The sequence below is a fragment of the Leuresthes tenuis genome, unplaced genomic scaffold, assembly GCF_036924035.1.
Source record: "Leuresthes tenuis unplaced genomic scaffold, fLeuTen1.0.hap1 SCAF_24, whole genome shotgun sequence".
Classification (NCBI taxonomy): Eukaryota; Metazoa; Chordata; class Actinopteri; order Atheriniformes; family Atherinopsidae; genus Leuresthes; species Leuresthes tenuis.
In genome coordinates this window covers 15,420,158-15,564,336 of record NW_027325378.1, presented here as the reverse complement: position 1 = coordinate 15,564,336, position 144,179 = coordinate 15,420,158, and the positions used below count along the sequence as shown (strand labels likewise).

General features: G+C 40.7%; 1 protein-coding gene across 1 annotated transcript; it reads left to right on the top strand.

Annotated features, from left to right (window-relative positions):
* The first annotated feature begins 65,489 nt into the window (after positions 1 to 65,489).
* On the top strand, positions 65,490 to 143,490 carry zfhx4 (zinc finger homeobox 4). Its single transcript, XM_072378760.1, is given in 13 exon segments — positions 65,490 to 65,879; positions 85,504 to 88,045; positions 88,450 to 88,662; positions 89,118 to 89,412; positions 91,137 to 91,678; positions 105,890 to 106,124; positions 125,090 to 125,188; positions 131,233 to 131,366; positions 132,439 to 132,639; positions 132,975 to 133,095; positions 133,258 to 138,645; positions 139,148 to 140,499; positions 140,501 to 143,490. Coding segments are annotated over 12 exon segments (11,292 nt in total). The 5' UTR covers positions 65,490 to 65,879; positions 85,504 to 85,549; the 3' UTR covers positions 140,717 to 143,490.
* The last annotated feature ends 689 nt before the right edge of the window (positions 143,491 to 144,179 follow it).

The following is a 144,179-nucleotide window of genomic DNA, read 5'->3' as shown; positions in this document are numbered from 1 at the left end:
AAGGCACAATCTTGACCTTGGTGACAAAAATGCCAAACTGGTTTGACTCCAGTGAGGAGTTCACATTCATTGTCTCAAAGTCATCCAGTGGCAAGTCAATTTGATTAAGTTCACATTCTCTTCTAGTTCAAGAGCGATAGTAGTTTCACATGTCCTTCTTCAGATGCAGGCCTATAGCTTTTAGCATCTCTAAGTGAATCATCAGTGGCACTATCAAATTACCCTCAACAGAGACCAAAGGTTACTTAAAGGCCTTTTAGTCATCCACACTGGCATGCCAGCTAATTTACAGCAGACTCATTAGACCAGCATTAAACACAATTTCCTGCCAACAAATTTCATTTGGCAGAAAAATCATTACCATGGCAATAATAAACAAGCTTACATAGTAGTGGCTAATGGCAATTTGAGTAACCTAATGTCGTTAGCAAACCCCAGAAATAGCAACAGTGGCTTAAACGACTTTGATCAAAGTTCTCTTTAAGATAGATGTTGACACAATGTGTGTTAGTATAACTTTGGAGGTTTTATTTCTTTCTCTTTTCTTTCTCTGGTTATTTCTTAAGCTTTGTCTTGGGCATGGACAATGACAGTGGAAATATAATGTTTCATAACTGTCAGTGCACAGGGTTGTGTGTAGCCTGGGGTTGCTGTGCTGAACAATAAACCATAATTTGATAGATGAGAAATTACAGCGGTCCATCTACTGTGCCGGGCCTTTACCCCAGGCAAGGCAATACAGCTTCAGATGATGTGTCACATTTCTCTGAGAAAGGGAGAAAAATGAAATTATTATTTTACACTTTATTAATAATGTCTGCCTGTGTTTTAAATGTAACATCTTTGTTTGTTTTAAGCCGGTATTCTAATACAGTAAATGAGAGGTCTCTAATTGGCACTTCTGATTGTTAATGGTCCTCTGTCCTTTAGAGCGTCTCACACTGCAATGTGTGACACGCTGCGAGTAATAATTCCTCTCACTTCATGTAGTGCATATATTGGCGGGTTATTTATACTTAACAGTCACTAAACACATACCCCCTCCTCTCTTCCACATGTGGAGAATCACTGATGATGGGAGATATACATCATAGTTACCTAGTCCACCTCTGTAAGCTGATGCATTTGTCATTAGCAAATGTATGTATCTTGAAGTGTAGTATGGGTTTGCAGTGGAGCAGGCTGGAAATGATGTGTTTTCTGTGACATTGTGGCTGAGAACTACTCAGACCAACCATTAGTACCCCCTGGAGCATACTCCAGTGCCGTATCATTTGTGTCAAGCATACAGGACTGATTTAACTTGGTCCCATGGTGAGTGACTGACAGCCATACAAACATAGACTGGCTAAGTGTAAATTAGTGGGCAACACTAATAGCATGCGTAAGATGGAATGTTTTAAGTGCGAGTATTTAACTGGAAATGTACTGCAGCATACTGAGACTGTTTGAGACTGAGTTTGTTTGGTGATGAGCACCTATTTATCATCCCTGTTGTGTAAGCTGTTGCTTTGTGATTTCACCACTAGGGTCACTGTGAGGCTTGTGTTAACTTTTACTGCGCCCACATCTTACAAGAAAGAAATCCATTCAAATCTGCCTCAAGCAGAGTCCTTCACTGTTGGATCATATATATAAACTATGTAGTAGGACACTTGGGCTGTTAAGTATATTACATTTTTATTGCAGGTTTGAAAATCTATGTCCAATAGCAAGGAGGCTAATCCCACTCCTTTGTTCTGCTGTGTTGTGTGTCTTGTGAGACAACAGCAGAACTAAAGTCGATGAGGGAAACATTTTGTCCTCCGTTTTTCTTTGAAGCTGCTGAAGCTCACATCCACAGAAAATGGTGATGTCATGTGAAATGAATGGCTTTTATTCTTCAGTAATTTTACAATCTTGGCATGAAACCTTATATCCTACCCCATTCCTATTAAGGACCACCCTTCAAACCCCCCCCCCCCCTTCCTTTTAACAAGAGTGATCTGATAGATGTTCAGAGAGAAGTTTCTTTTCTTTCCCCTTTGTTCTGGTCAGTGGGCTCATGCAATGTTTATTAGATTAAAAGTCAGTCACTGCAACGAGCAAAAAGGTGAAAAAATGCAAAACACAAAAAAAAAGCCTGTCGAAAGCACTGCCAGCGCTTTTTCTGTAGGTCTTTTTATTACAAATTGAGACCAAATCACTGTGGAAGGCACCAGAGAGCAGGGGGCGGAGAGTAGATTTGTCTGTGATTTAAAGCAGCAGTATGTAGCACAGCATTTATGATCAGAACCGTGTCTGTCTCTGACAATTAACGTGACTCCAGTCAGTTTTATGGCCGGATTCAGCAGGGACTGCGTTTCATAGTGGTGATAGAAGACAGAGTGAACATAAATACGAATATACATATGTGAAATCCATAAAGGGTTACCAAATGGTTTATATGGGAAAGGGAAGTTTGGGTGGAAGAGTTCATCCTCCATATATAAACTGTTCTGCAGCTTTCATTATGTACAGCATGGCAGTTCGTGTGTTATGGTTCTTTACATTTGAGTGGACTGTTCTAATAATTGTAAATGTGTACAAATGGAATATAATATCTTAAAATGAGTTAGCTGTTATTATTATTTTCTTTTTATGTAAGCTCAGGAGGCTGTCCCCATAAAATGTTTAATTGTGATCTTCATTTATGTTTTGCACAAAAACGTTTTCACCCTGCTCAACCAAACCTTTAACCAGCATGAGCCTATGCAATTTTGACCCACTGTTTTTTAACAGAAGACACTCGTGACAAGACAATGAATCTAAACAAATACAAATAAGAACATACCCAATGGAAGTGCCCATTGGCTGCAGTCACCTTTTTAACTTACAGCATGTTTCATGAGCAACACAGAGACGATTAAACAGGGACACCCATATGAAGTCATGGTTTCCAATATTTTTTTTTGTATTTGTTACCTCACTAACACATGATGTCCAAAGATGCCATCTGATTCCAAATTTGATTTAATCTTTTTGTTGTATATGTCCAGTAAAAGAGGCAATAAAGCAGCATGGTATCATGACAGAGCTTCAGCATGTTTTACTGTAGGTAGGATGCTCCTTTCCTATACAGGGATCATTTTATCACCTGTATACAAACAGAAGCAATACAATACTAAAGAACTTTAGTTGCCTCCAAAAGTAACACATTATGCCTGAGAGACTATGGCTTATTTTTTTTAGTTTTAGAGAGCATTTAGCTCCTTTCTTTCAGTATTAAATTGAATTGAACGGTAGCCAAGATGTGGTCGGGCCACTTAACCCGGGACACCTGTCTGACCACCCCATATAACCAAAAGTGAATCCTTCAGAATGTTACTCATGTACCCAAAGAAAGAGAGTGACTTCTTGAAACTCCTGATTTGATTATATCTACCATCAATGAGACTTTATTTCTATAGTACTTGCCCTACCAACGGAATGATGCACTATTTGCTTAATAGTGTGTAAAGCAGTAAAAGTACATTAGAATCATATCACAGAACCATCCTTACCTTAGTTTATAGCATATGTTATGGCCTTAGACCACCACTTGAGATTGTTTGAGGTCAGCTGGAAACTATATGCAAGCATTGCTTGTTGTTCTTGCTCAGGAACCTTTGACATTTATTAAAGCATTCTTTTAACACCAAGTTGGCTCATTTGTATTTATTTTTGTAGATAAGTTAATCTCTGTACTGAATTCTCAGTAGCACTGATGATTCCGATCAGGACTGTATCTGCCCCCTGCCTTATTTACTCTGCTTGTATTCCAAGTAATTGATTCAACTATTGTTATCATCAGAAAAGACTGTATTTATTTAACACAAAACTTCCAGTTAATCTTTTAAACAAAAGTTTGTCATAACTTGCAATTGATTTTGCATTACTTTTACTTGTGATATTTGATGTAAACCATAAAACCTGTAAGAAATTGTCGCTCTTAATCAGAAATTAGAACAATTAAATGCGGTAGTATAGTGAAATAATTTATTTGAGAAAGTTTGTGTTTATCTACAACTACAGATTGAGCCGGTCATTTTCTATACCTGCCTTATCCTGTTCAAGGGAAAATTCAGACACAACTCAAAATTTACTGACCGTAAATTTAAAGTTAACAGTTGCTATCAAGTGCAAGTCTGTGGAGTCTGAGAAAAATGTAAGCACATAGTAAAAACCCAATCAGAGAACAAGAAAACTCCGCACAACAGGCTGATTTGAACCAGAAACTTCCTTGCAGTAAAGCGACAGTCCTAACCACAGCACCACTGTGCAAACCCCCGCATATTCATACATCTAAAAAGCTATTGTGGCTGCGATACATTTTCTCTAGTTGATTCATTCTATTGTAGGAAGGAAATTTGGTATCTTGGGGTGTTGAAGGATTCTTAATAAAACCCAAGTCTTGAAAAAAGAACTTCTTTGGTTCCTGATATGAAAATTACATTAAAATGTGACATTCAGAGCTGGTGGTCAAGATGAGTCCTTCAAAAAAGGCAATTAACCAAACAGCAATTTTGTGGAAAGTGTCCGCAGTGATTAATGTGTAAGCACTGATTTTGTTTCATTTTATATTTTCAATTTATTTCTTAGGGACACAAACACAACACTTTTAGCTAAGAGACGTTTGTGAACTATTTTTTCATTTTCTTTAATATTTCACCATTTTTATTTTCTGTCGTAGTTTTGTTAGGCTTTAATATCACTTTCAGTTTCTGTTTGGTTGTGATAACTTAAACAAATATTTGGTATATGTATGGAGATAAATATACATATCTTTTTTTTTTCTTTTTAGACTAGAATAGATCAAATGATGAAAGCCCTTTGGCTCATCACCACAGCAAAATTTCCATAGTTACAGAATGTAGTTTCTTGAAGCACTGCTCCAACGGAGTGATGATAAGTAGCCCTGAAATTCTGATTTAAATTACCAGTTGTCTTATAAAGAGTAATTGGCAGTCACTGAGTGCTAAAATACTCAACTTCCCCTGCAGCTACTTGTAAGATTGGGATTAGTACAAATAATATGGTTTGAATTAAAGGCCTTTGGTCTCAACTGGGATCTTTATGACTTACCAAACAATCCGTGACCCACGGACATTGCCTTGTGACCAGAAATCAGATTCTAATGTGTGGGTGTACCTCTTAACAAAACTGGGAAAATTCACAAAGCAAAGTCTGAAAGCATATAAGAAGGCTGGATGCCTGATACTTAAAAGAGTTACTTGTTTGTAAAATTAAAGTGATTAAGGCCATAGTCAATATCCTGGTTGTATATGGAAGAAAAACTGCAAGTTGTCTCTGTGAATGGCAGAAATGCTACTTTTTAGATTATTTTTTTTTATGAAAAGAAAAGCCCAAATTCTTTCTGCACTGTAACTAATGGCATCACGTGCATTCTCACTTTTAGTTTTACTTAAAGAAGCTAGTTTTTTAATATGATGTCAGAAGTGTTTTTTTGTTGTTTTTCAACAACAAACAGATTACATTGAAAAGGGATTAATGAATGACATGGTAACAACAATTATAACAAAACTAGACATTTTTCTGTTTGATCTGTGGGACTTTAGTGAGTCAAAGGCCTGGGTACAGTAGATAATGTGTTGTTCAATCAGCACCACAACACTCTGCCACTCTGTCCCTCCCTCTTTTTTCTCCAACCATCAGCTGCATCATCAACCTTTCATCAGGCCAGACCATTGATCCTCCACCTGGCAGGGGGTCCTTTCACTAGGCAGCCTAATGTTCTCATTATGTTTCCTGCATGGTCCCTTTGCTGATGACTGGCTGATTACCATCTCATTAAGAGGCATGGCCAAGCAGGGGAGAGAAGGACCTGTCACAGTTTAAGGAGCTCATCAGAGCACAGAAATAATACAAGCTGGGGACTTGCTTCATGTCAAATGATACCTGAACGGAAATGATTTCTTTATTGAAGAAAATGGGTAAGAAGAACATCCACTGTAAGATACAAGTAGAGAATATTGGGAACATAACTTTTTGTTGTACAAAATGTTTGAATGTTAGATTGTTGACTTTGATTGCTGATGAAACACAGCTTGTGTGAATTGATGACATGAAGCCTTTTTGACTTATCAGTACAGTGTGTTCACTTGAAAGATGAAAAATGATCTCTCAATCAATTGATATTATTAAACATAAACTTGTTACTGAATGGAGTAGAGTCAAAGCTGCTTGGTTTTAGCATCCTACATATGAAGTGAGGTGCAGGAACTGATCAGCCTCAAGCATTGACCACTTAATGTATTTTCCAAAGGCTCCTTTCCGAATGCTTTTATCACAAAATCAACGTCCAAGTACACATTATTACTCACAACTGCACTGGTTTGATGAAACGAATGTGTGCTGTTTAATAATCTACCTTTATTCAGCTAGTTTCTTTTTATGTTATTTACTTTGACACTTTTAGTGCATGTTTGTGTGTCTATGTGTGTGCAATTGCATCATTATTCCTGCATCCATGTGTGTTGGGAGTGCTGAAAACCCCAAGGTAATCTGAGGCACAAAGGCAATGTCATTATAGACATGGGAGGACATTATTCTAAAATGGCAAGTGATGCGGTGCTGAGACAGTAGATAAGGTGAAGAGAAAATGTGGAGGAAAGAGGAGAGGAGAGACTGAATGCTTGAATTTGTCACGGACAGATAAAAACAGGCCAGGCAGGAGGATGCCTCGATAGGGGTGTTGTTTTTTTCCCCCCTTTCTTCTATCCTTTCCTCTCTTCATGACTCTACCCTCCTCTCTTTCTTTTTTGAGGTTTATCTGACATACGATGAATGCAGCAATTTTATCTGAATAGACAAAGCAGCAGTGACATGCAGCCTCATTCTGACGATTGACCTTGAAGTAGACGAAAGGAAGGAAGAGAAAAATAGAGGAGGGGAGGAAGAAAGAGGGAGGAAGAAACTGACCATGGCCGTTACTGCTTTGGTCTTTGTTTTGCAACTCTTACGGCTACATGATTATTATTTTCAGAATGAAGTGACATTTGAAGTAACATTTCTTTATTATATACAATAGAAACACTGACAAACTTTTTCATTTATTTGTTCATTTATTTTAGTCAAATGATAGGCACTGTTTTCAACATGTCTTTGAATGATTCCAAGGCAGAAATAAACTTCTTAGTCCACCTGAACTGAAACCCCAGTTTGGTTCCTATCTGGACCAGTGCTGTTTACACTTATTTTGGCAGTATGTTTATGCACCCATTCCACAGGGTTAGGCATTTATTGTATGAAGTTACTTTGGAACTTAGTAAACCACTACTTAGGGTTTAGGAAAGCATTACAGGCACTCCTTCAATAGACTTCCCAACGTCTACCGTGTCTGAGAAAATTTAATTTTCTCCTTCCATCTCCAGAATTGAAAATTACAAAAGATGACCTTGCACACAACTTTATCATACTGACAAAAGACTGCATGTGTACATTTGCTCCATTGTACACATGCATTTTTAGTTGTGGTCTAAACTGTCAGAAATTCAAAAACTATCCTGAAAACATGAATAAAAGGGGTTTTGTCTACATACAACATTCAACAGGAAGGCTGCAAAAGAAACAAAAGACAGTTGTTAGTTTCAGACTATTTTTAAAAGCTCTGCTGCTACTCTTATTATCCCTGCCACTTGGACTAATACCATCTCGATTTACATGTTAACCAAATAAATTATTGCAACACGTTCACAGATGTTCTCTCAGGGTATTAAGAGTCAGCCTTCTCTTGCTGAAATAATTAGAATTTCACTTCTTTAGCTTATCCTTTTGACTAAATATTGCTGTGCCTATTGTTAGAAAAATTGGTTATAGACAGCAACAGCAACAGCTTATAGTTTTATTTAGTTTATTACTATCGTACATTGGGCTATGGTTGTCTAATTTCAGTCTCCCTGCTGCTGATTGCCTTCTGTTTTTGTTCATTAAGTGATATTTCTTTGCACTTCCATCTCCCATTGTCAGACTTAAAGTTTCAACTTGTCAACTAGTGATTCTGTGGCCGTACACTAAAATTGCCTTAAATAGACCATAGTCCAAAAGATAAATGACATACTTGTTGATATCGAAGCAATTTATTTTTCTTACTATATATTTTCATGATTTGATAATATGTAGGTCAGCTTTTCTCCATAGGGGATGGCTTTATTGACAATGTCCAGTTTCAAGAACAACACAAAACACAGAAGATTGCGGACAGATGACTTCATGCTGCCTCAACCTCTCAAAACCTTTATGGACTTGTAACCTTAGGTAGCAGCTGCCTGATGTCACCTGGAGTGCACGTGTTGAGCTTAACTTACTTTGGCACCCCTAAACCATGGAGTGCACATTGAAGTGGAACAGGGTTATATGTGGCCCACAGCTGGCGTTTTCACCTGCGATGGGACATTACCTGCAGCACAAACTAGAGTTCTGACCGAGTCAATTAATAGATGTGTCCTGACACTGCTGCAAAAACTCCAGGAAATGTTGCAAGAATAAAGTAAACTACATGTCCCACCACAATTGTGCGTACATTTTGTTAAACTGCTTGTTATTAATTTATGAGGTAAGTCATTCCATGTGTGACAGAACTGAATTTGAAAGGGGAAAGAAATCAATTCATTGATCAGGCTAAATATGAAATATTTCTGTGGTAACATGTTGTTATAAAGAGCATGTTTGCACTAACAGAACTGGCCTACAGATTTGATTGCCTTTTTTAAGCATAAGAAAATTATAGAGATTGATATGTGACTTAAGTTAAGTTGTAGACATGCAAATTGGATTGAAGACATGTATGCCTCTTTGAAAGGTTTTTTTTCTCCTTATTCAAGAGTCTCAGATCATACAAAATAGATACCTGATTACCAACAGTGGGGGAAATGACTGTCATATATATACATTTTTTTCCAAACTTGAGGTCCAAATTATATTTAAAAAAGTAAAGATAAAAAAAAGACTTTGATTGTTGGGAAATGTCTGGGTTTCTCTTTTTCCCTCCTCTTTCATCTAGCTTTAACTTGTGAAAACCAACATGATCAAAGTCTTCAACAGATCCAGAGCTGCATCTTTCTTACTCCCAAGGTAAACTTTTTAAATGTAACCTTTTCCCAAATCACAACCTAGATCAAGCATGTGTTTGCTGTAACATCTGATATTCTGCTTTTATATTTTTGTAACTATTTTTCTTGTATAAACTGTTTTGAATATATGTTCATTAAATTTGAATAAAATTAGAATAAAACGAAATTGGATATAATTGAATTAAAAGCAAGTAGTGACCCATGGTTCAGACAAACAACGTCCTGTCATTAACTGAGCAATTGAATTTAAGAATGTCACTGGGCCTGCTTCATGACAGGTGTGTGACTCTATCCAGACAGTGATCTTTTAATCTGCTAATGTGAAGGGAAGAATAATCCCACATCTGGAAGTTCTACTTCGCTGTAATTGCAGATCTGTAGTGAACAGCCCCCTGAGCCTTCAAGAAAGAGAATGGTCTGCATTCACACACACAAAAGCACACACACACACACAGAGACACAATTACATCTAAAAAGGATGAAATCTGTGTTAATTTTAGATGACTTGACTTTTCCAAACCAATTTAGGTTTTGCTCCGTTTGTTGACGTTGCTTTTAATGTGACGAGTGTGACACGCATTCCCACAACAGATGGATTAATGTTTTTCTTTTCTCTGTGTATTTTTCCCCCTTTTTTCATTCCCTTTTGCTCTCTGTCTCTGTTACTCTTGCTTGCTGGATTTCATCTAGACAGGTGCTTCCTGTCCGGACTTTGACGTAAAATTAAACACAAGTCCAGATGTGAAATGTGTGTGCCTGCAAGTGTGCGCCTGTGTGACTGTCTAAGGCAGACAGAGGGTAAGGCATGTTTCTTGTGCACGACCTGGTCATTTTACCACAGCTGAAAGAAAGAGAAATGAAAAGAAATGAAATAAGACTGACAGAAAAAGAGTGGGTAATAAAAAGTGTGGCCATGAAAGAAAATTTGTGACAAATGCAATAAACAAGTTAACTTTCCATGAACCTGTTAGGCTCAAAATTCAAGCACAGTATAGGGACACAAACTGTATACTTTATGCTCCATTTATTTTTCATTTATTTTGCTTTTAAAAAATGAAATATTTTACTTAGACAGGAAACTTACAGGAAATTTGAGTTTTGAAATGATGAAAATGTGGCATGGTTAAAGTACCACAACAAAATGTCCATCTTCGAGATGATTCCTGGTTAATAGCATCAAGATGCAACGTTAAATAGACCAATTAAATGCAGTTATCCAAAGGATGTTCTCTTCTGTTCCTCCCTTGCTTTTCTTGTCCTTGTCCTGAATGGAGAGACAGAAGAAGAAAACAAGAGAAAGAGAGGGAGAAATGAAAAGGTCATGAGTGATGGATGCTTTCTGTGTGTGTCTGTCATTCCCAATTACTGAACTTTGCCTTTTAAAGCGTCGCTCAGATGCATTTCTCATTTCTGCCTTTCTGACTGATGAAGAGCAGGCTCTGACTGGGGGCACTGTGTGTTTTAAACACCGCCTCACTAGTCATTCAGTATTTACTTCCGATACAATGCTCTGCAGCAGCAGCAGCAGCTCCTGATCTGCAGCTTTCTTCCTCTACAACTTTCTTGATTTGTATTCATACTCGTGTTCAGTTATCAAATGTTTCACTGCGCTCAGGCCTGTTGCAGTGCAATGCAAAGAAAAATTAGATTACATATCAGGTTTTTTTTTTTTTTCCTTCTATGTTTTTTAAGAAGTGTTCAAAGCTACAAACATACACTGCAGGGAGCAGAGTCTTTGAGGGAGGCTGCTCTTTGATACTGAGCTGTGCAGATGAATACTATACCTTCACTTCATATCAATAAATCCAGCATGCAGTCTCTTTTAAAGCTTATCAGCATCACAGGTATTAATTGTTAAAGACAAACTCACCAACCAATGGAGACTTTGGCATAACTTCACAAAAGTGGCAAACACTGATTTGATAGTCTTTTGCCTGTTAAAGAAAACCAAATCCCAAAGAGGATACATCTTCATACAGTGTTAAATAATCTTTGTAAATAACTGTATTCTTCCCATTTTCAGATATTTCTATTTTTCCATTTGTGTGTGTGCGCTTTTTTTTTTTACATAAAGATGTTTCAATTGCCTTCATTGCCCTGTAGTTCACTTAATGTTACCTGTACAGCAACATATGTTGTCTTCTGCATTATTTTTTAACTGAAAAAAGTTAATGGGACAGGTGCTATGGCAGGCGGCTACGTTAATCTCCTCTGTGCTCTATCAGACTTCTCGCAAAAATTTAAAAAGTGTCATGTTGGCTGGCTGTAACACTGTGACAATCAACAGGCATAGGAAGAAGAGATGGGAGAGTGGAGTGGAGAGGAGGGGAGGGAGCAAGCAGAGATTGAGACAGAGCAGGAGGAAAGAGGATGGAGAGGAAACATTTGTTGAAAAATCCAAATAGATTATATAGCGTGCGCAGAAACAGGTGAATCCTTAAGCAACTTCCTAATTCTTTCTTTCTTTTTTTTTTGCTCCCACACACTATATTAAAATCATTCCCTGTTAATACATCTATTTTCTGCTCATGAAAACCTCCCTATGTGTCACGATAAAGGTGGAGGTGGTTTGTGAGGTCGGCCCGAGCAGAGCTTTACGAGACAAGCTGTGCTGATATATGGCTCACGGAGACTCCATTAAAACCCTGGACCTGCGCCATTTGGGAAAATGGAGGTCACTCATGCGAAGGTCACGTGACATCTATAAAATCAAACTTTTTCTTAATATCTGGTCATATATCACATCTTTCCTGTGTTTTTTTTTCTGTTTTTTGGCTAATGTTTGAATCTTAAACAATCGGTCCAGGGTTGAGAATGATCGTTTTTCAAGAGGTACAAAGGGAGGGCTGCAGGGTTTGTGTCTGTGTGTATGTGCGGAGGGAGCGGGGTGATGCTCAGTTTTGATAAATGTACCATATCAGATCTGCAGAGGAGCATAAGGGAAACAATCTGTAGTTGGTAATCTTTGAAGGACAAGAACAGGTGCTTAAAGCCACGGTGGAGTCTTTTTTTTCCCCTCTCTATCATCTTTCCTTTCCTCTACTTCATCACCCTCTTTTTCTTGTTCAGCCTCTCATTTTGTCCCTCTCTGCAGGTAACCTGATTAAAGTGACTTCGCGCTTTCTCTCTCACTCACCTTACACATATAATTGTCTCTGCCTCTTGCACTCTTTCTGCCTTTTTGTCTTTCCCACTCTCACTCTTTGTTACAACTCTAAACTTGTCTGAAAGTTATCCACTTCCCCCTTGAAACATAAGAAGCATGTCATTTCCCTTTTTTCCTTCTCTCTTCCTCTCTGGTTCTCACACCCCTCATCTTCATGTCTCTTTAAGCCAGACTGTGTGTCCTGTCTGTCTACCCGTGGCTCCTGGCTCCCTTGGGCAGCATTTCCAGGCTTCATTTGTTTGAGGGCTTTCTAATCTGGGGACTGGGACAACCTCCGTCCACCGTGCCCTCGTCAATCATCCCCACAGAGGAGCAAAGAGGAGGTGAAGAAGGAGTAGAGAGGAGGAAGGCGACTAGAGGTGATGGCATGATTAGTTATCCGTCCTCGCTTTTGCCCACCCGTCCCATCACCAGCAACTACCACTCCCTCCATCTTTCCCATCTCTCACCCATTACTTCTACCTTTCTCTATCTCTCCCTCTCAGTCTCTCCGTCTATCTCAGCTTCTTATCTCACTTTTCTTTCTCCTCTGTCCTGCATTCTGAGTGCCTGCCTGTAGTGCCAGTCATCATTCTGTCTGTCCGTCTTCCTATTTGTCTGTCTGATTGTCTGACCTCAGCCTCGATGGTGGTCCCTTTTGTGTCTGCGGACAAATGAGGATGACCTTTTATTGTAAAACAGACACCTATGGGGAGGGATGAAACCGCTGGTGTTTAAATTAACAACAGAGACGAGAGGAAGAGGGAGGCCATTTCAAACAGGGAGGGAGTTGCAGAGATAGAGAGAGTGTAAAGTTTTTGAAGTTTTAATAATTATAGAACAGTGTCTCTGTCAAACTAGCTTTGCCACTGTTCAATAATAAAGTCCCCTACCTGGCTGGCAGCTATTGATGAACAATGGTGGAACAGTAAGAAGCGGACCTCTTGAACGTGCCCTGGACCCATCAGTATGGGTGCATGAATTATAAATGGCATTGACAGTGGAGGCCATAAGAGTAGACAGTGTATTATTGCACATGAAGGTCCATTCTGATTTTGATTATTTTTATTCCAGGGGGCTCACAAAAGGCCAGGAGACCGTTGGTGAATATTCTAAAAGGGCACAGGGCTGAGATGGGCTTGATGGGAGGCTTTGATTCCTGGCTAATAGCCACTTCAAACAGGCTGGGATAGCTCTGAGACAGGGGAGGAAGATGACACCAGGGCTAAAGGACAGAAGGACATGGGACCCACACTAGGGGAGGGTGCACAAACAGAAGCCATTTAAATTTTGTGGTTTAAACATTTAGCTGACATTCATATCCAGAGTTCAGCTGGATCACAACATCAAGGCATTTATGTCACATAAAGATGTAGATTGGCCTAATATGGCTCATTTTCAGCATAATTATCAGTTAAAACTTCTTCTTAGCTTATAATCCAAAATTGTTCTTTTTTTTTCATTTTATGGAAAGTCATTATTTACTTCAAGTTGTTTCCAAGCTGCACATTTGTGCCCTCCCTAATTAAATTTTAGAGCTGTTATTCACACTTAAACAGCTGTAGAAACTGTTATTGAAATGTTTTGGTTCCTGTAAGCAGGATTGTTAGAGGGCAGCATGAGATTTTAGAGACAGGTCTTTAGGATCTAGTAAAACACGTTGGCATGCGTTCGGCATTAGAGTCAGCATGTTTAAACATGTACCATCTTTGGGAATTAGGATGTATTTCACCTTCCAAGAAGAAGTCCAGTTGCCCTTCTTCAAGCTCTTACGAGTATTTCAACTTTCCTCTCTTTACATGCACACACACACAGAAACTGAATATCGTAAACCAACAGTGCTCAAGATGTTTGATCTTCTGGATTGTGAGAAAGAGTTGGGGCTTTAGGCTGAATTCAATATGGCTAAATTAATCAACCCGATTGATTAAAAAAAGATTAAAAAAGCACAAATTTCTCACACTTTCACCCCCCACCACCTCCCATACCTCAACTCGCATACATATGTACTCGCACAGATGATATACTGTATAAATCTTCCATACGGTTCAGCATCACCTCCTCTTCATCATAACTGCCTCTTATTCATTATCCACACAGAAGCACACAAGTATTTACGCACGTACACACCAACTGGGATTGCTACACGACACAGATAGCCCCTGCTCCACAGTCCCACTCTTTCTCTTTTAATTACAAAGAATGGGCCTGGGTAGGTCACACAAAACAAATCAATACCTCTAAAAGAAATATTCAAATGTGACCTAGAAAACAGAGCTTGTGCCCCCATTTTATTATTGATTTTTGATGCAAGGCGATTTAGTTTTGACAGATTTTTTTTCTTTCTTGGTGCCAAACACCACATAAATATTTGCTCCAAAGATAAAGCGCAAGTGCAAGAGAATGAATATTGAATTTGGAGGTAAGCATGTGTGTATGATCCAATATCCATCCAAAGTGAGGCTGTACATTGTCTCAGTCAGAAAGGCAATATGAATATGAGCATATTTGTTAGAGGCAGGGTCAATAGCATAAGGTGGATATGGTTTGTGCCTCTGAGGCTGCTTAGAGAGATAGTTTGAAATCAATGGTGTGTCTGGCATCCAGCTCATTGTCTTATTACTATTTTGTTTCTTAAACCAACCAGATTAATTTATTTTTCAGATTCAGTCTTGGTGGAAAAATAAGTCTCTATGTTTCAGTTCACACCCCAAAACTTGCAAATGATCTACTTAATTCTTGGATAATCTGTTTTTTTAAAAAAGCTAACAAATCTGCACTAGCAGGTATATCTGAGCCTGTAAGTTTATTTTCCAAAGAGTGTTGTTTCACATTTGTCTCACACTTTCACCTGGGAGCTGCCCTGTAAAACTACAGCCCTCTACTGTTGGCAAACGAGTGTCACTGGGGCTGTAGGTAGTTAAGTGCTCCATTGGGCCAGCTTTCCAGTATACCGTTTCGCAGCAATACCCCCACCGCAAACTCTGACATAAAGAGGTGCTGCTTTTGAAAAAATGAACACAATCAGAAGCACGGATCCTTTGCGAAATGTCATGAAAGGATAATTGTGTCCCAGAACATTATCTCTACTAATATTTCCAAATAGTTTTACCTATCTTATGTACAAGTGCTCTGTAACAAGTGTCATGTTAGTCAGCTCTGATGCTAGCTAGTTTTTTCAATACTAAAACATTGCTTAGATAATTCAACTTTACCACTCATCAGAATTATAACACAATTTCAATTATTTTACAGTGCTGAAAAATATTTTTTTCATATTTAGTTATTGCACCAATTCACAACAAAAATCATCTCAAGATACTTTAAAGAGAAAGTATTCAAGTTCAGTATAACACTATAAATCCATTATAATCAAATTCATTTGATCTTATTTAATCAATAAGTTATGAATGTGTTCGTGTAACACTGGTCTGTAAAAAGTTGCCTTTCTAAGAAAACCAGCGGATCACTTTGAATCTTCAATTCAGACATGCATGTGCGGGGTCTTGGGTGACAGTGGAGAGAAACAACTAATATTTGACAGGAAGACCTTCAGCAGATTCTCAATCAGGAAGCGTGGCCATATGCCTCTACTGATTGGGGTTGAGAGGACTTGATGTCTGTATGCCTTACAGCTGATCTCAGAGTCATCTGTCTTCTCTTTGTTTCGTCATACAGGTGATTCTGTTTCAGGTAGAATAAAACTATAACAGAGTAGCAGTCAGAAAACTGCATAGCTGCATAACAACTGAACTGTATCAAAATAGAAAATAGAGCATCTGGCCAAGCCCTTCTGCTGGTACTATTTTCATGCAAATCAAATGACCTCCTTGCAGAGGCTAAAGAATCAACAACAACACAAACGTTGGCACCTCACATGTATCCTCCACAGCAAGCTGCAGTATGATGTTTCCAAGCTCTACATACCCTGTAGTAGGAACTTTATTTTCAACTGAAAATACTTCACAAAGAGGTCCAGCAAGGTGAGTTTCAACAGGATGGATCTCTGTTGTTGCACAGAAGGTGCACAAGGGGCGACCCCCTTAAACTATCATCTAGATTGAAGCCCCTTCAATGGAAAATGCTTTATCATGTCTGACTTCTCCACCATTAATGCAAACGCACTTGTTGGGATGTTGTGTAAAATCTGAATAAAAACAAAATGCAATAATTTACAAACCTCTATTTTATTCTTAATAGAACAAAGAAAACATGACATTTTGAAAGTGAGACATTTGACTTTTTATTGAAAATGTTTGCTTCTCTTGAATGTGATGGCAGCTACAAAATGTTAGAAAAGTACTTTGTACAAGTGGTGAAATGTAAAACTGGTCAAACGAAACAGTTGGAGGACCTGTTGTAACTCATCCAGTTAACTGGCAACAGGTCAGTACCTCAGTAGGGTATTTTAAAAAAAGCCCCTTAGAAAGGCAGAGGTAAACAGGTAAAGCTTGGCTGATATTCAGCAATCTTCAAAATAATTGAAAATATCAATACTGAATGCAGTGGCAGTGCATTAGAAAAAAAGAATGTATTCTGGAAAAACAAATCTGTAAACACAGTTTGCAATGATATTCAAATCTACTAGTTCAATTTAAAGCTCATATATGATCATTTAAAAAGGGATTGAATCTGTTGCCTGATTAATCTAAATTTGAGATTCTTTTTGGAAACATTGAGGCCACGTTCTCCGAACTAAAGAAGAGAGTGACTACTGGCTAGTTAGCAGCATTCGGTCCAAAAGTCTGCATCTCTGATGATATAAGGGTGCATTTACACCTATGGAACTAGCAACTTGCACATCTGTAAAAGTACCATCAATCCTGATGGGTATATACAAGCTTTATAGCATCATGCTCCCATCCAGACAAGGTAGAGCATCCCAACAAAGAGTTCAGGTGCTGGACTGGCCTGCCAACAGTACAGACTTTTCACTAATTGAGTTCAACAAAGAAGATCCAGCCCATTATATTATATTATAAAATCTTTACATTTACATTTATTTTATTTACATTTTCCAACATTGGTTTGGAGTTGGAGCTGTAGTTCTAACAACAGAATTGATTTTTCTTTTCTGTTTATTCTTTTTTTTTCTGTCTATTTAATCTCATTGTTGAGATAGCAGTGTGCTGATTGCTTGATTTAAAAGCACAATTCTTATTTAGACAGTCATAAAATTACCAAAGGAATTTAGCACACTGCAAAGTAATGCATGTATCAATCCATATCACTGGTATTGTACACACAAATTGTAATCAGTTGTACAGTTAAAGCATTGACCATGATTAGTGAGGCTTTATGAACGTTTTTCTTGTAGGAAGACACAGATTGGATACACGTTTATAAATGTACATTGGTGAGGCTGAAGACTCAGTTGTTTGTGATTGGTTTTATGCTTACAGTAGCTGGTCTCTCCTCTCAGATCTTCTATGCTCATCTGTTTGTGTGTGTTGGGTTAGGTCAGGTTGCGTGTGCACATTTTTTCGTGAGTAAGGAGATGAAGAGGATATAAGCCTGGATTAAGTTCTGAGGATGATTTTTATCCTTGTAGGGGGTCTCTAAACGATAAGTGATGGATACAAGGTGACCCTCTCTGCACAAACACACACACACGGAAAGATGGACTCTAAAAGAAACATGCAATCATCATTCACTTTCCGAGAAGCACACTCATGTACAGACACATTTTAACACACACAAATGCCGGACACACAGGAGGAAAGAGTCTAGAGAAAACATACGTTCATCTCACACAAACACACACTCCCAGAAAAATACACATATGAACATGCAGGTGTGTCATGATCCCCAAATGGGGATTATATAGTGCTGATGTTAGAAGTGAGAGAAAGAAAAGGCACCTCTGCCAAAGCTTACTCCTCATTGTCACGGTGATAATACTAACAGTATTGACAGTGGATAGAATCACACCTCCAATAACTTCTTTTTCCTTTTGATCCTTTTTTTGTATTTTCCTTTTGAACTATAAACTTTTATTTATCTATTCAAACTTTACTGTGAGTGTGATTGAGGGACACACTGTGTGCTCAGCAGACAACTAAGAACAAGCTTGGGAGCTCAATTGCCAGAGTTTAGGGAAAGAGCAAAGATGCAGGTGAGCAGCAAAAAAAAAAATTATTACAATTATTATTATATTATCGATTGTCATTTATATATTTCAGTGTTTAATGAAGATGTCATTTAGTGAAGGATTGCTATTTGTTCTCTGCTATCAGAACTTGGGATGAGCAGTGACTTATCCCTTGTCCTCTTTCTTTTCCTGATAGTTTTTCAGTGCTGTGTTCATGTCTGAGGCGCTGATTGGATTTGGGTCTTGGAAATGAGATTTCAAAGAACTCAGTTCATCTTACATTGTTAAGCATGACCTTTGCTTTGTTTCTGTCTCCCTGTCTGTCTACAGTGAACCCACTCAGAGGCAGATGCCAACATTCAGATCTAAAACACATCCTCACAAATATAACATCTCTTTCAAGTACATTTGACACAACTGCTCAATGTAGTTTGTTAAGAATCAAATCAATGTGGGAACAGAACAATAACACCAGGTAACATTGGGTAAATGGGGTGTTTACTTTTGCAGTACTGGTGCATTTAAACCTACATTTGGTTTTTGAAGAGGAATCGTGGTTGTTCGGTCTGACCTACAGAACGAGTATAAACATTTTGTAATATTCTCTTGTAGATTGTCAAACAATTTACTCCCTGGCAACTTTTGAACTCAACTTGGCTATAGAATTTTAATTAAAATCTAAATAAGCAACATTTTTCTGTGGTCATTTATCCCTTTGCCTACACAGCATATTGTCCTTAGCTTTTCCCCCCACCTTCTGTATGTCTGTTCCACACACACACACACACACACACACATACCGGTGGGATCATTCCACACAACTATTTCATTCAGGGATGGCAATCAGACAGACTGTCACACACTTGCACACACACATGCACACAGTAATGGCAGTAAGTGATTAGGTTCACAGATGAGGGATCATTTTTGTCCATTTTCTGGGAAACTGTGATTGCTCCCAGCATTCATTAGCTATTCACAGAGGTCAAATGATTCGACGGCAGCACTCACTCTTTTAAAACTCTTTTAAATCTTTCTTGCACAATCCAGGATGAATAAAAACAGAACGCAAATTGAAATACATACCTTTAAACTAGTTATTGTAATTAAAATGAAAGGAGTGTTATTACGCCCTTGATGTCTCTGGGACATTTAGTTGAACATGGAAACTAAATTTCAGGAGTAATTGTCAACAACAACCAGTTGCATATTTACAAGAATATCTGTTTTGGTGCGGTGAAATATGAAGCAAAAGAAACTATTTGAATGGCACTGTGTGCTGATGTGTGATTGAAATGTGTAATCCCTGAGCAGCTGGGGAGCTGTGTGTGATGGAGAGAGCTGGGCTTCATCATAGCCTCCACAGGAGACTAGATGAGTCCAGAGTGTGAGCGACTAACGGAGACATAGAGACTGAGGGGGAGAGGGAGGGAGGAGGAGAGACACCATACTGACGGTATGAATGATACATCATATGATTGTCTTGGACAGAGCTGTTCTCACTGACTGCATTTACTGCACTCTCCAACTGTCCTCCATTTCACAAGCCCTGTTGGACTGATTTATTATACTCAACAAAACTGTTTCATACTAGACTTGGTTTTGCTGCCCATATGTTTTCAAACTTTTCACGAGAATTTTTTTTAACAGCATTAATATCTTTTTTTTAATATTATTTTCTCTTTCTCTAACCTATCACAACAGTCCCGATGATTAAGAATCACACTTTAAAGAAAAAATTTAAACGAACAACATCCACTCCAATGTTTCATATTTCCTGTGACTGCATTCGTGAGGTATGTTATCTGTTTGTGACTTAGTGTGAACTTTCCTTGAGTTGTTCACATGCCTTTGAGGTTGAGATCGATTTTTTTTTCCCATGCCAGTTGCTGGACAAATCAAAAGTAAATCAAATAGAGGTGACATATCAAGACACATTTGACTGGAAATGCCTGAAATGCATTTTTGTTTTATCTGCTATCAACACGTCAATAACAATCAATAGTCTTTGAGGAGTGAAGGCTTTCCTTTTCCTTTTCTCCCACTGCTCAACAAGCAAGGGGCTGGAATAAACACATGTCATCATTGGGATAACAAGAATGGTGTGTTTGTCGGATGTAGGTTACATTTCAAAGGTTTGAAAGGCCAGAGAAAGCTACAGTCTGTGAATTATTGAAGAGGTAAGGGATAGGATGGAGAATATGAGTAGCATTTACAGTTCAGAAGCAGGAAAGACGTGCAGCTCACAGTGCAGTTCTGTGTATGACTACAGTGGGAAATCTATATATCCTAACCTTTCTTTGTCTATAGTTTTATTGAAATTGACTGGTCAGGGCGACAGTATTTCACGAGAATAGTATGAACTGAAACCTGATTCCAGATGTCTTCTACTCCTGAACTCTCAAACTGTGTTTGGATGGTGTATGGACAATGAAATCTTATAATGTGTTAAATTCTACTCCATAGCTGTGTTTTACACTAAGTGGTTGATAGAAATTCACACTGATAAGTGTGTCTTTATCTATCATAACCTTTTGTTTGTCTTTTCATCATTTATGCTATCTTAACACGGTGTAGATATTGAAATATCACACAATATGGCTCAGAACAATGATGTTTGTTTTGGACAAATGGATATCAAATTTTCACCGCCATTATGCACCTATTTTCTAAATTTGCCAATTTACCATAATATAGACAATCATCAAAAATGACAACATATGGAACCGCAAAGAGGATTAGGCAGAAACATCTCCTATATCTCCAGCAGCCACCCTGCTGAGGGAGGGCAGGTTGGCAAATAGGCTTTTCACATTTCAGACACCACATTGTCACTCCATCTCATTGCGGCATCCATTACGTGCTACCTTGGGAATGAGGAGAGGTCCATGCTGAGAATCAGGGCAGAAAATGGCCGCCCGCTAGGAGGGGTAAAATGGCCAGCGTTATTATTCTGACTCCCCCCAGGGGGAATTGGCCTGAATATAGATATGCAACATTATAAAACCAGGTTATTATCTGGGTGCAGGCTAACGGCCTCTCGCCTGTCTCCTCCCAATGAAACTCACACATACACACTGATAGATACACACAGCCTCCACACATATTATAAAATCTTGGCAATGCAGCATACTGTGATGATTGCAGCCTTTCTGGTGATTGAGGGATGTTTACCATCCTTATTGCTGTTTTTTTCCCCCTGTTTTCATCATATCACTGTTTTTGCCATTATTTCTCTAGTCTTTCATTTACTGAAAATTAACATCAAGATTCGCTCTGCCTCTCTCTTGTCTCCCTTTCCATGAAGTTAATATAATTTTATGGTACAATGATATTTGCCGTAGCAGTGATGTAGCTGCTCGCTTCATATCAGTGAGCATCATTCACTTATTGGCTCCTTGCTTTTAAACATATTATTTCTTTAGTAATAAAAGTATTATTTGTATCAATAAATCTTTTTTTGTTGCTAGGCGTATGCAGAGTATGGGTTACATTTAGGTTTTAGAGATTATACCTGGCATAGATGTGTGTAGATGTCCAAAAATATACACTTAGACAAATGGACATTTAACGTTATCTCAACATGTAGCACAGGATGTCTTCAAGTATACACATGTGCGTTCACATACATATGTGTATATGTATATATATATATATATATATATATATATATATATATACATGTCTTTCTCTCTCAGTTCTATCTTGTCTTTCTTTCTTTCAACTCTCGTCCAGATTTCCCCTCTTCTGTTGATCTCTACTGATTAGGCCTCCCCTCTGTAGATTTGCTCCTATCCTCTGATGTTTTTCATACAATCTAATAGCTCTTCCCTCTTCCTCCAACTCTCTATATCTGTCTATCTGACTTCTCCCAGGTCTGCTCTAATTCCCTCCTTTATTCATGAACCTAACCCTGCTGGGCCGGCTTGGTGAGTTTGTGTGCTTGTGTTGGTGTGTGTGTGTATACACACAAGGGGAGAGGCAGACAGTAAATAGGAATATGAATCTTTAAGGGCCTGCTGCTACTGTGGCTGAAATGACTTTTCAGAGCAGCAGTGATTTTCCAAGAAGGATGTTGATGAAGGCCGAATTGCAAGAGATGTGTAAGTGTGTGTGTGTGTATCTGTGGGCTTTTGGTCTGTTTTGTCTCTATAAATATGAGAAAAATTATGTTGGGCTTCTCGTCTCCAAATCTCATTTATAGATCTGCAATCCTTTCAGCTTTATAATCTCTTTCTTTAAACAAAAATCAACATTTGTTCTGAGCATTGTTTTTCTAAGGGATTGGGATACAGAATGGCTCCTACAGTATGCTCCATAATAAAGCAGGATTCACTTAAGAAGTGTATTCATTTAACCCTGAATATAATAAAGTCAATTTCACCCAAACATCTGGTGAAGAAAAAAGTCAACTTCAGGGACACATTTATATTTTAGTCACCATGTACTCGTTAAGAATAAATTCAATTTTTCTGTGTGGTTTATTTTTTTTTCCAAAACCTGAGTGCTCATGAAGTCCCAGCTGTATGGAACAGTGCAGGGCCTAAATGACTATTTAGGCACCACAGCGCTGTGTCATGAGCCCAGAGTGTCAAGTTGATTACTCACCACTGACCATGATGACTCAGCAATAATTCATTAGCAGCCCGAGAGTTCGGTTGAGATGGCAGCTTGGGTGGGGGTTAGGGCTAGGGCTCAAGGTCATGTGGGAGATGCTGCCCACAGAATTAAAATGAGTAGCTAGCCTTGGAGTGTCTGTTATCAAAATATTTGACGTTTGGTGGAATTCAGTGGGGGCATGAGATGCCAAATGTCAGTTAAAGAAAGGAAAATGTTTTTTCGAAATGTGGTAGATAAATGAGAAACTGAACAAGATGAAAAATTGGTGTATGAGTGTCACTGGTAAGAGTTGCTTTTTTTTTTCGGGGGGGGGTTAGTAAATTGGTATTAATTCAAGACACACTGGCTATAATTATCAACATTAATACATAATAAGCATAATAAGCTGTTGTTTTCAAATGGTTTGTGCTGCATTCCATCATATTGTTTAACTCACCAAGTGACCTCGATGTCTTCCTCATGTTGCCAGTTTCATTCTTAGAGGATGGAAGGTGGAAGACAATGACCATAGACCCTGGTTTGACTTTTTCCTCAACTCTAATATTGTACTTCTCTCTAAAAAGCTCACCATGCCTTACAAGGTTGGCTCATAGGCTAGAAGTGTTTTTAGATTAGATTAGATTCAGCTATAGATGGAAAGACAGAGAGGTCAGTGGGTGAAATACTCCTGTTTCATAAGCTAATCAAACCTGACAAACCCATCAAAGAGGCCCAAGTAACTGCTGACAGCTTCTGAAAAAAATTAGGCTGCGTGCGTGTGAATGTGTGTGAGTGTGTGAACATGCAGTTTAACGTCTCTGCTGTGTATGGATCTCCAGCTGTACTTGGAGTGTGCCTGCAACTCTGCGCTGTCTGTCACAAGCATCACATTACCATAGAGCCATGACAACTCCTGCAGCCTTCTGAAGCCTCAAATCTGATAAAAACAGAGATAAATCTGATCTCTGATCTTCCTGATGAATATGATAAGACCTGTTCCAGGTTAATGGACCTTGACACCTATCAGGGCCCCTGGAACCACTGATCCCGGATCAGAGGTGGAAGAATCGGCAGAGGTGGAGTAAGAGGTAGTAAGACCCGGGGGGGTTAGTGGAAGCTGCCCTAGAGAGGTGCTCGCAGGCTGGGCTTGGATGACAGCCATGGCTGTGTGACGGTCCAAAGCTCCATGCAAAGCCGGCCTCATTCCAATTCACACACATGCACACCTATCCACTCACACATGTAACTTTCTGTTTCGTTTTTCCTATTTTTGATGCTCCTATCCTATTTCCCTTTGCTTCTGTTTTCTCTCTTGTGGACTTCTTTTTCAGTTTTTTGTCTTTCTCTCTCTTACACACACACTGACACATGGGGATCTGGGGGATATATAAGGGTGTGGTAGAGCTAGTGGAGCTCTGCTTTGATGCCCAGTGGGAGATTACAGGGCCAAGAAGCAGAGATAAAAGTACAACCAAAACACAGGTATCTGCTCTTGCTTATGCCTTACAAACACATTCACACATTCGCTTACACACATCCATAACACATGTTCAGAGAAGAACAGGAACATCCACACACACACGCACACACACACACTCACCTACATACACATCTAATGGCTAGTCAGTGACACAGAGGTCTTAGCCCCAGTCTGCCAGTCCTCATTTGTTTCCCAGCCCCTCCCATGTATGTGTAGCACTAGCACTTGCTACTGGGTGTCTTGTTACTCCTCAGAAGGTCTATTGATTTAACTCTTGCCACAATCTATAACACTATTGTCTTGCCTTAAGTGTCTCATCTGTACAATTCACTGGCAGGAGTCTATACATCAAAAACCCCGCCTGCTTAAGGATATTGGTATTCTGAAACATGCTGGGAATACTTTTTTTTTTTTTCTCCATGACTTTCGCATTTTTGTTGCACACTCAACCTTACTTTTTCTAAAGCGAAGATGCTCGCAGCTAGACACACCACCGGCTGTTACAGGTTTATTTTTATTTGTGTGGTGTTTCTGAAGTTAGCATTGTGTCGTATAAGTGGCAATGTAGAGCCGAAGTTCAGTTTTAGTTTTCCTCTGCTTTTGGGACATAGATGAAGTATTCAGCCTTCTTGTGGCTTTCTGAAAAAAACATTACGTCCTCAGATTAAAATGTAAGTTTTACAGCTTTATTGATATGTTTGCTGAGTGTCTTGGATTGAGTCGTCAAAAGGTCTTTAGGTGTGCTGTCAAATCCGTTTTCATTCAGATCTTCAGTATTTTCCGCATTCTTGTCTTTGGAATATGTGCAGATATTTTCATCCTTTTTGTCCAACCAAATCCAAACTACCTGTAAGCAACAAATCACTCTAGTATTCTGATATAAAAAGGCAGTCATCTCCTCTGGTACGCAATACATGCTTTCTTGCAGCCTATACTACTATATTTATACATTTCCTGAATGATAGAATGTATGTACTTGCCTCATTCAGTTATTCCAAATGCAATATTTTACTAGCTTTAGTCCATATTGCGCAAATTTCATGTTTCAGAATATATCAAGAGTTGAGCCTTCTTCGTGCGGTATTAATTGATTTGTTTAGAATGGTGAGAAAACAGGGATGAGTGGCTGAAGTCAACACCAAACAGCCAAATTAAAAGATGTTTATTTTGCCTCAAGGATTCAAGCATCTTTAATGTTCTCTACTCCTGTGACAAGCCTTATAATTAGAAGTGTGTCCAACGATTGTTTCTGAGGACAAACTTTCTCATATTATTTAGAGATTTATCAGTGTGCAAATTCATTGTTTGCTATGAAGATGCTAGAAGATTGAAGATTGCTAAGAAAAAGAAATCAGTCTTTTTGTTTTTGCTTTTTTGATTAAAAAAAAAAAGAAAATTGAATATTCAGAAGCCTTACCCTTAGCTGTTTGGACTCAATGTCAATATTGATATTCAGAATGTTGACTGCTATCAGCCTATGGGAAAATGTAATAACATCAACTTACCTAAGCTGAGAAGATTTATTTTTCTTACATTTAAATGTGATGGGCACCATACATTTTTCTGTTGCCACGTTAGCACTGAAATGACAAAGGTTTAACATGCTCAAAAGTATTCTTAAACATTTTATTTGACATATAGGCAATTTGAAAACATTTTTGAAACTTTTTTCTATTGCACAATGTGTGCTAATTTAAGGATAGTGTGAAGAAGTTCATAAATACTCTAAAGCTCTTCATCTCAATTTTTATATTGTATTTATCACTGCTTGATTGGCATTTAATGGAAATAGATGACAAAAACAATATCAGCCCTTTTTCACAGGCCAATATATTATCTTTCACATTGTTATGGGCACAGATTTTTAGGGCTAACCTGGAATGCACCTCTGACAGAAATCTCAAATAACACGTCACACCATATAATATTGTTCTTTCAAAACCAAATGAATAGGGCAAATACACATTCTGTACAACCCTGTCTCAATAGGTTTCTGTTTCTGTGTTGTCATTAGATAACTAATAGTACAGCAGAGGCTTTCACAAATGAGAGCGCCAGTTACTTGGCCTTCCGTACATATAAAGATGTGAGAAAAGAAACAAACCTACAGTATAAATAGGGCTTTGTCATTAGAGCTGATTAGAGCTCTTAACTTGCATAGAACAGAACATCACAGAATTTGTGGAGTAAATAGCAGAAATCTAGAAACACGTGACAATTGCATATTGTAAAGAAAAGAAAACGAGGTACTCAGAAATTGAGAGTGAAATCAAACTGTAGCTTTGAAATAATAGTGGCTAATTATAGTTAAATCATTGAAAAAATATTAAGAACAAATATGAAGTATAAGCCCAGAAAAGAAGAGAAAATAATTAAATTTCAACTGCCATCATTTTAAATAATTTGATTCCAGCAACATATAGAAGATGCTTGAACTTCTATTAGTTTTTTCTTTTTCTTTTTCTTTTTTTCATCTTCGATATTAGATTACAGTCTACTGGTTGATTTCACAGTTGTGAATCCATAAATTACCACATGCTATTAACTAATTAATAAATTATTGAGATAAAATGAATTGTTTGGTTTGTTTGTTTTTTATTATTTGCTGAAACCATACCCTTTTTTCAAGGTTACTTTTTTTTTCTGCAGTTTCCAGACTATTTCCTGTCTTGTCTGCTGCTGATCTCCATCTGCCAGTCTCTTTCCCCATCAGGTTAAGAATCTAAAGTCACGCGGAGATGTGGTTGTCACAGTAAGGGCCTCTGTGACCATGGAGACATCAGCAGTGTAATCTGTGGGAGATACACGTGCTTCATCCTAGTTACCGTCGTTGAGCTCGGCAGGATATGACACAGGCCCAGCAGGAAGAGGTAGTGATTAGAGTGGGGCTGGTTTATGGAGATGCCATAATACTGGGAAATGATCAGAGGTGTTCATTAGGAGCCACTTACACATGACAGTTGTTTTTTTCCATGTACGCACAGACATGGATACACATCATCCCAGTGAAAGTTCTTATGGTTTCTAGGCTTATCTTTTTATCGAGCCTTGCCAGGACATTTTCACAAATAATTCATTCAGGCTCTGCATCGGTCCAGAATATTTACAGTGGAAATCAAATTCTGTTGTTGTTTGTGGTACAGGCATGAATAAAAACATGAGGGTGATTTTTCCAAGGCAGAATAATGTGCCATTGGCGCCTTTTTTCTCTGGAGTTCCATTGCCCTAAAATGAGGCCGGTCAGACGGGGAGCGATGGTGCTCTATGATGGTATTCCATGATCACTACCTATGAGCACGCTTCCCTCGCCCTCTTTTGCACTCACTCTGTCTTTCGCTGTATCCGTTCTGCCTCATTTTAGCCTCACCCCAGTGTCCAAATAGTAAAACCAGGCATTTCTAATTCACATCACTCTCACTCCATCATGATGGGGAAAATGTAAGCTTGTACGCACATGTAGAAACTTCACAAATATATATGGGGTAATGTACACATGGCGACATACTGACATCATTTCACATTATTAAGAATCTCCAACAAAAATATCTATCAGTGTGAAATTTAGTTTATGGTAGAAACATGTTGTAGCCTGTGTATTCAAGCAGATTTTCAGTATTATATGCTGAAATTCAGCACACAGCACAGCTGGTGGGGAACACAGTATGCTTTGACTCCACAGGTCTATTTCTGTTGTGGCTATAAGAGGTCTGATACTCCCCGTAAAGCAAATACACATGGGTGCACCATAAATATATCTTTTGGCTAGACTGCTGGCACCATAGCTGAAATAGATACATAATTTGACCAGTGTTCACTATTTAAATTATGTGTTGCACTCTCCCTCTGGGTAGTGTGCTGTTGCCCCTTTTGTCCTTGAAACGTGCCAGTTTCCTTAATTCATCTATGAGCTGACAATATGTCTCACTTAGCATTTAATGCTGCACTTTGACCTATATAGTTATCCAAATTATTACCTTATATCTATGTGAATAGGCAGTGCATCTAGGCGGGACGATTTATTCACCTGTGCTGAAAGTTCCAGTTGAATGTAAAAACAGCTTCCTGCGTAGTAATGTTCTTAGTAAGAATTTGATCCCTGCATGATGACTCTGTTAAGATGGCAGATAGGGAAGGAAATCTGTCCCCAGCGCTGCTTTCAGCTTTGATATGCAGGCTCTCATCACATATGGCTCCTTCTATGAATATTTCACACATTTTTTATATAAATTTACCCACATGTTTTTATGAGAGGGAGTTCTGTCTTAAAAATGTCAAGGTTTATTTCCTGATACGGAAAGCGACTGAGACAATGTGGCTGCAACAATGAGAACAATGTAGAGGACTAAACGTGCGTGTGTGTCTTTATGTGTTACTTATTGGATGCATATGATTATCTAACAAAGAACAGAGACAGGGACAGTAAAACAGAAGGACAGAAACACCTTTATTTACAGACAGTATCTTTACTATCGGTTTTACAACAAGCTTTGATCAGAGCGGGAAAAATAGCAGCGATCAAGAGAGGAAAGGGATTTGTAGGGAGAATATGTACAGACAATATTTTCATCCATTTCAGCTTTGTGCTTCAAACCTGCAAAGAGGAAAAAGGAGGGAAACGGGGAACACAGAGGTGAAGAGATAATGCAAAAACCTATTTTTATAGAAGCTAATGATTGTCTGTTTTTGCAACATCAGAATATTTTTTTACACAAAAGTCACGACCAAATAATAGTTACATGTGAAACAGAAAAAAAAGAATTTCAATACTGAATGGACATAAATGCAGACTTCTTAGCATCATAGTCAGACAGTGAAGACAAAGTTTAGACACCACAGAACAGCAAGAAAAATGAGCAAAAGGTGAGTTAGACACATAGTTAGAATTCAGTCAAATACAAACTATCACTGTACCTTGACAGACGCAAACAAACTGCATGTCGCTGCTTCATTCTTTGCCCCAGCCTTCAATCTTCTTTCCATCCAATTTACTCTTTCTTTCTGTTTCGTGAGACACCCCCCTCCCCAGCTACAAAGCCAACGTCATGTTCAGAGCTTTTCTACATAAGTGTTTCATGTCACTCCTTTTCCTCTAAAACACACTCGCCTATTCTGTATGTTGCTGGTCTTATATTTGGGTTTTAGAGTAGAAAGGTAACATTAAAGAGCTATCACTTTCTCTGTGTCATTCCTCTCCTTCATACACCATTTGATCTGAAGCCAGATATGGCTTTTAGATGTAGGCGTGGACCCACACACTGACACACACATGCATATAAACACATGCACTAGCACAGACAATGTGCACACACTCTGTCTGACTGACAGATAAACAATTTTAGGGAGCGCACTTTCAAACGTGCACAAAAACACTCCTTTATTTTGCAAGGCTTTTATTTGGTGTATTTCCTCCTTGCTAAACATCAAAAGCAAATACCATTTCACATCACAGAAACGTATTACAATCCTTGGCGCTCCACAATGCCATTTTAAATCACCCCACCCTTGACAACTTGTCAAATGGGTTGAAAGAATGGAGTATTCAAACAAAAAGACATAAATACCCAACAAATACCACCTACAGCCAATTAAATATGCATGGCAGAGAGCTTGTGCCTTTATTTTCAGAATTAATAACGAGCAATTCAAACACAGGAACAGTGGCTGTCTTCCACAGGTGTGTGTCTGCACGACTTCATATTCTGCTCTAGCCATATTCTAATTTTGCTCTTGTGCATGCTTGTGAGCTCAATTACAGTGAAGCTCAATTTTGTAACGTCAAATGTATTAGAGTGTTCGAATATTGCTCGAGTTACTAGAAAAAAAAGCTAAGGATTTATTTTCCACACACAAATATCATAATACATGTATATTTCCTAAATATAACAGGTTTTTACAACATGGAAAACTGAACAAAATTATGGGACACTGCTGAGCTCTCCAAATATTCAAGTGCAAAATGTTCCAATAGTCGAAATTAATGTACTCAGATTTTTGAAGCACAAAGCCCTGATATATTAGATCCCAATAACTCATCTTTCCCTTTACTCCCGCTTTTGTTCACTCTCTCTGATCTGTAATTGAAAAAGCATTCCATTTTTATTTTTCTCCACTATCCAAAGGCTAAATCCAAAACATCAGCCAAGAGGTTAGCCTGGTCACCTGGCACCCACAGGCACTCTTTCTCCCTCTCTCTCTCCATTTCACACATATACACACACACAATTGCACACATACACACATACCTGACTGTTGTGCTTCAATAAACTGTAAATTCCTCCTCTGCACCCACCATACCCAAGCTAACCCTTTAAAAGTCACCCGCCTCCACCTTGTAATGCATGAACACACACACGCAGACGCGCACATACATACTTACCCATAGTCGCACACAACAGACAAGCCCAAACACACAAAAAAACAATGTGGCTTAGTGGATGGTATCAAATTTAGTGGCCACGGGGATCTGGCCGGGGTCATAAATCTATATCTAACATGTGAGAAAATCTCTACATGAATATCTGGAGACACAGAGGGAGAGGGAGATGGAGAGACAGACAGCAGGATACAGAGAAAGATACACAAAGGAAAAGAAAGCAGCCAGAAAGCAGAGTGAGAGTCTTGTGACGAGGAGGGCCACAGACAAACAGCATCCGTAGGAGACAGGAGCTTGAGTGAGGTATAGCAAGAAACAAACAAACATGCAAGACGGTAGGAAAACTGTGTGGGAAAGCAGATGACAAAGCACAGTGGAGGACCGAAAGAATAAGAATGAAGCATAGATATAAACCAGCAGAGGGAGAAATGAAAAGATAGACGGAGCAGGAGAGTCACAGATGGAGTGTGTGACAGTAAGAGATTTATGGGTGGAGAGACAAAGCCAGAGAGAAAAGGAGGGCCAAAAGACAGACAGACAGAGAGCAGGAGAGATACATGACCCCTCTCTCTCTCTAACAATGGCTCTTCATGTGGTGCCCAGCTTAGCAGGCGAGCCGATGGAATCAGGAATGTGGAATGTGGGATTTCAGACTTGGAAGTGATAGCTACTGTCTGTGTGTAATATTTAGGGCCGACACAGGGAGCCCCTGGCATGCCATGAAACACATGGACGCTGCTGCTGTTTCTCCTGCAAGTGGGTTTATGTCTGCTGCATGCATGTGTATGTTCAGTTATCTATAGAAGTGTTGAAACTCTGATCTAGATATATTGTATGTATACTATCCTAGATGATGTTTTACCAAATCATTAGTACACGTTTGTCTTTTTTCATCCTCTCTGTCAATTTGACATGACAGATCTATCTGTTTTGTAACCTTTTTATCCTGTTCAGAGTTGCTGGAGCCTGTCCCAGCTGTCACAGGGTGAGAGGCGCAGAACACCCTGGACAGGTTGTCAGTCTATCGCAACACTAAAACAAAGACAGAGACCACAGTTCAAATCATTATTCGAGGTCAATGTAGAAACACAAATTAACCTACCTTGTAAAAGGAGACCTGTTGAAATCCAGGCAAAGAGAGAACACGTAAACTCCACAAAGGAAAGGCCCCAACGTTGACCATGAATCTTCTTGCTGTTAGATAACTGTGCTAATTACTGTAGCACTGTGTCACCAGATATAAGAAATAGTTAAAACATTAACTGCTTCATGATATAAAAACACCTGTACAATAATCATTCAACATTGGCTTTATAAAAAAAAATTATTAATGCTAAAATAAACAAAAATATGCTGAAAACGTATATTATCTGTATAGTTTAGTCCACAGTTTAGTCTGAATTATAAGTGAAGTGTGAAAAATAAAAGTTGGCCTCCTTTTGGGGTATAAGTGTAAAGTAAAACTGCAGTACTAAAAGCACATAACTTGTGAGTTTCACAGTATTAAGTTACTTTCCACAACTATACTGTGAATCTAGGGTGTTCACAAAATCAAATCTTCTGTTTATAAAAACAATTTAAAGGACAGGCAACAGTGCTCTTTAAGGTTAACTTTTATTTTATGTTTCATACATTTTGTCTCTATTTTTAAGAAATTACTCATGTTTAAGTGTTGGGAGATAGAATAAGTTTGTAACCAAAAAACAGCAAAAGCGCCTAAAAATGAGCGATAACAATTAACTGATAGTGAAAAGGCAACTAGATTAACTGCTAAAACGTTTTTGCAGGATCTGCCATCAAAACAATTTCAATTAAAACAAAAGTGCCATATTATTATTGTGGGACTATTTCCTATTACATTTGATTTTTTTAAGCCAACCTTATCATCAGTATGAGTAATTGTAGCATATCCATGTAAGAGGCCTTGGTTAGTGTCCAAACTTAGTTCTGCAGTTAAACAGTTGTACAAACTCTGTTCTGGTGAGTCTAAGCTTTAAAAGTTCCCTGCTTGAACAATAAGTTTCATGTTTACACACACGCTGCATATTGTCACTTTTTGTCTTGTGCGCTTCGACTCTCTAACGCACACACACTGCTGCTAACACAGGAGACAGTTGTTGCTGGCCGCCCCAATGCCTGTCATGGCTGTCAGGCCAAATCCCACGAATTATGGCTGTTCCAGATGTAAGAGATTTCTAAGCTGCCTTCAACGGCCTGCGGTCTGTGGTAAGAGAAAGAGGGAGAGGAAAACAGACAGAGGGAGAGAGATTTGGGTTTATGCAGTGTCATCCAAAAATCCATCTTCCTTTCTCTACCCCTCATCTTTATTATCTGTCTTTATTCTATCAGAAGAAAAACCTGTCATTGCTTACATTATCTTCGAACAGATTTTAAGTATCACATATGTGAAACTTCTAATGAATATGTGACTTTTATTTGCAAAAAAGAGTGACTGTCGGGCAAGTTCTTATTTTTAAAAGGAAAATTGAGATTTTAGAAGGAATGTAGCTTTCTAGTTTAGTGGCGGGCTGCTGGTTTATTGTGCATTTTCTTTTTTGTTTGCAGACCTGTGTATGGAATCACATTGAAAGTACCAGTGCAACAGCACTATTTGTATTGACATATTTCGCATCATCTTATCGTTGTTTATAAGATGTCTACCAGCCACCACAAATTTCTTCAAAGCGCTACTAGTTGATTCAGGATTATTGAGACTCTGATCATTTTGTCTGACCAGTGCATTACTTTAATTTCCCTACATGCGCGTCAACACTTAAAATTCAACCCCCACCATTCTCTTAGTTCTTTTGGTGTGCTCTCACTCTTTCTCTCATTAGTACTTCTTAACCAGACAGTTTATTTGAAATTATGAAAGCATTACACTCTCTGATGTAGCAGTTTAAAAATCAATAGTTGAAACCCTAGCTGCCTCACTTAAGCCCTCTCCTATGGCAAAGGGGATGTCTCTTTCTCCCTCTCTCTTAAATGGTAATTTCATTTGCAGTCACTAAGACCTCACCGATAATTACCAATGCCCTGAGAGAGAAAGCCAAGTGAAAGGGAGCGGAGAGGGATGGGAGACAGGCGAGGGAAAGCAGAGAGATGGATTAAGAAAGGAGAGAGAATGCCAGTCATTAGAAAAGCTTTCCTTTTTTCCCTGCTTTGATCAGACTTAAGAACACATTGCCTTCACTCTAGCGTTCCCTGACACCAGCCTCTGCTAAAAGAAAAGATGGAGCTGGGGGGTGGGGGGGTGAAGAGTCAGACAAAAAAAAAAGATCCCTCAAGTCTTAAATAGCAGGCCTTAATTTTGACATTGAACCCGCTCTGTTCTTGGGTTACACCGGGGCCGTCCATTTTCAGAGAGTGCCACCATTCATTTTTTTTTCATCTCTCAAATGAACTAATCAGAAAGGGGAATATGAAGTGTCCTGCAGGATCCATTTCTCTAGAAGCATATGGCAATGATTGATGGGAGACAACTTTGACTTTCCCAGGTCATCCTCCCTGCGCACATCTGGGAGCATGTAATAATTTTCTTAATTTTAGACATAGTCTCTTCCTTCTGTTGCTTTTTTTTCTGTTCATTTTTTTTTCCTTCAACAAACTTCAGTTTCACTTTGGCTGAAAAAGAGCCTCTTCTCTTTTCTTTCTCTCCTGCTTTCCCAAGGCTAACCCAACCAGCCATTTTGGCTGAAATAAAGGTACCCTAGTGGTTACCAGATGTTTATAAGACTGTTGGGGCAATCCCCTTGTTTTCTTTTTTCTTTTTTTTTCCTTTTTCCTTAAAAAGCCTTAAGAAACACTTATGTCATATAGCTATGGTAACTGGATTTACCATATGTGTGAGGATTAGTTGATATTTCATCATGACAAACACTGTGAGAGAGCCAGGATCATAAGTTACCTATTTTTATTGCATTTAAATGAATTTCAGTCTGAAAGACAGCTTCTTTACAAAAGCTGCATATTCAATGATTTACACATATCAAGGATTGTTTTTTCCCATTGATTCAAAGTTAAATTAAAGAAACCAAATATTCAAACAGAAGATAATTATCATCGAAACCCATTCTATGATTCTTATAATTCTTTTTGAATGAAAGAGAGAAACAGACATCTTAAACCTCCCCGACGGCAACTGGCCCTTGTTAGCTGTGTATTGAAATCATTTTTAACTCCTGGTTTACGATAACGGAGAGAGGAACTTCAATTGCTAAATGCTTTCGGGAAACCCACCCATCCTCCTGCTGCCATGTGATGATCCCACCTCTGAAATATTCAGCACCATTAACATTCCGATGGGTATCATCGCCTTTCAGACACAATTCGCTCTGCTCCTCAGACCTGTTGGCCAAAGCAGGGAGAGGTCTGGAGCAGATGTTATCTGTTCTCATTCTTCAGAAGATCTCTCCTCCTCCAATAAACACACTCTTAGCATTATATTTGGTGTAGAGGAGATGGCGTACTCACAAGTAAACAAAATCTCTTTAAAAATAAGAATACATCAATATGATAGGACATAATACCAAAATATTGTCAAAAGATATTTTTCTAATAGAGGATATTATGATATTTAAAATTGCTTCATTTATAACATTAGCAGTGATTGATTAAGTTCTATGTATGTTTAATTGTACTTTTACATCAGTTTGTTTAAAATAGTGTTGTGTTATCTTTAGTTGTTAATAGCTCCCATCATTTATTAGCCTGAAAAGCTGGAATGTGTTTAATCCTAGTGCTAATCATGTGCCTGTGTTGGTAAATTGTTTTGCCAATCATGTTGTGTCTTCTCTCCCATACTTACAACTGCTTTCATGTTGTCAAGTCCTTCTGCTGAACTGCCCACAATTAGCTAGGTGTGTGTGCATGTATATATATGTCTGTGCTGTCACTAATCATGTGTGAACGTGTGAGACAGAGCACTACACTTTGAGCACAATTAGCCAGGCATTTAGGCATCTTAATTGGTGACATTCGATCTTAGGCACTTGCTGATGAACCACTTAGCAGCAGACTTATGGATTAGTAGCAAGCAAAGCTCTCTCTTCTCAGATGTAACTAACAGGTCAGGAATTAGTGTTCTTAATGCTGTCTTACAAATGAAGACAGCTGTATTGACTAACACAGAAAACTGCTTTCTCTTTCTCTTTCTTTTTTGTAAATTTACTCTCCTCTTGAAGTTACTCCTGTCCACTCCTTTTATCGTCCCATGTCGTGTGTTTTTCTTTTCTTGTCAGCCAAAAGAGGCTTTTGTTTAAATTTTGCTTTGTTCACTTTTGGACAATTTCAAGTGCTGCGTTGGCTGCGGGCCATGACAGTATTTGGCGTTTTGTTGTCATGCCGCTGAAGCTGTCTCAGTTGTCTGGGCAACATGCGCCGGGGCTCATGGGAGCCTCATAAATGTCATGTATTGACGGAACCGCTCTGGAGAGCAGGAAGTCCTTGCCAAAAAGAAGATAGATAGAGCGCCACTGGTGTTTAGGATGCCATGTTACATTAAATCAGTTTTACACCATGCATACAAATACAGCGACACATGCCAACACTTACTTTTACACAAGTAGCTTTACATCCACTGATTGCCAACAAAGATATATCGATATTACTGATGCCTGAATAAACTCTTTCTCTTTTACCTTTTATTTTTGCCCTCCCCTTTTGAACTAACCGCTGTCAAAGAAGCCAACTCAGCAGCGCCCATCCCGCCCTCTGTAGGTGTGTCATATTTTCACCACGCTTTCCCTTCCCCAGGTCATTGTCATGTGCTTGGCTTTACTGAGCAGAGGGGCTATAAACAGGAGAGACAGCACTTGTCTGTTAGATTAGCATGTCCCCAACGTCACATGCCTTTGCCTGCACACGTCACCACTTGTCTGGAGGTGCCTGTCTGGGTTCATTAGAAAATGGCCAGATTTAAGGAACAGGGAAATTTTGTCAAAAAGGTAGACAAAATTGTCTGTGATGCATGTAATGTGCTTTCACCGAAGATGGGAACATATATTTGACTAGATGTTTATGTTGTGTAAACACTGGTATGAAAATAGGTCACTTTCATTAATAAATTAAAAAGACTTCTTGAATTTTTCTGTCTTAGATCAAAATACATATTCCTGACCTCATATATTCAACACTATTTTTTTTTTCTTTAAATTTAATTCTAACCAACAAAGCAAACTCAGGCCGAGGCGAGGGCCAGTCGGCATTTCAAACGCCCCTGAGATTCCAGATACCGTGGGACCTTCTCTCATATTTATTGTGGGAATCAGAATTTATGATGAGTAAATTGGGCTTCTTCATCTGTGTGCCGGGGGGGTTGCAACATGCGGCCGAGATGGCTTGACTTATTGATTACAGGGAGCAGTATGCCCCATTTCAAAGGGAAGGAGAGCCCCTGCCACGCAACTTCTGAGAATTAATTTGCCCGGCATGGGCCTTCATGAGAAACACATGTCCATACACACACAAATGCAAGCATAGACACAAACAAGTGCAAAAAAAACCCCACCAAAGCCTTCAGGTAAAAGAATTGCAACTCCCTCCACCACCTCCCAAAAAAAAGGTTTAAAAAAAAAAAAACTACACATGCGGCTCTTTTCCCTCACAGCCACAAACACATATACAAATAAATGAGACCATTTTTTTAAGTGCTCCAGGTATTGTAACCAAAGATTGTGCAAAGATTATTATTGCACATGTGGAACAGGGATATAGACAATCATAAGTATTTCAAACACTCTCCCACCATCTGATAAAAGCTTTTTATCTGCATTTTATTCACTTTGAAATTAATGATCAATCTTTATTTCAGATGAATAGGGTTTGTAATTAAAGTTTTTTCCCCTTTATATCCTCAGATGTTTTTAGGAAATTACATTTAAATCGATACAAGAAAAAAATCAGCTCCCTGTGACTGAAACACATTTCAAGAATGTTTCACAGTCTTTCTCCAGACCTCAGTCACAGCTGAACCATCAGTGGTTCATCCCTGGCATTGTCCACTGGATCGCCCTCTGCCCTCAGACACCAGCTCCTATTTCACCAGCAGCACCCGCGCTAATTTATCATCATAGTCGTGACAGACAACACATCTGTGTGTGAAAGGATTGAGTGAGAAAAGAAAAAAGTGAAGGAGGGACAACACTGAGAGCAGGAGGGGCAGGAAGGGGAAGAGTAGGTGGAAATATGGTGGCAAGGAGGATTCCAGTCGCACAATCGAGGCTTTTTAAGGGTCATATTTTCTTTGAAGGGCCCCATCCTACCCTTCACTCGACCTCTCTCTATCCCTCCTGCCTCCACTTTCATAACACAATGTCAGCTAACCCCCTCGGCAACTGGACAGCTCATTGTCTTGGGCTATCTTATATTACAGCCTATATACTGCAAGTGGGATATGAAAAAGAATTAAAGAGCTTAAGGAGGGAACTGAGAATGTAGACCTGCAGAGGTTTATATTGCCATATAAAACTGTAGCCTCCCAGGCTATGAAAGGGCACGTCCATGACGACCAGCTTTTTGTTGACTGTCCTGAGTGAAACATTCTTTTTTAAATATTTATTGGATGAATGACACCACTGCGTTTGTCAGTGAGGCAAGGCTGTGCAGCCTTTCTGGTGATGAGACTGATGGGCAGATATGTTGAAATACAGACGGACAACAGATGGGGAGACGCACACAAGTCTTGTGTTCACATGTCCTATATGTGCTCACATTAATACAGTATTTGTGTGTGGTTGTGTGCACATGCATGCATACGAGACAGCAGGTGTGCACATACACACGTTCTCGTGTGTGTTCAAGCAAGCATATCTGTTTACTTTTGCTCTCCAAAACCCACTCACATTTGAATGCAGAAGACAGGACACATCTCTCTGCTCTGTGAGCCGCTAGACAGCTCAGTCAGAATATTTTAGAGTACACACACATATTACACCCCCGTGCACACACACACACACACACACACACACAATGCCTCCCTGGGGTACCCCATATGCAATGCCTGGGGAGTGCAAAATGGAACTTTTTAAAAGCCAAAAACACTTCTCCTGAACAAACTAGTCTCGCTTAATAATACCACACTCGTGTTTCTCTCCTCGATCACGACAGGCTGTCATTATCTACAAGGGTTGGGTGTTTCAGTTACGTTTTCGGGAAAGGTCGTGGTTGTTGTTTTGGTATCTGAAAGCGTTGCTTTATGACAGATGGCAAATAGACTCTAAACTATTTGGAATCTATGCATCAACAAATCTATTTTGGCATGGAAATGAAAAAAGGAAGGAGTCTGGAATTGTGGATTTAGCGTAAAGACACTTCAACTTGCAAACTCCTGATGTTCGACTGACTGAATTGCTTATTTTGGGCCCCGCAGTACATGCTGCAATATTTTGATGTACATTACATTGAGGAATCAAAAGTGGAAAAAAAATCTATTATTGAGCTTTTTCTATACTGTGTGAGAGCAGGGCAGGTCTTTTTTTTTTTTATTTAAAAGTGAGGTAAAAGACCATGTACACACAGACACAAAAACAAACACACAGTGTCCAGGCACACATCCACTATGTATTAAGACAAACACACATGCACCTTCTGCTCTTATGAAGATAAATATGGCAAGGGGTAGATTTTCACCCGCACCCACTGACTGGGACACATGCATTCATCTTTGCTGTATTATGTGTTTTCGGGTGTATGTGTGCCTTTGTGTGTGTCGGGGTGGTGGCAATGTAGGGGGGGCGGGCACATATTGGGGATACAGCAGCAAGGGTGTGCACATCTCACTGCCTTTCCAATGTATGGAAATGTATGTGCATTTTTAAAGTAGGGGGGCTCAATTTATTTCTTTTCCCCCTCTGCACCCTTCGCCCCTTCCTCTCCCTCCACACCTCATTCCCGAAGCTGATAGACCTATGGATGCATGATAGATGGAGGGAGAGAGAGATTGGAGGGGGTCTCTGCATGGATGCATACATGCATGCATAGATGCATATACACCCCACTCCCCACTTTCGTCTCAAGCACACGCTATAAAGTCACTAACATGTACACATGCATAGAAACGCACATATCTGAATGCATACCAAACGTAATCCATAGTTTTACATAATGGTGAGGAGAAAAGATTGGAGGCAAGTCGACTCCTGTGGCAGGGTGATAAAGATAATATGAATCATCTGACTCTTTCTCTTGCCCCTTGATGTATACACATTCACCTAGGGAGATGCTGATATGCTATAGGGGAATATAATGAGATATGGAGAAAGTCCCCCCTGATCGTCAAGAACACATGTGGGTCATTTGTGTGCTTTGTGAAATTTTCACAAAGTGTAAGGATTATGGTTCATGGTTCTCTGAGATTTGAGTAAAATTGAGTGCAAGTCATATGTGCGTGGAATGGCTAACTATTTGCAGATATTGCGTAAAGGCAACTGCACTGGGATTGCACAATTGAGAGCAATGTTTTTGATATGCAATTGATGAATTTTCTTCGCATTCGAATTGTATAGTGTTTGTTTGTCGCTGCCATTAATTAAGCCAAAAGTATGCAACAAACTCTACATACAAACAAAAAGGCGACTGACTGTTAATTATTCTGAGAAAGTTCATTTTTTTTGGAATGTAATTAAAGGCATTTAACCATCAGGGACAGAGTGAGATCAAAGATGTATATCTGATATCATGCAGATAGCATTTTTTAAATTAGCAAACCCTCTTAACTTTATAATTATCTTTGGTGTGAGAACTGAGGCAGGAAGTTCTTTTGTGTTAATTCTGGGACTGAAATAGTCTCCCAAGAATTATATGAAATTAATTAGAAATAATTGCAGATAGGCATTCTGATTGCATTTCCAATGCAAATAGTTCTAAGTAGCGCAGAAGTAAAGTTTCTTTTTGTTAGTTTTTATTCTAAAGTAGCACTAAAGAAATAAGAGGACTATTCTGTATTCCTATAAAATAACCTTTCGTGAGATTTCAAACTGTTTTTAGAATTTAAGTACAAAAATGTAACATAGATATATTTCATTTGGAGGTCTATTAAGATAAAACCAAAACATTTTAATTTACATTAATTTAATCAGAATATATCCCACTCTTTTCTCGGGATGATGATTTGGGATTTGCGTGTCATAACCACTCTGTCTTCATACCCTCTTCCAATGTTGCTTTGGAAGCCGACAAAGATAGTAATGTCCAGATTTATCAAAAAAGAGAACAAGAAGCAAGATGTGGTATAAATGTGTGTGTGAGAGATAGAGAGAGAGAGAGAGAGAGAGAGAGAGCGAGAGAGAAATGTAGAGAGGTTGAATTTTATCTCCCAGAATCAGCAGCCCCACGGAAAAAAATAAAATTGTTTCCTCCATATTAGGAATCAAAGCTAAGCCCGATTTATTGTGTCCACCATTTTGACTGCAGTCAACAGAGCTTGAGGATGCAAGTGCATCAGGATGGGTGCGTAGGTGTCAGTACAATTTATTTATTTATTTAGAAATTTATTCTGTTCTCCAAGGCAATATTAATGTTTTCTCTCCTTGAAAATAATTTCTTTTGTATTTGTGTGCTTGTGTTTCGTAAGTTGTTGCTGATTTATAGTTTCCCATGTGTTAAATATAGGTGTGTGTTGTCTATTTCTTCGACTGCATGTAAGCCAGCTGGTGTCCATAACTTGCGCGTTTATAGTCTCAGGAAACTGTTGACCTTATCCTCACCGCCACGCAACCACCCTGTGTGTTTGCATGGGACCCGTGAACTTGTCCGTGTAGGGGGAGAGGTGATGGGACAGGAGCAGAGGCTTTAAACAAACATCTCTGATGGACAACAAAGACAAGGGGGGAGGTGGTGTAGGAGGTTGAATTTCCAGGAGGAAGGTCCCCTGGGTTCATGTGTGTTTGTGTAGTGTTGGTGTGTCTATGTGTAGTTTACTAGGTTTACATTACTTCACTGAGTCAGTTTCAGCTGTTTAATGTACATCTTCACTAATCCGGGCGAAACAAAGTTACCTGTAAAATAAGCACATACTGTGTTGCTCTGTGCTTATACACTATTGAACTGTGTTTGCCTTTTGATGCTCATATTAAATGTGCTTACACTATCTATGCCTGTCCTCCATTTATGTGGATGATAGTTTGTGGATCACAGATTTAATGCAGAAAACAAGCAAAATGTAAACCCACTAATATTTATGGATCATTTCCAATCTTAAAAACTGGACTTAACAGTCCTACTAAACAACTGATGCTTCCAAAAGCAGGTGGACAGTGTGAAAAATTACAACCGGTGCTACTGAAAAGTGAAAAAGTGTTTGTGAGATTGACCAATAATCCAAATAGATGTGGTAAAGATGAGTTTAAGTTAAAAGCTGCAAGAGAAGATGAAAGGAGTCAGACTAATGACATGGAGTCAGATGGAGAGGAGGGATGGTTGCTGATGGATGAAGATGGTAGAACAGGATGAGGAGAGAGAAAAGTCTGAGTGGAGATGGAGGTAAGAAGGAAAGAGAAGGGATGAAGATTAGGGTGAGAGAAAAGGAAGATTAAATGTAGAGGGAGGAGGGAGAGGAAAATGTTTAGGAGGAGGTAGAAAAGAGCAGACTGGAGGGAGAACAGGTGGAGGTGGGAGGGGTTGAAAGAGGTCAAGGAGCATAGCATCTTTTGGCAAGGAAAATGAAGGGCTGTGTGTGTGCGTGTTTGTCTGCAGGAGTGTGTGTCCTCCTAATTGTGAGTAGAAGGTGAGGGGTGAGGCCTAAGTACACATCTCACAAAAAAAAAAAATTGCAGATAGAGATGGACAGTCGGAGGCAGTATGTGTGTGTGCTAACTGGTGCACATGTATATGTATGTGTGTCTCTGCACTTGCTCTACGTGTGTGTGTGTGTGCGTGTGCACGCCTACGACCGTGTGTTTTAATAGCCACAGTCAGAGAGCCTCTGTCAGACGGTCAGCTAATTGGCCATCTTACAAGTACAGAGGAGGCTGCTCGCAAATTGGCAAAAAGGGCAACCGGCTTCAATCTGATACCAAACTCCTCTCTGTCACGGTGCTGTCCATTAGACAACAGCTTAAGTCAGGGAAATGGAACAAAAATAAAGAAAAACAGAATACAAAACAGGGGGAAAATAGTGGCGTAATTGTGCTTTGGAGACTCATATTGTTGTGCTCAACCCGTGTGTAGCGAGACAATGGGGATCATGCAAGACTTAGCGTAAATAAAAATTTGGGGAAAACACTGGCAACTCAAGGGGATGGTGTGTTTTTACATTTGTGTGTGCATGCGTGTGTGTTTTCCTGTTGCAGAAGCCTCATGTATTTTAATCCATGTAAAGTCCCAACTGGGTTCCAATTAGGAACAGGTTTCCTAACGCCCTGTGGGGAAACTGATAATTATGCTGTTGACTGTGGTTGTGACTTACAGTTTGTGTGTGTGAACGAGAGAGAGAGTGTATGTGGTGCAATGGGACTTAACACAGTGTATGATATTCTTTTTATCTTTCCGTAATGTTTACAATGCTGACGTTGTTAGCTGTATCAAATGATCCTTCATAATTAGACACAATACGGAGATTCAGATCCTCTTATCTTAGTTGTTTATCATAAGTGAGCCTAAAGCACACACACTAACTTGTATATTTTACCCTGAATCAAAGCTTGGAGGCACAACAGGCTATTATGGTTGAGTATAGTTGTTACTTAACATTTTTTAACTTTGACTTTTAAGCATTTGATCAGCTTGTGTGCCATTTCGAGGGACCTTACAGTGGGAAGTAGCTTTTTATATATAATGTTTACGCTGCTGTTAATCTTGGTTGTGGCAAATGATTTTTCATAATTAAGCATGATGCCCAAATTCAAATCCTCATTTGGCAATTGTTTACACTCTAGGTTTTCAACATAACCACGAAGGAATGGGACTTAATAATACATTATTGAAAAAGAAAAAAAATGTATACATTATGAGGTACCAGAAATTGTTAATAATTGTGCATTTTGAGTCTTTTTACTTGCGGAAGCATGTGTCTGGGCTATTTTGAGTGCGACACATGTCTGCACCCTGATGCTCATAAAGCTCCACAGCAATCTAACCTTGAGAAAAGAGAGTGACACTGATGTAGTGGACAGTGTGCCTCTCATATCTAAACCTAAATGCTGAAAAATGCCCCCTCAGATAAAATGGATGACCCAGCTGTAGAATCTGTTATACCATATACATGGTTTTGCAAGGCTGAATCAACACGTAAGCAAGAAAATGTTCAATTTTCCCTCTGTGGTCCCCTGCAATTTTAAAAGCTTAACATAGCGTTAAAAAACAAAAGAAAAACCTATGTTTATTTTCAAGACTGCAGTGTTTGGGGGATGCCAAGGCTCCACTCACTGTGTATTCATGAACTCTTATTGTTGTTTCCACTGTTTTCATATCATGTTGATTTAAAAACGACACGGTATGAGATATTTACAGCATTTTCCTTAATCCGTACAGATGGCCATGGTGGGGTTTGTACATATTTCAGTAAACTGTTGTAGACTTATTCATGTCACACAAGATTCTGGGAGAGGATGTGGGGTTAAAATCCAACTCCAATTTGCAAATCTCAGATAATTTTCATACTTCCCTTAGAAGATTTTTTACATAGAAATGAAGGGAGTGGAGGGTTGAGAGCAGCACAAGGAATCTTTTGAGACTGCAAAACAGCATAATTGTTTTGCTATCCAATCGGGTGTTATACTACACATAATATATGGTTATTTCATACAGCCTCCAGACTGCCAAGATGTTTTCAATTTGGCACGGCCCTGCGATCATGATATCACAGAGAAAAGAGAGAGGGAGAGCTTCCAGTCTGGGATGGCCAGAGCAGTGAGAGGGCAATCATTTCAACAAACTCAAAGGCTTTTCCTCCTCTCTCTCTCCCTCTCTCTCTCTCTGAGACGAATAATTCCACAGTTGCTGAGGCACTGAAAAAGCAATCTGCGGAATACCCCAGGGTCATGTCTGTGGCCGGATGATTTGTGTGAAATGTCATACATTAAATATAAGTTTAACATTCAGCCCGCTGCACTGTAAAACTGCCCTGTCGTTGCCACAGTCCACTATTTCCCTCTGTGCAGGGAAGGTTCGGGTTCAGGGAAAACGGTCACAAAGGAGTTGGACACACAAATGCACACACAGAAATGGACACACATGCACACCACCCCCTGTGCCTGCCCAGTCTTTGAGGGAGTGGGGGGGGACGGCAGGGAGTTGTGAGGCCATTCGATCTACAGCTGCATTTCATTTACAAATGCGAGAGCACTAACTTTTTTTTTTTTTGAAAAATGTATCCATCTATATATCTATAAATGTATTTTTTTTTTCAATTTCATCTTGTGTTTTTTCCCAGGGAGCTTTTGGGCTAGACAGGAGTTGAGAAAAGAGGAGGTTAAGAAAAGGAGGGAGGGGAGCGGTAGACAAACGGCTGGACAGAGAGACGGACAGTTTGTATCGAGGCAGGTGTTGAATTTGTGTCCAGGCTGAGAGATGAGAAAATACGAAGTGAGGAAGGAAAAAAGGGTTGTAACTAATTCATAAAGTTTCAGGAAAATAGCAGCCACTGAAAGCACGAGAAGCAAGAGACAGAGGAAAAAGGTGTCTCCAGGGACTTCAGTGAAGCAGTCATCCCAGAGAGAGAGAGGGGAGATTCTGTCCATCCTAGCAGATGAGAAAGAAATGACAGAGAGGGTACAAAGGATGTCATCTGCCAGATGGACAACTGATGAGTTTCCTCCCTTTTCTCTTTGTCTTTCTGTTATTTTTCCCCCTCATGGCTTGTTTGTTTGCACTGAGTCTGTACCTAGAAAAAGTTTCTGTCTGAATGACTACAATAAGATCATGTGTTTGATATGTAAAGGAGAGCCAATGCAGATATTTCAGAAATGTGAAATCACTGAAGATTGCCAACTTTGGCGATGATCAAAGGGCAATCTTTGGATGTTTTGAGCACAGAAAGTATAAAACACAGTATCAGCCCTGATTAAGCTGTGCCAGGCTCAGGTGGATATTGTTCATGAATGTAATTATGTACCTCTGTGCTTTTTCAATATATTCTTATCTACTTGGCACAGTTCAATTTAGTCTTTGCCTGGTGGTGTTTGACAACATTTGCATCTAAAAAATCCATGCACCCTTTCCACAAATTCTGCTTATTATTGCCATGAAAGAGCTCACCACAAGATTTATCAATTTCACCTTAAAGGTGTTGGACTTGCCAGTGCATTTGTAAGCAAGCTGGGACTCTTTGAAGACAAACACACTATCATTCAATCTGTAAGCCCCCCTTCCCTACCCTTCTCCTCCTTTTCCACCCCCTACTTCAAAGCACAAAGGCTGAGATGAAGGTTTGGAAAGAAATGGAAAACAAATTGTTCATTTGTATCTGGGAGGAGACCAGACACTTGAGCAAATGTTCTCTGCGGTCGCTCTTTACACGCGCTGCAGTAAAGTTATCTAAAGGCTGGGTGTGGGAGAGCCAGAACGAGGCAAGGCTGCTGCTATTGCTGTTTTAAAGTTTCAGACAGACAACCAAATGTGTAAATAAGAGTAAAGCTGGTCAATGATCACCTCCAGGGCAAATTTACAGAGATAACAAATGCATAATGCTGAAAAGGAATTTCTGACACTGCGGTGCAGAAGAGATTTTGTTTTAAAGTTTCATTTATTTATTCCGCAGTAGGGAAGGAATTACAAAATAATAAAGGTTATTTCAGTGTTGAACTTTGAAATGTAATCCATCACAGCAGTAAACAAGAGTAAAATGTAAAAATGTTTGCACCTGTAAAAGTGTACGAAGTGTAAGGTACATTGGTGGTGGTAATCTTAGGTTATGAATCTTGTATCTTATCAAAACAACAAAACAAAATGTGAATAAACTAAACATGAATCAAAATCAAAAAGATATAGCTGGGATTTTCAAAGTGCTGGATGTAGCCTTTTCTTAAAACACTTAGGTAGACAACACTTATGTAAAACAACTGTGTGCACAAACACTTGTAAGAGAACTCTTTTCATTCAGTATATTATACAAAAGGGCCCTGTAGCTTTGATCATGAAAAATAGAATTATACTCTTTCACTGACAAAATAAGTGCCTTTTTGATGTCAAAGGGCTTGACTCCATTAAGAGACCATGCTGAGTTAAATAGATGCCTTGTATTAAAGAATCTGAGAAGCATTCAGATAACATCCGTATCATTTGGCTTTACTTTCAAAGGTGATGTTGGACAGTTTAAAAGATGAAGAAGAAACTGTTCTATGCTTTAAATCACCTCTGCAGCAATTTATTGTGTCAGAGTTTGATTGATGAGATAAAGGCACAGAACTGCCACTTCTTTCTAACACCAACCGTGTTTCAGGTGGTAGAGCAGTATGTCTTTGCAATTAACACATCTGTGTTCAGTGTAAGGTTGAATACCTGAGTTCGTGTTGTACTATGAGGTACAGTTTGTACATGTCTATATATCCATACAAAACAGCAGAAGGACTTCATACCTAAAGGGTGTATTTTTTTAATTCTTTATAGGTTTTGAGCTTCAAACCTATGATAAGGATAAATGGGTTGATGGGAGCGGGCCTGTCTATGGCTCCTTGGCCATTATCCACAGGCAGGCAAATCAAGCCAGCAAATCAGGAACAATGGAGCCCTCAAAGAGCAGAGTGGGGATCAAAGCAGCACTAACTGGCCATTGCAATCCAATTGAAATGTTCACTTTGCATCTCTCCAAACGTAATGGATGTGGAAAGTGGGAGGTGAAAAGAAAGAGCTGCACGCTCACATTTGACGTAAAATTATTGTGGGTAAGATGAGGGAAAAAGGGAGAAAAATGCATGTGGCAGCCCTGGCCTTCTAAAGTCATCTGTTGAAGCTTCATAATGTCCCTTGGTTATTTTGACTTTGAATTTGCAAAGACCCATTTTTTCACTCCATTTTTTTTAGCTTGCTTTGAACCCTCCAATAGTAACATTGTGATGATATATGAGATGCTATACTATGGCCCTTGTGCATGCGGAGTAGATTGAGGCAGGCTATTTCTTAAAGTGTCCTTTCTCTCTCATTCCCGTGTGTTTTTTGTTATAACTCTCCTCTTCTTCATCTCTTTGTGTCCCCATCACTTCTTCTCTCCATCTCCCCATCTCTCCATTTGAATGTGTTGATCACCTGGGGAGATACTGCATTAATGCTGACGCCCAGTAAAAGGCAGAATCTCCTCTTTATTTATCTGCACTAAAATTCCTCCCAATCTTTCCAGCACATTTCACTCAATCACGCAACTCAAGCCATTCCATTAGCCACACAGGGGCGTTTTACCCCATTGAGCACAACACACCCCGCACTTCTATGAATATAGATTCCCCTAAATTATGTATAATGGGAGTGCTCAGATTTGAGCATTTTGGCTAAGAGGGTTTGAGTGTGTATGAGTTGTTTCTGCTGCTTTTTAAGAGCGTCTTGAATTTCAGTCTGTATCAGTGTGTGAGACAGACTGGAGATGATTCCTTTGATATTGTGCGTTAATAAATTGATAGTCTAGGTGTGGATAGTCATGTATAGCTGTCAGCAGGTCAGAGGTGAGTTCTCTAAAGGGAGGGGGGGCGTTGTTTTAGAATAGATAAAAAGTTAAACGTATACATGTTAGATTGCACGATCAACTTGTTCCTAAGTAATTCTGCAATCAGCCTGAAAACCAAATGTCATTGTTTCGCTGCAATAATTCACATAGTTGGTGGCAGCATGATTATATATTGCTGTTGTTTTCATTAGTATGCCTTAGTATAGGAGGTCTGTTGTGCTGAATATGTTCTGCTCCAAGTGTGATTGGTGTGACTAATTGGATGGTGAGTAATTTTAATTCACATGTTGGCAGTTGGTGTCCATGTAGCTCAGCGGGAGGGATGGACACAGCTGAGCTATATCAACAAACAAACCAGCAATTCCATAATCTGAACAAAATCAACATCCTCATTACTGACTCCAAGCTGCCTACATCAAAAAGGGCTTCAAAACACTTTCCCCTTGTTTTCAGGCGGTTAGCGTTAGGCCAGACGTATCAACTTTTTTCTCCCTTTATACAAGGAGACATGCTCACCATGATGCTAGCAACGGATCGGTTGAGGAGCATCAAGTTTGAGATATTTTAATCAGTAATAGCTCTAATAATGTTGCTACATCAACATTTATTTCTATGTTTTTTTTTCAGTGGGTGAAAATATACCAATTAAAATTTGTAGTAATTGTTTCACAGTGTGGGGTGTGAGATTGTAAACGCATAATATTCTCTTTCAGAACATCTCTGAACAGAAATGATATGTTTTCATTCTGTGTGCCTAAGCCCTGCCTGATGGTTCATCATTATATTTAAAATAATGTTTATGAACATTATTTCAACCTTTTTGTCACTTGCTTTCAGAACTGTGATTTTTTTTCTTCTTTTCTTTTCTTTTCTTTTCTGCAACACGTGCTCGTCCCCCAAACCGATTTTTTTAGACAGGGTGCAATTTCGGATGATGAAAAGTTTCTACTTTATACATGTGAAATTACCAGTAGTTGGTAGGTATTAATCAGTGTGAAGTTTATTGCAAATAATATTAACACCAGTCGTATTCTTCTGGAAATCAACATATCTTTTACAACAATCTGAACAAAAACTTGACTGTCCCCTTGCTGACTATTTTTTCTTTAACTCCTAGTTATTTGGCAGGCTGTGATTACATAGCTGAGTTGCAATAGCAATTATGTATGTGCTCACTGTTGCCTCTAAGCTGCATTGTTTATGGAACCTCTGTCTCTGTGGTCTACACTGTATGATCCATCTCTCAGAGCTACAGCATTTCTGTTAGCACTAAAAAACATTCTTTAAATTAAAACACAGAAAAGTCTTGTGTTAAAAGGGTTAAAATATGCCGAAAAGAAGTTTACTTTAGCTCCTATTTAATTATGCAATCTATGTTTAGTTATAAAGTTAGAAAAACATTTTTTTCTGTTCATGGATAAAATTAATTCTATATAAAAAGGCAGAGTTTCTAATTATTCTATGCAGTCCAGCTGCAATAACATTTATGTAAGTTAAAGGCATTTTGGTCCAGCCTTTCCCACATTGCTAGAGCAAGTAATAAGGGCAAGTTCTTACCAGATCTTACTAACCACCAGATATGGGCCAGAACTGGGCCCTATGTAGCTTGGCTGCACTAGCAGCACTCACTCAGATGTCAAATGTGATCACAGCATACTCCACCATAACATATTCCATATTATCACATGGCTCTGCATTTTATTTGCCTGTGACTATACTTGGCAGCAACCGGCAGAAAATAAAGGGCAGTAGGTTGAAGGCTTCCAGGGCCTTCCTACGTGTTTCATGATCATTTCATCTGTGACATAAATTGAAATTATGCTCTGGAAATGCAAACATATGTCAAAATCCCTTTCTAAATGATCCTTGGTGTTGTAGCAACAGAGGTAGTATGCAGATGAGTGGCAGAGAGGCTGTCAGGGTCTGTCTGACGCTGCGCTGGGCCTGGACACTGGCTGTCCCCGTTGTTAGAGAGTAATGGAAGTGTCACCCCTGAGGAAAAGCTTCTGGCTGCTTAGGTCACCATGCCCTTCAGCACATGACACACACACATTGCCAATGTGACAGGAACATGCAAAAAGCATACGGATGCCATGGCAACTGAATCTGTGTATGTGTGCGCATGCTTGCACAGTTCTGTGTTTGTGCGCGTATTGATCCAACATGTTGTCTAAACTGTATTATTGACCTAAATGTTATTTCTAACATCTAATCTGTTCTAGCTCAGATGTAATTTTATAAAGAATTTAGAAACACTTGTTAGCTTCACTTAAGAAATTGTCGGCTGATGGGAATTTATTGTGGCGATTCAGATGGATTGCTTTCATAAAACCCGATGTTGCATTGAGGGAGCCAAATATAGCAAGTGTTCCAGTAACTGCATGATGCCTCAACACACACATATGCACACCCACACCTACCTACCCATACACACACACTCAAATAAACATACGACAACCGTTCTCACATATACAGACACGCACACTTGTTATCGATCTGCAGCTTAGCTCATGCCAGCAGGTAGTCCAACTCACCGGTTATTCTGAGGAATTGCTTTCAGTAGCTCCATCCACACACATGCTACATGATTGTTTCCAGTGGCTAAATCTACACAATTTGTACACAGCCAACTCTTAAGACACCATCACCTCCTCTTCACAGATCAAGGGCTGAGTTTGTCGATACCACACACGCACACATACACACTCAAAAACACACTTGCAGCCTTTTAACTCAACCACATTTAAAGCTGTGAGAGTATCAAGTTGAACACTGTTGCATAGTTAGTTCTTTGTCCTGTTCTTCCATCCCTCCATGTCTGTCACTTCCTGCTCTAAATATTGCTTTCCATCCTCTTCTATGATTGTCATGCGTTTTGAATTTTCTTTACTGCCGATAGGACAGTCTGGGGTGTAAAAAAATGAGGGATTAAAGCATGTTGTGTGAGCATATTTGAATGACTCAGGCGGGTTCGTGTGCATGTGCACGTTTGTTGTGATCCCAAACAACCAGGCTCTGCATCTACCGCTGTGTCCCCTTTTTTAATCTAATTAGAAATCAGGGAAGAGGGGCACAAAGTTGAGTTTGTTAAACTAACATTTGGCACAATGGAATGTTTCTCATTAAAGTTAATCAGTCTATAGACAACAAAAGAACCTTTCATTGAGGAATATGAAGTGAAAATAAAAAGCAGGGAACAGCTTTAGCTGGCACCCACTCCCCTTGTAACATGTTATGTGTGCGGCCTTCTTCTTCTCCTCTCCCAAAATCAGCCTTTCTTGTTTGAAACGAATTGAATTAAGATGTTCAAGGATTTTCTTGGTCCCTCCAGCTCTTCTGAAAGGTCATAAGTCTAATGTAATTATAGCACATAACTGTGGTAAAGGAAACACATGCCAAGAGATGATATGAACATACAAGCTGTAAACTACAACTTTTTCTTCACTAAGCAGAATGTTGCTTTTTTTACGATTGAATCAATATCTTTAACTAAGGCTTGTAAAGCAGCCCAGTTAGAAACTTTATTTTGGCTTACCTCTATCTGACCTCCTCATACTGACTTGAATTTCCCTGCATTAGAACAGCTGGAAGTCGTGCATAAGAACCAGGTGGCTATACATACCATATATAAAATTACCCCAGTGTGAGAAATTTTAAAATAGACATTTATTAAATTTATTGTAATGTATATGCTGTGTCTTGATATGATTGAGCTCCAGACTGTGCTTTTTTACCACTTTAACACATTTAATATATTCAAATTGTATATGGTGTGCAATCTGAAATATTAAAACAAAGTCACTCAAGATTTATTATGTGTTGGCATTAAATTCTGTGTAGTACGGAGTGGATTTTAGTCCACTTGTGAGCAGTTGAAATTTAAGGAGGAAAAAATATAAGGATATTAAAAGATAACGTTAGTGGAGGTGAAGTCATACATAACCTAAACAAAAAGAGAAAGAGGTGAAATGGACAGTGCAGAAAGACATCAGTTCTCATGAGGCAGAATTGAACAATTTTGAATTGGAACTTCTCATCCTTGAGATTCCTTCTCATCGCTATCTCTCTCTGAGATTCAACAGACAGCAGTGGCCTGCAAGGTGGGCAAGTCATGTGACTTGCGTGGGTAGCCAAGCTAGTGTCACAGCAGTCTGAACTACTGGAAATATGATATGTTTTCTAAATCTGATTAGTGTTGGCACAATGATATAAGAAAAGCCTTGATGCATCTACAGTGAAATAAAAGTTTTCACAACAAAATGAAGGAAAGAAACGTTTTCATCTCTTTTTCATTTTGCCTAACAAATTTGGATTAATTCTGTAAGGGCATTTCTGTTAACATGTTCTAAATTGATTACACCCTTCTCCAGCACAAATGGACAAACTGGCAAGGGCATTGCAACCTGCCCTGCCGAAGTCTTTGTCTGTCACAGGACTCACACCTTACAGGTTTAGCAGTCCATCAAGAGTCTCAACACATGTAGAAGAGCTACAGTAGCAGGAGGTGTGAGAAAAAGAGTGATACTGTCAGAAAACCATGTTAACCACAACACTTTTTCGCTCCAGCCTGATATCCATCACCCACTCTTGACATCCGGCATGAGCGCTCACTACTATATGCACATTATGTATTTTTCTGAAAAAATATAATTTTTTTTTACAGCAAATAAAGCTTTATATTTGAGATCTATGCCTGCTGAAGTTGGCAGCAACTCTTAAACCAGTCAAGACTAAATTAAAGAACAAAGCAGGGAAAATAGAGAAGTTGTCATGATTGTAATAATCAGCACATTGACGAACCACCATAGAAACAGGTGTATGTGCGTGTCTGTGTAGGAGGATGGAGTTGGCTGTGTGAGCATGCTCTATCTACTACTTGCTCCACTGGTAATCAGCCAAACACGCTACAAGTCTCCTGTTATGATTTGCCCCCCAGTGTGTCTCCAGTCTGAACGCCCGTGAGTAAGTCAGTTTTTTTTTCTGTGCAGACATGCATGCATTTATGTACTATACAATCTATACAGTACATGCTGTATGGCTACTTATGTCACTGTGTTTGCATGTGACTGTGCCTTAGTGTACTGTATGTCTACATTTCTGTATCTAAGAATATATACAAAGAATATATATTTGCATCCTATGCCTTCCACTTGCTGAGATGTATATGCAGACTGAGAGTTACAGGTTTTGTGAGTGCACATGTGTTTGTGTGTGTGTGCAGCCTCACAGATGTGTGTTTTCCGGATGGGAATACGACTCCTAGGACATTTAATCTAGGGGGAATTTCACGCAAGTTACTGCTTGTCATCAGACATTTCTTGCGTAAAAACACTGCAGCGATCTTTTATTGGCAGATTTTCGGGGCAAGTTCACTGTCAGACCCTTGCTGTCCTCCAGATAAACTGTGTGTGTGAGACTGAGAGGAAGAAAGATAAAGGCATTGCTCATAAAGTTTGTTGTTCTTCAGATGAGAAAAATTCATGAGAACTTTAATCGTTTACTGTAAGTGTGTGTGAGAGTTTAAGTGCAGATTCAAAGTTTTGAAAATAAAGACCCCCTTTTTTAACACAACATCAGTGTCTGCATCTCACAGGCACACACATATGAACACATACAGATCTGATCCCATCGTAGGGGATGTCCGATTCAGTATACCTACAGTCGTATGTGTTCACTTAGTAAGCCACAGCTGCTAGCACCATTACTATGATTTCCTGTGTGTATATGTCTGTCTGTCTACCCCCTCAACACAAACTCACATCTAAGAGTTCTATCCAAATGGGGTTTAGCAGAACACATATATTACACCCGCCCAAGTCACTCTGATGTTCAGGTGCTTCATTGTAAAATGTGACCCAGGTTGCCTCGTAATGCATATCACAGCCTAAAAGAAAAAGGAAAGAAAAAAAGAGAGAAAGAAAGGAAAAAATACGTCTTCCCTCCACTATTTCTAAAAAAAAAAAACAAAGGAACCCTTAACCTTAGCTCTACAAGTCTAAACAAAAGGAAAAAATATTAGCTTTTTTCTGTCTCCATATTAAAAGCTTTCAGTTTTTTTAGCTGGCTGTGAAAAACAAAGGACACATTTGTTTAATAGATAATCCCTCCTGTATTTAAGATGACTCCAAAGCTTTCAAATTTGAGCCTTAATGTTTCGACAAGCTGTTCAATCAGTTGTTTTCTGAGGACATTGTAAATGGCAGGCTGTCTCTGAAATACGTTTGCTTGTTTTACCTGACCCACTTTTCCTTTACTTGTGTGTGTGCACACGTGTGTGTTGTTCTGTCCCTCTTTGCTCAGAAGGTTGTAAATGTAATCTTAGACACATGTTACTCCGGCTGATGTTTTTCAGATTGATGTCAGTTGCGATTAGCATATCTCCTGCCAAGACACAGGAGTGCTCTTTCGAGTTTGGTCTCATACACACTCGCTCACACACATACAAACATGCGCGCACACGTATGCAAACCATTGGGTAAACATAGCTCAGCTGCCATTTTGAATGATTGCACAATGATTATTTGATGCAGTGATTTATTTTGAATGCAGTCTGTAAGTAAACTGAGGCAGTAAAAGATGAGAAATCTGACTGACAAGCTCCAAAACAAAATTCTAACCCCAGACAGTCTCCTGACAAACCTTTCCCAGCAACATATTATTACATGCTGGCCTCAAAAGCACATTTTAACACTCCCTGGCCACCAACTTTAATGTCACCCTGTCTGTTTCTTAAAATTCTGCCATGTAAATGCAGCTGTGACCAATACACTCCAGGCTGAAACTGTTTCATTTACATTCATTTTGTGCATGGGAATGGAGGATCCCTCTTCTGGTGTACGAATTTCTCGCCTTCTCTGGAGAGCAAATGGTACAGGGATTTAGAACACACCCTTCAGACAATAGAAGAGGTGGGGGTCCCACTTTCTCTTCCCTCTCCCCTCTTTACTCTGTCTCCTCTCCACACCTCTCTGACCTTGCTTCCCCTCAACCTGCCCAACAGAGTGGGAGAATTAGTCAAGTGCCAACAGGGGGTGAGGGGGGCACCGGAGAGAGGCAGAAAGTCTGGTAAAAGTGGTTAAAAGAAAAAGAAACAACGGGGTAGTGGCTGACCAAATACTCAATGACAGAAGGCGAGAGGAAGACGGATGCAGAGAGGGAAAGTGCGAGGGGGAGAGAAGATGAGAATATATATGCAGTGACCAGTGTTGTGAGACAAGGCAGGTTGCTGTCACTTTAAAAATGACTGTAATAAAAGTGACCGTCGGAAGATGGATCTGGTGATTTTGGCTTGCTAATCAGTCATCTGTGAAGAGGACCACAGCCCAGATTCAGCAGCTGCCTGACACCTCTTGATTGATGCTTGTGCCCGATTAAAAAAAAAAATGATAAAAAAAAAATGAAAAAAGGCCCATTTACTGTCTTCCTATTAAACTAGGTGAAATGGCAAAAAATTCTCCTCTCTCCCTCTCTGCTGATCTCTCTTTCATTCAAACCTCATATGCTTTTATATTTCTGCCCTTTCCTTATCTGTTCTGAGCTCAGTGTTGATGTAGTCTGTTCTTCTTAGTTATTACTGGGATAGTGGAAGAGATGTTAATCAGTAAGGCCTACTTGTGTTTGTGTGTGCACACCGGGCGTCACATACTGTATTTGAGTGCAGTCCTCCCACAGGAACCAATAGTCAATAAGAGGCCTAAACTCACCAGTCAAAGCTCATACCTGCATCACCGTTTTGTTGTTAGATATGCAAATGAATCTCGCAAGCCCACTGATGCCAAAAAGTGTCTGACCTCAAACCTTGTTTTTGCCACATGACATGCGTCAGAAAAAAATAATGGCCCGCAGCTGAATCTCATATCTCCTCATCTCTCCTTCTCTCTCTTAGACACATACACAAACACACACACAAAGATTGCCTGCAATAATAATAACCCTACAGACGACAGCTTCAGCCCCCTCCTTCCAATCCCCCACATCCCCACCTCATCCCACTCCCTCCCCATCAGCAGCACCACATACAATCAAACAAAGCCTCACTCTTACCTTGCGCATGACCAATCCATCCATCTCTCCCTCTTTTTTCCCCTCCACCATTCTATCTATGCATACTCTTCCCTCTCTGTAAACCCAACCACACCTAGCAGCAACACCTTGCACTCTCCCGACCGTCCCACAGCCTACAGCGCGGCACTCACACCCCCAATAAATGCTGCCCTGGTCTGCCGTTTTCCCATCTATCCCTTTTTCTCTGCCCCAGTCTCTTTCCCCCTCTCTCACTCTCCCTTTCTCTCCTCTACCTCAGTCTTTCCCTCTCCCCTCGCTCCTGGCTGGTGCTGGTGAAATATCAGGGCAAACGGATTCCAGCTTTTTTCTCTGGCTCAGAGGGGTTGTTCTGTGCGATTTGGCCCTGGGGTGCATTTCAACGCTTCTGATGTGAGAGACACAGAGAGAGAGAAGGCAATGGAGGGGAAGAAAAAGGAAGTGTGTGTGTGAGAGAGAGAGAGAGAGAGAGAAAAGATACACAGTTAGGGTTTATCCTTTCTTACTGAGGGAGCAGTCAGTGGTTTTAAAATGAAAAACTTTTGACCAGCGTTGAACCAGCAACTCGAGGTGTGTATGTTCTTTGTAGCTTGCAGAGGCCTTGAGGTGATCTCCATACATAATCAGGACAACCACCTCCATGACAGGTGTGCGGCCATCTTGGAATCTCTCAGTGAACTTGAGTGGAGTGTCCGTGTGCCGGTGTAAAAATGGAAAAGATAAACAGCTGCAGTGCTGTAATTTCATTTAAAATAAATTGACAAGTGATTAAATTAAAAGAGTTTTTTTTCTAACTTGTCTATAAATTATATACCTTATTACAGTGTTTGTATTTTTTTTAAATGTTTTCATCTCAGCTGTTATAGGTCATCTCTACAAATAAATGTAAATGTACTTGTACCGTTGACGCCAGTCTTAAAAATGAATGACTGATAATAACCTCAGAACAGACAAAATATTCTAGATTTCTTATTTCCTCCGTATTTGTTCTGTTTGATAACAAAAATTGGTAGGTTGTTTTTTAGGCAAAACAAGTTATCAAAAATAGATTTTGTCAAATCCTTAAATTTTAGTAATAAAGTTTATTTTGAGATTTCCACAAAGGGTTGTATTTTACCACCTTGATGCATTTATCCAGGTGTGTAGTTTACACAACATTGTGTGTGTGTGTGTGTGTGCATATATGTATTTGTGGTCTCTGTATGTTTATGTTTCATAATCGCACATCTCACTGTCGGGCTTTCTAAAAGGATTTGTCATTCTCGGCTCAGCTGGCCTGATTGTGAATTAAATGTATTTTTAGGCACCTTTTTTCCATCCCTTTGTGAACCCAGTTGCAAGCGAGGTCGGGACACAGACACACACATTCAAATGCACACACCATCTCAGAGCAAGACACGTAGCTTTCAGAACAAATCACTGTTGAACTACCCTGTGTGGAATGATTCTGACATTTTGTTTGGGAGAAATAGCATTTAATTGAAGGGAGGAGCGATACGGATGGCAGTTATGCAACCAAGGGAAAATGTCTACATTTCAACCCAAATTGAAAACATAACAGAGTTTGTGTTTGTGTGTCTGTGCATGTATGTGTGTGTGTTGAGTCTTTGCTTTTAACATTTTAATCCAGTTTGCTTGCTTGTTTCATGAAGGATAAGTTCAGGTTATGGGGTTTATTATATGTAAAACAGTGGGACAGTTGGAATTAATCAGTCTGTTTGCAGAAATAATGTGTGCAAAAGCGTAGAGTTATCATATTTCCACATAATGAATAAGATTTAGTCTGTTTTGTTCATTTAATTTAGTTTGAATTCAGATTGTATATTACACAGAATTTAGTGTTGCAATTATAACATAATCCATGTATTTTCAAATCCAACAACCAAACAGAATAATTTCACCCATCTAGTAAAGTTTCTTCATGTTTTTACTGTGAACAAGTAGGTTGTCTTATTGTTAATGTAATAATATATTTAAAGAGTACTTATCACAATAAAGAAACCCTATTTTTCTTTTGGTACCTGACACAAAAAGGTCAGGGGTCAGAATCACCCAGACAACAGTTTCTGAAGCTGCGTGAACAGTGTTTTGTTCACTGATACTCAGGTATGATAGTTGTTTCAGAAATGGCCTCTTGAACTTAGGGCATCGCAGTTAATGATGGCCACTAGGAGAAGAGGTTGAAGAGCCCTCACAAGGACACTTCTAATGCAGTGATGAAGCCTGCAAACATCTTTCAGGGTCACTGCACATCTGAAAAAATGACGCCTCTCTTCTCTCTTTCTGTTTCGCTTTCTTTATTCTGCATTTTCTTTCAAGCGTTGACAATTTGTTTGGGCCGCGTCCCCTAATCCGTGCGCATTTACGCATTGGTCATTGCGCCTCCGGTTGACTTGGTTGGCTTGTTAGATGATGGCGTCCAAGCAGGAGACTGACTGTACAAGCTCACAGCTGACAACAGTGTTCGGTGGGAACTCAGCTTTGTAACGTACTGCAACACAAAGGAGGAGTGATGAAAATGAAAATTAGAATGTGTCTTTTAAACATACCTTTTCTTTCAAATCAATAGTTATCAGGAGAGTTTTTCCATCAAGCTGGTGTATTTAGAAATAATTCCAGCGCTTGCACATTATCTTTAAATGTCTTTAGATATTTATGCACAGAAATTGAGCTTAATGAACTTCACATTAATTTGTCTGCAGCACTGTCACACACTACTGTCAAGGCACAAAGACGAGGATTAACATTTCCCTCGTATTACGTTCCTTATACTACTTTCTGATCAACAAACCCAGCATGAGACGCTCTTGACGTTTTTTTTTTTGTTTGTTTTTTTTTTTTTTTTTTTTTTACCCAGGGTGTCGAGATGTCAATTTGTTGCCATATAACTGACTTCTCGGTGCTGACCGGGTTATTTGCCGTGTTGGGATGGCCCAATGAGAGTCAGAGGAAAGACAAGGGGGAGGCGGATGGATGGATGATGGGCTGGGGAGGTGGAGCGGTGACAGTCCCCAAGAGAGGGAGAGTGGGGGCTCCTGGAGATCTAAAAGGACCTCTCGGACCACTAAATTGACATGTTCAAGCTGCTGGCTTGTCATGAAAGAAGCACTTTAATAAGCCATGTGAACACATACAGTACAGAGATCTTACTTCCATTAGGCCATTGACTATCAGGCCTTCCGTTAGATTTTCAATTTTGTTCACTTTTTGTGATATTTATAATTGATCATATTTATATTTTTATGTTATTACTATTACTAAACTATGTTTTTTTCGCAATTACATGTGATAACAGATTTAATTTTCAATGTATTTCTGCATAGAATTTAACGTTCAGTTTAATGTTAGATTTCGATCTGCATGAACGCTGTCAGTTAATTAATGCTGTTTTACAAACGGAGCAAACAGGTGCTATTGTTCCCATCCTCTGCAGCTTTACAGGTCTATGAGTGTATGAGGACCTGAGTGATAATCAATAGGATTTGGCGTTAAACGGAATTTGAGGCGGTCAGATGAGGCGGTTGTGTGTTGGCGCTCCAAGACAAGGCCGTTACGGGGGTCTCTTTTATTCCTCTTGTCCATATATGGAGGACACTCAGTGGACGCGTGTCTATTAAGTAGGGTTCAACAATGAAAAAGATCGTAGGACCAAGGGGGCAAGTGGGAGGAGGGCAGCAGGGCGAGGTGAGGCTGAATGAAAGCAGCGTTGCTGTTGGGAGTGTTTGCTGTGTGAGAGCGCACATGGGAAGGGTGTGTGCGTTAACTTATAGTGCTGATGTCCTCTCGTGAGCGACCCGAGATGGGGGCGATGAAGTCTGCCAAGTCACCCCTCTCTTCCATCGTGCTTCTCCTCCCTCTTTGCATCCACGCTTTTTCTTCAACGGTAGCAGTCTCACGGCAGACCCTGCCCCGCCTGCATCTCAGTAAAGAGTTTACAGTCAGGGGCCATCAATTGCTCTTATCAAATAAACAGAGTGGCACCGGCGGAACCACCAACCTGCACCTTCAACCCTTTCACCCCTTCCTCTCCCCTCTGTCTCCTAATCTCAAGATCCCCCTCCTCCCCGACTGCACCCAGCCTTTTTCCCCGCTGGAGAGCCCCCACAGCTGTGGTCCCATGTAAATTTTACATGATTGTCACCTCCTTCTTTTACCCCTCCGTCTGTCCTGATTCTAGCCCCCCGCCTCCCCCACCCCTCCTCGTGTCATGTTGCATATTAATACACAGTTTATGCAACAGCTCATCTGACAGTGCGCACCGGCTGTCATGTCCATGCCTTTGGGTGGGAATTTGCATATGTGATTACACGGCCTGGAGTGCTTGATTGTTCCTGTGCAAGGTTATGTGATGTTGAAATGTGATATTTGGTGTGCAGACGGAGGATGGGTAGGGGCGGGGAGTGGGGGTGGCTGTTTGCTGAAACAGTTCCCCTTGACCCTTGAAATGCAACGTAATCCCGTGTGGCCCCGTTTGATTAGGGCATTTGTCTAATTGTTGTCATCAGGACTTGCACCATCACTATCCATCTGGAAGTACTTTGACATCCAAGTCTCAAAAGTGGGGTTCAAGAATACTTAAAGGCCACACGAGGGGGTCCCCATGGGCAAAATGCGGAATTGTTTCATTTCACCATGATTTCATTAACCCTGAATTATTCTAATTAGCGAACATGTGTCCGAACAAAGCTCTCGCTTGTATCACCAGAGCGCCACAATTAAAACAGGTTTACAAAGCACTCCTAAATCAATAACAACAAAAATCCCTTATTGGGGATACCAGGGACAACATCCAATTAAACCGACCCAGTGTTATAGGGTGGGTCCATTTTGAGGTCCTTGACATGAAAATGTTGGAGAAGTCCTGATCTTGGACTGAGGCAAAGGGCTGCTTTGACAGTCTTTGTTTTTCGCCCCGGCGCTACAAGCTTTCCTTTTTTTTCCCCTGCTCTCTGCTTTTTCCCCCCTCTCTGTCTCTCTCTTTAAAAGGGAGCGGAAGAGTGGGCTGATACCGGTCTCATGTTGCGTATGGATTTTCGTTTATATAATCGATCGAAATGACCCAATACATTGATTTTGGGTTCAGTGTTTTACAAACAAGCGTTTATGGGTCTCGATTTTATGTTAGGGATGATTCCAGTGTGACACTGACGCGCAAAGAAGTCGGGGTTGTTGATTTTTAAATGAATGACCTACATACAAACAAATAAATATCTATTGTTTCATGTACAAAAGAATAAAAAAATCTGACGGGGGGGAGGGGGGGGGGGGACAAAAAGAAGGGGATGAAAAACAGAAAAAAAGACAATATTGTGCTGCCTCTCTCCTTAATCAAATAAAGTGGTGTAAAAACACACACACGCACACACACACACAAAAGCATTTCCTTCCCTCTGAATTTCTCCTTGAATTATATGCCATCACTAGTGTGTGTGATTGCGGAATATTAAATTAAAGTGGGATAAGTCCGCACCGAGGCGGGCTGCGTCCAATCCGCAACTCATTTCCCCTGTTGTAGCACCGCATCACTGCGCTCCTCTCTTTTCAATGACAATGTGCCAAATCTGGGCATTTTGAAAACACTTTCCATATGCTATTATCGGATCGCTACTGAGCAAGAGAAAGGCAGAAAAGAAGGAAAACGGAATGCTTTATACCAAAGGTACCAAGAGTCTACATTTTTATCTGTCTTTTTCTTCACTTGGCTTATTATACTTTATGCTTTTGTGGGAATTTAAAAGAGGTAAGAGGAGGTAAATTTAAAGTTTTTTTTTGTTAACGATTGCATATTTATGGACTGTTGCTGAATGGCTTTAGGGCTGAAGGTGAAAATGTCGAGAGACTTTTTGTTGAACGTCTGTGAGCAAAAAAAACTTGGTTTGTTTCACTGTTTTTTCTTCTTTTTCTTATTTCATCGTAAAGAGACAGTTGTTTGTGCCCTTTTCTCTGTGGACTGTCCTGTAACTAAAGTAGCCTCTAGTTTGACATCAATTTCGATAAAGATCTTTCTCCTTTTAATTTGTTTTTAAAATAATTCAATTTGCGACTGAACGCTTCTGAAATATGCTCATGCGATGAGTCTTTCGCAAGTGTCTTTAGATTCATTTTCACTTCGGTAGATTTTTTTTAAAATAAGAGCAAAGTGGAGCTGTGTTTAAAGCATATGTTTCGAAAGAACGATTTATGAAGTGTTTTTGCTCAGTTTGGATTGATATCCTGGAGACTGTGGCACAGTCTTACATTGGTGGCATGCGCTGGAAGAGTTGCACTGAACTTCTTATTGTCTTTTTATGGGCCTTTATAAAGCTTACGTCTGCTTGTGTTTGCTGGACGAGAGTTGGCCAGTGGGTCACTGTGGCAGGTTGCGGGTCAGAGCTGTGGGCTTTTGCGTGCTTTTATGTGTGTCCTGATGAGGCAGCGGGGTCAGCTCTGCAACCCCATGAGGGCGCCGACGCATAGGACAAACAAGGTGGAAGTCTGAGTGTACATCCAGGAATAAACTATCCAGATGTTTGCAATACACAGAGGAGATAGACTGCAAAAATGACAGCTTATTTTTTTTTAAATAATCTAAGAATCAAGGGGAGCGTCAATCGAGTTTTCCTGTCTGACTCGAAGAATATATTGATGGATCAACAATAGTTCCATCCCTTGGCATCTCCCACTGTGTCAAGCCAATATGGTAATATCTCCGGACGATTCAAAGTTATTGATCTGCTGAAGTGACAGAATATCTCTATAAGTGTTCAGTGCTACCTTTTACATATCAACGGACGCATCAGAAAACAGGCTAAAACAAGCTCGGTGCCCTTTATGTTTGATAGTTACACCACAATTAAAAAATGATTATTTCCAGTCATCTTGATAGAGGTTTCTCGAGATGCCACCAATAAATTTCTCAGTAATTTATCCTTTTTTTTCCACACAAATACTCGCACACTCACGCGCACATGCATACACTTAAAGACTCACACTGTCTCTCTCACTCACTCACACACACGCGCGCACACAGTACACAGATAAAAATCTATAATTAATTGAGGATGCTGCTGATATGGAAATGGGGCGAAATATTAGTTAACGCGGTCTATTGTCAAGCGTCCTCCGGAGAAAGAGCATCGTCTGCTGGGAGAGAGGGAGGGTGGAGACCGGGAGGGGGGAGGATTTACGAAACGCAGGAGGTTAAGATAAGCGGTAGCCTATATCAGTTCTCTAAATCCTCTTTGCACTTTCTCATTTTCTCGGGGAAAACAAATAAAATAACAAACGCACCTCCGCTGAAAATGTCAACAGCGCTCACCAATTTAATCGCTATAGAAAGTGAAAAGTAAGTGCATCCCCCCACAGAAATGGAGACACACGTTAGGGAAAAAAAAGAAAAGAAAATGAAATCATGCTGGTTTGTGTTTATAAAAGTCCTCCGTTTGGATGCACAAAGTCGCAAATGAGAAATAGGTCCATTCCATGCAGCTTTGGGAAGATCGACGCACAGACCCTGCGGACTCTCGTCCGCTGCTGCAGCGGGTAGAGTCGACTTTCCAAGCCGTCTGTGAACGACGCCTCCCAGGGTTGACAGGCTAGAAAACCCCCCTGGAGGACAAGGAGGCAGCTGCAGCAGTAGCAGCAGCAGCAGCAAAGAGCCTTGAATCCGGGTGGAAAGTGACGCCTCTGTTCATCACCTCGACCCACCCACCCTCTTTGTCAGAGACCTCTCTAAACCCAGTATAAACAGCCTCGGGTCGGGTCGGGCTCGGATCTCTTGGCTTTTTAAAGATCCAGTTGGTATGGGTGCTGTCCAGTCAATGTGGCTGCAAAGTAGACCTAGTACTTCACTTGCCAGCAGCAGCCTTATCATCACATCCCAAGCCCCGGCTCATGCAGTTCAATTCACCCCCAGCTTCGATTTTTTCCATGAAGGCGAACAAGATCTCTTGATTTTCTCCCCGATTGAGGCTGTGTGAAGTCTTCCTCCTGCCCAAAAGCCTCTATTAAGAAACCGATGGGGAAGCTCATAAACGGTTTGCATTGAAAAAAATATATACGGTCAAAAGATCGGGGCACTTTGTAAGAACACCAAATGTAAACGCAAGTGAATAGAGGGGGATTTTGGGGTGACCCTGTATTGGATTTTGCTCTTTGGCTTTATTGAGCCCACACGGGGCCTCAGCGGTCTCGAAAGGGCAGAGATGACTTTCCAACATGTGGGGAATTACTGTGAAGCTTTGTAGCTTTCATTTTTAAGCTTGAATGTTTACATGTACCATAAACGAAGCAGAGCAGAGGCACTATGTTCACTTTCAGAAAACAAGAGGCCCATTATCTCAGAATTCAATATGGAACTTTGTATCCACGTGTGGCGTAAATTACTCACGTGTTTGACAGCAGTTTCGTGGCTACATAAATGATGTTACATATGAAATTAATTCTGCACAATAGGTCCGTTTTGATGGTTTTCTGCTTGTGATCGTTTTGCTTTAGTTTTTACTCGTTCTGTTGAACTGTCTTTCGTTTTTCTGGAATTTCTCCACCCACCTCCTCCAGAAAAAAAAAAGACAATGGCAACATCCTATATTCACCTGTAAAGTCACAATCAATAAAATCAGGCTGATATGACGCACATAAAATAGCATGGACAGACCATAAAACTTGCCCTGTATCTTTTAAATCAAAATGTAGTCTGGAGAGAACCGTGCCAAGTCCAGAAATATTCATTTGCTAAACTTAAATTTGTGCAAAACGGAGATTTGTGACTACATGGAAGTAATATAACTGCAGCCTGTTTGGTGAGTATAATGCAGCTGTCCATTGTTCTACACGTGATTTGGAAAGAAAAAGATTTTCTGAGCGCATAGACCTATGTGGCCGCCAGGGCTCCATGTGCGCGTCATTTGCAATGTGGAGACTGTTGATCAACTCACTAATTACACTTCTCTCCTCTCTCCCTCCCTCCTTCTCCGTCTCCCTTTTGCTCCCTCCCTCTCTCTCTCTCTCTCTCCCTCTCTCTCTTTCTCTCTCTCTCCTCTCTCTCTCTCCCATTCGTCCCCTCTCTCTCTCTGTCTCTCTACCCATTCCCAGAGTGCATATCGGGAAATAGACACACAAAGACATGCGCACTCAACTTAATCAGCCATTTTTTTAAACAGGGCTAAAACGATAATAATTAGCAGAATAAAGACATATCGGATTTTCATTTCCTTTCCTCCGTTTCCCGACCCCCGTCCACAAGAGAAACTGCGAGGCAGCCCGTCGACACGTCGTTTCACCACCACCGGAACCAAAATAAGGGATAGCTCTCTAAACGCTTGACATTTGTGATTTTACCCCCTTTTCGCATTATAAAGTTGGAGGATTATTGTAATTTTCTCTGCTTTTCCACGTTTTTGTTGTCTAATTCTGCAAGCCGCTGGATGTGACTGTTTTATAAACCCAAGAGCAAAGACAGAAGCGGAGGTGACGGTTTTGGAGGGGGAAGAAAGTAAGTTTTTTTTTTTTTTTCCCCTTTCCACCTCTCCCTTTAACTTTTATTGAGTAGTTTGGGGTGTGTGTGTGTTAAATTTAGGGGTCGGGTATCGATTATCTATCTCGCTAGTGGATCTTTGACATCGGGGTTGCCAGGATAACAGGTGCTGGGTGTTTTTAGTCCAGAATAAAGGCGGATATCGTGATGTTAGTGCAACTCCGGTGCTTTGGCTTCAGTAAACCAAGACGAGATTGGAGGCGTTCTTACGCATGTGTCCGTGGTATACAGCACGATATCACGTCCGGACCTGCCTTTTGCAAAGTTTGTACGAATGTTGTTGATCAGTTGTGGTGGACAGATACACTGATAAGAGGTTAGATACAACGAAACGAGACGAGTGTCCCCCCCCCCCCTGTCTGTGGCTTGCAGTGCGGGTATAGTGTTGCTTTTCCAGGAGTCCGATCTCTCGGACATGTCCGCTTCGAGCTTCTTTCTGCTCGAGGTGTACGGCTTGTTGTTTTCTTCTACTCGCCGACTCCTCATTTAAGCCTCCAACCTTCAGATATTTCATTTAAAGTCACAATTCGGATTCATCGCACCGCTCAAAGCCAGTTTTTAACAAGTCGTCTTTCATGTACCTTCCAGGCATTAACGGCCGAAGTGATCGGTTTCCCGACACGATTCTTTCTCATCTGAAGAAGTGTTATCTTTGCAAATGACCGAATTGGGACCTTTATTAAAGAATCTTTACAAAAACAACGTGCATTTGCTAATTGCTGGCCATCCACTTTTACCTGCCGCGCTTACAAAGTAGTCTCACTTTGCCGAGGCGTGGGTGGCTGCGTTGCGCAGAAGGGAGGGCGATCGTTGGGCTACTGATAGCACGGAGATTCCCTCTAGAGCCAGCCAACGACTCCTGGTGCCCCTGTTACCCTTAAGCATCGGCATCTGGAAAATCAGTCTACAACCCCAGTGCATAGTCTACTTGCATTTATTGTTATTTACATATTTCAATTCCACCTTCCATTCAAGAGCTTGTAAATTCATTTTTCTACACTCGTTTCCCATCCGCGTTGGTGAGCTGATCTTTTCCTACATAATTGTTTTTGGGTTTTTTGCCAGGTATGCTGGGTGCAACATCTTCTTTGAAATTATAGATTAGTGTTGTTCTGTATTAATTTAGAGAAGATCATCAGTAGAGGAGTTGATTCTCAGGTTTTTTTTTCTTTTTTCTATTTATTTATTTATTTTTTATAGATAGGCAGATAGATTTGGCTCGGATAGGGACGAGACAGTGACAGGGGTGCACATCGATCGCACGGGAGGAGGGAGAAAAAAAAAAACACCAGGGCCAAGGGGCCAGTGAGTCTCCAACCCGGCTATGTAACGGTGTAGTGTGTGTGTGTGTGTGTCTGCGTGTATGGAGAAACTGTATACGCTCCAAGTCAGCGGTGCGCCAGAATGGTATAAGCGCTCTTTTTACAGGATTGGCTCTATTTGATACATCTTTCTTGCTTTTTCTTGCAGTGGGTCTCGGAAAGCATTTATTTACCGAAAATAGAGTTGTTGTTTTTTTCAGTTTTTCTCAATGGATTATACTTTTTAAATATATGTAGATCACTGAATATATGTAGGTATTTATGTAAAATATAGATATAATAGATATACTAATTAGAATGTAAAATTTTCACAAAGAACAAAAATGATCGCTGTCACTGCATTAACAACCCTAATTAAGGTATTATTAATATTTTTATTAATTATCATTATTATTATTATTACTTCTATTATTATTACTATTGTTTTAACTTAAAGACAAGCATTTATTCATTTTCTTTAGAGATTGAAATCCGTTTTGAAAATAAATGTTTTTCTATCATACAGATATTAACATCTCTGATTGATTTTCTGGATTAACACACCGAACTCTGGATTTTTAAACAGGTTTGATATTTTTCCTGGTCCGGCAATTTAACTGCATCTACACAAAAGTGTTTCAACATAAAAACAGGCAGCCTGGCCTAAAAATAACAGAATCAAAAGTGAAGATATGAAACATGATGATCCTGTCTAATTGCAGTGAATTTCATCAGTTAATGATGGAATTGTCTCACTTCATAATAACAAAATCTCTGTTTTTTTTTCTTGCTTTCTTATTATTTTTTTTTTCTTTTCCTGCAAATGAGAGAATCTTTGAGGATTGTGTTTGCACAATCCCGGGCCCCTTGTTTTTGTTTTTCTGTGCATGGTGCCTTAACACAATCAAAGGCTGGGGTGTGTATGTCTCTTCCTGTTAGTTAAGCTATTTGCAACACTCATTTTACCCATAGCGTTAAAGGGGAGGGATTAGAAAAAAAATAACATATAGTGTGAAAGATGGGCAGACAGCCCTCGAAGGACAAAAGCTGTTGGCTTGGAAATGCTTCTTGATTATTAAAAGCTAATGCATTTTCAGCATTGCAGCCTTCATTAAGGGTGCGGATAGAGGGGGGGCAAGAGGGATGAGAGGGCACTGGGAGGAGGAAAGGATGGAAGAGAGAGAGAGGGAAACAGGGGCTGAGTCTGTCCTATAACTCCTGGGTCTAAGACACATGCAGCTAGAAGATTGGCTCGGGCCTCTCCTAGGGGTCGACAATGTGTCATTTCCACCCGGCTAGATTGCCCTCTGCCTATCTGATATTAATGTGCAAATCAATATTTCAGGGATTAAATTTCCCTTCTTCATTTTTTATGGTTTCTACCTCAATAAGTCTCCCGTCTAATAGAGGAGGCTGGATGATTTAGAAGCTTTTGCTGCAGAAAGAGAGGGAAAGAAATAGAGAGGAGCTTTGCAACAAGGCTATCGCTGCATTTTAATGTTCTTGCTCGTGGATCCCCCATAGGCCCTTAGTAAGGAGGGCTATATCGCTGCTTTACAGTGTAAAGACAGCCAATTTGGCTAAAAAGGCAGAAAGGGAAAATATGAATCTGGTTGAATACTTAAGATGCTGTGGTAATCCGAGAAGCAGGTATTAGTGAAGGGGAGCTTCCCCCCCTCAAAGAGACACACGCAGAGCTACATCCAAACCTGCATTACCAGCCGTCATGCTTGAGCGAGCAGCATAGCTCACTACACACTGGACTACTATTGCAATAGATATATATATTTTTTCTCCTACACTTTTTTGCATAGAAGCCCATCGACATCTATTTGAGAGATTTACTCTCCTGCTTAATAACATCTGGCGCATGTGTGTGATAGAAATGAATCGCTCTGACACAATGACCTGCGTATGATTATTGGGGAAGGGAGGAGCATATTACCATAGTCATAATGCAGCATCTCATTGAGATTCAACTAAATGAGCTTCGACCCTCTGACTCCCAACAGACATTCATTAAGGGACAGTGCACACAGAGGGGTCTCTTTCTGCCAATAGGTGTGTGTCTGTGCATGTGTGTTTATTCCTCCTTTCTGCACCATCTGCTGTGTGTGGTGCACGCATGTGTCCGTGCAAGTCCAGCAGCCGCACAGTGTGAATTTCCCTCCATTCAGCCGCCATTCCCCCCCATTCACCATTGCAGCAGAGCAGAGTAGACTGTTTTAACATACCCTTGATAGGTAGAGTGTCAGCCGTTTGAAAGCAAGAAAAGAGAGGGAAAAAGAGACAGAGGAAGAGGCACAAAAGAACTCTAATTGTAGCACGACCGCTTGGCTTCCTCCCTGATTCACGGCCATTACGATGTGAAAAGCACAACCGCCTGTCCTCCATTATCAAAACGGCAGGCCTACACACTCTCACATCCATACACACATACTCCCTGGAGGGAACCATGTAGATTTTTTTCATCTCTTGTCTTTGGGTCAAATAACAGTTGTCATTCTGGTCTCCTGATTTCTGTAGATTTCGTGTTGAACAAGTCGAGCATTTTCTTCACATGAATGATAGGTTGCAGAACTTTAAAAAGTAAAAGATCATTTTTCTAAGCTGAAGGATTCCAAGCTGGAGCAAAAAAAGTAACAGTCCCAGCAAAAGATCAGTTGCACTTGACTTTAATAGGCAAAGTTGTCGTCTTCTACATTTCTTCTTTATTTTCTTTATTTTTTTTTTAATAGTCTTTCATGCAACATCTTTGTGCAACTGTTTAGAACTTGTAGTTTTTGACACAAAGATATATAACAGCTGGACATGTGTGTTTGTGTGATGGTTGACCATCTGCAGTAGTAGTGTCAGAGTCTTCTGGCTCAGGGAGGCCAATATGGGGGAGAAGCTAAGAAGTTCGCTGCAGATCAGCATTATGTCTGAAAGAGGGGGGCTTCCTGTGTCAGCCCTGGGGCAACACCACTAACACACAATTTCTCTCCATCACACACACCGGCAAGATGCGGAGGAGGGTTAAAGACTTGGAAAGAGATCAAGCCTGTGTGTAGCTCCCGGGAAGGGTGCTTGTGAATATGCGAGTTTTAGTGTAATTAGCACTTAATTATATTAACATATGCAAATTGTCAGGCGGAGAGCTTGTACTGCCGGTGGGTATCGGCTGAGATACAAGTGACTCTATTGTACCACCATTGCAGAAAAGAGAATAATGGGTGTGTGTAAGGCAACCGGCCAGCAGCCAGGCAGAGACCCCCCCCCCCAAGAGGTAGCACGTTTAAGTCTATGGCTGAGCCAATTTGCCAAATTTCATTAGTCACCATGACAACCCTGTTAATTGTGATGACGAATGTCCCATGTTCCTGACCTGTCATCGGTTAGGATGAGTGTGCTGTACCACCCCCATTTAAAAAAATAAATTAAATTTTGTAAAAAAACATGAGAGGGGGTTATGGAGAAAGAGGCATGACTGTCCAGATTAAACCAGCTCACAATGACTCCTATTTACACATGTTCCGCTCATATGAGCATTTGCATATTCAAAAACACTGCCATCCTTCCTTGTCTGCTCAGTGTGTGTGTTTGCATGCACACAGACAAGATTGTGCACATGTGGAAGCAATGTGTCAGGGGGAATGACAGCTTTTCATTTGTGTGTGTTATTCTCTGCATGTCACATGTGTAACACACATACTGTCTGTGAAGCGAGGCTGGAACTGTGAGACTGGTATGACCCAGAGCGGTGATGTAGCTGAATCTTTTTTTTATTATTATTTTACAGGGCTGAGATTCTGCCAATGACTACTCAGGCCAGAATTAGGATGAGGAGTTCTGCCTGTGAAACTTCCACCTCTTCTTTTTATTCCATCTAAATATGTAATTACAGCACACTTTTAGCTACCCCCATCCCAGCTACCTGACTTCCTTTTTTTTGGGAATGGAGGACAAACATTTAATGTTCTGTGCTCCCCGATAGCCAAAGGTGGATAGAGATCGAGCCGAGTTGGTGCTACTAGTACTTGCATGCTAATCCTGTTTTTTGACAGGAACGTAAACTGATATAATTGCTTTTCAGAGGCAGGAACGGCGGTTTATACAAGTGTGAAAGCACGGGAAAGGGGATTAGCATTATTTTGCATAATGCTGGGCAGGCGCTGAATGGGGCATTGAACGCTTGACTGGGTGACAGAGATGAAAGAGAGATGAAATGCTCTACCCCTCTTCTCGCTCTCCCACCCTTTTTTCTCTCTCTCTCTCTCCTCAACCCTCTGTGTCTCAGGCTGCCACCGGGACACAACTGTTTGTGCTGAGAAGAACCCCGGAAACAACAGGCCTCTGCTTTTGGATGTTTGTTCGGATGCAAGCAGATGGAAGCTGTCATGTGAAGCAATATGTATGATAAAAGAGTAACGGTGGAGACTGGTAAATTCCCTAAGCCTCCATATATATACTAAAGTGGATCCCTAAAGCACTGGAGTGTACAATTATGTAGTGGATGGTTGTGGCTCAGGTAGCATTTACATGGAAGGAAGGGAGCGGCTTTCATGGATCAAACCAGACAACACTGCTCTTACATTTTCCTTTATTGAGATGTTTGCTAAGGATTTGATCGGATATCATCTGGGCAGAGGCAGCTGTGAAATTGCCAGGCAGGTGTGTTTTATGTGAACGCCTGCATGTGTGTGAGCTCTGGTGGTGGTGCTAAGAGGGAGCACAAGGGTGGTGACGCAGCTTAAAATTGCCACCGTGACTTCCATATGACCCAGCCCGACTTTGCAAGTAATTTATGATCAACCGTCATCATCTGGCGTATGGAAATGATCCAGGGTTGAGGGAGGGGCATGAGGTTAGGTGGTGGAGAACATGAACGGCACAAAGGCCGGTGTGGCCTGTTTTTGTTGTCTCTCATTGGACAGGATCCTCTTTCTTTGACCTTTTGCACGCCTTCCCTCGCCTTTCATATGCTAATTCTGGACAGACCCGAGGAGGAAACGTGCTGGAGCTGAGTGGAGGAGGACAAAGACTCTCTCTCTTATTCTCTGCCTTCTTTCCACGCTATATCTTCTCTTTTCTTGCCTCTTCCCCTCTCAAGCAACTTGACAGACTTTGGCATGAAAGGAAGTGAGTGCTTAGTGGATGGGAAAGGTGGGGATAGCATTCTCACTGTGACCCACACCACCTGTGAGGATCAAGTGTGCTGTAGTGATCCTTGGTTATGTGTATGTGGAGTTTTATTTTGAGTGGCCCTTGTAGTACGTATTGAAGATTGGTAATCGTTTGAGCCACGCCGCTTGTTGTGCTATAACACAGACAGTCAGTTGAGGAGAGATTTGTTGCTTTTCCAGAGCAGCTAGAGGAATTGTCATACAAGCACTATATTTCTCCTCATCTCTCTCAGCTATTTTAACTCAATCTCCTTCCAACCAGTAAAAGTACTGTCTCTGGCTAGGTAAAAGGATACTAATATAGTTACCACAACCCTCCCCTAACATAATACTTCAGTGCACCACTCTTAAGCATGACGTGGTTTCAATGCTCTTTTGGCTCTGTTATGGGAAGGGGGCATGTTATCTGTAGGAAATGTAATTTTTGTCCTCATTGAAATCGTTCATTATTGAGCGCGGTTATCTAAATGTTTTTGTTGCTGTTGGTTCAGAGCCAGTCAGGATTGCGTTACCCTCTTTCTCTCTCTCTCTCTCTCATGTCGCTATGTCTGCCTCTCTCTCATCTCGACAAGCCTTCATCAGTCTCTTAAGGGAAAATAGAAAGAGGGGGATTTTTCTCTACCCTCTTTTCTCCGTCCCGTTCTCAGGCTCTCCTGCCTATTTTGCATCAGCCATCCCGTACAGGATATTAGCCATGGAAAAACATGGGTCTGCGTATTTCATTTAGAATAATGTGTTTATTCTTCTCATTTCAAAGTGGAAGTGTGTGTGAGGGGTGGGGGGTTTCAGTGGGTGGGGAAAGAACAATCGGGGCCGTGTGTTTGAGTATTCTTTCTGTTTGATCTACGGTCCTGTGGGCTTTGGGGGTGGCAGAGATTCTCAGGTTTAGGTCAGATAAAATGAGCTGATGAAAAATATGAGGCCTCTCAGTGTACCACTGATTGTTTTCTCTATACGTCTCTGTTGGTGTCTCATGTTCTTTGTTTCTTTTTGTCTCATCTTTCATCATCGGATGCCCTCTTTTGCTCAGTTGAGGAGCATGGTGGTCAAGTATAAGGAGTGACTTTTCCAAAAGTGATTGGGCAATTTGAATGCATAAAGAAACTCACAGATACATTAGAAGTTTTAACTTTATTGCTGTACATTTCTACAAATGGTTGTATTTCTGCATATTGATTTTGTACTAGAAGCTGTAGATACCTTTCAAGCTGTGACATTGTTTGTCCTCTATAATTTTTGATGTATTCAATGTGAAAGACACTCGCTCAGCTCTTCAGGTCCATGCGAGTCCCTCAAAGTCTTCATCCTACATATTCAACAAAGTATTCAGCAGCATTTTATTTTAGAAAGGTTTGTCCCTCCTGTACTTACCCACAAAACAATGCATGGTACAAAAGGTTATATGCCACATTCTATCGATTGCTCTCAGAAGTATTTTGAGAGCCATGAAAGCTGGCATGGTAAAAACAAAACCATGAAATATATGCCCAACTGCATCATTCAAACAGAAGTTAAACAACAATCTCTGAGCTCAGAGGAAAAAAACAAAAAGTTGATGAATGACTAAGTCTCTCCAGGTTTGAGAAAAGACACCCCACAATAGCACAAGACGTCTCATGACAAATGATACATTCTTTTCCCTGTTGGCCAAAGACAAAGGCAAGGATTGAAAAGGCAGAGAGCCCAGTCACAAGATGTGCACATTAATAGACCTTAAGGAAAGATGGAATAATAAGAAGGAAGTGATAGTTTATTTTTTCAGAAATCATTAGAATATGCATGCAAAATTAAATGTGCTTTCTTCTTGGTTTATATGTTTCTGATTTGTATCTCTATCAGCATATTGATGTATATTGCAGGTGTGTAACATGATTGGCTTGCGATATTCCTGAAGGCAATAGTATCATGGTCATAGCAAGGCCATTGGCAAGTTTCATTGGGGAATATGTAGCTAATTAATTATGCATTAGTTGTGGACTTGAATAAACTGTATAATGAGAGATGAAATGAAGGAATTTTGTTGGAAATTGTTGTTATCTTTGTTCAAACTCAGTTTATACTGACTTAAAGAGAACATGAATGTGCTATTTCAGAATTATATGGAAACTGTGGTCAACAGTTTGTCTGTGTTGGAAGTGCCTGCTAAACAGTGCTGCTCTAGGGTATATTTCTGATAAAATTACAAATAACTTTTGAATGAATAGTTGTGTCCCGTTTTAATGGCATGATTAGAAGAAAAGTAGTAAAAAAATAAAAAGGAGAGAAGATATGCTCTTTTCCACTGTGTCTGATCTTAAACAGTCATTCAAGCATGTGTCTCTACAACTCCCGGAGGAGAATTCAGCCAACACTATCCCCCTCAAACCATACCTCTTTTTCTGGCCTGGCACCAGCTGTGGAATAATCTTTAATTATTTGCTTTTAAAAAGAGAGGGAAAAAAAACAAGACTCCTCTCTTTCTGTGACAGTAAAGAAGAAGAGCAGAGCAGGAGCTGGAATGTTCTTGTATATGAAATTGTAGGTATTAACAGGGCTAGTTTTTGTCAGCGGTTTTCGTGATGTATCAGCGCTCTGCACCTAGACTAAATAAAGAGGAGAGTTTTGCCTTGTTTCATCCTAACAAAGATGAGCAGATATACAAAGGCTTTGGAGGAACTGTTAAAAAAGCAAAGTATTTTGAAGAATGGACGTCTTCCTTAACATAATACCTAAACATGTGTCACAATGTGGTGATGGATGGGCTGCTCATCTGTTTGGTTTGTTGGAGACTCTTATCCATTTGGAATATTCTTAAATGAAAGGCAGTCATTTTCTAAGATACCACAGCCTTTGGTGATTCCTTGCTACTTTCATATATATACAGTTTTAAAAATGAAGACAATATCTGTTTGAAAGAGGTTTTGCTTTGCAGGGATCACAATATGTATGCTTTTGTTTATTTAAGAGAGAGTAGAAAAGAGACCATGCTGACTCTGGACCTGGGCTTCCTTGTCATTGGCCTCCACAACCCCATAGTTGTCACATAAAGAGCAATAAGCACTCATAATTACACTCACATAGAGAAAGAAAACAAACCACATTGTTTTAAGAATGTTTGATTCAAATACATTACCGTGTTTCTTTTATATGGTTATTTCCTACAGTGAGCAGTAATGTAATGGATCCTTTATATCTCAGCTCTCTCTCTGTAGGCTGGCCCTAGATCTGCGAGACATGGTGTTTATTTGATAAAGGAATATTGTGGTGTTAATCTAAAACCATGCTTATTATATCTGACAGTTGTTTGTTTGTAGTGAAATCCAATTAAAATGTACACTTTTCAACTTCATTGCTCTTTTTTTGCTCCTTCTCCTCCCTCTATTCTCCTTTTACCCTCCTACAGTAACCAGAAAAAGAGCCTATGATGGCTTAAATAACAACTGTGCTTTCCTTGTGGTTTTTGTGAGAAGAGGGCAAACTCACAACAGCTGTCAGAAAAAGGGGGTTTGTTTAAAAAGCAAATGGCTTTGGTCTAAAGTTCATTTGGAGACCTCTCTAATTAAATAGAGAGCCGAAAGCTTAAGTTAATTAGTAATTCCCTGGGTCCAGAAATTAGACCTGTCACGAGTGTTCATGCTCTTGGACAGCTAAAAGGTATTGTGTGTTTTTCCATATATCCCCTGTTTGCTCACATCTCTGTGTGTTTAAATGTGTGTTAATTTGTGCTTCTTTTAAAGTAAGGTAAGCACATTTTTCCTGTTGAAATGCTTAAGACATTAATGGTCTTTTTGTGGCGTGTCAAAGAAGTGCTCAGGAGATATTTAAGTGAGGGGTACATAGCTTGTGGCGTCAGTCAGGATACCTGCCCTATGATTATGTTTATGAAGATAATGACAGGGCCAGGGTCCCGCCGTGTACCTCCTTTAGAAAACAGCGGGGGTTTGAACTTTAAACTTTATTGTTACTCCTGGAAAAGAACTGTAAGATTTAGTCGACATGTCTAAGAAATGTCTGTACAATTAGTAAGGTGTCTTTATCCTTCTCTTCTTTTCTCTTCTCTTCTCCTCTCCATTGTAATTGGCCTTGATAAGCACAGGTTAAGCAAACATAAATCAGCCAACTTTGACACAGCGGAGAGACAAGTTGTCCCTACCTGTTCAGGCCATAATTGAGTAATGACAAGTATTTTAGATGGAAGCAAGTACACAGCTGTTGAAAAATCCACTCACTTAAACCGTGTGTCCCATGTTATAACTTAGCTGTACTGCCAACATGGTTATTTGTCACTCGATACTGATCAACATCTTTCACCAAATAGGGGAACATTTGTGACATTTTTTTTTTCCTTAAAAGGAATTTGGCAACAAGTAGCGGGAGTTGCTACGCAAGTTTGTAATGCTTAATAATAGCCTTCAGAGTATCAGTAGGACCTGCTGCTCTTGCGAAACAAATTTCAGAGCTGGAAAATTACTTCACGTTTTTAATATCAGACCGTTGTGCCAAGTATATAAAGAATAAGTCATATATATGCTATTTGGAGTCCTAAAATAAGTCGCACACACACAAGTTGTTTCACAAGCTTCACACTTATCATAGCATGAAATAAGCAGAGAATCTGAGGCTCATGGTAGTTGATGCAGTATAACCAGTCGTTTATATTTGCCAGGTGGATATGAAATGCCTGCGTCAGAGACTGCTTTCTGTGTCTGTCTGTTAGTGTGTGCACACTATCCTTGACTGACGTGGACAGTGTTTGCTTAACCTCTTCTGCGCTGCACCGCCGCAGCCTTGTCAATTAAAGTGTGTGTGTGTGAGAGAGAGAGCGAGCAAGAGAGAGAGAGAGAGAGAGAAAGAGTTTAGCAATGGCAGCTTTCATTTTTCATGTTCCCAACAGGGTTTTTTCTAAACAAACCCACTGAGAGGCAGAGTGAGTGATAGAGAGGGGTCTGAATCAACACAAATGAGTGATATTTGTAATTTTTCCTGCACTGGCATGTAATTGTATCCACACACCCCAAGTGAAAACATCTATTCGAGAGATATTTTTTTTTCTGGCTTTGTATTTAGCAGGATTATTAATTTCACTTGGCAAATAATCCCACCCTGCCACCGCGTTCGACTTTATGTGTTATTGTGGAGATGAGGTGTGTGTGTGTGTGTGTGGACTCATGCTTTTGCCTCATCCAAAAGATAAGGCTGTGATTTATGTAACAGCTAAGCCCTCTCATATTGTGTACGTTGTACCTTGCAAGAGCATGATGAGCAGGCTAGATTAATATTTATTTAGCACAGGCAAATCAAGGATTAAGCAGTCATCATTTTAGCTCTAATCCATGTCTCTGGTGAGATGCAGAGACAAATAGAAGCAGATTACTAAACAAATAACGCCACAACACAACAATTAGTTGGCGACTTGCTTTCCTCAACAGTTCAGAAAAAAAGAGGACATTAGATGTGCGAACTCGTGTGAAAAACACACACACAAGTTGTTTTGTTCACTCATCTCTTGCTTTCATAAACTATTGTTCCCACTGTTTATGTACCTCTCCTTGACTCAAAAGTTCTCATTCTCACCATCCCTCTGTCCTCAGAAGAATCCCTCATTGAAATTAGCGGCGGTTTGTCTGATTCACTCATCTGACGTAAATGTGTCTCATGATCTTTCCACTGTCCGAACACACATGCACACACCCGCACACTCAGATTCACACACAAACACACACAGACTGACACACATGCATGAGCAATGAATACTTCTTTCTTGGCTCTAACCACGTGGGAGAGGGACAGCTTGCTTAAACTGTGTGAGTCTGTGTGTCTGTGAGTGTGTATGTATTACAAATTACTGTGGAGTCTGTAAATAAAATTACATTCTTTGCTAATTGAGTTAAACTGCTGTTCTGGAGATGCGGCAAAGAAGATGAAAGCTGCCTGTGTATTTTTTTTTCCCTTCAGTTTGTATGTTGCAAAGCTCCGTTTGTGTGAACACATATGTGTGTATGTAGAGTGGTAATCTAGTTTGTTCTTAGCACTCTCAGGTGGTAAACTGTCAGGGATACAGGGTGTGTGTGTACCTGTTAGCCTAAATTTATGCAAAGTGTCCAACTTCGCCTCGCAAAGCAGATGATCAGGAGCTGGAGCTGGACTTAAAAAGCAGGGTGTGTGTTGTCTGTAGGGGGGCACCCCTCACATAGAGAGGAGCAACAAGGAACAGCGAAGGGGCCAAAAAGAGCATTAGAGAGCTGCTGCTGTGCGGTAGAGGGGTGATAAGGCAGGGGTCCAAACCAGATGTTAGAGTGATTGAAAGAAAATAAAAAAAGAGATAAATAAAGAGAATGAACAGACAAGTCGTGCTGTGACGGAGAAAGACAGCGAGGAGCATAGAGACAGAGAATGCCATCCTCAGTTCCCCTTTGCCCTCCTTCCTCTCTTTCACCCGGCCACTGAATGTTAATGGCTTTTCTGCCCTCCCTCCCCTTCTCACCCCCCCCCCCTCAACATGCACACACATATATCCCTCCCCATGGACACTGGCGCATTGTTTGCAGCAGTGCTTCTATTCTTTCAAACTTAATTACCTTCTTGCCTTTTGTGGCGTCAGGGGCTGAAAGTTTTGCTCCTTGGCAGTGGAGGTCGTCACACATTCTTCGTCAGTGCATTCCCTTAATCTGGGGGGCGGGGGGGTGAAGGTGGAAGGATAGTGGTTTGGGGGATGTGTGTGTGCGCTTGGTTGGGGGGGATGAGAGAGAAAAGTGTGAGTAAAAGAGTCCAAAGCATGGAGCTTCTACCAGCATGCACTCCTAATGTGGCTTTAGTAACCCTCTGTGCATGTATATGCACGCGTGCATGGTCGTAATAGTCAGGGCATAGGCTGCCCTTTGTTTGTGCGGTTCATTTCCAATCAACCCTAATTAACTTGAGAGTGTTTCCAGATTGTCGGCAAAAGAAAAATCCCCACTTTTTTTCACTCCTCTCAGTCTTTGCTGTTTTGAGTTTGAGCAAGGGGAGGGGGAAAAAAAGTGGAGGCATTAGCTATGTAGATTGGCTTTGTCTTTGATGCTGGAAAAATCTTTAGCTTGGGCAGTGAGTAGTGACTGCGTCCCAGCAGTGTCTGACTGTTTATTTTCATGTTTCAGACTGAATTTAGCACAAAATTTAGCCCTTTCAAAGGCTTCTGGATATAGTTAGACTAGACTGTGTAAGCCCCAAAGTCCATTTGTAAGAATGTTAAATCCTGTCAAAGTTGTCTTTAATCCATTAAACTTTGTCTATATAGCTGTACAAGGAGCACATATATACCAGGATACTCATCCTACAGAAGCGTCCTGACGAAAAACTCAGTAGAAATTAATTTAACTGGGCTCCAAACTGAATAAGAACTCATTCAAGAGGGGTTGCATCCGAGCAGTTGACAATATATAGTTTTCACTTCATTCCAGTTGAAATTAGGACAGCGACTGCTGTAATCTGATCCAGAATCAGGTTCTAGGACCCATGGCTCATTGCTTTAGAGGAAAAAGATTCCGCATTGCCTGTGGGTTCAGCACTTCGTCTCATCTAGCCATCAAGTTTGCATATGTTTGCATACTACTCTGTACAACTTTGTTTTCCAACTCTCTAATCTCATTTGTTCTCGTTTTCTTTTTTTTTTAACCAGTTTTACCCTGTTATTTTATTTTTTTTTTGTCTCTCTTTCTCTAACAATGAAATATCAGGTATGAGCCTGAGGGGACTTGGGTGTAATGTTACCTGAGCAACGTATGAGACCAATTTACTTGTCATCAACCTGAGGGATATAGAGGCTGCATACCGGCTCTCACAAAAAAGGCCTCTTCTGTCTTCTAGATTTCTCCTTTTTACCCCATTCTCTGAATCTTCTCTTACTTCATTTGCCTCCTTCTACAATCCAAGATCATTGATCATGTCCAGGATAATTTTGATTTGCGAGAAGACATTATACCAGTGTGGGTAATTTGTACAACAAGAGTTGTGTGTTAAATGTAGCGGTACTTAAGGTGTCTGGGATGTGACTTGCAATAATGATAAGGTGTCCTTTAATAATTAAGGCCTTTGCTCACAAGGGAGACACAAGGAAGAGGACTTGCAGACAGAAATGGGTGTGTGTGTTTGTTTTTTTTGTTGTTTTTTTTTAGGGGGGGGGGGCACTGCTGAGATCTACTGAATGCTGTGTCTAATATTACACCTCCAGGCAACAAACTGGGGCTGCATTAAAACCTTTTGTGAGGATAAGAAGTATAGACGACAAAAAACAGTTGGTCTCACAAAACCCTCCCCTTCATCCTTTTGCAATTATTTTCCCTCTGTCCTTTCTTTTAAGACTTTACACAGAGAGCATTAGGTCGTCCTTTGTGATTATGTGCACGTGTTTGTGCTCGCGTACATCAGCACTCTGATGGCAGTCGAAGCTCCTCTTGCATTTTGAGGAAGGAGATAATTCCCCTCCTCCTTCATCCCTTTTGTTTTTCATCCCTCCATTTCTGCATGGCAACAAATAAACAGGTCTAATTAGACCAGAGTGGACCTATTCATGGCACTGACAGTGGGAGATGGATGTAGGGGCTTTCACTCCGTCCTTCCTCTTTGTCTTTGGCTAACGCTTGGTGACATTTTGATAGAAGATTTGGTATTAGACTGAGAGGCCACATGCTGGGAGAGAGCTGACTTTCTAGAAGACCTCAAGAAATGGACATATAGCTAAAGTTTCACGCTGTCTCTGACTTTGTTGTTTGACTTTCCTAGCTGTCATGGGTCACCTTAAAGATTCAGTCTGTCTGTGCCTGTAATGTTATCAGTTATAAGATGAACTCACTTGTTACCCCAAATCAGTTTGACAAGACAAAACATAAAAACCCTTTTGAGAACGTAGACAGCCACATCACAAAGCATAGATGTGCCTAATTCCGGTGTTTACAAATGCTGTAAACTCTCACCACACTATTAAAAGTGCTTGCTGCCTTTGCATTAAATGTCAGACAGTGATGAAGAATGTGAACCCAGCAGATCCTTGTGTAAGCAAAGACAGCAGTGTGGCGACACTGCAATTACGGGTTTGTCATAAGAGGCTGCAACTCCGGCTAATGCGTGATAGCTTGACAAGAGGACAAAAATAAGAGGAGACGTTGACATCACCACCTGCCCAGTAGCTCAGGTCCACATTGTTTTCATGTTGTACTTCTGTAAGACACAACTTCAGATCAAAATGGAAGCATGTTATGATTAATCTGAGTCTGATAGAAAGCAGAAAAGTTGGAAAAATTGGTAAAAGCAAAGAGAATTCCCCTCCTTCAGACTGCCTCACTGTCTCTCAGGGAGCTACTGAAAAGCAGATGGAAAGATAGTGGAAAGAGAGCAAAGGGGTGGGAGAGAGGAAAAACAAAAGGCTAAGGAGTCTCATAGCCCTTTCAACCATCAGAACTAGCAGTGTCCAAAGCAGGCATTCCTGGGCTATTATTTGCCTCTCACTGGATCTGATCTGCCACTTTAATTACCTTAATGATATGTGTGTCTGTCTGTGTGCTTTTGTGTGCGTGTGTGTCAGCCTCTGTCCGTGTGCATATGTGTGAAAGCAAGGGGACATGCTTAATTAAAAAACAGAGGTAGGAGCGGCTCAGGCCATCCCTTTTGTTCTCCTGTTAAAAAAAGGGAACTGTTTCTGCGGTGTGGAAAAACCTGAGCTTCATTGTTAGTTTCTCTCTATGTATCTGTCTGTCTTTTGCTCTCTTACAAATGAAAGTAGTCTGGTTGGTTAGCAGAGCGAAGGAAGCCAGTGGGGGAGAGAAAAAGGAATGTTTCTTGGCTAGTGGTAATATGATCTACCTTGAAAGAAGGAGAAGTGGGCACTACAGCTGTGAAAGGTGTGAAAGCATGGAGAAGGAAGAAAACAAAAATAATCTAGGACATAACTGATAACAGGCTGTTTTTATATAAATCTTTGGACTTTAAGGGTCTGATTATCCAATATATTATCACTTTTCCACCCAGCTATTTTTCATTAGAACATGTTGAATTGGTCAGATGACTTTGAAAATGCCAGGGTGCTTGCATCATGTTCGGTTTTCTTTTCTCAATGTATTGCTAAATTACTGAGTAACACAGATGTTTACTGCACTCAATCTTTGTTCCTACACATTGTAAACTCTGCTTTTACACATAGTATCTTGGGCCGATGGGCCCTTTTGTTGAATGTGTGTTTTGTATCTCTGTTGTTGAAAAAGCTTCTTTTTTTTTTTTTATCAGCACATATAGTAAAGAAACTACATGAGTATGTCCATCTATAAGCAAAAATGTTAATGGAATGTAATTACCAGCGACATTCATCACAACATGTTGCTCTGTCAGTTTTCTGTTAGTAGCAAAAGTAATGGGTTCAGTTAGAGTTATAGGCAACTAAATAATAAACAGTTATGTTATTGTTGGCGGGCAGCACATATTTAAACAGCTGCTAACCTGTAGCATTAGGGGGGCTGATTTGCCAGTGCCAAGTGCTTAACACATTGGCTTAACCATAAGACATAATTCTATTCTTAAAGAGATGCATAATTCATAAACCAGTGTTTTATGTCCAAGCTACATTTCAAATGAGGGTTGCTCCCCAATGAAATAAGAAGTGGAATGACACCACTGACAAGTAGTAAATCCTGTCGTATCTGTCGCATTAGTCCTCAAACGCACTGCTTCTGAGGAGCTTTACCCACGATCACATTTTAACACAAGTCTTTAGAAGACGGACACTGGAGGAAAATATGAAGGGTATGTATGTTTAACTGCAGAAGGAAGCACAATATTCTGCTTTTGCATGATGTGAGTGTACTGGATAATTTATAGTAAAAAGCTGACTGAGCTGAAATTCAAGTGAATGTAAAAAGCCTTTATTTTATTAAGCCACCAACTAAGCTTATTTGTGTTTCTTTTTTTAATCCTGTCACAGTCAATAATGTTGAAAATTAAGACATACATTTGTGCAAAAACTGTTGTGTGTGCGTTTTGTTACCACACATTCTTGTGTCCGTTTCATCGCCTTGATTCTTTAGAATGTAGGGCTAATTATTGCTAATGTTTTTTCCAATTTCAGTTGAAGTTAACATGAAAGCAAGTGTGTTTGCATACAGAACTGTGTGCTGTAGAGGAACACAGCTGTTATCCCCAGATTAAAACTCTGTTTTCTCTTTTTAAATCCCATTGATTCAATGGTTTGATGCTTTAGAAGCCCACTAAAGATACTTAATGTGACTGGACTCATAATGTTTCAGGTATGATACACTCTGTCTTCCATAATTTGATTATTGTGAAAACTATTTTCTCTAGAACGATGCTTTATCCCCGCTCTGATTGAGAGTAAGTGCTTGTATTTAGGAGAATATTTTGTCATGCACATCTCTCACTTTTACTTCCCGTCTCATGCCACAGCCATGCTGAACTGATAAGCCCTAAAATTATTTTCCTCCTTCTTGTGAATTTATCTTTAATCTGATGAACAGAACGATACACAATGAGATACAGAAATGAAAAAATAATATTTTCTTTCTTTCTTTTAATCTATCACTAGTCCCACTGAATCATCTCTAGGAAATGTCAGATTAAACCTGATTGTAGCGTGTGCACTCACATGCACCCTCAAAACACGCTCCCACTCATGTTTGATTTCATTCCTCACGCTTTTACTGTCCCTCCCACCGGCTTTGTTTAGCCTTGGATTGTTGCGGATTAATCCTCTAATTGCTTTGTAGCTTTGTTGTTAGGGAGAGGCATTGTAGAAAAAGAGGGAGAATTAAGCAGCAGGTGGATTGGGTTAAAGGTTAACATGCCTCTTTAAAGCTTTCTTTTAATGCTAGCTCATTTACATGCAAGCATCTGAAAGGAGCTGGTACTGTATCAAGTGAAAAGACCTATGCATGTACAAGTAGTTCTAATTTGCTGCATTTGCTGAGCAGGATTTTTTTTATTGGTTTGCGTTTGTGGACTAAGGAGGATTTTTCTGCCATGAGTTTTTGGGTGCTGTAGCATTTGTGCCTTGTTGTGAAAGGCCAAGAGATTTGAAGTGAGGGGGGTGAAAGGATAGGCAGCCACCCAGGATAGATAACATCTCACTTGTACTCCAAACATCATTACTCCTGGAAGTTTGTTCTTTCTTTCTTGGGTCTTTCTCAGTGTCTCTTGGTCTCTTTGTTTCTTTCTTACTTTCCCCTGTTGCATGAAACAACAAATGAATATAAGGATATGCATTCCTATGTATCAACACTAGAAATGTTACATGCTACATTTTCACATTGTACAACTACTGCCACAGAGTTACATAAACTTTCCTTCTGTACAAACAGTGTACGTCATACCTTCAGTGCATTAATTGGTTAATATCTGCTGCCTATTTAGTAACTCCTGACTGGTAAGAACGTTCCAAGATTGACAGTAAACAATTGATTCCTTTAGTCAACATATTTTCTGGGATAACTCCTAATCTTTTCTTCATAATAGTTGTTTGAAGTCACAGCCCACTGAAGTAATGTCATTATCAAGAGTATTTAATGCACTGGACAGTCCTTTAAATATCCATATTGAAAAGGAAAACATTGTAGTCATGGTTGTACAAAAATGCTAGGAGGAGTTAATACTGCTTTTCTCCACTTTTCAAAAAGTTCAATGTGTTTGCTACTTTTATTTTACTTTTGGTGGCAAAAAGCACCATTTGGATTGAAAGAGTTGTGTAGCAGTAATGCCAAAATGTCTGCCTCAATCTGCAAAGAACTTAGACAATTATTCTGGACAACAATAAAGATCAATTTCAAGGCTTTGAGTTGTGATATTTTTTTTCTATAACACTCCAGTTCATAATCAGATGAGAGCCACAAAAGTAACAAAAATCACAAATACAAGCCCTATGAATTCTATTGCCCATGATGCTGACAACCTTTACAATCTTTTAGCGTATTAAAGTTTACAATGACACAATTACTGTTTGGGTTGAATCTGAGTTTAGAGTACATTGGAATTATTTAAAATAATTAACTCCTGCTCCCGAAAAAAACATTAGCAATATTTAGAATATGAAATAGTTGTCATATCCCATTTACTAAATATTTTTTTCTTTTTTTTTCTCATTTGTCTTTCTCCGTAACTCAGGTCCCTGTTGGGCTGGATGCGATGAGATCCATATGTAGTGGTTGTCATGGCAACTTGTGACTCTCCCCCTATGGTGTCGTCGCGGCAGCAGGAACATGGTGGCCAGAGGTTGGATGCTGCTGCTGCGGACAACTCAGACGTCTCCATGGAGACCAGTGTCACAAACAGCAACAATGCCAACAAAAACCAATCGTCACCTGCTGCCATTGGAGAGCCGGAGAATGGCCTTGGAGGGCCTGTTGTGAGCCCGCTTAGGTCCACTACTACCCCCACCACTGTCAGTGCAAATTTTGACCCTGTAACTGAGCAGAGTCGGAGAGAAAGCTTTACTACCGGTAACAAAGGGAGTGTTACTGGAACTTTACCAGGAGTAGGAGGAGGAGCAGCTTTGGGTTCGGACTGTTCTGCCCCTGCCACATCACCTGTGGCACCAGCAAAGGAGATCCCCTGCAACGAATGTTCTAATTCCTTCTCCAGTTTACAAAAATATATGGAGCACCACTGCCCCAATGCCCGCCTGCCTACTGCTGGAGGTCACGAGGAGGATGAGGAGGTTGAAGGGATGATAGAGGAGGAGAGTGACGATGAAGGAGACCGTGATGTGGGTGCTGCAGAAGTGGGGGATATTAACAGTGAGATGGAGATGGAAGAGGACAGTGATGTGGAGAACCTGTGCGGTGAGATCATCTACCAGCCCGATGGCTCTGCCTTCATCCTGGAGGACTCCAAAGAGCAGCGTGGCAACCTTGGGGGCCTCTCTGGGGCTCTCCAGTTCAGGGGCCTGATGTCCTCCCAGACCTTCCCCAATGCTCAGGCCAACAGTAGTCAGAGTGGCCTGAGCACAGGGGGGGAGAGGTTGGAGCAGCCCGCTGCACCCATGTCCTTCTACCCCCAGATCATCAACACCTTCCACATCGCCTCATCCCTTGGGGGTAAAACCCTAGTGACCGACCACCCCTCCTTCCCAAATACCTCAGCTGGAGGGCTGGTGGGCGCTGATCCTGTGTTGCACAGTTTCCGTGTCTATGACCTCCGCCACATAAATGACAAAGACTATCTTACGGCGGATGGTGCAGCCAAAAACTCCTGTGTGTCCAAAGATGTCCCAAACAATGTGGACTTGTCCAAGTTTGAGGGCTGTGTGGCCGATGGGCGGCGGAAACCTGTGCTCATGTGTTTCCTGTGCAAGCTGTCTTTTGGTTACAGCCGTTCCTTCGTGACACATGCTGTCCATGACCACCGTATGACCCTGAATGACCAGGAGCAGAAGCTGCTGGGCAACAAGCATGTCTCTGCTATTATCCAGGGTATCGGGAAGGACAAAGAACCTCTTATAAGCTTTCTGGAACCAAAAAAAACCCAAAACTCTGTGCTACCCCACTTCCCCTCACCTGCCAACTTCCTAGGGCCAGATACGGGGCTCCGTGGCTTGTGGAATGCTTTCCACAGTAGTGGAGAGAATGCAGATTCTCTTCAGGCAGGTTTTGCTTTCCTGAAGGGCAGTGCCAGCAGTTCCTCCTCTGACCAAACCCCCAGAACCCAAACCATGCCAAAGGCTGAGACCAACCCAAACCTCGGGGGTGGGGCTGGTGCCCACAGAGCCCCCAGTGGGAGTTCTGCTGCTGCTGCCTCTAGTGGCAGTCTGGAAAGTCGGTACTCCAATAGTGACTGCAAAGGCCACGTTAGGGACACATGCACTTTGCAACCCAATGGGCCGGACCTGAGCCAGTACCCGTCCATCAAGCGGGAACCCGGTACAGTGGGAGAAGAAAGTCCAGAGCAGGATGAGGACACTTACTCAATTGGTGGTGGAGTTGAGATGGAGGCAGATGAGGAGGAGGAGCAGGCCATGACCATGACCATGACTGGCCAGGGGGCCGACAGCACGAGTAGCAAAGATTTCCCTCTCTTAAACCAAAGTATTCCCCCCCTTTCCAACAGTGTGCTTAAATTGAACAGTGACAGCAAAGGCCCTGCATCCACCTCCTCTTCCTCCCTGCCAGTTTGTGAGAAGCTGGAGATGGAGAAGAGCCGTCTGTCCACTGCCCTGGCAGCTGCCAGAGAGCGGGAGAGCAGCAACGACTCTACCAGTGAAGGCCTGGTAGGACGGGATGGGTCATCGCCATCCTCCAACCCCCTTGACATGATGTTGTTGCGCAGAGATGATGAAAGTCCCGGGCCTTTACATCAACACACAGGAAATCCTAGTACACCTGGAACTCCAGGAACACCTGGCACCCCTGGTCCAGGTGAAGGATCTCCAGGTAGTGGGGTGGAGTGCCCTAAGTGTGACACAGTCTTGGGATCCTCACGATCTCTGGGAGGGCACATGACAATGATGCATTCACGTAACTCCTGCAAGACACTGAAGTGTCCAAAGTGTAACTGGCACTACAAGTACCAACAGACACTGGACGCTCACATGAAAGAGAAACATCCAGAGTCTGGTGGATCATGTGTCTACTGCCGCACAGGACAGCCTCACCCTCGTTTAGCCAGAGGCGAAAGCTATACTTGTGGATACAAGCCTTTCCGCTGTGAGGTCTGTCCATCCCTTTTCCATCGTTATAGATTTTCAGTTTCCTTTTGACATTTTTAATTTTTCAAATTAAATATTGCATTTGTTTGTTTCATTATTTGCTTTTTTATTTTTTCTAAGGGGGGTACTAAAATTGGTTACTTGGTTCAACAAATGTAGGCTGATGATAAAAAGCATTATCTCTAAACATAGATATGGCTGTTTGCTTTTAAAAACTTTTTTGAGGCTCAGATATAAGTACAATCATACACTGAAAATTCAGCATCAGAGTTTTCTTTTCTAAACTAAAGAAAAGTTGAATTTCTATACTAGGTCATACATCAAATATTACCCACTCTGTTATAGATACATTTATTGCTTATCATGCATGATTGTTATTAATTTGATTGATAATCCTTCTTTTTTAGGTATGCAATTATTCAACTACCACCAAAGGAAACCTTAGCATCCACATGCAGTCAGACAAGCATCTAAACAATGTGCAAACACTCCAGAATGGTGGCAGTGAGGCACAATACAACCACAACCATGCCAATCCAGTACCCAGTGCCAGCCTTGGTGGAGGTTGTGGTGCACCGTCGCCTTCCAAGCCCAAGCAGAAGCCCACTTGGCGCTGTGAGGTAATGAAAGAAACAGAGCATCATTGTAGCACAGTGGTAGCAACATACCAATTAGCTTGTTGCACTGTCTACACAATGAGCCAGTTATTTCCCTGTGCGTCACCATGTCTATTATTTTTCTTAGCCACATCATCTGACCTCTGGTATTAAACAGGATTTCTTATACATTCTAGCAATATCTGCAAGCATTGGGAAATCTGTTAGAAATTTAGCATCTTGGCTGTAATACTATTTTTGAATGAATAATCTGTTATTCTTTGGATTGTAAATGTATATTCTTTTGTTGCTTCTGCTATTATACGTTGTGCCCATTTCAGACTTTCTATAGCTGTAAAGGACTACCATTATTATTGATTTAAAATCTATTTGAAGAGTAATATAATGTAATTATGATGATTAAGCTAACAGAGTTTTATATGCTAATGCATGCAATTTTCCTATTCTACAACCATCAGGTGTGCGACTACGAGACCAATGTGGCACGGAACTTACGAATCCATATGACTAGCGAAAAGCACATGCACAACATGATGCTGCTGCAACAGAACATGAAGCAGATCCAACACAGCCTCCATCTGGGACTGGCTCCAGCCGAGGCAGAGCTTTACCAGTACTATCTGGCTCAAAACATGGGTCTCGCAGGAGTAAAACTGGAGAATCCAGCTGGCAGCAGTGGCCCAGACGCCCAGATGATGATTAACCCATTTCAGTTAGATCCTGCAACTGCTGCTGCTCTTGGATCTGGCCTAGGTGAGAGATACTAGATTTGGCATGAAAGTCAAAGATGAGCATGTCTGATAAATTTGATATAGAGAAAAAAGGCAAGGTATTAATATTTATTATTAGTGTTACTGTTTTTGTTGCAGCCAACCTTGTTATTCAGTTTTCTTCTACTCGTTTTTCACGGCTAGTTTTATCTTTTTTATCTCATAATCTGATGCCATCTAGGTAATATTTTTATCTCTCCGTGTTTCCTTTGTTACTCTTCATTTTTCACTGTGCCCTCTCACCTTTTTTTATGTTTTCATCCTTTTTACCTTGGACCCCTTCCCTTGTCGTTCTCTCTTTTTCTTTCTCTCTTATCTCTGCTCTTATTTGGTCCCTCTGTCATTGTCTCCTTTCTTTGACCCCTCTCACTGATTAAAAAATGATTATGAGATGCCACATGAGAATTATTCTTAATCTTTCATTTGTAATTTTCTTAAGTCAGCTTAATCCCCCCACTACCACCACCACCACCATCCAAACCTTTACTCACCCTGGAGAGAACACACATCTATACGCACTCATACACACTCTCACAAACAGCAGGAAGCGGATTCCCGTAGGAGGGAGAGAGATTTAACAATGACCCTGCAGTGTTACACACCCACTCCCTCCTCTAGTGTGGAGGTCACAGCCCAGCTAGCAGATGTACTCCCAGTGAATTACACTGATAACACACAGTTCCCCATAGTGAGCGCAGCTGTACGTAGGTTTAAATGGTGTGAGCAGGATATTAATTTAGATTCAAACGCTTACACAAATAGACACATGTATGCATAGATAATGAACATGCATGCCCATATGTACTAAACAGTAGATTTTTATATTGTTGATTTCGACATGCATTTTCTCATCGCATTTAAATTAGTTTTTATTTTTTTAAACCAGCACTCACAACATCAACAAAAAGAAAAAAAAACACCCACTAACGAACATGTATTAGTCATCCCCCAATTGGGACAATAATCATGTGACATAATGATTCACATTATGTTTAAGCAACAGTGCATGTTATGATATCTGAAAAGACACGACGAGCTTTGGTAACACGCATTGGGGACAATGACAAGATCAAACGAAGGAATTGATTACATTTGCATGAATGGCAGATCTGTTTTTTGTCCAACCGTGGGCAGAAGAAAAGGACAGCATGTGTAATGCATTGATCAGCTTTTCAAATCTGTGTGTGGATGTGAGAAAAGCCTAGAGCTCTAAAACCGTTGTCCCACCATTGCTGAGAGCAGTAATTAAAGCTACCTGATGAGCGAGTTAGCAAGTTGAAAAGGATGATTGTAATTGATCCTGATTCAATCCTATTAAGGTTTTTTATAGACAAGACTTTGTAAGGAGCCCCAGTCCTCTGTGAGGCTTTATTTTATCAAATCCTTTTGTGTGAGAGAGGCATGCATGGAAGACACTTCTTTTTCCACACTTAATTTAATTTAATAAAAAGAGTCTTTTGCTTTTCTCTCTATCCTTTATCTTTCTCTATACATGTCTACCTTTCATTTTCACCACAGCTTTGTATTACTGTCATATTTCATTGTTTTTATTTACTTTTTATCCTGCTGCCCACCTTCTGCTTAACATAATATCATTGTATGCTTCCCTGTACAAAACATCTAATGAGTTTCTAGGTTTTTTCTTTTTAAATCAATGTTTGTTCTATTCTGCTGTCTCACCAGTGTTTTCACTCATTTTGTCCACAGTGAATAGTGACCTTTCAGCAGAGTTGCGTCTTGCCAGTGGTCAACTGATGGCAGATGACTTATCCCTGGTGTCCTCGGGTGGAATGGGGGGCATGTCTTCTGCAGACCCCTCCCTGTCCTCCTTGTCGCCACCTATCAACGATCCCTCGCTGCGCCTTTACCAGTGTGCTGTGTGCAACTGCTACTCCACAGACAGCCTGGAGGGCCTCAACGCCCACGTCAATGCTGAGCGCTCCCTGCCCGAAGAGGAGTGGCGCTGTGTGGTGGGTGATGTTTACCAGTGCAAGCTCTGCAGCTACAACACTCAGCTCAAGGCCAACTTTCAGCTGCACTGCAAGACAGATAAGCACATGCAGAAACACCAGCTGGTGGCCCACATCAAGGAGGGAGGCAAGGCCAACCAGTGGAGATTAAAGTGTGTGGCCATTGGCAACCCCGTGCACCTCAAGTGCAATGCCTGTGACTACTACAGCAACAGCGTGGATAAACTGAGACTACATGCCACCAACCAGAGGCATGAGTCTGCCATCCGCCTCTATAAGGTAGAAACATTTTTACCCACACTGTGCTTTGCAAATATCACTAATGACAAGTTGTTGTCCAAGCAGAGGCAAAAAAAAGAAAACAAAAAAACTCCCAATTATAACACATCACAAGAAATGTATTTATTTTTATAATTATATTTTCAAAAATTTAGTTGTCAATCCACTTTTTTGCAGGACAGAGACAGCACATTGCACACAGTATGACTACATTCCGACCTCCATGGATATAACAAGAATAGCCAAAAACACTTTTTTAAGAAAGGAATTTGACTCATCCTCTTAAATCCAGCATCACACAGATATAAAGTTCCCATGAGAATGAAATGACAAAGATAGAAAAGGTCACAGTGAGAGTACCGGGTATAATTCTCATCCGATATGGTTCCACTTCCTGCTTGTGACCAGCTGACGCTACTGTTTCTTTGAATCATACACGAGTCACATACTATCAGTCAGTTTCAAATATTTGGATTATCTTCCGTTGTCTTTTCAGCTTCTTGCAGCAAAATTGTTCTCATATAGGGATGTCCAGTGCAAATTAGTCTTGCGCAAGACAATAGAACAGTGAATCTTGATCAATCTTACACATATTACTGTTGCTATTTGGTGTCAAGTTAATGTACAGATGCATGCCTTGAGAGCTATAAAAACAATTTTAATGCAATGTTGATGTTTGTAAGTATTGTGAAAATGGTTTCAAAATTTGTCTGGGAAGTATACACATGAGTGTATTTATATTCTGTCATTAATAGTGCCAGAAGTAAAAAATAGAGTTTTTCCATTTGCCAGGATAACAATACATGAAAACTCTACATATATACATAAACCTGAAAGAATTGTTTTAGTGTTATTAGTAACCCCTCAGAGAAGTATACTAACACAAAGACTCAGTTACTTGAATAATTCAAATCTTTGCACTTTCATCAATAAATAGTTCCTACAAAGAAATTCCAACTTGCCCAATATTTGGCATCTTTCTCCCTGCATATATATTGAAGGTGATTTAGTTTGTTAGACATCTCCTTCAGCTTAATCGGATGCTATTACATTTCCAAGGCCTTGACCTACAGGACAGGATCAAGTGCATTACATTAATGAGGATTTCTTTACAACTGTATGCAACATTTGGCAGTGCGTGTGAATGTATGCGTTTGTGTACTGTATGCCTTAAATGTAGATACAAAAGCAGTAAGAGGATGTAAGAAAAATAAGGTTATATTTAGGGTTTTATGCAGTGTATATAAAACTCCAAAACCTTTTATTTCTTTGTGATTTATCCCTTTTGTATAATAACAATAAGCTATCGCCAAAATTATTGACGTTAATTTAAGTTATTAAAATTTAATCTTAAGATTTGAATCTCCAACATTACATGTATAAAGGTGCCTTTATAAATGTACTCCAATGACCCATCAGACCTTAGTCCACATATTGTTTGTGAATGGAACATTTTTTTTATCTTTAGACTTAATTTATTTGAAGACCATTGACCATTTTTTACTTAGAGTTCCGAGTCTTAACTGGATTAAGCTAATTGGCATTCTTAGTTAGGGTTATCTAAAACAGTCTTAGCTGACATCAACAGGATGTTCATATTAACACAGGATTGTCCAATGGTCTGGCAAAGGTTGAACTTGGCATGAGATGAATTGGAGATGTCACTGCTCGAGGGAAATTTATAAATTCTCAGCAAACGTGCAGCTTACACATCGGACTGTATTACCTGAGGTCCTAGTATATTGGATCAGCATGATTAGTTGACTCAAATCGGGATCTCTTTATTGTCAGAGAAAGGCTTGAGTTTAGGTCTGTGTGACCTTGTGTCTACACACACAAATGCATTGCAGAGTGCTGAGCCATTTTTGGTTGCCTTTTCAAGTTGATTTGATATGCCGCAATTGCCAGGTAGGTTACCAAGGTTACGCTAAAAGTTGGCAGGCATGTAATCATGCAAAAAGCTATTAACATGAGTTATGATTAAGTGTGCAAACTCAAGAAACACTACCAACTTCACAGAAATGTAACCAAGATGCTTGTCTGAACAAATTTATAATTGTGTTCCTATTTGTTTTCCAGGAAAGTTAAGCCTAATAAAACATTTTTAGGTGCACACAATCACCAGTTTAGCCAAGGCAAGTGAGGGTCATCCCAATGCCCCCTGAGTGCCCCTACGCACCCCTTTACCTCATCTACCCACCCACCTACTCCACAGGCCTCAACAAATCTGTTTCACAGATGACGCTTTTAATGCCTCTAGCATAAATTCCACTATTTTACCCTTGGACATGTGGTGGTAAAACAGAGTGAGAGAGGAAGACAAAGCATAGATGGAGCAGAAAGAGCTGCAAGAGTAAAAGCAGAGAAAAAAGTAATTTCTTTATTTGACCAGAAAAACACCTCTCCTTTTATGTATTGGCAGAGGTGAAAAGCCCATGGGGATAGAGGTAGCTTTGCCGGGCGCATAAAAGATCCGAGTGTTGACGACTTTACCATCTGGCTTTTTGGAAACAGAGAATATCTTTATGGCATGGGAAACCATTTGAAGATACAAACAAAAAGCATATTCAGGCGATTTTATGGCTGCTTTGTAGCAGCAATGGAGTACTTCTAAAGGGAATTGAGAGTTTGAAAGTGTTTTTTTCCAGACTTTGAAACAGCTAAAGGGAAATGACATTAGCAGCTCATGGACATCGAGTCATCTGGTGTCCAGGGCACAGCGGGTGGCGCAGGAAGTCACTGGCCTTACATGGAAAAAGCGGAGGTTACACCTCGCTGCGTATAGGAGAGGAAATGTGGGAAATCTGATTGGTCTTGGTTCATGAGAACACTGTCACTCAGGGTATTTTTATACAATATCCCACATGATTCAGATTTTAGTTGGAAACAAAGAGTGTGTGCAGAATCTCTCTTCTGTGGAATTGTCATGGCTGTAAAATGGAGTTCTTTATCCATCTAAAAAAGTTATTAATGACAAAATGGAAGATGTTCTGACATGGAGAGTGTGCTAGCAGCCTGTGAGGTAAGCTCTGCATTAAATGGTGTTGTAGCGTAGCGTGTCCATAACTGGCCTGACCTGTGTTTAACTTAGCTTCCAATATGATGATGTATGGCTCCGTTATGATTTTTAATAACAAACACTGGCCTTAATACACATTGAGTTAGTAGTAAATCTGTCAGTGCCATTCACAAGTGCCGTCTGGCTACGTAAGGGGTTTAGTTTGTAGTGCACATGTGTGTTTGTATGCATATGTCCCTGCAGAGCTTTGAGGTTGAGATCTGGGTTGTGCTTGCCCCTGGGTCATTAAGAGTTTAGAATGTTCATGGTCAATGTGGCATAGTCAAGGACCACACACACATATACGCACACTGTGTCTCAGAGACCATCGCACCTGTTGCTCAGATGGCTGTCCATATAAATCTTAAACTGTCCTCAACCACTGCCAGTCCAACTTTCCATCATAATGGACATCCGGGGGTCCACTGCACTTTTCCACTTCACTGTTTTGCTTTTCATCACTTTTCCCCTTCCTTTGCTTTCCTTGCAGTCTTTGAACTAAGATCCCTGTGTGCATAAAATGCATTTTACTTTTTATGACAGAAATCAAGAGAAATAAGACATTTAGATGGAACATACAGCAGATTAAAACATATATTGAAAGTGTGTCTTTCTCACCGTCTCACTCTCTTTCACCATCCCTAACTTACCCACCCTCTTTGTATAGTCTTTGACTTTCTTTCTTTCAATTCCCCCCTCTTTCTGTCTCACCCCTGGGGAGCAGCAGATAGGCCATCTCATTACCCATGATCCTCTTGGCAACACCATGGTTTGGAATCACAGGGTGGGGAGAATTAAACAAGGGGTGTGATGGGAGGGGGGAGAGATGGAAGGAAAAAATGAAGAAGGAGAAAGGGGGCTGGATTTGTTGATGCATATTTTCTCTTCTTCATTTTCTTCTTTGTGTTTCTCCTTCTTTGTCTGTTGCCCTCTCAATCAAGATTTTTGTCTTTTAACTCTTCAATCTCTGACCCCCTCTCTTAAATTTAATTCTTTACTATCTCCCTCAAATGGAGATTGCTGTGCTTCTGCATCTGTGACATTAAGTCTACCACTGTGCCTTGGCTATTAGCAAGGGTCAACCATGCTCTCTCTCATTTGAAAATCAAATGGCCCTATATATATGCAGCCCAAATTATTGGACTGTCATTTGGACTTGGGTGATGAGGAAATGGACTGGAGATTGACTCCCATAGATTTGCATAAAAAGTCATTGTGCTGGTCCCTGGAATGGAAGAGCCTGGATCTATTTCTGAACCATGGCACCATTTATGACACACACACACGCACAAGTACATACAGAGCTACATACATTCATAAAGACACATGCACATACAATTGTGGTTATCAAGTTACCATTTTCCACTAGAGTCCATATATGCTTCTTCCAGGCTCAGGCTGTTGATCACAGCGTCCTTGTCTCGCACTCACAGACAGACTTAAAGAGTTGCAATTCTCTTCAAAGGGAATCTTCTCAGGCACTTCACACTAGATGCCACTTGACTGCAAGATATAGATTTTCGTCTTCTGTTATAGAGATGGATGATGCCACCAAGAGTTCACCGCTTTTAATCTGAGTAGACAAATGAATTCACTTTTTTTTTGGCAGAAATGTTGTCTGTCTGTCCCTCTTTCTCTGTCTCTGCAAAGCAAAGAGACGCCGGTTAGTAGATTATTCAAATCGTCTCCTCTTTCACCTGCGTGGAGATTACAATGGAAATCTTTCAGAGGTCTGGGGGCGGGGGACTGGGGGTGACGGCTAATTAAAGCATAAAAGCAGGTGTGTGCATATGTGTGTGTTTGTGAGTGTATGCTGTGGCTTTAGCTTTGTGTTTGAGGGAGAGGTTTGAATGGACGGACGTCCCCACCCTCCCCCTTCTTCCTAATAATCCTCATAGATATTAATAAGAGTTTCGCCCATTCTCTCCCCAACGCCTTTACCAGATGGTCGGCAGAGCATTTGTGTGTGTGCATGTGTGTGTTGTGTGTGTGCTGTGTCCAGCTTTAGTTGAGCTTTTGGCTGACACTCATATGTGATGTTTAATTACCCCTATAGAGCCAGCCCCCTCGTATCCACTCTACTTTTTGACTCTCCAACTTATTAGTTCAGGCCTAAAGACTGTGATGTATGTGCCTTTTGTTTTCCTTTTGGAAAGGTGTGTTTTTGTCTGTGTGAGACCAAGAAATACACACTGCTGGTTTTCTCATATTAATAGCCAGATGTGATCCTCTTCATAACTATTCCACCCCTCTCTGTGGGTCATTTGGGCCGTGTCCATGTGCAGGGGACTGTGAAGCAGATCTGGGCTGACAGGTATGGGAACGATAGCAGAAGGGGGTGGGAGGGGTTGTGAAGCCAGTGGAAGAGGGGGGTCAGTGTCTTCAAGACCACCAGAAGGAAGGGGACATTGCAGGGATGCAGGAACAAAGGAGCTGGCAGGAGTTTGTTTTTTCTTTTTTCACTATATCCCAACACCCTATCAAATACACCCCCCACCCCCTCCTTCTTACACTCTAATGCTCCCTGCTCACAGTCTTGTCTCATGTCTACCATTTCTTAATATACATCCTCCCTACCCATTCTTTTCTCAAGGGTCTTGATCATCTTGTTGGGACCAACAACATCCTTATAAAAGAGAGATAAGTAATAATCAAAGGAGGCACTTTGAGCTCAAATATGATCTCTGAGAGCATGTTGTCTCCACTTTTGATGCATTTATTTGATCAGAGAAACTTCAGACACATCACATGGCAGAGAGATCAAGACAAATTATTTTGTGTAAGTTCATTAGATTTACTTTTGAAATCACCTGACATTAAATGTGTGCCTAATTTGTTTGAAAGTAGTCATAAAATCTTTCAATTCAGCATTCTGAAATGTTATATCAGCCTTAGACTTCTGTTTAGATAGCAGAATCCCACGTTTCCCCCCCTCATGAAGCTATCAGGATATTGATATGGACAAAGTTGAACTGAAATACTCCTCAACGCCCTTCTAAATCAATAATCAATCGATTGGAGGTAATTGTGCTACTCCCTTGGAATGGTCCCAAGTCTCTCTCTTTCTGGCCCTCTCTCTTTCTGTCTCACACTCTCTCTGTCATTATCAGCATGTGGACCAGTATTCAGCATTTCAGCATTCCAGCTGTAATTGATTTTAACCATTAGGTGCTCAGTGAATAGATAAGTAGTGGGAGATATTCGATTATACGGTGAAAGGGAGAGACGGGGATGAAAAGATTGAGAGAAAGAAGGAGGGAGAAGGATATAGGGATGTTGCCAGAGAGCTGTGGAAAGGGGAGCTGACCTGTCCTGCTGTCTATCCTTCTCTACCACTGGCCTTCCATCCTTGCAGCAGTACAATACCTCTGACCTCCTGTGAGTTCAAGCAGCTTAGTTTCTGCAAGGTAATCCCTAATGCTTTGAAATAGACCTGATAGAAAGCCCACTTACTTGTTAAGGATTAATGTGGTATGTGTGGGGGTGACTGGGTCCTGAGTTTTCAGCACTTTTAGTTCAATTAATCCATTGGAATTATCATAATCAACTCTAATTGTGGACTTATACTTGCATCACAGCGAATAGTGGACTGTTGAAAAGAATGTTGTACTTTGTTAGCAAACAGATGGCAAACTTGCATTTTTATTTACACATGTATTGCCATTTCATATTGTTTATGTAACATTTTGATAGCCAGAACACTATTAAATTTTTCAATAGCTCTTTTGCAAGGATCATTTTTGGCTATTGTGCCATTGCTTCCCCACTGTTGTCTGAAGATATGACTGAGTCAGATTTCATTCTTTCTTTTTTCTCCATTATTCTATCTTTTCCCTTTTTTCCTCACTCTGGCAGGAGTTTAGGTTAGGACATTAGGACTAGGGATGGGGCAGATGGGGGAGGGGGGACAAAGGCAAACATTTGAGTAATCTTCAAAGAGCCCATTGGTATGTTGAGTGGACGCTGGTATGTGGACTGTGGCTGAGGCTTTTTCAGGGAAAACAATATCCTTCCTTTAGACGTCTGGGGCCTTGGCAAACACTACCAGCCAGGCGACTCTGCCCACTGCTGCCACCGCTGTCAGCTCACCCCCTCTCCTGGCTCTTGCAGAAAACCGTAGGGTCTTCTGTGTTGTCAGAGTAGCTCATCATTCTGGTTTTATGGGGCTAGATTGAACATCCTAGGTTGTGTTGAATGCATGGGTGTCTGAGTTTATGCAACTAGTCAGTAAATGTTGTCTGTGCTCCATAACACGCAGGCGCACTACACATTTGAGTTTTGATACAGGTAGATAAAGCAGACCGAGTAGAATTAAATGACTGCCTTCTGTAAAAAGAGAGGATCAAGTGTGCCATCTTGTAGGTCAACTGCAAGGCATTTGTTTCCTGTGGCAATATTCAAAACAGCTTTGCTGAAGAGGTACTTTCATTGTGCTCTCCCTGCCAAAGGTACCACTTCAACATGCGCTTGTATATACTCACATCACAGGGCCACGCAGTGAGCCACAATGCCACACAGTTTTATCGGGATGAGGTCTGAAACATTTAATTCTGTTGTGTTGAAGTTCGGTTTTTGGGCTCAGAAGTGAACTGTATAACATTTTGTGTGGCAGTAAGTGGTATTTATAGTAAGAGATAGGTCTAGGCCAAGCTTGTTGGTTATGCAGTGACGCACCTATCAAAAAAGTATTAGATAGAACACTTATTTAAGTAAAACTCTACAAAGAAAGAGGCACATAGGCTGCCATTTTGTGATAGTTTCAAAATGAACTCCCTTTGTCCAGTCATCACCGGCCATTTTCTCACGAGGATCCACCCCAGGGATAATTTCTCCCATTTCTCTGTCATTAGCAGGGCCTGGTATTAGGCTTGTGTTTTGTTCCCTGTACCTTTTGTTTTGTGTTAAGTAAAACCATGCGACAGGGTAGGGGCTAACTAGAAAACAATACTCCCCTTCACAGGCTCAGGAATGTGTAATTAGTGATTTGAACCCGACTACGCTCGTCTAGATTCTTCCATGTCTTTCCTTCTCTTTCCATCTCTTGTTCTTTTGTTCTCTCTGTCAAAGATTTTCCTCAGCTCTCATATCTTCTTATCTATCAGTTATTTTATTTCACTGTATGTTTCTGTCGTTGCTTTTGTCTAACATTCTCTAACAGACATTTTTCAACAAGTCTCTTTTACAACCAAAGAATCAAAGAAAAACAAACTTGACCAAGATTGTTGTTCCTCTTTGCACCAGAATCATTTTGTTTTTGTCTTCCCTTTCAGTTCTGGTTAAATATAACAACATAAGTGGAGTACAGACTTATTTGATGATATAAGCCAATAATTTGAAGGCCCAGATTTTCAGTCTCTATACTTTTGTTTTTCTTCCTGTCTATCATGGACCTTGTCAATTAGACCTTGCCCTGATTTCCCAGACGATCTCTGTATCTTAACAAAAATGATGAACCCTATCCAACAGCATGTTAGCATTTTAGTGATATCCCTCTCCCCTGCTAACTGTCAGGGGGGGGACTAATCTCAGAAACATGTTAGCATTTCAGCTATCTTGATCTCAGTTTTTTTATGATATCCATCCCATTGTGAGTGGATGGAGAAGATAATCTCAGCAACAAGATGGTATAGGGAAATGGGGAGGTCTGGTCTGTCTCACCTGGCGGACATGGAGACAAGCAGGGGGCTTTTAGAATCTAATGGGCTAAGGTCAGGATGGCTAATAGGGAGTAAGTGCCTGAGTCATGCAGTCCAAATGTAATGCTAATGTAAATAGTGATCCATTTTCATATGTGTTTGTGTGTGTGTGGTGGCGGGGGGGCTTTCAAGATTTCTTACTTACATATGCACATGCACCAAAGAGTAAGAACAATCTGCGCTTGGGTCTCTGTCTCGTAGAATTTGTTGTTTCCAGCTGAATGGTCAGAGCAATAAGAACTATGTGGTGCTTTGAGAATATACTCCCTAACCACTCTTTTATTATACCAGGAACAAATAGATTGTATTATTAATGTAGTAACATTGCTGTTTCTTTGCTCTGTTGTGAGTTCTGTGTATGAATGTGTGTTTTGTTGAGGAAAACAGGGAGTATAGGATAGACGGACAGTAATTCTTCCAAGAGAAGGGCTATAGGTCAGAAAGCTGTGAACTTAAGATTGGCCTCTACCCTGTATATCAGACACATTTACGTCACTGCTATAAGTGTGTGACTGACTCTGTATGCATTCATGTGTGGGAGTCCGAGAAATGGAAGGCATGACCATTAACTTTAGACTTGCATCATTTTCTACCAGCAGTGGGCTATTCCAATTTTTTTTCAACTGAAAATTATAAAAGAGGGAAAAAGAAGAAATGGAGTGAAAAGGGAGTGAAAAAATAAACTGGGAGAAAAGAAACATGAAGATAGCACAGAAGTGGAGACGACCAGCAGAACTTAGTATGAAAGACTCTTTGTGATAATAAATTTATTTGGCTTGGCAGCGATTATCCGATGGATGCTTATTGTTATTGGGTGACCTTAGCTAAGCTTACCCACAAGCCCTGCACCTCATGGACAGGCTCCAGAGCTGTGATCACATGATGATCGCTTGCAGGCGGAGCTGAGAGAAACAGGGAAGGCAACTGAGCTCTAGTAGATGTTTTTTTTTCCGCATTTATGAAAATGAGAGCCTAAGTAGTAAAGTAGACGGTAAAGAAGGCGATCAGGAGATGAGAGAAGTTTGTGTTTGTTGGTAAGGGGGCACTGGGATTCTTTTATGGTTCCTTCATCTTTAGATCACCAACTCTGGCTTTGTTGACAAGACGGCAGGAGAAGCAGGAATTTTGTGTGCATGTTTGTGCATGTGTACTCATTTTTTTTTTTTTTTTTGCACTTCCTACATGCATATTTGTCTTTATGCATGTGTATCAGTGAATACAGTTACAGTATAGTAGCTGGACTCTATGTGTGGAAGCAAGGTGGCACATACCTTGGCCATCAGCATCTCTGTTCAGAGGTGCCGTCTGCCAGAGAATCCATTGGCAGTGATCTTGCGTTACATCTATGTCTTGGGGGCTGAGTGGTGGTTAGCAGTACATGTGTTAGGGAGGTGGTAGTACTGATGGAATTCTATTATTGGCAGCTTTCCAGGCAGCACTGGTATGTGTTTAAAATACTTTCAAGGAACAATATATTCTTTTGTAGTTTGCTGGGCCAAGTGGGGCAGTTTTTGTCCCTGATGGCCCCCAGGGGCCCAGGGAATAGCACCGGAAGCTGGTGACGTCCTTAAAAGAAGGTATACTCAACAATAAGCTTCCTGCTTCTCCTAAAACACACTGATGAAAGGAGATAAAGAGGTTTTTATTTTCCCAATGTGTGGCGTGTACATTTGCATGTGTGTGCACGCTCTCAGCAGACTCAGACAGCAAGGCTGAGTGTATGCACTGGTCCTTTGCATGTACACACTCGCTCTGACACACACACACACACACACTGTCACACTGATTATTAAGACGCTGCTTTTCCAGAGGGTTCTTACTTTCAGTATGTATTCATTAGCTGCCTGGTTCTACACTTAATGACAGGAAAGAGTCATGTTTGTACTGAATACCCTAATTTGTCATTTGGTTTATGGAGGAAAACGCAACCCCACTGCTCTGTGCTGCTTTCAAAATATTTTTATGATACCAGTAAACAAATCACAAACAAAGACAAAAAAAAAGCAACCCACATGATTGAAATTATAGACAGAAAGCCAAATTTACTTATGAGGGGAAATAAAGAGTTGAATTTATTGATGCATAAAAACGAAACATTCATATACAAAAGATAAATGGATTGAAAGCATAACCCCACACACGCTTATGTACATGTAAATGCACAGAGAGATAAAAGAACTTGTGAAAAAAATTCTTTTGGCTTGGCTTATTAAGAATTCAGCTAATGAGGGAGCTTTGTCACCCCAGACAGAACAAATGGATATGAGACAGCAGTGCCGCAAACCTCCCCACAAACTCTGGGAGCAGACGGAGGGGAGGTGCATGCCTGCTTTTGTTTTTGTGTGTATGAGAAAGGTGTTTTGTAAACATCTCATTCTGCATAATGAATGCAGTCCTCTGTCATCCACACACACATAGACACACACAGCAGCAGCAATCAGCTACACAGAGGCGCTTCCTTTACCTGTCATATCCCCTCCCCTCATCCTTATACAAATCCCAGGGTGTGTGTGTGTGTGTGTGTGTGTATGTCATTGATGGGGCTGACAATAACGTGCTTTTGACATGAAAACAGGAAGTTTTTTTGAGTTTTGATTTGCATTATTTGTATGTGGGGGTGTTCATCCGCCCCCTCCACCATCTAGAGCTGTCTCTGTCATGCTTTAGGTCCATCAAGTGAGGGCTGTTTAGCTGATTTTCATTGGCCCACAGGGAGTGTTAGCTTATTTGGTTGTTTGCCAAACACTAATCCCCTACAATTAACCACCAGGCACTCTGGAGAGGTGCCATATTGACAAGGATGACCCTTTTTGCCAATCTGCCACACACACATCCAAAGACACTTAATATAATACAAACATATGTACAGCACATATCCACTCAGACAATTCAGCTGCAGCATAAATTACATACACATTGCAAGCAGACACATAAGGGCGCAAACCCAGGAGCAGCAACAGTGTGTTTGTGTGTTTGAATATGCATTACACAGCCCACGCCTGGCAGGAGTCAAAGTGCTCCTTTAAAAGTTCATAAATCATGGATGTTCTGGCCTGTGATCACCAGACCGCCTGCATTTCAGGCCTGCAGAGTGCCAGAGAGCGACAGACAGCCACTAGTTTTGGTCTTAAACAAACCCTCTGGAATGTGCTGATGGGGAGAGAATTAATATTAGGTCTAAACCTATCTGGCAGCCTGGTTCAGCCCCAAGTATATAATTCAGCTGCTCACAGCAAAAGCCTCATATCCTAAAACATTACAATATAAGTTAGAACATTGAGAGATGTTTGGTATTTTAGGCCACAAGGTAATTATATGAAAATGTTATTTTTAAAGCAGTGCAATTCTATGACCATGCCACCAGGATAAACTGTAAATGTTCAGTGAGTATATTTCAATGAAACTCCTCTATTAGTAAGACTCTTCACCATCAATCTTCTCTGGTTAGAAAATGAGCATGGTTGCAAAATATCCACTTTACGAGTCGGTGCACTTTTCTTCTTTGGGACTTGTTAATGTAATACTGAAGGTTATCACTGGGAAAAGAAAGGCCTAGTTTGATTGCTAGTTTTCTATTCAGTTCTAAGAAGCCCCAATTTGTATCTGAATGGTCATGAAATAAAAGTTTGCTGGAGAGACCACACACAATTGAATTTTGAAACAACAAATGCCAAATGGCAGTTAAAGGTGTCCTGTTTTTCTACTATATAGTAATAAATAATGAAGTAGCCTATAGTTGAGAACAGAATGAAAATGACTGAAGTTTAGATTTTAGACATCAATTCAAATGTCCTTAATTACGCAAAAAAGTAAATATATGTTTACGCCAAATTAACAAATAACTCCTGTAGCACAAGTGTATGGTTTCCACAAAAGGGCTCAGCAGTCCGGTTCTCCTGCGAGGTAGGGAAGGGAGGAAAGAAAAGAAGCAAAGAAAGAGGGAAGGAACAAGGGAGGCCTCCTTTCACAGAGAAACAAAGATAGCTGTAATTAATGGCCCTGAGCTCTGGACTAGGGGAGCTTTCTTCTGACAACTCCGACTTAATTAAAACTTAAGACTTCTGAAAGGGCCTCTGACTGCGAGGGGACGTCCCACCGTCTCGTGAGAAAAACCTCGCAAGATTTCCTACAAAAGAAAGAAAGGGGAGACACAGAGAGAAAAGATGTGTTAGCGGCTGTAGCTATGTTGCTAATCCCTGTTTGTCAAAGGAGGAGGGGGGGGAGGGTTTAGAACTCACACACCTGCGCCTCACTCCTCCCACCACACACACTCTCTCACGCACACACACACACACAAACAAACTCCTCCCACACCCCTTTTCCCGGCTTACTTCCTATTTTGTGTAACGTGATGCAAGAATGAGAAAATATTACCTGTCTAACTTTTAATTGCTTCATGAAAGAAACATCTTCCTATAGAAGGATGTGAGACAGAATAGAGTTGGCACACACACACACACACACACACACACACACAACATTAGGTGTATTAATTAATGCACGGAGCTCTGCACCTGTTTCTCACATAGCAGTATGAATAAATCTTAACAAGGTAGGAGCCAACCTTCGTGAGCCATCTCTGTGTATCTGTCTCCATGCTTTGCTCTCCTCCCCTCCCTGTGTCTCCCCTTCCTCCACAGAGGATCAGATAATAAAAGCTTGGCCTAGTCTTTTGTTTTTGTGCATTGTTCATTAGCCCGGCAGCAACAACAGAAGCACACTTGATATGCTTGGCTTGCTGGGTGTATGGGAGCAGGGTAAGGTGGGATGGGGGCAGTGCAGTGGATTTGTGCACCTACACACACCGGGGGCAGGACAAGAGGTAGGGGGTAGCTTTGCATGGCTGCAATGCCATTAAAGAGGCAACTGGAAATTAAGGGCTTGCAACTGACAGCACATGTTGAATGAGAAACCCCCGCAGCTGCCAATAATAAGGATAGCTGGACAATGTGCGTGTTAAAGACAAAAACAGTGTCCTGAACTCAACCCTTTATTGTATTACCTCAGTTTAAAATGGACTAACAAAATCCTGTTTTTCAATACCTTTTATGAGCTTTTTGCTCTTACTTGACATTCTACATCCTCCTTAGTTAAAGGATTTTGCGTTAGATTATCTAGAATTCTGTGTGTAGATACACAAGTTTGGTTTTTTTTTTCTTGATGGAAAAAAAAGGCATTGTAGAAAAAAGAGGAACTTATTGAGATGTTTATATCAAACTTTCTGCTGGCTTGTTTGAAACCAGAGAGGCTTATTTTCTGGGTGTCGAAGCTTTGGAATTCAACTGCAAATTGAGTAGAGGGAAGGTTTTTATAGCTTTTATTGCAATGTAATAAATTTCAAAGATAAAGAAATGAAAGAAAACACTGAAATAAGAATGGAAATGCTTGGTTGAAATAAATGTTGACCTTGCCCTGAAATGTGCATACTTCTAACGTCTTTTCTTCTCTGTTCCACAGCATTTGCAGAAGCAGGACAGCGCTTACAGTCCAGAGTCGTGTGTCTACTACTGCACCCTGTGCGACTACTCCACCAAGGCCCGCCTCAACCTGGTGCAACACGCCCGCTCAGCTCGCCACCAGCAGAACGAAGGACTGAGGAAACTTCAGCTGCACCAGCAAGGCCTGGGAGGCGATGAGGATGGACTGAGCCTCCATGAGCTCTTCCAGGTCAAAGAGTGCCCCACCAGCCAAGGTCCGTGCTTCCTGCTGTGTCTGTTTGTCTAATTTGGTGTGACCTAAGTTTATTAGTTGTTTTTTAGGCTATTTATATTCATGTCACATTGTCACTTGTTGTGTTGTTGTTTTTCTTTTTTTTTTTCATTACACATTTTTCTTTTTGCAGATTCCATGTCATCGTTATTTAAGCTTTTTGCTAAATGTTTATGCTGGTTGTAGCGGATCATTTTCTTCATTTGAAGTCCGATCCATCAGTCTTTACTCATTCCACTCCTCTCATCTCTTTTTTTCCTTGCTCCATTCCCTCTTTCTTCTGTCAGTTGTTTCTTACTCCCTACCTCTTTCTCTCCTTCCTTCGGCCTTCATATACAGATCACGTCTCTCGATACAGAACCCGCCATTCCTCCTAATCTCCTCAAAATGAGCATACTGTTCCTATTAGGCTGCCTCACTGATATTTGAAACACACACTTACACACCGTCCCATGCACAGGGACATCCCAGGCAGGGAAGCAGTCAGCTTATGAAATTTCACCTTGGGAGGATCTCATAGTGAAATGCCTGTACACACATGCTTTAGTCACACACGCACACACATGCATTACTCTCTCTCTCTCACTCACACACTCATGTATGCTATGGCTACACAGTCTCTCCCTGGAGTGAGCTTTCATTTCCTTTCTCATGACCAAAGCAATTTGGCTTTCATTTAAGAGTCTCCGTCCTGCCAGCAGCTAATAAGTGTAACAGAACTGTAAAACATTCAGAGAGACAAAAAAAAAGGGAAAAAAGTAAAAAGATTAATCGTTTTTCTTTGAGTGGGGGTTGAATGGTTGGTGAGGGTTTGCAGGGTGTAAGGGGAGGGGGCTGTGCTGTAATTTAAACCAGAAGATGTAGAGTCAGGGTCCATTATTTAGTCATCCCTATGTTAATGCTGCTGGGAGAAAATGAGCGCTTAACTTGTTTTTGCTTTGCTTGACCTGAAGGAGCGGGTGGAAAGGGGTGTGGTGGTGGTGCAGAGGGGGTTACACATTTTCAAAGGTACTCCAGCAAAGCATTACTCCATGCATCCACTTGTGTGTGTGTGTGTGTGTGTGTGTGTGTAAGCCCATGTGTGTCTTTCACCATGAATCTGTGCTCCCTAAAGTGCCATGTTTATACTGTGTATGTACTCCCAAAACATATGGAGACTCGGAGCTTAGTAACATATGTGAATCCCAGCACACACACACACACGCGCAGCCATACACATACACACACACACACACACACACACACACAAACGGGAGAAGAGCTCCCTGTCCTGAAATGGAGACGGTTGCTGGTGAACGTTTGGTTTTAATTACACATGGATCAAAGTTTCAGTGAGATTGGGGTGCAGCAGAAAAGCATGCTTAGATAAATCATTACCTTGTATTATGCCATCACACCTCCCACATCCCCCCCTCTTTTTCCAGCTCTCTTTTTGTATCTCTCTCTCACTCTCTCCTTTTTTGTCCTGCTTATTCCATCTCCCTCTCACTTCTGCTCCCGTCCGTTTTTTTTTCAACTTGAACACAAGCTTCATGACTTTTTTCTCCACTTTTTAACATCTCTAGCTATGGAGCACAACCGGGTTTTAAACCTGTCAAAAGCAATATTTACCCACAGCACCTATTACAAATGTTCCACTCTTAAAACACACCATATTTGTTGCACAGGTCCTCGTTTTATACCTTGGCTTTGATGCCACATGGTGAATTTCCATTAGGAAGCTAGTGCAAAGCTTGAGCGGATGCTGGCAGCATCTTAAATGCTAAACCACATTTTTGGATGCCCTCCTTTTGCCCATGTATCTATATATATTTTTAACGTACAACAGAAAACTTTCACAAGGTACATGGTTAATGTTTTAAAGGCCTTTTCCTTGTCGCTCATAAGTATTTTGCAGGTGTAGGTGGAGAAGGAAGTACGATGAGTCACAGAGAGATCAAACAAAGAAAATCAATTCGATGTGTTTTAGTTGTGTTCTTATTCTCTAGTTTTGGAGTCAAGTGGATTACATATTTTTATTTATTCTTTTTCTTTTTTTAAACCGATGCTCTCTGTGAGCTTATACATGTGTGTGTATATATATACATTTCACAGCAATGCATCTTAACATTTATACAGAATATTACGTAATGAAAAATAAAAGTATGGTGTAACTGTTTTAGGCTCCTGCAGTGATAGATGATATGACTGTTTTTTTTTTCATTGAAATTGGCTCCATAGTAGGCAAAAGCAAGTAAGCCTTTAGTTTAAGGACTCTCTATTTGTCTACATCTGCATGTGTATGTGGGATGTTAGGTTTCTGGGGCTACAACTCCTGACTCGAGCACTTTCTGTTCATTAGAGACTGGTATGAAAAAGATTAATTTAAGTGCTGACCGGTATCTTTCTCTTAAAGCCTGGGACTTGGAGCCGAGCCAGATAATTATAGGCTCATTTGGGAATAAGAGTTCTAATGCTTTGGACTTTATGTACATGTGAATGGCTTTCATTTAACAATTCTGATGCTGATTTTATGGCCCAATTAAGGATACAGGATTGCAAAGACACACTGCAAGGGTAAAGGTGTTTTGAACAAAGACAGGGGTGTCCATCTATTTGCAAGCACAGGAGTTAACAGTTGCTGTCTATACATCAAAAAACGTTTCACCATGATCTGTATCCCTAAGAAACAAAAACCCCACTGTGTCTACATTTCTGAGATAAACTGTGCCTCTCTGTGGGCAATTATAAGTGATAAAGAAAATTGAGTTTATAAAAAATGCCAGTTTGCATCAGAAGAGCAAGCATAAATGAATTGCCTCTCAACATGGAGGATTTGGAGGCCATTTTGCTTTGAGGGTCGTCCAAAAGTTATTAGAAAAATTAGATTTTTTTTGTGCTCTTCTCTACTTTGTAATGAAGTTACACCCTGAATGGAGCTGTTTAGTAAAGTTCAAGCCAAAAAAAAAAACAAACTATGACAGATTGCTAGTCACGGGTATTCCATCATCAGTTTTGTAATTTGAACAATTTGTTTAGCTGGATTTTTCGATGCATTAAGAGTCTCTGAAGTTTAGTTGTTTCAGTGATCTTTCTGTTGTTTGCTCGGTCTAAACCATTTGACCATTTGGTTAGCCACAAAGCATATTGTGATGAGGTGCACGTGTGGGCGCATGTTTTTCTATGTGTATCCTTGCCCATTAGCGCTGTGCTCCATCATGTGTAAAGCTTCTCATAAGCCAGACCGAGCAGAAACATGGGGCCATTTCTGCATACTTTACTTTGTCATTTTTGTTTCTTTCTGCGTTCTCTCTTTCCTTTTGTCATCAACCCTTCCACTACCCACACATCTCCATCCTCATTGCACCCCCCCCCCCCAACACACACACACACACACACACACCAGCACCCGACATGCACTAAAGAAAGGGGGGAGACCCCCTTTGTCTGAATCCCCCTTGTAAACAAAAGACCTCTTCTGACTTAGAGAGACGGACAACACTTTTATCATGTGCGCGTTGGTGTGTATGTGAGTGTGTGCGCGTGTCCAGAGCCTTTTGTTTTCTCTGAGTGATAAGGCTCTGGGACATTTTTGGTCTTTGTCAAATTAGTGAAGCCGTGCTAACCACTTACATAGCAGCTGTAGGCTAAAAACAGAGCCTAATGCACTCTTATTATCCCTGTCCTTGTATGAGTATATAGACGTGTTTGTGAGCTTACAGCAGGAAGTGATGGAATATGGTCTAAGAGTAAGTGTGCCATGCTTGTTTTCAGGTGCACCAGAAATCCTTGCTTCCAAATGTACCCAACCTAAACTGTGCGTGAACTAAGTCAAAGCACTGCAAACACAGAAAACAATCATCCAGTTTTCAAAGTTGGAAAAAGCTTTGCTGTTAGACCAAAGAGCGTTTTGAAGTGATGACACCAAAAGCAACCTTTAAGGTATTAGGTTTTCCCTCTTTTCTCAATTTCACTCCCTCATCTTATCCTTTTTTTTTTTCTTTACTCTGGGTGGCGGAGGTGGTTTTGCCATTCCAACGGTTCTCTTTTTTTTTTTTTTTGGGCAAGGTCTCTCTTCAGACAGAAGTCTATTTCCAGGGTTTGTCTCAGTAATTTGTGGCCATTATATAAACATTCATGGATGCCCAGAGGAGTTAGAGAAAGGATACAACACACACCCAGAACTAGCAAACCACTAGAGTTATAGAGCATAGAAGTGGCCATTTTGTCTTTCAAGTTAAAGGGGAGAGGATGAGCTGTGTTTCTCATGCATTAATACTTTAGATGTCTGTGTTTAGAACTGGCTTTAATAGATTAAGACAGGGAAATATAATGTGTATTGATTTAACTCCATACAGATGATTAAGTACAGCTATTTATTTGTAACCTTTCTATCTTCTATAATGTGCATCAAGAGGTATTTACATATTGTAAAAGTCCCCAGACTTTAGTCAGATGGGATCCATTCCTCGCATAATAAAAACTTGGAATGTTTTTATAATGTGCCCAACATGAGTAAAAATGTTGTTCCTGCTTAGAGCTATTCTGATGAGAGTGATGTGATTTTCCCCAAGAGGATTTTTGTGAACTATGTTTTTTTTTCTTCGATCGCTGTGCAATTAGTTGGAGACAATGCACTACATTTTAAATCATTTGTCAAATCAAAATAAGACACATTCATATATGTATATTATTATATTTTCAGCAAGTAGCAATTTACCCCAGATTTCCCAAAACCATATTCTCTATGGCTGAGGGAGTAAAAGATGTGGTCATTTTTTGAATAATTCCATCCAAGCAAATTATAATTACTTTGTGGTTTGTGTGTGCACAAAGAAAAAAAAGGGCAGCAGCCTGACTTGTGCTTCAGAAAAAAATGAGCTTCGTTCACCATAAACTATTTTTGAAATGGTGTGTCGGGGCGGTATGGGCTCAGGCCGATTGTTTTTCTTTTAGAGTTGAGCAGCTCTTTGGTGGAGGGGTATTACCCGGGCTAAATTGTTCCCTCATGTTTTCCGCCAAGGTTCTGTGCCCACCACACTGACAGTTATAATTTGCAGAAATTGCACTGATTATCTGCATTAGCATACCTGACCAGTGCCACATTAGTCTTATTTACAATACAAAGCTGCGAAGCTCTGAGGACGCATAATAAATATGACTTAACCCTTTGAAGAGGCGACTGGCATCAAAGGGCCACAATGTCTTTCACATCGGTGATATCACAAAGAGCTCAAGGCCTCACTCCATATGGAGCTGAAAGACTCAGAAAAGGAAGTGGTAAATGCAAGGTCTGAGAACCATATTGAAATCCGAGGGTTTTTGCATGTTTTCCTTTACAAGCAGGTTATTTTTTACCCTTGTCTTGCCATATTTTTTCATCTTTTAGCTCTTGTTCCCATTTTGTTTTTCTCTGCTTTTTTTCACCACAACACCCCCTTCACCCCTCTTCTTTATATTTTTCTTCCTCACCTCCATTCTTTTCCCTCCTCAATCCCTTCATACACCCCCTGTCCATTGACTCTTAACCACAGATGGACAAAACAATGGGCCATGTCACACAGCATTAAGACAAACAATCCGGTGATGGGAGGAGGGTTGCGTGGAGCCGGAGCCACGGTAACCAGGCAATACGCTCACTGGGTCCAAGCAGCCACTAATCTCGGACAGCAATGATACAATTCACAGATGGACATTGAAAGTAGCCTATATGCACACACTCACAACCACATGGAAAGAAAGAAGCAGGAGTATTATGAAGTAGTTTTGTCAGCCTACTTCTTGAAAGAGCTGAAAATTGTCTCCTTCTGGTGCTCCCTTCGTTTTCACTCTACACTGTGATTCCTTAACCTCATACATCAATAGGAGGTATGGAATTGATAGAAGCTATTGATTACCTATAGGCTAAGGCTAATCGTCGCTAACCAAAGGAAGCTTTGCAGTAAGAGCAGCTGTCAGAGGCTTGCCGTGTGTGTGTGTGTGTGTCAGAGTGGGTGTTTGTATCTATGTGACCCTCCCGGGTTTCAGTAGCAATAGCTGTTCCTCTCCATTGTTTACTTACAGCAGACTAATGGCCTAACAGCAAGGCAGCACATGTTAAAAAAAGAAACATTCAGGACAGTGCTTCTCTTTCCAGAATAAGAGAAATGTATGTTTTGTCTGCCCAAAAGAAACACTGAGAGACAAGCCAAGTTTCACCTCCCCACCTGTGTGAGTAAGAACCATCTCCCTCTCACTTCTTTTCTTCATCTCCCTAATAGGAAATTTGAGCACACTGTGTGAGATTAAAGCAGAGAATCAATGCCTTGTGAGCAATCATTTCCAGACAAATCTCTTTCATCCCCCCCTTCCCTTCCTACGTTCTCTCATTCGTTTTTTTTCTCCCACCTCCTAATGCTAACAGGGGGTCTTGTGTCATGACATCCCTTTTGCTTTTATCATGTCCTAATAACGCTCTGAAAATAGAGAGAGAGAAGGAGGAATGTGACAGAGAGAGAAAAACGACGCTGAGAAAAAAAATGAACAAGAGATGGATAGACTGATAAAAATCCATTGAATGAGCATGGATCTTGATTTGTGCTTTGATGTGGATGTCTTTGTGCAAATTAGAAAAATATGCCCGCTGCTTTAGTCATCTTGAAACTTTTCATAAGGTGCTGTCTCCTTTTGCCTTTTTTTTTTAAAGGATAGAAGGAATGAAAGGGAAAAAAAGAGTGACAAGTAAGGGCATAAAAATATACATTTTGCCAAATTTGGGTGACTGAGCAGAGATACAAAGAGGTACTGGAGAGCAGTTATTGCATAAAGATTTAGTATGAAAGAAGCACCTCATACGAGGCTGATGATAGATAGAAAATATAAAAGAACACTAGATATATCGAGAAAAGATGATGGCGTGTTTGCATGGTTAGGCTTACAAGGTGCTTTACCCATGATGGTGCATAGAGCTAATGGGCAGGGATGCACACATACACACACACATACCTTGGCCAAGCCTTTGTTTCAAAAGCAGGTTAATGGGGAGTGAGGAAGAGGAGCATTGCAATTTTCTGCTCTTTAGGCACCAGAGAATTCTCCTCAGTGAAAGAGAGACCAAACTCACGGTGTAATAGGCATTTTACACCCTCATCACCCCTTGCACATGCACACAAACATGAACACACACTCACCAGAAAAGCATGGAGTGAAATAGGCATTCTATAGTGTGTATTGCCAGTCCCCAGAGTGCCAGTAAGTGTAAGACATTCATAGAGTCGGCAATGAGACAATCAGCATGCTGAAATTGAAATCTTGTCTTGAGTCACACAGGAGAGGAGGAAGAGGAGTGGAGGGACGGGGTAGAGGAGGTGTAGACTGGAGGAAAAGAGATGGGAACAGATGGCAAGTGAAAGGAGAGATGCAAAATAAGAAGAGAGGAGAGACAGAGGGGGAGGAAATGGGAACTGATGTTTGTTTAATTGCTTCATAAGTGATGACACAGATAATTATGTCAAAAAAGGAGATGTTCCTCTTAGGCAGGGCCAATGAACAGCTGTAACTGTTGTTTATGTGTGTGTGAGTTGTGCTGTCTCTCCCTATAGCCCCATCAACTGTTGTCCCCTCCAGCCACATCAAGTATAGGACACCATTAAAGCGTACGTACGCTTTGTGTCACATCAAATCATTCAGCTTAATTAACAGAAAAACACACACTCAAAGCACACATACACTTATCGTTTTGAATCATTTTAATTACTCTGTAACATCCTGATTATTAATATCTCTGCTTCATATACCTGGGGATATGAAGATGAGTGTGTTCATCTAGATATCCTGTGCTGTGTGTTTGCAGGCGTGTATGCCAGTGTGTGTGAGTGATGCTCCCTTGACTTCATATCTAATTGTCTTTTTTAATGACAATATTCTGCTGTGTGCCGGCTGTATGTAATGAGTCAGGGTGTGTCAAAGTGCAGGCCTGAGCTGTCCGCTTGAGTTAAGCTCTTCCTGTCGACTGTAGAGGCCTCCAGCATACACACTCGTGTACACACTGTGAGACACAGTATCAGTGTGGGAGTTCCTGTATCTGACATGAGATTAAGAAGGCCAAGTGGAGGAACGTCGAAGAGCTGCCCTGTTGCATTTGCAAGGAGGAAAAGGGACCATCCTGTCACGCACACACAACACACACATGCAAGCATCCTGAGCTGTAAGTGAGCAGTAACCTCCCTTACATTATTCACAGTGGCCGAGTGATCGAAGCCTGGTTCAATAGCACTAAAGCGGCGCACGCTGGAGAGATTTGTCTTACAAAACCTTGACACACACAGAGGCGCACATATGCTCTCACACACATTGATTTTTGGTGGTGGGAATCTCCTAGGCTTTGGACAAAAGACAGGGACGTAAGAGGGGCTTCCCCCGTCAGAACAAGCATCTGACAAACTCACACATACACACCACTACGCTGTCTCATTCTGAAATGTACTTGCGCAGGCAAGGCACAAAGAAATGCTGTAAGGACATGCTTAATTCTCATGAAATAAGATTCGATGATAACGATGGTGTCTGATGCTTGCATTAATAAGAAGACGAAAGAGAAAGTTGTGGATGGGAGACGAATGATCAGCTTCTTATATCTGATGCGGTTTCATTTACCCAAAGATGAGCTGATGGTGAAATAAAAAGCAAGATAAAAAGTCTAACTGATCATGTTTCTTTTTTGCTGACTCCCCTGTTTTGCATTTTACCATCAGTGGGCTTTTTGCAAGAGAGGCAGAAAAAAAAATCACGCATTGCCTGATATGTCAAATCTGTCTTTTACAGTGTATATGAGGGAGCGAGAGAGAGAGCGAGCGAGAGAGAGAGCATGTATTTCTGCACAGGAGTGTTCAAACTGAAGCCTTCACTTGGATGGCAATTTTTCACTTCATTCAGTTTTCCTTCTTGCTTCAGAGCGGCACAAGCAGCCTAAGACGTACCATCCCCTCTGGCCTTTCTTTTTTTTTTCTTTTGACATATTAACATGTATCGACAAGCCCACACTTGCATGCCTGTAAACAGTGTGGCATAAACACACACATAAACACACCTCTGTCCCCTGAAGACATGTGATCAACCAGACCCAATCCCTTGTAATCATCTGGAGCTCCCTCCACGCACCCACATATCGCTCCGCTTCAATCCCGAGTAATGGTTTGGGGCAGGGGGCTGAGGCAGTGGGCTTCTTTCCCTTAGCCCCAGTGTCTTAAGCTGCCATTGATTAAATGTTAACTGATATACTCGGCCCTGGCAATCTTGTTAGAGCTGGAGCAGGCAGGCAGCTCGACAGACAGTTTAGGACCCGCACCCACCTGATCAATACCACAGATAAAGATTTCATCCATCAATGAGCTCCCAAAACAAAAGGTACCTGATACCTGATTAGGCCCACAGGGACATAGACATGTACACACACACACACAGATTTGAACATGTAAACATGCTTTCACATGTGCACGTGGACTGAAGCCCACAATGAGATGTTATACACTCTTGGATCAGAAATAAATACATCATTTAAAAATCTGGAAGCCGGATTGTGTACAAGCACACACCTCACACCGACACGCAAACCCACATACACATTCTTTCCACTCACTTATTTTGTCCAGAATAATACCTCCAACAACTCCATCTGAAGTCAATCAGTTCCACACCTAATGACATAATCACAATAGATACACACATGCACACACGTACATATGTGCAGTCAAGTCTTTAAATAAGACAGCTCTGACTTTTCCTGGATTAAGGTTAATTATGCTGTGTTAGTCCACTTAGGTGTGTGTATTTGTTTGTCCATGCAAAGCTGCAGGCACATTTTCACAGATGTGCATCTGAGTGTGTGTGTCTCCTCTCAAATGCATGTGCATTTAGATCTCCTGTGCATGCCAAAGGCACCGCAAAGTGGCCGAATCAATGTCTGGGCGACCACCACTGTTAAAGTGTATCAATAATGTTCCCCTATCTTCTTTCCAACCTATTGTCACAGGGCAGCTTGAAAGTCCATGCCGAGCCGCAATTAAGACTTAATTATAAATCAATATTAGAAGTCATTTGAATATTGATTTTTGCGTTTTCCTCAAATTGTTAACATATTCTACACCCTGTCTTTCCCTTCTTTTTTTTTTTTTTTTGGTTCAAGTAGAATCAATACTTCCCCTTACAGTCATCCGAGAAGTGCTGTGGCATAATTGGAGCCAAAAACACAACAGGATGTCTTTATGGGGTTTGATTCTCAAGGGTGGCTAGGGGGTTGAAAAATGTCACAGCTCCTTAAATTCTGATGGCTTTTTTTGAAAAAAGCTAATGATACTTTGATAATGAACAGTGATCTCATCTTGGGAGATTTTGGGTGGCATTTGTTGTCACAATTCCAAAATTAATTTCCATAATTTTCACGGCTGACATTTCCTTTGATAGGACGCTGTATCAGAGCACACTCCAAAAATGATATCAATGCAGCCGGATAACCTGCATTTCATTTGATTAAATTTTTTCTTTGCCGTTTTATTTTCCTACTCAGCCATTTTGAGGTACTGTGAGATTTTCAAGTGGCGTGTCAGAGGCTGGGAGCCTAATGCATGGAAACATGGAGCTTTCTGTTTTCTGACGACTAGCAGAGATAAGATAGAGATATGGCCCTAGCACTGGCTCAAATCTAAAACAGATCCTCCTTAGGGGGGTTGGGGGAGTTAAGAAAGTGAAGGAAAGGAGAAGGGGAAGGGAGGAGGTAGCAAGAAAAGGGAATATTGTCAATCCTCTAAGTGTCTAGCAGCGTCTCTCTTTCTTTTCCTCTTTCTTTTGCTCTTTCTCTCCCCCACTCTCTCTCAGTAATCTGATTTATTTGAAGCATATGTGTGCTGCTCTGTCTTTGTCTGCTTCTATTAGGGCCAGTGGGGGCCCATATGACATTGTTTAGCCAGTAATGAAATGGACATTTTTTGCATGTTTTTGAAAAAGTCAGGGGAAAGCCAACACTCCTTATTTGTAACTGTCTCCCGAATACCATCTCCAGGGCAGTCAATACCATCTCCAGGCTTTAGGTCTATGTATTTGTGTATGTGTGTTCTACACTTTGTATTCAAACTCTCCACGTTTCCAGGTTCCGTTTGGTTATTTTGGAGATTATTCTAAGCAACCAAATGAATGATTTGGGTTGAAGATATTTCTTTTTTCACCATCGCTGACACTATCGGTATGATGGAGAGTTCTTTCATTCTGTCTAACCTCAACACATAATAAGGCCATGATGATGCACACATTTTTGTTTAGCACATTCTTCTATAGCAATAGACCGGTCACACAGAAGTTGTTAAGTGCTAATGGAAGCTATGTGGCATTTGGGGCTAGACTGAATAATCATTAAAAAGGAATGTTGTCAATGAAGAGCAATAGAAATGTTCAAAATGACTGACATTTTAAAAAGTATAAGTCCTTCAATTGAGGACTTTGTAGATGTTACTTTTTTACAAAATATTATTCACAACTGAGGAGAGTTACAACAATAGTCTATATTATCATTTTATAGCTGTATTTATTTGTTCTTTTTATATTCATAGATGTTTCCTTTGTTTTCCATCCAGGATTACAATTTTGTTTTTGATGGCTCTGAAAGCAGATGGTTTTTGCTGCTAAAAATGGGACAGTAGCCCAATAGGATAAAGATCTGTTTAAGCATTATCCATTTGGCCATTGCCCGTCACAGACCTATTTTAAACATAAACACACACACATGCACGTACACACACACACACTCTCTCTCACACACACACACAAACATGCAAACACACAAACACACATCATTCGCTCAAACCATGGCAGCTATTATATTAGATTCCCTTTTTTCAGGCCTTGTATTAGTTCCGGGAAAATAAATAAACCTTAAATGCATGACAAGGACCAGTCTGGTCAATTCCAAACTATATCTGTCCTGCTTGTATCTTTGTTTACTGGGGTAGTGACGGATGGAGAAATAGAGGGATAAATGAAGGCGCAGAGGAACAGACAAGATAGGTAAATGGATGGATAGCTGTGTGAAAAGATGGAAAAATAGATGGACAGATAGATAGATAGGTGGATAGATAAATGGGTAGATAGATAGACAGATGAATGAGGCAGGGAGATCTTGTTGGGCTGATAGAGTTGAGCAGGTATGCCGAGAAACAGCTGCTTTCTTCATTAGGTTCATCTATTGATCTCGGACCCTTGTTGTGTGTGCATGTGTTTGTGTTTCGGTGTGTGTGTGTGTGTGTGTGTGTGTGTGTGTGAGCGAGACAGAAAGAAGAGAAAGACAGGAGCCTCTGTAGATAAGTGCTGGTAATAGAACAGAATGAATTCTTATCACAGAGATGGGAAGGCCATTAACCCTCAACTCCTAGTTCTCTCTTTCTGTTGCTGTCTGATCTAACTCCCTTTCTCTCTTTCTGTTTCTCCCTTCTTCCATCTCCCGGTCTGAACCTGACAGGGTCACGTTGCCAAATGTGTGCGATATTTCCACTATGTGTGCAACTCTCAAAGAGTGCTTGTGTGTGTTTTTCGGCTGCCGTTGTGCACACTGCCCCATCGGCCAGATGTTTATAATCAGGGGGAAGATAAATATTGGACCACGGAATCATAAGAGACCAGGAAAATAGAGAATAGAGAAAGAGATGGGAGGAGATGAAACAGAGGAGAGGAATCTTCTTTTCAAATTATTCTTAAATCCCTCAGTAAGCTTGCCGTGCCGCCTCCTCAATTCACCTACTCAGCCTAAGGTGATTCAAACAGCCGAAATGCAATATGGCTGTTGTGTAAGATGCAGGTGTTTGTGTGGTTGTGTGCACACACATGTTGAGGTATATAGTAGCTGTGCTAACCTATTGTTTAAAGCCAGGTGTTGCTGCTTTTTTTCCCCTTTTTTTCTTTTTTTTACCACTGAACCTTTTGAAGCTGTATTTTTGCCCTGTGAAAACCTTTTGTATTTGCCATTAAAGAATCATTAACATTACTGTGCCAACACACACATACACACACACACACACGCACTCCAGTGCCCACAGCACTGAAAATGAAAACCCCCTCTTAACACGAAACAACAGTTTCTTTCTGCGCAGCAAGCAAGACGTGCAAGCCTTTAATCTTGGCTATGTTTATTCATATGATTTTCTTTTTACCGCTTATTTTTTTCAAAAGAGTAATAGGTGTTTTGTTAGTCGCCTGCAAGACAACGGCGCGGGCAATTTGAGCAAAAGAAAATACAATGAAGTGTCTCAGGAAGTCATAATTGACAACAACAAAGCAAATTTGGAGCCGCTGATACAAGCGTTTTTGTTTTTTTTTTTTGCTATATTTTTCCTTTTAAGACAAAGTAATTTTTTCAGCTCATTCTGTCAGTTCAACTTATTGACATTCACACCAGGAGCGAATTAAATGTGACAATTCTATTGTCTGGCTTTCAGAGTCGACCTGAAACAATATACATTTTCTGCTGGTGTAATAAGTTTTCATGTGTTTTAAGCAATAAATGGCTGAGTGTGGGTGGATTTGAGAGTGCGGATGGAAACACGTGTGTTTGCTTGCGCTGGTGTGTTTACATGTTAGCATGTGGGCTGTGGACTTTAGTGCATGAAATACAGTGAAAGCTGTGTGGGAGTAAATGTGCGTTATGTGCAGTGGGTTTCATTGGTAGAAGTGTGTGTGTTAGTGTGGGTGCGTGTGTGTGAGTGAGTTATTCCCAGGCCCTGTGCAGGAGCTGTAGACCCTCTCCTCTGGGTTGATGTTTAGTATTTTAGACATGCTACATTAACAACATCTGGTTAAGATCTAAATGCTTGTTAAACACGCTGAAATTCGGGGGGAAAGGTACTCGGAGAACGAGGGGAAAGAGGGGGGGATAAAGAAGGAGAGTAGGGTAAATAAAGATTTGAGGGTGAGAGAACGAGAAGGAAGGAGATCAGTAAGTCTGTAAGGTTATTACTCTGGCAGTATTACCACTGGCCCTTGACTGTATGTGTATATATATATGTGTGTGTGTGTGTGTAAGTGCATGTGTGTGACTGTGTGGGATGGTGTAATGTTTCAAAGCTTTCCCCTTAAAACCTAGAGGCCAAACTAGAGCCACGCGCGCGGCGCAGGAATGTGACATCACAGGGCCCCTGCTGCTTGTACACACACACACACACACACACACACACACACACACACACACACACACAGTACACGTACACGTGGTCTCACAGGGGACATGACCAGAGTTGTAAGAAGAAATCAGCATCAACATCATGCCTAACTTGAGGAGACATGGCAGTCAGGGGTGTTGCACAAAACATTAGGGCTACATTACTACCACAGATACGTTGGACACAAAGCATCTAGTCAGTATAACACACTTCTAATATTGTACTCTTTACCATATAGTGATCATTTTTTAATCTATTTGTTATAGCATTTCTCTTATGGTTCTTACATTTTTTATTTGTCATCAACTACAGTGTCAGTTGCTCCACTTTCATGATACATGTGATGTAAGATAAATAAAATGTTAAGGAAGAAATTTTCCTTTCACTTTTTTACCCCCTTAATGAGCACCATCCTAGCCCTAAGGAAGCAAATTAGAGGCCTCTCAGTTCAGTTAATGAATTCAGCCATTTCGGAGCCTCTGCGTCCAGTTTCCTGGCGTGGCATTGCTCTGCAGTTGTGTGCTGTATGACTGAGTCCTCCACCGGGCACATAATGACCCGGCATGGCGGTTATGGGCCCTTAGGGAGAGACGGGAGGGGTAGTGAGTGGTCTCAGAGCAGGTCATTATACAGCTAGAGGGCATACACACACACACACACATAAACACTTCACTGACACTTTCAATATATTCTTCATTGTCTCCTTCTCCCATATGTCTATTGCTTCACTTTTCTCTGTCCAAACATCTCTTTTTACAAATCTTTTACTGTATCTATCTATTCAAATACATGTTCTTTTGTGTAAATGAGTTTTAGCAATATTTTGTAAGGAAATAGTTCAGAACGTCAAGATTTTGTTTTTGTAGCAGTGTGTGTGACCATTTTAGTTTCTTTTTTTTTTTACATCGGATCGATCTTTATACAGGGGTCTTATAGGTCACATCGACTTCCAATTAATCATTGAATATAAAACTAAATAGATTTGTCTCTAAGTCTGATCAAGAGTCACATAATTATTCCTCCTCTGCAATGGTTAAATATAGGCTTGTGTCAGTTGCAGGGTAATCGAACCCAGGGTCTGTGGTTAACTCAAGCCCACCGGCCGGCTTTAATGTTCCGACTGACCCACATCAAAGAGAGTCCCACCAGGCTGCCAAAATCACACACCCTCCGCAGCCTGGACCACTCTCTCTGTATGTGTGTGCTCACGCAAAGAGGCAGAGGAAGGTGACTGCAAAAGTTTTGCTCTGCGTGTCCTCTGGTAGTGATTAAGTTGATGGTTAAAGAACCCTCCTGCAGAACCCTGTGTTTCTTTCACACATACAGACATGCACTGGCTCACTCACTTGATCAATGGTATATATCCACACAAACGATGTGAAACATGCACACGTACACATGCACTCATGTACACACAAATGTGGTGTGTAAGTGTCAGGGTCAGTCAGAGGGCAGACGCTGAGCTGATGTATGGAGAGCGCTTGTCTGGGAATGTCCTTAGTGTGGAAACACATTCCCTGTATGCGCGCACACAAGCACACCACAGATAGAACTGACGAGAAAAAGACAGGAGTGAAAAAAATGCTGATGAGGCCCAGATGATCAGCTCTCCTTTTCTTTCTTCATTCTTCCTTCACCCACTCTTCACCCTCATTCTTCCTTTCCTTCCGTCTTTCTGTTAATTTTAAAGTTCATCTTCTGTTGTCTCTTGCTACAGGTAGACTGCCCCCTAGAGGTTAGTTAAAATGGGGTTTAGTACACCATTTTTCCTTTGTAACTGTCATTTTTCTTCATAGAAAAGGGGTTGTCTATTTTCTTAGTCTATCCAGTTGAAAAAATAAGTTGAAATACAAGTAATGTTTTTTGTAAACACCACATTAAGAAGTTTACAGAGTAATAAATGTTGTCAAGCGTACCGTGAAAAAGGTTACTCAGGTTTTTTTAAAGTCACAAAAAATCTATGAAATTAGATATTTTGCATTATATGCTAAGCTACAGTATTTGATTATGACTATTTTTTTATATAACCATAAATCTGTTGATCTGTTATAGTATATGCACAATTTCAGTTTTGGTCTTTTTCTTTGCTGCTCCACCCCCCCACGTTTTGTTTTTTTTTCATTTCTATGAAACATACTGCTCTATTTGTGCCATTTTCCTTGCTTTTGCTTTCAAAGTCAAATATGAACTTTACATAAACCAGAGATTAAGAACTTTCAAACCTTCTAAAAACACCATTACAGCCAATCATACAATCACATCCTAATGTATACAGAAGCAGTTTCCCTTCTCTTTCAGACCATATGAAGGTGAGATGAATTAAACTACGAACATGGACGCTGCAGTACCAGCAGTGAAAATTGCAATTTCTGCAGCCCGAGCTCTCTCGGCTGACAGGAGATATTTCATCTCCGTTGTCACCAATGTATTAATAAAACATCAGGAGCAGAGTGCAGTCCCAGTCTATTTCTCTTTCACACCTAAACACACACACATGTACACATACACAGAGTGTGTGCACACACACTCATGTGCAAATCCAAGACTATAACAATGCCCCTAAATGCAAACACACACTGACACAACAGCAATTGTCTCCACAATCATATGCCAGCATCTGCCATAAAATTTTCATGGTGTCTATAATGTCCACTTAATGTGTTGCTGCTTAAAGCAACGGCGCCAGTGCTCAGTCTATGTGTCTGTCTGTCTGTCTGTCTGTGTTTTCAACAAGAGGTATGTGAAAGGGTTAATCATATCATGTTTCTTCACTGGGGATTCACAGCACCCTTTTGCACATCATACAGTGGTCAAAATGATTGCACTGTATGCAAATGCAAGCTGAACTCAGCGTACCCTTTGCCTGATTTCTGAGAATATGACTCTGTGTGTGTTCTTGTTTTTCTGTGTGTGTGTGTGTGGCGAAATATGGTTATTAAGGCAGCGCAGGATTGATTAGCGCAGCTTTTTTTACACACACCAGTTTCCTTCTTAGGCAGAGTGAGGGGTTTTGTGATGAGGGAGACCCCCCGCCCCCTACCCCATTTTAAAAAACGTGACATTTTTAACGCTTTTCTGTGTCCTTTTGTGTGTATGTCATTGAAAATGATACTGTGTGTGTTTGTGTGTATGATTTGATGCTTGTTTGAAAGTGTATCACTTTGATTTTGCATTGGTGTTCTTGCCCTGAGATGGAGGCAGTTTGCGTTGGTGTGTGTGCATGTGTGTAAGAGTCTGTGTGTGTGTGTGCACATGCCTGGTTATCTGGCCTCTCTCAGACTGCTCAAAATTCATTACAAAGTGACATCAGCCTAGCCGGAGACAAATGATGGCTGGATGAAAGGGAGCGCTGGGGCTCGGCTAGGATTAGTGTTAGCTTGTGCTGGCGACACATACACACACACATACACACTTATACACATACACACACACACGCACACTTTAATCCACTGGCAGAACACTGCAGATACACAGAATTATCAAACAAGGGGCTGAACTCTCAGAGATGGGCAGGCTAATCTGCTAATAGTGCAGAGTTGCACGTGTGTGTTGGTTTGTGTAGGTGTGTATTCATGCCCACATATTCTTAACTGAGTTATACAAAAATACACATTATCTGTGTACAGTATAGCTGTGAGTAAGACCTAAACAATTTTGTGATTTTGCCTCTCATATTTACTTTATTAATTTACTTTTCTTTTTCAGTTTGACGTTTTAGTAAGTAACCTAATGTTGGATATTTTATTGGTTATCAGTAATTTTCCAGCAGTTAAAGTAATGAAGTAAATTGAAATGTTTGTCATAAATGTTGTTTTTATATCAAGTTTAGTGTTTCTGATGTGCTGTCCAACCTGGCATAGCAATTCAAATGAATTCGAGAAAAAAGACCGATTCTTTTTATTCTCTGGTTGGAAAACCCAAGATTTATTCATCATTATAAACCAACATTGTAAAATGTTTTTGCAAATGAAGACATTTTATGTGTTGTCTAAACACAATTTGACATTGTTTTGTTGTCTCATAACTGCTTGCTTTCAGGCCTTGAACGTATTATAGGTAGCACGGCAGGGTCATTTTTCTTGGAACAAGTGCTCAAGTCAAACATTATTTGCTGGTTTGATATGCTGGTTGCTAACATGTGACCCATGTGTTAAAAAACTAATATGATATATCAGAGAAAATATCTGCACCATTTCTCAAGTCTAACGCCATAAAAGATTGCATTATCAGTGCTCGTTCTGCACCCATCAAATACTGTTTTTAGACAGCATGAAATGTGAAAAAAAGAACACTTTATTAATCCCAAAGGAAAATGAAAATATTGCAATATTTGATTTTTTTAATTCATAGTAATTAACTCAGAATTATTCGTCATAAGCAGGTGTTGACTATGACTATTGTTGCTGGTAGAAATGATCTCCTGAGCGTGTGTCCTTTGTTGGAGCAGAGCTGAAGAAGCCTCTGGCTGAACACATTCCATTGTTTCCTCACTGTGTTGTGTAGAGAGTGGGCAATATTGTCCATTATTTTCATCAACTTTTGCAGCATTCTTCTTTGCACAATCAGTTCCAGGGGCTCTAGAGCAGTCCCCAGCACAGAGACAGTTTTTTTGTTTGTTTTTTAATCAGTTTGTGCAGTTTCTTTGAAACACTGCCTCTGATGCTGCTGCACTCTCCTCCACAGACCCATAGAAGATGAGTGGTGAAGACACTGAAGTACATATGTTTCCTTTGGAAGTATGGCCTTCCTAGGCATTATAAGTAATGCAGTATTCTAATGTGTGTGTTTTTAGAAGAGACAGCTGAGGACAGTGAGAAACCACCTCGTTCCTCATCCAGGCCTGGGCTCAACCTGACTGACCGAGACTTGACTGACAGCAGGAGAACCGACCGTAAGCTCACACACACATACTGGAAACACACACAGATGCACAACCTTAGAAAATACATGAATCGTAACATTCTCATCGGTTCCAAGTTATTGTTCATCTGTGTCGCTCCCTCAGATAAGATTCTAACGTGTGTGTAACATGTGCATACTGCTTACTAGCCTCCATGTGACCTGCTTTAATCGTTTCCATCTGACAGAATAAGAAAGAGAGACAGAGAGAGACGAGGAGAGGGGGAAATAAGGAGAGAGAAAAATGGAGAGAAACAGAGAGGGATAAGTTGAGTGTTGTGGATATTACCAGGCAATGTCCAGGCCCCAGATTATTTTTTAATCAAATCAGTTTGCGTGCTTGTAATTTATAAGCGCCTTGCATTAATCTTTCCTCGTTCTTGTGCCCTCTCCGATGACATATTAATTTTTCATAAGCGCAGGATTAGATGGGGGGGGCTGTGTATATGTTTTTCTAATATTGCACTGTATCCCTGCAACCCCTAAATGAGTTCTTTCTCCTGAACCATCCCTGCATTTTTCTTTCTCTCCCATTTTTATCCAGACTCGATCCATCCCTTAATTGTTGTCCAATCTGTGACCCCATCACAGGCATTGCCTCAGATTGAAAAATAGCAAAAGATAGGAAGTGGGAATAAGAAACTTTTCATTAATTTGTACAAATAGCAGGGAGGGGCAACAATCTGTAAAAGGCTGCTTGGTGTTTTTGTTATTTTGGGCGAGGTATTGAGCACATAAAGCCTCTGCTGTTAGGCTGTGGTCGGGATAGCCCTGGCTTTGTTAGATTTGATTTGCCCAAATAAGAATTTATATGGTCTTCTTATGTATGAGATGGAAATCCATGGCTGGGAATGAATATTGCATGGGATCTCTCTACACCTTTCTTTTGCTTTTTTTTTTTTTCATTATGTGGGGTTCTCATTCTTCCTCTCTTAACTAATGTCTCCTGCTTTTTCTCTTTTACGCCCACCCCAACTCAGACACATACACACCTTCTGACTCCCGCCCTCTACATGCTCTATCCATCTGAAGCTCCCTCCCCAACTCTGCTTCCTAGCATACCATACCTAGCTCCATAATGTGAGGCTCAATGAGGCAGAAGGAGAGCTCAGCGAGGCTGGGGCCTATTAGTTTAGCTAGTCATCTATCTTTCAGCTCTATCTCTCTGACAGGCCCGTCTGACGGACTGGCGGGGAACCACCATCCATGCATTTACTGCTACATATTACCAGCAGCATCATTTAACACCAGAAAACACATGTAAAAAGACAAAGTGACTGAATGTTCAAGTCCGTCCTACTTTACAGCGTGCTCTCATACTGTATATGAATGTTCGTGTGAGTATAGTGAAATCTTTTTTTAAAAAAGGCACACGCATCTTGAATCTTTGAATCTTTGTGAATAATGTCTTGTTCAAATCGTTGAGCGGTCAGGTGCTGGTTTGTCTAGAAAGCCAAATAAAACAGTACTAGTGCTTCAGTATCATTTGGATTAAAGGCGGTTTTGGGACGTCACATCTTAGAAAGTTCAAGGGGAGACGCTAGAGCTTTTTTTATTTTTCCTTTTTTTGAAAAATGGGCATCTTGTCCATCAGCCCCAAATCTCAGGCAAGCTAGAAATGTTGGGATATTTGTGTGTGTGTGTGTGTGTGTGTGTGTGTCCATATGGAGATCTCCTGGGAAGGGATTACAGTGTGACCAAGTGAGCAGTGTGTTTGTGCGCTACATCTCTAAGACCAAGATCCCTAAAACAAAGAGGGGCAGATAGAAAGAGAGACAGAGTAAGAGATGGATGGAGAAAATGAGAGAGAGAGATTTGAAGGGGGGGGGGGGGCTTGTAGAGACAGAAAGAGCTGTTTTTCCTTGCTTCATTTACATTGTCTTTTTTAATCCGATGTCACTTTAGATTAATTATAATCCATGTTTCGTTTTTCATGCAAATGCCCTTGATGTGGATTACTTCCAGATTGCTTTGTGCTGTGTGTGTGGATGGCACATGTCGCCACCATAGCTCAGGGGCCCACTTCTTATAAATAACCATCTAAACAAAGGCCCCAGCATAGAAATGAGCCTGTCGGTCAGCCTAAGGAAATTAGAGATCCCTACCTGCTTCAAATTAATAAAGAAATTACTCATCATTCCTGCATGCAATTGCTATGTATTAACTGTGGGTTCAGTTTTGAATTGGGAAGATAAGGGGTAAACAAAACGCAGTTGTATGGAAACAAAATGGTATGCTAAATATTCCATATTAGCTTGTTCATATTCAGAATATTTTTAGTGTTTTGTATGTGCATGCATCTTGCAAATTTGGCAAACTTGAGAGCAGTGATGTGATTTTTTTTTCTGTCTCTCTAAGATGGGATTAAATATATTAAAGATATTAGCATGTTTAATTACAAGCCTGCAGCAGTTCCTTTGTGCGTGTGTGTTTTCTGTGTAATGACAGCTTGTTGAATGTCGCAGACGATTTGTCAAATGTGACAAGGCCATGCTCATATTTATCGCTCATTAGAATACAAGGTGGAGATGGAAGAGAAAGGAAGGCTGGTCATTAAAAACACAAACTATAGAAGACAGCTGCTGTTTAATAGCCTTTTTTTCCTCTTCCTTTCTCTCCATCTGACCATGTCTCATAGTCATAGTCTATCTCTTTGTGTACTTCCCTCCGGCTAGATCTGGGTCTGCTGAGTGCTTCAGTGGGAGTTTGAGGTTCAGAGTGTGTTGCTGTAATGTTATCAGGTGACCGGAGGTCAGCCTAATGCGTAACCCCAGAGCAGTAGGCCAGTAAATCATGCTGGTCAGTCCTCCCTGGCCCGCTTTGGCCAGCTCTCCCTCTTAGATTTACTGCTCTGTAACGCTAGCCAGTCTGCCAGGGCTCAGAACAGCTAAATTGAATACTAAATCCAAGCCACCCAGCCCCCTTCGCTTTATTTATGTGGGCTTTTTGCATGTTCATGATGTGAAAAATTGGGAATGGAATCAAGTGTGGAATTGTTTTACTTGTAAAAATAAAGGAGCTGGTACAGTTTAATAGTTGTGAAATCTTTCTTCAAGATGTCATCACAAATGGCGATGATGATGTCGATTTATATGACGGTGTAGTTAGAAAGAACTAGCTTATAAAAATCCAGTTTCTTTTTTTTATTTTATTTTGCCCTTTCTGACACAAACAGGTAGATTCTAAAATAGCATCAATGTACTGTCTCCCCTGCTTTTTCACAATTTATTTGAGAGATACATATTTTTTTGTTCTTCACATTGTTTTTTCTCAACATTTCCCTGCCTTTCCCTCTATTGCTTTGTACTTTGAATGCCCACTTCTGTGTGTGGAAGTGTGTGTATATGCAGTTCCCTAAACACCAATGACAGTTGCAAATAAAGATGGGTGGTGTGTGTACCACTCTCTCCCCCTGCAATGCAAAAGGGCTTGAGTGTCATAAATCACCTTTTGATTTATCTAATCAAGCAAGGTCCTGCTCCATGCAGACATTTGTCATTGGTAGAGGTGGGAGAGGGAGGGGGATGGTGGTGGTGGAGGGGCAGTTTCAGGTTTATTCAGCCTTCATTTCACTGGAAGAAGGGATGAACTGAAGGTGGGAAGGGAGGGGCAAAGACAAGGAAGAGAAGGCAGGGGGGGAAAGGACAATCATTGAATGTGGGGTGCAGTCTGCGAGACAAAGAAAGAAGGGAGGAGAGTCTCCTGCTCCTGCGCTGTTCTCAGTCATACTCTCTTGCATTATTTCTCTTGACTCACTTTAGCTATCTGTGCACCATGGAGGGCAAGAATATAAAGCTGCTTAAAAACGGGCAGAGAGAGTATTTAATAATTTTCTCTTGAGAATTAACAGTCTGCGTTTGGATCGTGTCTCCCCTTGTAGTTGTTTGTTTTACAGGCGATTATATCCTTGGAAGACACTACAAATTGAATGTATTTGCTTGCTACAAAACAACTTTATTATTCACTGTGAAGATGATTCATTCAAAGCTCCGAAATGGCCATACAAAAAACTGCTCTCTCACCAAGTTTGTTAAGAGAGTTAACAAACTGTTTTTCTTCATTTTACTTGATGAAAGCACTAGGTCAAAGACATATCTAAAGTAGAAGGACAGATCTTCATGTTGTGCGCATGCACACACACACACACACACACACACACAGACGCACATTTTATACAAACATACATTTACATTCAACATGACACTAATCAATGGTGATGTGTGGGTCCTTTCCTCTGCCACATTGTAAATGTGTTTGCAGCCTCTTGTCCGACAATCTTCTCATCTCCTTTCTCAGGGATGTAATTTAGTTGCAAATTGACTGGAAGATGGAGGCAAAAATTGAAAGTTGAAATTAGAAATGGTTATAATAAATAAGGGAGGCGGGATGCAGGGTTTGGAAAGGTCAGGTGATGTGATAGGTGCTTCCAGCCTGCGCCTATCTGACCAATGGAGTGTCAGAGGCCTGACATGAGACGCATATATGCACATATATGTGCACTTAGACACACACACACACACAAGCTTTGCAGGGGCCATCACAAGCAGTGGAAGACGAGATTACCTCGCTCCTTTGAGCTGCAGAGCAATTCTCGGATGTTCTTGGAAATTCTCATTGTGCCCTTGTGGTTTTTTTTCTTCACTCGTTCTCTCTTTCTTTCTTCCCTCCCTCCCTCTCTCTCTCTTGTCACTTTCCTTGACAGGCCAATATTTCAGGCTCCAGATATAGGGGATTACAAATAAAATAAGTGGAACGCCTACTTAATGCAACAGAATTAAAATGCATGAACGGGCCGGAGGAATTGATATGCGCCCAATACAAACATGAGCCACAGAATAATATGAAATACAAAATGTTTTTTTTCCAACCCCCTCTCCATGTATCAGTGCTTTGATTTCCCTTTTTTTTCCATTTGTGCATCTAGCGTGAAGCGTTGATTCGCAAGAGTGAGGCTCACATATTGCCTTGAGTGACCAGACAAGGGAGGGGACGTGAGAGAGAGGGAGGGAGGGGGGGGGGGGGGGGGGGGGGGGTGATAGCTTAGGGAGAGAGGGAGGAAGACAGCAAGGAAGAGGGAGGGAAGGAGAGTTGCTGTTGCTGTGTCTTTGTGTTGTGCAGAGTGGGTAAATTGCAGTGGCAGAGTATAGCAGGGTCTGCGCGGCTTGTATCTTAGGACGAGGCTAATGAAAGATTTATCAGTGGCTGCAGCACTTACTAAATACAACCAGAGGCTGATCTCTCCACACTGATCCCTACTGTTAATGTCTTACACACACCCTTACACGCACGCGTACAAATAGACACACACATGGAGTGATGCTATTATACCACCAGCCGTGACCAAGCCCCAAAAATGTTGTATCTTATACAGAGACAGGAGATGTTCAGGCAGTTGGGGAAATGTATATGAACTAATGAAGTGTATAATATTACCATAACATTTAATGTATGTCGTGCTGTGATAATGAGCCTGCCTGAGTTTTTCCCATTTTACATGTCCTCAGGGCAGAACCACGTCAGTGTATATAAATGTGAATTATACAGTTCATGCTCATAGCCATTCTATGTTGTCTTGGTCTCAAATAATATTTCAAATCACCACCTATGCCCCACTGAATATTAATTTGGTGAACTTGTTTGTTATATTCACTCTCGTTTGTAATTCAATAATCATTTGATCAATTTCTAATCTAAAACAGCCTCAGAGTTTTAGTGTGGCACTGAACTTAGTCAATTTTATCTGCTTGATGTGCTAGATTAGTGTTAGCATTCATATTATTGGTAGTATTCCTAAAGTGGGAATGATCAAATCCTTAAATCCTATCTTATGTATTCTGATTAAGAATTGCTAATGTACCATAGATTTCATAGATTTTCATTTCATAGTTTATATTTTTGATCACATATGAGAAACCTTTTGTTAAAATGATGTATGATGAAATAATTAACTATAACCTTGGATTACACAAATGTAGGCAAATAAAAATATTAACTGAGTAGGATTTATTTGAATGTTTTACATTTTCTGTTTCCCAGGAATGAATGCCATATCCAAAGAGGTTACTGGACTGAATACTATGGTTAAACATTCCCTCCTGCCAGATCGACAAATTGAGAGTCCACCCAAAAGGCCAAAGTCTGCTGAGGGGAAGACCTCAGCTCATGACCAGGTAAAGGTTTGTTGAAAATCAAAAGAGAACTGCCAGTTTTTATTATGTGTTTCCCAGCAACTTTAAGGTGGTTTGCAGTATTCTAACTGCCTCTCAAAGTCTTCGTAGTGTGTGCAGGTTCACCATAAATTTGTGTTTGTTCTAACCTTGACAAATAAAATCTGTGTTATGTAGCTTTGTTTATATCTGTTTGGGTGGAAATCTAGCTTTGTACGCCAAATACTTGCTAGAATTTGTCATTGGATGAACAGAGTTGAGAGCTAATGAGGCAGGTTCATAAGCACTAATGAAATCTAACCTTCACTGTCACTATGGGATGAGCTAATGGGAAGATACTTAACTGTAAGAAGCAGAAATGCTAAGCCAAGCATTTAGTATTTGCTGGCGCCAGCTTTCATTCAAAGGGTTAAATGCATCCCACCATTCCCTCTCTGACAGAGCTTTTTACCATCAAGCACAATAGGCCAGCCTTTGTGATCTTAAGTGGAATACCAGCACTAGCCTAAGGCCTCCCTCCCTGCTTCTTTTCCCCTTTTTTGCATCTCTTTAAATTATATGTGTTTTTAAATTAGATTATGAAGTATTAGCTCATCTGGTTCTGAGCCCTGAATGGAGGGAGGACGTAGTCATTTCGGAAATGGATTCTATTAAAACAGGTGGTAGGGAGGCAGCTATGCTCGGAGTACTCCCTGTAATGAGGGCAAGACATAGCTTGGGAGAGTACACACCTTTGTCATTTGTAATCTCCTGATTAGAAATTCTGGCCAATCGTGTTTTCTACTAATAAAATTGCATGAGTTGAGAGTCTTAAGTGAATTATGTGAAACGTGGTTGATTTACATTTTGTGTGTTGAGGTGGCCTTCTAAACTGGTCGGGAGATGTGAATGAACCAGCAAGTAGTTAAAAAATATGAATTTGACTTTGCAGATATGGGGTAAAGTTAGTACGGCTTCTGGTTTATGTACACCTTGATAAAACTATAGTTTTTAAAGAGTGATGTCTGTCTTGTGATTTAAAAAGTTATATGTCCTTGTCTGACCAGATACTTAGAATACTTTCCTGATTTTTCAGATACAGCAGTGTCCATATTGCAACTACAGCAGTAAAGATGCCAACCGCATGCAGCTCCATGTGATGTCCCAGCATTCCATGCAGCCAGTGATTCGCTGTCCTCTATGCCAGGATGTCCTAAGCAACAAGATTCACTTGCAGCTGCATCTCACACACCTTCACAGTGTGGCTCCTGACTGTGTGGAAAAGCTGATTATGACTGTATGTAGAAATTGCAATTATGTATATGATTTTTTGTGTTTGCACATGCCAGCAAAAAAAAAATATTTTACAAATTATCAAATCATTTTAAAAAGGGATTGCATTTTTAAAAGTAAATATCAAATAAAGTATGATTTGTTGTAACATTTAGTCAGAAATGCCAAATCCTTTGTTATGTCTTCTGTTAAGTTTGAGGCAAAGTTCCTTTAAAATATTTCCTGTGCATTTATTGTTTTTCCCTTAAGATAGAGCCATAAACCTGTTTATGTGATGTTTATTATGTTGTCTCATTATTTAAAATTGATACACTAATTGACATTTTTTTGTGATGATAGGTTGTTGGACCTGACTCAGCCACACCAAATAATGCCATGCATCCCCAAACGGGTCAAGAAAAAAGTCTTTCTTTGATGGATTCCTCTACCACTCTCATTGATGGGTCAGGGAAGTCACAAGGTGAGCAGAATATCGTACTTGAATTCTTTTTACTTAGTTATTGATATGAATAAAATCAAAACATGTAAATGCATGATTTCTAAATGTGTTTATTAGACAAAAGAAGAATGATTGTTAATGATTTGCTCTATATAACTTCAAATTGTTATTTTCTTTTTGTAGGGAACATCTTAAAAGATGAGCTGGTCAGTCAAGATAAGAATGAATTAGACCTGCAGGGTGAGGAACTAAAGCCCCCTAAGGAGGCCACAGAGGCCCCAGACTGGAAGAGAACTGCGGGGTTGGGACATGATAGCAAGTCCCCTGATAATCTTCAAGACCACCTGAGTGAGCTTCAGAGACTCCAACAGCAACAACAGCAGCTCTCAGTGTCTGATCGTCATGTCTACAAATACCGTTGCAACCACTGCAGTCTGGCTTTCAAGACAATGCAAAAGCTCCAGATACATTCTCAATACCATGCCATCAGAGCAGCCACAATGTGCAGCCTTTGCCAGCGTAGCTTCAGGACTTTCCTGGCCCTCAGGAAGCATTTGGAAAATGGACACCCTGAACTAAGTGAGGCTGAGGTGCAGCAACTCATTGGAAATCTGCCACTGAATGGCGATATTACTGAGAGTGAAGTCAGGGCCTTGGAGGAAGCTCAGGCCTTTGAACATGACTTGGACAAAGATGATGAAATGGACCAGGAAGAGAAGCCCAGTCCTACAGGAAGTGACAGCAGCTCTCTGCTAGATGACATGGGAGCAGAACCAAAACGGACATTACCATTTAGAAAAGGGCCCAATTTTACAATGGAGAAATTTTTGGACCCTTCTCGACCTTATAAGTGCACCGTATGTAAGGAATCCTTCACCCAGAAGAACATACTATTGGTCCACTATAATTCAGTTTCCCACCTGCATAAATTGAAGAAGGTCCTTCAAGAAGCATCAAGCCCAGTTCCCCAAGAGACAACCAACAACATTGACAACAAACCATTCAAGTGCAACATATGCAATGTTGCATATAGCCAAAGCTCAACACTTGAAATTCACATGAGGTCAGTACTCCACCAGACCAAAGCCAGAACAGCCAAAACTGACATGAGTAGCAGCAGTGGTATTACTGGCACGAGTGGCCCTGCACCTGCTAAAAGTCCATGCCCAAGTGCACAAGGGAATACTAGCAACTCAGATGCTACTAGAAGTGGCACACCTTCTTCTAACAAAGAAAACACTGTGGAACCCAAAGAATCCAACAACAGCAGTAACACAAAACAAACAGCAACTACTGACCATGTTTCAGCACAAGCAAGCAGCCACCAGTCAGCACAGTCCTCTGCCCAGCTGCAGCTGCAGCTTCAGCATGAACTCCAGCAACAGGCTGCCTTCTTCCAGCCTCAGTTCCTCAATCCAGCTTTCTTTCCCCATTTTCCAATGACCCCAGAAGCACTGCTGCAGTTTCAACAGCCACAGTTCCTCTTCCCCTTCTACATTCCAGGAGCAGAGTTTAACCTAAGTCCAGAACTTGCGCTGCACTCAGCAGCAGCTTTTGGAATGCCTGGCCTTACAGGATCATTCCTAGAGGACCTGAAACAGCAGATGCAACAGCAGCACCAGTTACAGCAGGCTCAGGCCCAGCAACAAGCTCAGCAACAGCAGCAAGCCTCTCAGGCACAGTCACAAATTCAGCAACAGAAAAACCAGCAACTGCAGAACCATAAAACCAAAATGGAGTCTAACACTGTGTCTGTTTCAGAAATACAGATGTCAAGGGAGGCAGAAGACCACTTAGAAAAACATGAAAACAGAGCAAAGATGGAAAATCCAGGAGATGCAATGAGTGATGGCGGAAAAGACCACAAAGACACCAAAAAGTCAACGTTTCCAGAGCCTTTGATTCCTCCACCACGTATTGTGTCAGGAGCAAGGGGTAATGCAGCCAAAGCTTTGTTAGAGAACTTTGGTTTTGAGCTGGTTATCCAGTACAATGAAAACAGACAAAAAAACCAAAAGAAAAACAAAGATGGAATTGAACAAATGGATATGAATACTGATAAGCTTGAGTGTGGGATGTGTGGAAAGCTGTTTTCCAATATGCTTATTCTCAAAAGCCACCAGGAACATGTGCACAGTCACTTTTTTCCATATGTGGAACTTGAAAAATTCGCTCAGCAGTACAGAGAGGCCTATGACAAACTCTATCCAATAAACCCAGCTTCACCTGAGACTCCTCCACCTCCGCCACCTCCGCCTCCTCCTCCACCTCCTACTGCTCCAGCCCCAGTAACAGCTCCGCAGCCCCCTTCTACATCAATGACCAAGCCACAGACGACAGTACCTTCACCAGTTCCTGTTTCCCATCAGCCCTCACACCAATCCTCACATCAGACACAGCAACCCCAGCCACCACCCCCTCCTCCACCACCTGCTGCACCACCTGCACCGCAAGTGCAGCTTCCTGTTTCCTTAGATCTGCCCCTTTTTCCACCCCTAATGATGCAGTCTGTCCAGCACCCAGGCCTGCCCCCTCAACTGGCCCTACAGATGCCCACTATGGACAGTCTCTCCACAGATCTTACACAGCTCTGTCAGCAGCAGTTGGGTCTTGATCCGAACTTCCTCCGCCAGTCTCAGTTTAAGCGACCACGCACTCGTATTACTGATGATCAGCTTAAGATTCTCCGTGCAAACTTTGACATCAACAATTCACCCAATGAGGAGCAAATTCAGGAGATGTCTGAGAAGTCTGGCCTACCCCAAAAGGTCATAAAGCACTGGTTTCGTAACACCCTGTTTAAAGAAAGGCAGCGGAGTAAAGACTCGCCATACAATTTTAACATTCCACCTATTACTACATTAGAGGATATTCGAATGGAGCCCCAGCTCAGTGCACATGAGTACTACCGAACTGACTCAGCTATGAACAAGAGGTCCTCCAGGACCAGATTCACTGATTACCAATTGAGGGTACTTCAAGATTTCTTTGACACTAATGCCTATCCAAAGGATGATGAGATTGAGCAACTTTCCACTGTTCTCAACCTGCCAACGCGAGTCATCGTGGTGTGGTTCCAGAATGCCCGCCAAAAAGCTCGTAAGAGCTATGAGAACCAGGCAGATTCTAAAGATAGTGAGAAAAAAGAGCTGACTAATGAGCGATATATCAGAACTAGCAACATGCAGTACCAGTGTAAAAAGTGCAACATTGTGTTCCCACGCATCTTTGATCTTATTACTCACCAGAAAAAGCTGTGTTACAAGGATGAAGATGAAGAGGGTAGTGAGGACAACCCCTGTGATGAATACATAGATAACAGTGAGCAAGGTCCCATCAAGATTACCCATCTATCTTTAGAGCCACCCAAACAATCCCAAACAGGAACAGCCACCAGTTCTGGGTCGAGCTCCCCTGTGATGGCCTCTCCTCGTGCTACCATGGGGAAAACTTCCCCCAAGCCAGACATTGCCACTGAAACTGAAATTAAACAAGCTGAGACTGCCCCCTCACCAGTGATCAAGTCACTACCAGAGCCCAGACCATCTAAGGCTTGCACACCTCAGCCACCTCCTCAAAAAGCTCCGCAGCCACAATTGTCAAGACCCCACTCACAACCTCAAGCAGCTGCGGTGCCTTCCAGTCCACTTTCCCTGGCCCTTTCCTCCCTCACAAACAGTCTGCCCCACCAGATGCTTCAGTACCAGTGTGACCAATGTAAGATTGCATTCCCCACTGTGGAGCTATGGCAGGAGCACCAGCACATGCATTTTTTGGCTGCCCAGAACCAGTTTCTTCACTCTCAGTTCCTTGAGAGACCAATGGATATGCCCTATATGATATTTGACCCCAACAACCCTCTAATGGCTAGCCAGCTGTTATCTGGAGGGCTTTCCCAAATCCCCTCTCAGAGTAGCTCTGGTATGACATCTACAGCAGGGTCTGGGGCAATGAAGAGAAAACTGGATGACAAGGAGGAAAATGCTAATGACAAAGATGGTGGAAACAGTAGTGAAGAGCAACACAGAGATAAGCGTCTGAGAACCACCATCACGCCAGAACAATTGGAAATTCTTTATGACAAATATCTACTAGACTCTAACCCAACAAGGAAGATGCTTGATCACATTGCACGAGAGGTTGGCTTGAAAAAGAGAGTTGTGCAAGTTTGGTTCCAAAACACTCGTGCCAGAGAGAGAAAGGGACAGTTTAGGGCTATAGGTCCCTCCCAGTCCCACAAGAAATGTCCCTTTTGCAGAGCTCTGTTCAAAGCTAAATCTGCTCTAGATAGCCACATACGATCAAGACACTGGCATGAGGCTAAGCAAGCAGGCTTTAGCTTGCCACCAAGCCCAATGATGAATCAAGACAATGAAAGAGGTGAAAGCCCTAATAAGTACAATTTTTTTGACTACGCACAGCTGCCTACCAAGACTGAGCCAAATGAGTATGAGCTACCTGCTGCATCCTCAACTCCAGTCAAACCATCTGAGGCGCAGGTAAAAAACTTCTTAAGCCCTTCATCCTTAAAAGCTGAAAACTGTGATGAAACTGAAGGGCCTAATAATAATTCAGCCGAAGCTTCATCTTATGATCTCATAAAGATGGATTTTGATGAGACATCATCCATTAACACAGCCATTAGTGATGCTACAACTGGAGATGAGTATAATAACAATGAGGTTGAGACCCTGACTGCCAACGGAGGGGACAAGCTGAGTGACAACAAAAGTGGCATGATGCCAAATTCTGATGGTAGCAATGAAAGATTCCAATTCAGCATGGTAAGCCCCTCTCTCAGCTTCTCTGGAAAAGACTGTGACTCCTACTTTAGCTCCAAAGATGATGAAATGGATGAATATAATGACCGAAGTGAATCATCAAGCCTAACTGATCCCAGTTCCCCCAGTCCCTTTGGGGCAGGTATCCCTTACAAGTCTGGGAAAGTCAATGCAGGGGATAGGCCTGGCCACAAACGATTCAGGACACAGATGAGTAACCTGCAACTGAAAGTACTCAAAGCCTGTTTTAGTGACTATCGCACTCCAACAATGCAAGAGTGTGAGATGCTGGGCAATGAGATTGGACTTCCCAAGCGTGTTGTCCAGGTGTGGTTCCAGAATGCCCGTGCTAAAGAAAAGAAATTCAAGATTAACATTGGAAAGCCATTCATGATTAGTCAAGGCTCACCAGAGGGACCCAGGCCTGAGTGTACACTGTGTGGTATAAAGTACACTGCCCGGATGTCTGTCAGAGACCACATCTTTTCTAAGCAGCACATCACCAAAGTGCAAGAAACCCTGGTAAACCAGGTAGATAGAGAAAAGGACTACCTAGCACCAACCACTGTCCGTCAGCTGATGGCCCAGCAAGAGCTGGACCGCATGAAGAAAGCTGGTGAGGGACTCAGCCTGCCTGGCCAGCAGCAACAGACTTCAGTGGATAACAATAATGCACTTCATGGCCTCAGCCTACCCTCAGGCTACCCAGGGTTATCTGGCCTTCCACCAGTGCTACTTCCTGGGGTCAATGGGCCATCATCACTTCCTGTTTTCCCACCCAACACACCTGGTGAGTTAGTATGACAAAAGGTGAAAAAAAGTTAAACTGACTAGAAGCTTTATGAACTGAGCTTTATCATGCACTATTTTATTCAACTATACTACTGTCTATTCTGTATCACAGTGGTGTTTGTCAAAAATCTTATTTTTTAAAACTATTTTAAAAATCAAAAATGGTGGGAATAAGTGCATGCATAATGTCAGCATTAAAGTTGAACTGCTAATTGCAAATTTAGAGATTTTTTACAATAAATGTATCTATATCATGTTTTTTTTGTTTGTCTTTGTTTTTCCCCAATTGTAGGTTTGGTATATTTATATTGTATTATATTGGGAAATTATCATAAAGCGCATGTGACAGTTTTGATCCATAACAAAAACTTAAGAAAGATAAAGACTCAGCCAGTGACAAATTAATCATCTTTACATTATACAAACAAATTTCCATCATGATTTGGAGTTGAATATTTAAATATTGAATATTTCCATATTTATATACCACTGTATTTCAGCTTTAGCGTCTCCCGGTGCTGGCATGCTTGGGTTTCCTACACCAGCCACCCCCTCTCCTGCCATGTCTCTCAGCACTACCCCAACCAAGACTCTTCTGCAGACTCCTCCTCCTCCTCCTCCTCCACCTCCTCCTCCTCCTGTTCCCTCCACACCTTTGGCAGCGGTAAACCATTCAGAGCAGCAAGGCAAAGACTCAGAGAGAGACAACAGCAAGAAACCAGGAGACAAGCCACCTCAATTGAAGGTGAAGGACAGAGAGAATGAGAGCAGCTCACGCCCGGACACCCCCAGCATGGCCAAAAAAAGGGAGAAACCATGTCCAGCTCCAGGGAAACAAGGAAGTGAGACTCCGTTAGATGCCACACAGCTTCAAGCACTTCAGAATGCTCTTGCTGCAAGTGATCCCAGCTCTTTATTGGGGGGGCAGTTCCTGCCCTACTTTCTTCCTGGATTCCCCAACTGCTTCTCACCCCAGCTTCCTAGAGGTGTCCAGACAGGGGGCTATTTTCCACCACTCTGTGGAATGGAGAACCTGTTTCCATATGGCCCAGCAGCAGTTCCACAAGCTGCCATGGCCGCTGGTCTCTCCCCGACTGCTCTCCTGCAGCAGTACCAGCAGTACCAGCAATCCCTCCAGGATTCACTCCAGAAGCAACAACAGCAACAGCAGAAACAACTTGAGCAGCAGCAGAAACAACAGCAGCAACAACAAAAACCAACCCCCGTGAAGACACCTAAGAGCATACAGAGCACCACAACCAAGTCCTTCAAACCAAAAGAAGCTATAGATGCTAAGGATGAAAACAACAAAGGCTCTTCAACAGAAAGCACAAAAGAAGAACCGAAAACAGATACCAAAAGTACCATGGATTTTCCTGATGCTTTTATTGTACCATCCGTCAAGCATGAGTTTATATGCAGGAAGTGCCAGATGATTTTTGCTGACGAAGATTCAGTGGTACGTCATCAGAAGTCCTTCTGTTACTTCGGACATCCTTTTACTGACCCGCAAGAGACAGTGCTTCGAAAGGCAGTGAGCAACTACACTTGTGTTGCCTGCAATGTGGTTGTTAACGGTAATGAAGCACTTGGCCAACATCTTCAGTCGAGCTTGCACAAAGAGAAAACAATCAAACAAGCAATGAGAAATGCCAAAGAGCATACTAGATTATTACCTCACTCTGTCTGCTCCCCTACTCCTAACACCACATCTACCTCGCAGTCTGCAGCTTCTTCTAATAACACCTTCCCTCATCTCTCTCGCTTGTCCATGAAGTCCTGGCCAAATGTCCTGTTCCAGGCCGCCACAGCCCGGAAAGCTGCTTCCTCCTCCCCGTCTGCCTCTCCCCCTCCCCCCCCTCTCCTCACCTTCAACGGTTACCTCAACTTCCTGCAGCACCTCAGGGGTTCCAACCTCACTACCCACCGAGAGTTGTTCAGATGAGTCTGACAATGAGCTAAGCCAGAAGCTGGATGACTTAGATAATGCGTTGGAAGTCAAGGCTAAGCCGGCCTCTGGCCTAGACGCAAGCTTCAGTAGTATCAGAATGGATATGTTCAGTGTGTAGGAGTGACAAAAGGATCCCTTGCTTAAAGAAAAAAATAAGACTTTTTAAACTGCAGTTCCAAAGTTTCTCTTAACCCAAAAAATTACAGTACCAAATGATTGACTCAGGATTGTTTTTCCCATATTGATATGCTGGCAAGATATTGATTGATTTTTGTTATGGACAGAACTGTTGCAGATGCTTGACTGAGCTTATATTGTATACAAAAACATGGAGTAGGAAAAAATCCCACAGGCTCCCTTGGGGAGCTTGTTTCAAGCCAAAAACTCTCACGATAGCAAATTGCACCTCAGCTGGATTGTTTTCCAAATGCTAGCATGTACTGTATGGGATGACGATCCAGAACCCTCAAAGAGAATCTCTCTTAGTTTAGATAGGTGTAATTCAGTAGCTTTAAATTCTCAGGTCAGAACATAACATTTCTCATTTGTTAAAGCAGCAACAAGCCTGGGTACACTTGGCTTATAACCAAAACATGTCAAGCTTTATCGGACGCATTTCCTTGATGTGTATAGAGTACCAAGAGACAATATTACTGTTACAATGGACAATGTGCATATCCTTTTAGTTTTGCCCTACAAAGACAGTATGGTTTTGCCACTGAGGGAATTTAGAATGGTGAAGTAAATGTGTATGATGCCCCCGTGTTTGCCAGTTTGTATTACAACAAGCTGTATCTATTTCCCACCCCCTTTTTTTCTTGTAGTATATACTAATCTGTGCCAACTCTTACCTTCTCACTTTTACCTCTGCTCACACCCTTTTCTGAAGAGGTAATAACTCTAGTTTTGATAGACTCTCGGATTATGTGAATATAACATTTTTCATTTGTGAATTGCTGTACTGTTACGGTACCTGCTTGTGTCTGGACTATAGTGCACTTACTTTGTTTTTATTTGTCTTTTTATTATTTGAGTAGGCCATTTGTTAATTTAATAGAATTTTTCTGTTTGTATGTATGTACGTATGTATGTGTTTTAATTATTATTTGTGTCTATTGCAGCAGCATAATGGTCCATATTTGTTACAGGATTGATGCCTAACAATCTAGAGACCTATTTAACAATTGGTGCGTCAAAGAAAGCAGTACTGTATACTTGAAACTGTTAAGGTACAAGTTGGTCACAATTTTTAAAAAAGGTATGATAATTTACCATACGTTTGCAAATATGCTGCTTTAAGAGGGGGGTAACAGCATTTGTGTTGTATATTAAAAACATTTTCATGTACTTGTAGGATTTAAAACAGTGTTATACCTATACACAGCCATTTAGTGCATAGGTTAACGTTCTCCCATCAATTTTCTGGGCACTTCTGATGATCTACAGTTCAAATCAACTTTTAGATTTTTTGTGATTTCAACATTGCAAAGTATTACCTTACAACATTTGCTGCTACTGTGTAATTTTAATTTGCTTGCCATAAAATCTCTCAACCAGACAAAATACTGATCCATTACTTGCTTTGCTTAGCTATTTTTTTTGTTTTGTTTTACCCTTTTGGTTTTTTCCTTTGCTGTGGAACTAAGAATGTGAAAGCTGTCAAAGGGTGTTCAATTTTTTACGAATCACTTTCTAGTTTGGTAACCAGTGTGATTCATTCCAAAGTAACAGAAGGCTATTTGTATGAAAGAAAAAGGCTTGTGAACAAAGAAAGCTAAGCTGTTGTACATATTCGTAGTTGGCTGTGCATGGTACAAATTTATTAATATGAAGAAATGCAAAAATGTATTGCTTTTGGTATTTCCTATTCTGAAATGAGCAAGTAGCATGTAATGCAACTGTTTGACAGGTTAAATCAAATCATGCTTAGTTATTGTTTCAAACAATGAAATCAAGTTACATTTCCTCTTATGTTTTATTATTGTAAAGGTGTTTTTTTTTTTTTCAAAGTTTAAAGCAAAATGTCAGTTTTTTTATTTTCTGTGTGAGCTTTTTAAATGTCATTATTTGGATTTTTAGTATTTTACATTTACTTTATTCCTGAAGACACTTTTCGATTGTGTTTCATAAGAGACATCCTGGCCTCCCAAGGTGCAATTCTGCCATTGTACAAACATAAGCGACTGTCCTGATTCCAAAGGCTTTCACAACTCTGGCTTTTTGCCTTTCCCCACTTTGTGGCTCAGCATTATAAGACTGAACTGTCAGCTAGCATCATGTGCTAAGATACTAGCATCAGACAGGACGCTTTCCACACCAAGGACTGGTAAAAGCTAACAAACCAACAAAAAGGATGGTCCAACAATATAACTGTACATAGATATTGCAACTGCACAGCAGCCAAAAAGAAAAAAAAGAACTTTTTAAAAAAAAAATGGATGGATTGTGTCATGTTTATGGGGACAGCCTTCAAAAGGTTGAAATTGGAATTGTTCTTCTGGATGTCAAAGGGATTTTCATGCCGCAATCATATCCTACACAATATGTACTCTACAACATCTGGGTTACATAGGAAATGCACCCTGAGGTTTTAATAAGAAGAAGCCCCTATGGCTAAAACTTTAAATAAACTAAACCAAAAATGTTATTGATGTTTTATATATAGAGAGTAGTCGCATTAGTTTTTGTTACTGTACTGTTTGAGGTCTCAACTGTACCGTATCACGGTAATAACATGGTTTTGAAACCTTTTTTTTTATTTTGTCACAGACCTGTTGTCATAGTTGAAATGACGTTTATTGTAGATGGTATTTGAACAACTTCTGGAAATAGTTCATCAAGTATGTTTGTTGCTCATTGTTGTGATACATTAAAAACTGTATCTGCAAACCAGTTTCGTCTCGTCAAATGTTGTTTAATGTATTTTTTTCTCACAATAATGTCATGTTTCAATTGTCCGAAGATCCTTCCACAGTTTTCACTAAATTGCAATTGACAAATTGGATTTGTAGATACTGAGATTCAATGCACAAAATGTAATATAGTGCTGCTGTTTGGCACTTTAAAAGCAATGCTAATGATCCTCATCTCCAGAAATGTTCTTTTCTATCTTTTTATCTATTTATATATATTATTTCTAATAATGTAGGGAGAGTCATTTTGAAAGTGAAGATTTTAACTAACAGTGTACTGCAAATAACAGAGCTAGAGATGCCATTGACAATTCTGGGACAGCTCTAGATGAGTTTAGCTTTTTAGACTGAACCTGAAAATTTACCACACACTCTGCACTAGGTTTTTGATATTGCTCTAATGCTACATTTTCAAAGAAGTTGTATCTTTTCGGCAAATATGCATTGTGTCAACATCCTACTGGTATGTCGTTCCAGCCACTGACAGACCAAACTGAGTCATATAATGGGTGCTTCCCATTTTCATGCTAGTTTTGGTAATGTGATTCTGAGCAGATGCAAGGAATTACGTTTGGACGTATCTGCTAATCTTGATCTACTGAGGTGCTGCTATAGAATCCTCACAGTGAAGGAGAAAAGTCCATAATGATAAATCACAGCAATGGGTTA